This window comes from Gossypium raimondii, chromosome 3 (genome assembly GCF_025698545.1).
Source record: "Gossypium raimondii isolate GPD5lz chromosome 3, ASM2569854v1, whole genome shotgun sequence".
Taxonomy (NCBI): domain Eukaryota; kingdom Viridiplantae; phylum Streptophyta; class Magnoliopsida; order Malvales; family Malvaceae; genus Gossypium; species Gossypium raimondii.
The window spans coordinates 61,618,421-61,726,952 of record NC_068567.1 but is presented as its reverse complement, the minus strand read 5'-3'; the positions used below and the strand labels follow the sequence as shown (position 1 = coordinate 61,726,952).

General features: G+C 32.5%; 11 protein-coding genes and 2 non-coding genes across 17 annotated transcripts; 10 read left to right on the top strand and 3 right to left on the bottom strand.

The window, feature by feature from the left end:
- The first annotated feature begins 1,271 nt into the window (after positions 1–1,271).
- LOC105795354 (zinc finger protein GIS2) lies at positions 1,272–6,093 on the top strand. 4 transcript variants are annotated; one of them, XM_012624946.2, is made up of 5 exons: positions 1,274–1,440; positions 2,614–2,652; positions 3,709–3,915; positions 4,813–4,905; positions 5,310–6,093. In XM_012624946.2, the coding sequence occupies exons 3-5, from the start codon at positions 3,791–3,793 to the stop codon at positions 5,881–5,883; spliced, it is 792 nt and encodes a 263-aa protein (XP_012480400.1). In that variant the 5' UTR covers positions 1,274–1,440; positions 2,614–2,652; positions 3,709–3,790; the 3' UTR covers positions 5,884–6,093. The 4 variants fall into 4 exon arrangements, with proteins under 4 accessions (XP_012480398.1, XP_012480400.1, XP_012480401.1 ...); XM_012624949.2 differs by having other exon boundaries at positions 1,370–1,406; XM_012624944.2 differs by lacking the exon at positions 2,614–2,652 and having other exon boundaries at positions 1,272–1,440.
- A 1,069-nt stretch (positions 6,094–7,162) lies between these two features.
- On the top strand, positions 7,163–17,405 carry LOC105795351 (zinc finger CCCH domain-containing protein 19). The gene is made up of 10 exons (XM_012624940.2): positions 7,163–8,798; positions 8,881–8,960; positions 10,900–11,072; positions 12,158–13,070; positions 13,168–13,295; positions 13,635–13,694; positions 13,813–13,863; positions 14,174–14,244; positions 14,813–14,961; positions 15,051–17,405. The coding sequence occupies exons 1-10, from the start codon at positions 7,393–7,395 to the stop codon at positions 17,153–17,155; spliced, it is 5,136 nt and encodes a 1,711-aa protein (XP_012480394.1). The 5' UTR covers positions 7,163–7,392; the 3' UTR covers positions 17,156–17,405.
- Positions 17,406–18,669: 1,264 nt separating this feature from the next.
- On the top strand, positions 18,670–22,313 carry LOC105795353 (hypothetical protein). Its single transcript, XM_012624941.2, has 5 exons — positions 18,670–18,997; positions 19,070–19,242; positions 20,391–20,454; positions 21,851–21,920; positions 22,029–22,313. The coding sequence occupies exons 1-5, from the start codon at positions 18,808–18,810 to the stop codon at positions 22,138–22,140; spliced, it is 609 nt and encodes a 202-aa protein (XP_012480395.1). The 5' UTR covers positions 18,670–18,807; the 3' UTR covers positions 22,141–22,313.
- Positions 22,314–23,840: 1,527 nt separating this feature from the next.
- On the top strand, positions 23,841–26,634 carry LOC105795350 (protein FMP32, mitochondrial). The gene is made up of 7 exons (XM_012624937.2): positions 23,841–24,194; positions 24,463–24,594; positions 24,723–24,782; positions 25,648–25,724; positions 25,812–25,868; positions 25,968–26,034; positions 26,117–26,634. The coding sequence occupies exons 1-7, from the start codon at positions 24,054–24,056 to the stop codon at positions 26,234–26,236; spliced, it is 654 nt and encodes a 217-aa protein (XP_012480391.1). The 5' UTR covers positions 23,841–24,053; the 3' UTR covers positions 26,237–26,634.
- A 4,564-nt stretch (positions 26,635–31,198) lies between these two features.
- On the bottom strand, positions 31,199–33,139 carry LOC105795349 (GATA transcription factor 5). Its single transcript, XM_012624936.2, has 3 exons — positions 32,973–33,139; positions 32,530–32,842; positions 31,199–32,146 (listed from the first exon to the last, which is right to left on the bottom strand). The coding sequence occupies exons 2-3, from the start codon at positions 32,836–32,838 to the stop codon at positions 31,475–31,477; spliced, it is 981 nt and encodes a 326-aa protein (XP_012480390.1). The 5' UTR covers positions 32,839–32,842; positions 32,973–33,139; the 3' UTR covers positions 31,199–31,474.
- A 10,529-nt stretch (positions 33,140–43,668) lies between these two features.
- LOC105795348 (SH3 domain-containing protein 2) lies at positions 43,669–46,771 on the top strand. Its single transcript, XM_012624935.2, has 10 exons — positions 43,669–43,933; positions 44,499–44,621; positions 44,699–44,768; positions 44,850–45,001; positions 45,192–45,293; positions 45,599–45,799; positions 45,888–45,950; positions 46,045–46,194; positions 46,286–46,360; positions 46,451–46,771. Exons 1-10 carry the CDS (start codon positions 43,874–43,876, stop codon positions 46,565–46,567), a joined length of 1,113 nt encoding a protein of 370 aa, XP_012480389.1. The 5' UTR covers positions 43,669–43,873; the 3' UTR covers positions 46,568–46,771.
- A 667-nt stretch (positions 46,772–47,438) lies between these two features.
- LOC105795347 (squalene synthase 2) lies at positions 47,439–52,932 on the bottom strand. Its single transcript, XM_012624933.2, has 14 exons — positions 52,544–52,932; positions 52,348–52,390; positions 52,013–52,102; positions 51,796–51,871; positions 51,547–51,616; positions 50,551–50,694; positions 50,336–50,440; positions 50,102–50,248; positions 49,905–49,980; positions 49,698–49,786; positions 49,470–49,561; positions 49,316–49,361; positions 48,808–48,876; positions 47,439–47,696 (listed from the first exon to the last, which is right to left on the bottom strand). Exons 1-13 carry the CDS (start codon positions 52,736–52,738, stop codon positions 48,811–48,813), a joined length of 1,239 nt encoding a protein of 412 aa, XP_012480387.1. The 5' UTR covers positions 52,739–52,932; the 3' UTR covers positions 47,439–47,696; positions 48,808–48,810.
- A 5,975-nt stretch (positions 52,933–58,907) lies between these two features.
- On the top strand, positions 58,908–65,383 carry LOC105795344 (protein DETOXIFICATION 46, chloroplastic). The gene is made up of 14 exons (XM_012624929.2): positions 58,908–59,580; positions 59,694–59,788; positions 60,550–60,658; positions 60,808–60,863; positions 61,839–61,894; positions 62,719–62,857; positions 62,949–63,086; positions 63,555–63,623; positions 63,711–63,821; positions 63,939–64,067; positions 64,154–64,231; positions 64,345–64,416; positions 64,873–64,935; positions 65,022–65,383. Exons 1-14 carry the CDS (start codon positions 59,157–59,159, stop codon positions 65,121–65,123), a joined length of 1,641 nt encoding a protein of 546 aa, XP_012480383.1. The 5' UTR covers positions 58,908–59,156; the 3' UTR covers positions 65,124–65,383.
- A 525-nt stretch (positions 65,384–65,908) lies between these two features.
- Positions 65,909–69,866, top strand: LOC105795346 (protein DETOXIFICATION 46, chloroplastic). The gene is made up of 14 exons (XM_012624931.2): positions 65,909–66,444; positions 66,549–66,643; positions 67,238–67,346; positions 67,524–67,579; positions 67,745–67,800; positions 67,921–68,059; positions 68,204–68,341; positions 68,410–68,478; positions 68,573–68,683; positions 68,830–68,958; positions 69,126–69,203; positions 69,312–69,383; positions 69,447–69,509; positions 69,600–69,866. The coding sequence occupies exons 1-14, from the start codon at positions 66,036–66,038 to the stop codon at positions 69,699–69,701; spliced, it is 1,626 nt and encodes a 541-aa protein (XP_012480385.1). The 5' UTR covers positions 65,909–66,035; the 3' UTR covers positions 69,702–69,866.
- Positions 69,867–71,168: 1,302 nt separating this feature from the next.
- Positions 71,169–75,634, top strand: LOC105795345 (protein DETOXIFICATION 46, chloroplastic). Of its 2 annotated transcripts, XM_012624930.2 has the most exons (14): positions 71,176–71,710; positions 71,799–71,893; positions 72,465–72,573; positions 72,744–72,799; positions 72,941–72,996; positions 73,116–73,254; positions 73,853–73,990; positions 74,084–74,152; positions 74,230–74,340; positions 74,455–74,583; positions 74,769–74,846; positions 74,947–75,018; positions 75,087–75,149; positions 75,247–75,634. In XM_012624930.2, the coding sequence occupies exons 1-14, from the start codon at positions 71,302–71,304 to the stop codon at positions 75,346–75,348; spliced, it is 1,626 nt and encodes a 541-aa protein (XP_012480384.1). In that variant the 5' UTR covers positions 71,176–71,301; the 3' UTR covers positions 75,349–75,634. The 2 variants fall into 2 exon arrangements, with proteins under 2 accessions (XP_052484688.1, XP_012480384.1); XM_052628728.1 differs by lacking the exons at positions 74,947–75,018; positions 75,087–75,149; positions 75,247–75,634 and having other exon boundaries at positions 71,169–71,710; positions 74,690–74,839.
- A 781-nt stretch (positions 75,635–76,415) lies between these two features.
- Positions 76,416–82,078, bottom strand: LOC105795343 (coatomer subunit alpha-1). The gene is made up of 4 exons (XR_008194631.1): positions 81,929–82,078; positions 81,595–81,833; positions 80,011–80,505; positions 76,416–79,702 (listed from the first exon to the last, which is right to left on the bottom strand). It is a non-coding gene; the product is annotated as a coatomer subunit alpha-1 (transcript).
- Positions 82,079–84,591: 2,513 nt separating this feature from the next.
- Positions 84,592–90,342, top strand: LOC105795342 (coatomer subunit alpha-1). Its single transcript, XR_008194630.1, has 4 exons — positions 84,592–84,730; positions 84,833–85,070; positions 86,220–86,714; positions 87,024–90,342. It is a non-coding gene; the product is annotated as a coatomer subunit alpha-1 (transcript).
- A 12,363-nt stretch (positions 90,343–102,705) lies between these two features.
- LOC105795341 (protein SHI RELATED SEQUENCE 3) lies at positions 102,706–104,160 on the top strand. Its single transcript, XM_012624925.2, has 2 exons — positions 102,706–103,340; positions 103,476–104,160. Exons 1-2 carry the CDS (start codon positions 103,070–103,072, stop codon positions 103,844–103,846), a joined length of 642 nt encoding a protein of 213 aa, XP_012480379.1. The 5' UTR covers positions 102,706–103,069; the 3' UTR covers positions 103,847–104,160.
- Positions 104,161–108,532: the final 4,372 nt, after the last annotated feature.

Sequence of the window (108,532 nt, the reverse complement as noted above, 5' to 3'; positions counted from 1 at the left end):
AAACTAGTGGTTGAACCGACTAGACCACTGGTTACCGATTCAATTGGTTTCATCGTTCAGCTGCTAGACCAATAACAATTAAATAAATAATTAAAATTCATAAAAAAATAACCCGTTCAACTACTAGTTTTTGTCCCAAATTTCAAATTTTATTGGTTTTGAGCAATTTCCAATTAATTTGGTTTAACCGCTTTATTTGGACCAATATATCAATAGGTTTTTGGTCTAATCGATCTAACTGACCAATCTAGTCATGTTTCAAGAACACTGGTTACATCATAAAATATTGATAAAATTCAAGTTTTTAGATCGAAATGGATGTAGTTGCCAAGTTCATATATAGGTATAATGATAAATTTAATTTTAATGTTTACATATTTTATTAATTTGGTTGTTGTTATTATTTTTAGTTAAATTTGGCCATTAACATTTAAAACAAACTTAAATTATTTTTTAATGGAAATGTTTATTATAACATTAAATTTTTAATGATCTTGGCATGACAACTTATCTGACGATACGCGTATTTCATACTAACATGACACAATTTGTTTTATATACTACGTCAATAAATAAATTAAAAATAATGAAAATAGCATGAAGTACACGTGAATGCAACCAACCATGTTTAAATAAATAAATTTTGGTGTCAACATTCTTGTTAAAATAACAAAAAATTTGATTAAATTGGAAAAATTGATGGTAAATCATTTTGAAAGATCAAGGGTTAAAATTAGCTAAAAAAACAATAAGAGCAAAATTGACACAAAAAAAAAAAGTAAACATAAAGAGCTAAACTTATCATTATGCCTTAAATATACAAGATTTCACACAGGTTAAGGTATATTGTGATGGATGTTCTCTTCATCTCTTAACCACGTGGTTAGGAATTCAATCCTCTCTCATGGGAATGAAGCATATTTCATTACTAACTGTTTGCTTTTCGAAGAGTACTCGCAACGAGAAGATCAATTATCGCTATCGACAATGGATATCCTAATTACGATAAAGAAAAAGAGAAGTAAATGAGACACTTGCTCCTAAACTATTTGATTTCTATTCAAAAAAGTTTAAATTTAATTTAATAATTATCGAGTTGAGCTCGAGCAAGATTTAAGCACGGTAATTACTATTTAAACAATGAATCAAACATTCCATTTTAAACATATATTTGAAATAATTTATATTATTAAATTATATTTATTTTAAAATATTAAATTACATTACTACCCTTGTTATATTAACCAAATAGTAACATTTAACCCTTTATTTTTTTTAATCCCATTTCCTCCCAACCCTTTCTGCGCCGCACACCAACTCTCTTTTTCTCTTCAATAGATTCACAAAATTGGAAATTCCTGATAGCTTAATCCAAGATCGGGTCATCACGTAGGATCCAAGATCGGGTATTTCGGGTCATCACGTAGGATCCAAGATCGGGTGAGTTTTAATTCGGACCCAAATTTCAAATCCCCTAGATCTGTACAGTTCTTATAATGGGTTTTGGTTTATATATCTAATCTGCCAATTCTTAGTTTGTTCGACACTCTTTTATCAAATTGTAAGATTTTTGCATTAGTATGAATCTTTTACTTTTCAGTAGTTTCTGTTGAAATTGCTATTTTATTTTATTCATTGTTGCTTATTTATTTATTTATTTATTGTGTATATGGATGTACTGCTTTTAAAGTTGATTTCATTGGAATTATTGTATAATTGCGCTTGTGGGTTTTTATTATTTTAGTTAACGAAAGTTTTCTGGGTTTAATATCCCTTGCTTTCTGATGGTAATTATTTAAAAAATAAGGATTTCCACTATGACAATGGGGTTTTTGATGGTGATTTCATATAAAATTGGTGCGGTGTAATTTATAAATCCTGATTTTTCAAAGACCAACATCAAAAAGTTTAAAGCATATACTTCTTTTACTAAAAATCATATTTCCATTTTCGTGTGGCAAATTTACATTCATGAAGCTTCTTTCTCTTTTCTTTTGCAGCCAAAGATGGCACATTATTCCGTGCAATATATATTTTTAGTTAAAGTAACCAGTAATTCAGTAATTTCAGAGAGAGTAGATATCTTGTTTATATTTGTCAAATTCACAAACACTTTGCAAGCAGATATGTGAAAACTGGTGAAGTCCGTGAAAATCAAAGAGAAGCTTTTGTTGTACTTGTGAAAATTCTTTGTGGTTTTCTTTGTTGTTTATTTGTTTATGATGCTTTGGGTTTTTTTTTTTAATTTCTTGTATATCAGTTTAATATTATGGTTAAAAGTTTCTGGTTGTGGTAAGGTTGTAAAATATTAATTGGTTTCCATTAAGTGATTATACATTTTATAATCAGCCTTTGTTATTTACTTGGTTTTGAACTACTCTTTTGATTTTGTTCTTAAATTTTTGGAAGCTTACATTGTTCGATGCTAAGCTTTGTCTTAACTATGAACCTCTAGAATCTAGATAATTGCATGCTATTGCTCATGCTATGAACTAGAAATTCTTTGTCATGTTTGATGATTGCATATCTAAAGCAAATTCAGTTTCTCCTACATTCTTGAGCCAAATTATTGGCTAAATTAGCTTATCAATTGTTGTTGTCTCTGTTTTTTAGGTTTGATGGAGAAATTATGAGCATCACATCACTTTTGAAGTATATTTGAATCTTTTTGCTCGGTTGATGATACATATGCCTGCATTGTGTTGTTTGCTAATGGGGATGAATGTGGGGGAATTAGAGGCCAGTGGTTTGTTATGTATTAACTGAGTGCAACTGACTACATGTAGGATGTTAGGCACTGAATTTACTTAAAATGGTTGGTTTTATGGTTGTGCCATGACTGCTTCCAGCATTCTTGAAAAACAAAAGAAAAAGGGTTTAAGCTTCTCATATTGTAATGAAAAGAGGACACTTGCTGGTTGGGGGTCTTTTATTAGGAAGAAAAGGGAGGTGAGAACTAATTTCAGATAATGAGGGAAATGAGGAGGCAGTTCAGTGTAGGTTATTGAACTTGGAATTGGGTTTAATGGTTTGTCGCTTGGTATCATACAGGACAAAGAAAAGTCATGAATCCTTTGAAAGCTTGGCAATTGGATTTAATAGTTTAATAGTTCCCTCTTTTTACATTCTTAATTGCTGCATTGCTTTTAAATTATACTGCTACAATTAAATTTGAAAGTCAGAGTTATTAGAAGCATGGTTCTGATGCCCATTGTGACATCTTACATGTTTCTCTTCATTCTCCTTGTTTTCTCTTTTGAACCACAACAGTTTTCCTTATGGACGCAAAAGCTCCTATCCTAACAGCCATTCCCTTTTTTAATGTTTAACAATGTTGCTTCTTTCTCTTTTAATTATCTCTTGATTACTGGCCAAGGAACATTATCTGTCTAGAAAGGATGGATGGCTGTGAATGGAGTTTATGTGTCTGTTCATGAGTTTCCGGGCCTGATGTATGCTGGCATGATGACTATTTGCTAGAGATGGTTGGACTTTTAATGAGGAATTTGGTTGAAGTGTGGTTGGGGTCATCAAGTACTCTGTAGTTGGCGCTGAATTTTGTGGTTTGTAATTGATATAAGATGGATTGCTTGTTGACTGTTCTGTGTGTTTTACTCTTGGGATTTGGTGTTTATGTTTTGGAGGGAATAGTGAGAGGTTTGATATGGCTCACGGATGATGATTGGTGTATGGTTGTGCTGTGGACAGGGAGGAGCATTTATTGTGTGTTGGTTGAGGTGGTGTTTTATCTGATCGGAGGTGGTAGGTGTTGATAAACAAAAGTTTGAAAATGAGTTCAGACAGCGGGAGCCGAAGCAGGAGCAGGAGCCGCAGCCCCATGGGTCGTAAGATCCGATCTGACCGCTTTTCTTACCGTAATGCACCTTACAGAAGGGAGTCTCGTCGGGGTTTCAGGTTTTTTTAATTTTCAATCATTTTAGTTAATTTGCTTTCTTCTGTTAAGTAACCTGACGGAAAACTGTTTAAGCACATGGTTCTTAGAAAGTTCTCTCTTCTCCTTCAAATAATATTATGGTAACTCCTTAGAGAAAAGTATCTGCATGTCATTTTCCATCCAAGCTTTATGTCATGTTGGGTCTGGGTAAGCTGCCCTCATTTCACACTGAAAGGAACCTATAACATGATTATTGTTTTATGCTTCAGCAAAGTGATGATTGGGAAGATTTTTTGAACTCCTTGGCCCTATATTTCTTTGGCTGTAGTGTTTACTACAAAATTACTGCTCATGGGTGGGGTATTGTTTATTTCTACGTGGCTGTAATGCGCTGTAGTGAATCACTTCTGTTTTATTCCTTTTTGCTGGAATGTGGTCAAAAGTTCAGTAATATCTTGGCTTTTGGATGGATATATCCCATAAATTTCTCTTTTACTCTCCTTTTCTCTGTCTATATACATTTGTTCTTTCTGTCTAACAGGATTTTCTTGAGTACGTTTGGATGGGAATTTTGAAGAAATTTGAAATGAAAGCAATTTGAATCAATTCAAAATGGTAGCATTTGTAATCGTTTTGTTTAGATTAATATTCTTAGAAAGAAAATTAATCTATGGGAGTTTCATGAGATGATAAATAATTATAAAATATAATGTTTATTAGTAGATCATGTGGAATTTTTGATAAAAAAGAAAAAAAATGAAATTCAATTAGAAGTTCGAGGTTCTTGAACAGGCAAATTCTTTTTGGACTTCTGAAAACTTTTATTGAAATGAAATATATCCCATCCAAACACACTCTTAAAGAATAGCGATCAAAAAATCTTTTGAATATTAACGCCGCTTCACTTCCCTTTCCAGCCAAAGCAATCTCTGCAAGAACTGCAAACGACCTGGTCACTATGCTAGAGAGTGCCCTAATGTGGCTATTTGTCACAATTGTAATCTCCCCGGGTAAGGAACCAAATCTCTCCTTGTAGTTGAAGCCGAATCTTATATCTTTTGAGTTACAAGTACTTGAAGGAGATAAAGTAGTTTTAATTTGGAATATGTTTACATGCTATGTGTTAATTCTTTGTCATCTCTTGTTTTACGGGAAATTCTGCTTTACGCTTGAGAAAAAAAACTGCAATACCAAAATTTCTAATGCTATACCACTATAAAAGATCCTAACGTTTTAGTTGGAATTTTTGGTACACTTTTTTTGGCGAGCACATGGTAGAATTTTCACTTATTTTATGAGTAATAATCTTGTAGCGTCTTTGTGATGGAACTGGGTGACCAAATATGTTGCTTCTATTTTCAGAGTCTTGCACATTTTGGTGCCGCTCTAACCGTGTTGGAACTTCTTTGAGCAGGCATATTGCTTCTGAATGCACAACCAAGTCTCTATGCTGGAATTGCCGTGAACCCGGACACACGGCTAACAACTGTCCAAATGAGGGAATCTGCCACACCTGTGGGAAAGCTGGACACCGAGCAAGAGAGTGCACTGCACCCCCAATGCCACCCGGGGACGTTAGGTTATGCAATAATTGCTACAAGTCTGGACATATAGCAGCTGACTGCACAAATGACAAGGCATGCAACAACTGTAGGAGACCAGGTCACTTGGCACGGGAGTGTACAAATGATCCAATTTGCAACTTGTGCAACGTAGCCGGACATGTGGCTAGGCATTGCCCTAAAGGCAACATGATAGGTGAGCGAGGCAGTTTTGGTGGTGGTGGTGGTAGTGGTAGTCGTGGCGGTGGCTATCGAGATCATCATCATAGAGATGTAGTGTGCCGTAACTGCCATCAATTTGGTCATATAAGCCGGGATTGCATGGGACCGTTGATGATCTGTCACAACTGTGGTGGAAGAGGACACATGGCATATGAGTGTCCATCAGGAAGGTATTTGGACCGTTATCCTCCTCGGAGGTACTAGATGATGATGCCAGCCAGGTTATGGCAGTATCAAAAAATATTTTAATTAGTAACATGCTTTGTGATTGAAGATTTGGAACCCTATATGATAATATGATCTTTTGATTTGGACTTTAGTGTACTAATTGCCAAGACTATGTGAAGCATATATTATTATTTTCCATTAGGATCTCAGTATTGGGTATGGAATAAAAGGATTTTATACTACCTATACCTACTTTTTTACTCTGTAGAATTATGCTTCTTTTTTCTTTTTCTTTTTTTTAATTAAACTAAACACCAATTTCTATATTTGTTTAACAATTTTATAGGATTTGATCATATTAGGCTTTTTTTGATACAATATTTAGAATTATCTATAATTCATTTTTAACTCATAAATAGGAGGATAATGCGCTTCAGCATATTCGAACTCACGTCATTTTACATTGGCAAAAATATTCATGCCAAATGAGCTAAGACTTAATTGGCATAATTCACATACTGTTTATGTACAATGGGATAAAATTAATTCTTTGGAGATAATTGCTGATGAAAAGAAATTGGTAAAAAATCAAGTGTATATAAATTTGATTGATATAATAACAAGTTTAGCCATTGATGTTTACATGTTTTGTCAATTTGGTCTTAATTTTTAAAAAAATCAATAAAATTTACCTTAACATTTACACATTTACACAAATGTTGTGGGCTAAATTTGTTAATTCAAAATCAATTTAATAGAATTTGTAAATTTTGGAAGCCCTTGTAGTAGGAGTTGGATTGCAATTTACTTCCTATACTAAAAAAAAGGGCAAATTAGTCATTGTACATTAGATTAAAGAACAAACTAGTCCTGTTAGAAATTCTATCCATTTCTAATATTAAAAATTAGTTTTTGTATGTCACCACTCACCATGAGGTACATGTTACTGTCTGGTTATTGTAGCAGCCACTTCAATTTTTAACAATAGAAAATAGATGAAGTTTTCAACAGAAAGGTTAATCTGCTCTTTGATTTACTGTGCAAGAACTAATTAGCCTATTTTTTTAGTTAAGGGGCAAAATGCAAATTGACTCTTAATATAGTGGCTTCTATGATATTTTTTACCAAGAAAGAGATAAAGAGCCCACACCCCAACAATCACGGGCCAATTTAAGGCCCAAATTTCAGTGGATAACCTTATTGAGATGGTGGATTAAACTAAATTTACCAAGGCCCATGAGAATAGATTCGTCATTTCGTAATTGCACTTTAAGACAATAAAATAAGTCTCTCGCTCGTTCGCCCTTTACTAGTGTATGGTTTTTTTTTTCTTTTCTCTGCGAACGACAGCACCCATCTCTCTCTCCCGATTCTTTCATTTTCGCAAAATAAAAAAAAAATTGTTTTTAATTAAAAATTCAATAAAACGAGAGAAAAAACGACGCCCGAAATTTTTTACTTCAAAACCCTAGGGCTTTCAATCTCTAGGGTTTCACTCGATTTTTAGTTTTGTTAATTCCTGTTATTTTATAATTTATTTCTTCCATGGATACCGAGGAAGAAGAGCCTCACCATGTCCCTAATGTTGATTCTTCTGTTCAATTGGAAGATACACCGGTAAGTACAGCAACGGTTTCTGAGTTAGAGAATCGGAATAGTGAGTCTAATTTTGAGCTCGAGTCTGTTTCCGTGTTGGATGAGGCGGGAGTATCGACAGAGGTTTCTGCTGAAAAGGAGGAAAGTGAGGGAAAGGGAGTTGTTGGTGAGGCTGCGGCTGGTGAAAAGGGCGGCGAGGATTTGATCGGTGGAGAGGAGAAGTGCGAGATGTTGGGTGGTGGTGTTGAGGTAAATGCTTCGTCTTCGGGTGTTGGTAATAAGGAAGGTGATGGCGGGGAGGATGGATACATGGCGGGGGGGAAAGCTGACGTGGTGGAGGATGCGGCGGGGGTTGTTGTGATGTGCAAAATGGAGGATGCGTCTGAGATGGCGAATGAAATACTGTCAGCGGGAGGGATAGAGGTGTCTGTGGCGGAACACAGAGCTGTTGAGTTGGCTGATGAAGCGGGAAATTTGGTGGAGCAAAAGGTGGCTGATGATGTGCTTGAACGAGTAGATGTTCCTGAGGAGAAACAGGTGGCTGACGTGGCGGAGGAAAGAGGGATTGCTGATGCGGCGGAGGTGGATGGCGCCACAGAGAGTGTTTTGGCTAAGGAAGAAGAAACAATCGTGGCAGTAGAAGTGGGTGATTCAACAGAGCAAACTGTGGTTATGGAGGAAACTGGAATTATGAATAAAAGAGAGGGGGCTGACGTGTCCGTGAAAAGTGAAATGATGGTGGAGAAAGAGGGGGAGCAAAGTGGGGTTATGGAAGAAACAGGGGTGGATGACATGACTGAGAAAACTGAATTTGTGGAGGAACCGGTGGTTGAGGGAGAAATGGGAACTGACATGGTTGAGGAAAGCGGAGTTTTGGAAGAAAAATCAGTGCTTAATGTGACTGAGCAAACTGAAGATTTGGAGTATGTTCATGCAGCCAGGGAAATAGGTAACGAAATGGCTGAGCCAGCGGAGGACTCTGTGATGGAGGAGGAATCGGAGAAAGAAGAAGATACAGAGTTTGGAAATGATGTAGAGGGTGTCGAACAAGAAGAGGAGAGAGCAGCTGAAATGGGAGATACTGTAGAGGCAATGGAAGCAGCAGATGACACTGAGATGCCCGATACGACAGAAGAGTTGGAATTGGAGGCTGCAGAGGAGACAGAGGAGGCCGCAGAGGAGACGGAGGATACAGAGGAGATAGAGGAGGATAGTAAAGCCAGTGGTGGCAAGAGGAAGCGGGGAAAGAAGTTGAGTTCTAAGGTTCCGGCAAGAGCTCCACCTAGGAAGAAGGTGGAAGAGGATGTCTGTTTCATTTGCTTTGATGGCGGTAACCTTGTGCTTTGCGATCGCAGGTGAGTCTACCAAAGCCAGTTCTCATGCCACCTGTATCTGTGTATTAGCTCTCTTATGGTTTTTGTTGTTTTTCCTCCTTAGGGGTTGCCCAAAGGCTTACCACTCTGCTTGCGTTGGTCGAGACGAGGCTTTCTTTCAATCAAAGGGTAAATGGAATTGTGGTAAGTTGCTTTATTGCTCTCTGTGATATCTGAGTTTTATTTTAAGGTCTTGTGGAGTATGAAATAGATATGTTGCTTGTTATGGTATTGCTATCCTATTTTGTAATATGAGTGTACCATATGTTTATGATTACTTTTTGCAATATTTTAGGGGAAAAGTTTGCTGTTTGCTATAGTTGGCTGATACCGATTTAGGAACATGAGCACTGAAAATTTTGAACTGTGATATCCCTTTTTCTTTTCAGATTTAATTGCAACATTATTGAAGTTGTTACTTCTTTTCTTTGCGAAATGTTTGATTTACATGACAGTGGAGCTTGCTGGAGTGGGCTTTTCTGAAGGCACAGGAAGTTCAATATTTAGTTTTGCCCAGCACACCGTTAAAGTTCTGCATGCTCCTCAAATTGGTTTAATGGCTCTCGAAAGAACATTTGAAGTGTAGTACCTTTCTATAGTAATTAGGGTCGACCTATCATTCCAACTCAAGGCAATGGCTACTGGCAATGCTTGGATTTGTAGTCTGCACATTGTAATTATTATTCTGGAATGTGATCATCTCTTAAGTCTTTACATGTCCTGGGATCATGGAAAAATTCAATTAAGGTCTCAAAGGCTGAGCTTTCCAGTGACTTCAGCAACTATATTTGTAATACTACTCGTCAAGAGTTTGAGAGATTGGTTATCAGCCTTTTTGTTTAGACTTAAGTACAGAACTATGCAACTGCTGTACTTTGACTTATTAGCAGGCAGGAAATAATGACTTCAATTTTGGAACTTGCAAATGATTGAGTTTCATGTGTAAGTAGCGGATACCCACTTGCATGCTAAATGTGCATTTGGGGCCACCTAATATATATTTGGCATCTTCAAAATTATGATTTTCTTACTGCGAAGCACTGTTCGAATTTCATGTGGAGTGTAATGGATACTGAATTGCAGTTCTGGCCAATTGTTTCCTTATGTAAAGTTGATTGAGACTGACATGTAGCCTTTGCGAAAGGCAATATAGATCTGCCCTAAATGTCCTTTACTTGAGCCAACCAGAAATACTCTTTTGTTTGTCTAAACCATACGCAAAAAGGAATAAGAACTTACAATTTCAGTAACTTGTGTTAAATTATTATGGAACTAGAGGCTACTGTTTTGCAAACAGTGGGCAGAGCTTTTGGATTAAGGTCTTGCTTCTGTTAGAATTTTTTCCTTTTCTTTTGTAGCTCTAAGCAGTGCCCTTTTCCTTGAGAAAGCTTCTTTGAGATGCTCATTAGTATGAGAAGATGCACTGAGGACTGAGAACTAAAACATTCTTGCGTGAAGAATGACAAAAAAGACTAGAATAGGAAATACATCTTTCTGCTTGAATGAGCTATAACCTAGACCGTTGACGGAACTGGTTGTATAAATTTCAGGATGCATTGGGTGGATAAGCCATCTTTTGAGTCATAATCTACTGAGTGAAAACCGTTTAATATGCTTATGTTACACTTTGGGATCATCAAAGACTGATTAACATTTCTATATTGTGTGAAAAAAGGGTGTCGTGTTCAAGGTTATACCATTGTTGCAGCTTGTATTTGTCTGCCTTTTTTTCCAATGTCTGAAGAAAGACTGATTTATTAAGCTTTTAGAATTCTTGAAGCAAGTGTGCTTGTTCAATGCCCTAGGGGGCATATGCACATAGGGGATTTTGAATGTGTGCTCCGGAATTTATTCTTATTAGCCTATTTATGTCACTACTTTTTTGCTGTTGCTTTCTGTTATCCTGCCGCATGCAAAACATATGTTAGTTGACCCTGCGGTTTGATTTCTTTCTTGGAGATTCTTGCTTAATCTATATGTATGATTTTCATTTATCAACTTTTGTTTTTATGTTTATAGGAAATGTCTGTTACGTTATCTTTTATATCTCTATCTAATTTGAGTTATGTTTTCTGCAAATTAGGTTGGCATCTGTGTAGCAACTGCAAGAAGAACGCCCATTATATGTGTTTCACGTGTACCTTTTCCTTATGCAAGGGATGCATCAAAGAGGCTGTAATCCTGTGTATTAGGGGTAACAAAGGCTTCTGTGAGTCATGTATGAATCTTGTCATGTTGATTGAAAAGGATCAGCAGGTAAATCAAGAAATGGCATTATACTGTACTTTCATTGATTCATTTTTGTTTTATTCTTTGCATTTGCTATTTTCTGTTATTGATTTATTTATTGAACATTGCCAGCATGATTGTGTTGTTTTTACTCATAGATGCATTAGGAATGTGCAACTCCTACTTCTGTCTTTTTTATTTGCAGTATGTTTCCATGATTTTAATTGATAGTGGGAATCTGACATTTGTAACCATTTCTGCACTTTTCTCAATTTCTCTTGATATATTCTGTTTGAAGTTTTAATTTCTCTTGATAAATTTTTTGGGCTAATTGGGTTATTAATTTGTGGTAAGTCGTAAACATGTACCTGGGTAATTCATAGCATCAACTTCCTCTCTTCCTATAATGTCAATAATTTATATAATTCTTGAGCTATTTTATTCCTCTAGGTGGTTGTTTAGGAGGGTGGGGGAGGTGATGGTGTTGGTTATTTCGCTGCATATATCTTCAATAAATTCAGTCTTTTTGGACTGTTTTATTTTGTGTGATTTATTTTGGTTTTATTGTCTTAACTGCTAGTATGCTTCATTATAGATTGTTTCTAGTCTATGTTTCTTCATTGATGAACTCTGGGATGTAAATGTTTCATCATCTTTGAAAACAAATAATCGAGTCTATGTTTCTTCATTGATGAACTCTGGGGGTGTAAATGTTTCATCATCTTTGAAAACAAATTATCAGTGCATTTGAATTATATTCCATTTCAAAAAATTCTTTGCAAGCCTCTTGGTCTTCTTATTGGCATTGTTTTCAGTTGCAATCTTCAATGTTTTCTGCTTTTCTTTGGTTAGTTCCCTGTAAGAAATTGGAAAAGACTGGAGTGTGTTCGGATTGAGAGAGGCTGTTCTAAGCTAAAAACTAAGCCAAGATGCATGCATGGATATTTCTGTTTAATGCAATAAATCATTCAACAGTTATAACCTTGTATAATGTAGATGTGTTGTCATATGAATGTTGATTCGTTCCTTCTTTAGGGTTTTAGGGTTATATATTAGTGGCTTTATGCTCTCCATTTTGTGGTTATACAGTATATTTGTTGTTACTTTTGCAGGCACAAATTGATTTTGATGACCGAGGTAGCTGGGAATATCTATTCAAGGATTATTGGATTGATTTAAAGAGCAGACTATCAATAACTTCAGATGAACTTGCTCAGGCTAAAAATCCCTGGAAAGGTGCTGCCAAACAGGAATCACCTATTGAACTGCATGGTTTTAATGATGCTGGAGGGTCTGACTCAGATAGTTCTTCTGGGAATGTTGAAGTAACCGTTTCTAAACGAAGAAAGACTAGGAGCCAATCAAAGGCACGTGCAAGGGAGGGTGATTCTCCTAGCACTATGGCAACTAGTGCTGAAGGTGCATCTGCAGATGAAAGTGCTGAGTGGGCATCGAAAGAGCTCTTAGAAGTTGTTATGAACATGAGAAATGGTGACAAATCTGTTTTATCTCGAATGGAGCTAAGTCAACTTATATTGGATTACATTCAAAAGTACAAGCTTCGAGATCGTCGCAATAAGTCTTATGTCATTTGTGACATGAGGCTTAAGAATCTGTTTGGAAAACCAAGAGTGGGTCATATTGAAATGTTAAATCTTCTAGACCCTCACATTTTTTTCACAAAAGAGGACTCTCAGACAGATGACCTCCAAGGGAGTGTAGTTGATGCAGAAGCTAATCAGCTAGAGGCTGATTGGAACTCTGATGCTTTGACAAAGACCGGAAAAGATAAGAAACGTAAAACACGAAAGAAGGGTGATGCAAGGGGACTTCAATCAAATGTAGATGATTATGCTGCCATTGACATGCATAATATCAGTCTAATTTATTTGCGGCGAAATTTGGTGGAGGAATTGCTTGAAGATGCTGAAACATTCCATGACAAGGTTGTCGATTCTTTTGTGAGAATAAGAATATCTGGTGCTGGTCAAAAGCAAGATTTGTATAGGCTAGTGCAAGTTGTTGGTAAGTACCTGGAAACTGTCTGCCGTTGCACGTTTTTGCTTTCAACACAAGTACCAAAATCTCATAAGATTATTAAATGATATGATTTGCTGTACAGGTACAAGCAAAGTTGCTGAACCATATAGAGTTGGGAAAAGAACTACTGATTTTCTACTAGATATTTTAAATTTAAACAAGACGGAGGCCATATCGATTGATATTATATCAAATCAAGAGTTCACTGAGGTAGTTATTAGCTGCATGTGGAATTGGATTTTATTTTCCTTTATTGATCATCTGCATCTTTGATGGAGTTCTATATCATTTTCTAAACACCAAAGTACAATATGATCCTATTAAGAAAATCTTGGGTTAAAACATCAAGGCTACCCGTTTTAGAAACATATCAAATACATGTATTTAAACATCAAGGCCTGTTTAATTGTTTCATTTGCTTTTAAATATAAAAATCCTATTCTTGTTCGTAGTGAATAAAAAGTGTCAGTATCAGCTGTATTTTGTTTTGGTTATTATATTTAAGAACTGTTTCCTGTTAAGAATATGCTAAGCCAGTTGATCTATTAGGATGAATGCAAGCGGCTACGCCAGAGCATTAAGTGTGGACTTATCAACCGGCTGACTGTGGTAATTTCACTTCATGTTTATCACATTTTCATATATAATACCATAGTTATCTTTGTTGTTTTTTTTCCTTTTAAATCTTATTTGGAGTCTTTTTTACAAGATTTATTGATTGCTGCAGGGAGATATACAGGAAAAGGCCATGACAATCCAGGCAGTCAGAGTCAAAGATGTAAATATCTTTCTTTTCAACTAGGGCTATCCTATATACACACACACACACATACACGCGGACACTTTTTTTTTGGGTGAGAATGGCTGATTAGCATGTTCTATGATCTTGAAAAGCATGATTCACAACTTTATAAGAAAAGGAAAGTCGTCTGAAAAAAGAAAGCAAATTTCTATGGATATTTTGCAAAATGGATCACAATCTTCTTTAGTCCTGAATACGATCTGCTTGAATAGTATCATTGATAATATCATATCAGTGCGTGTTATTGAAAAAGAATAACCCAAATTTCTCTGTTATCAAAATGCAGTGGGTGGAATCGGAGATAACACGTCTCAGTCATCTTCGTGATCGAGCCAGTGATTTAGGACGAAGAAAAGAATATCCTCTGCTCATTATTTCAGTTTCTGCACTATTATTTTCTTCAATTGCAGTTGGATGCGTATCAATTAGTATTTGACGGTTTATAGCAAATTCTTTTTTAACATTGGATTTGCTAGAGGCTTGACTCTGACACGTAACCTCACTCTTGTTCAGTACATCTTTTAGGTTAGGAAGGTAGAGATAGCCCTCCTAAACCTCAGAGACCTTCAATATTTTCAACTGTCCAAATTTCAGGATTCAGTGGAGTAGGTTGCCTTGTTGAAATAGTTATAAAAATTGCTCATTTTTGCACTAAATCATCATCTTGGTGCTCAATCTAAGAAAAAAAAGATATTGTTTGTGTTGTTTTAAGAAAAAAATCGAAGAGGCTTCCTGAAGGTAGCTCTGTACAATACTTTTCCTGCGGCTGAGTGTTTAATTGAACTTGTAAAAAAATTAATTTCGATTCTAACTATGATTAGGATTTCATGTTTTTGCTGAATTCACCTACAGTTTCGATGTATTTCTTTCTTATGAAAATGACTGTCTCCAACAATTTTCATTGTAGTCCTTGACTATTGTTCACGCTTAGAGAATGTGTAGAGAAATTGCAAATTTTAAAGACACCTGAGGAGCTACAGCGTAGATTAGAGGAGATACCTGAGATACATGTAGACCCCAACATGGATCCTAGTTATGAATCGGAAGAAGAAGATGAAGATGATAAGAAACAAGGTCCTTTTTTTTCTTGTGATCCTTTTCCATGTCCTCTTTTTATATCTCTTAATTGACATTGAGTTTTTATAATCTTTTGGTTCGTACAGATAATTATATGAGGCCTAGAGGCAGTAGTTTTAACAGGCGAGGGAGAGAGCCAATTTCTCCAAGGAAGGGAGGTTACAGTTCAACTGATTCTTGGAGTGGGGGTAGAAATTATTCTAGCATGAATCGGGAATTAAGCAGGAACCTGTCTGGTAAAGGATTTACGAGCAAAGGGGACGATTCTATTGGAGCTAGTGAGACGGGGAATGAAAATTTATGGAATCTAGGACGGGAGAGAGAAGCACAACAACCAAACAGTTGGAGCAAGCCAAAAACGGCTCTAAGTTCGGAAATTGGGACAAGGAATACCCAGTCTGTTGTAATCCAGGAACCATCTTTGAAGGTTGCATCGGAAATTTCACCTGCACCTCCGTCCACAGGAGTAACTACCAGTGTCCAGGTTAATGAAACTGAGAAAATGTGGCATTACCAGGATCCATCTGGTAAGGTTCAAGGACCATTTTCGATAGTGCAGCTACGGAAATGGAGTAATACTGGATATTTCCCTGCTGATTTAAAAATATGGAAAACTAATGAGACTCAAGATGATTCTATACTTTTGACTAATGCCTTGGCTGGAAAGTTTCAGAAAGACCCTCCTGTAGTCGATAATAGCCTTCCAAAGGCTCAAATGGCCTTGTATGGGAATTCTCTTGGAGCATCCTTGAAACAAGGAATTGAAAGCCAAGTTGGAGAAAGATCAAGGCTCGATCAACATCGTGTAGCTTGGAGTCCTCAGCGTGTTCTGGCTTCACCAGGTCAAACAGATATCAGTTCTTCCACAGTCAGACCTGCTCCATCTTCACTTGAAATCCCAAAGCATTCTCGAGATACATGGGTCTCTAACACAAACCTACCTTCTCCTACTCCAAACCAAAATCCCATTGGTGGGAATAAGGGACAAGCATTTGAAAGCAAATGGTCACCTACCCCTGGCCAGTCATCAGGTTCTCTTCCGGTAGCTAATCCATTCCGAGGAGGTGCCGTAGGGCTGCAACCCCCTACTGTTGTTTCAGAGAGTGGGAGCCCAGCTGCTCCCGTAGTGCATTCACATACGATGGTGTCAAGTGAATCACACAGGAGACAGGTCAATGTTCAGGCCTCAGTTAATTTAGGTGCTGATTTGAAAAATGCAGGTGTATCTATCCAGAATTTGGTTCAATCTTTGAGTTCTAATAATCCTCCTGCTGAAACTCATGGACCGGGTTCTGTCTCAGTTTCAAGGCAAGAAGCAGTTGCTGTACCCTCTATGCCTGCCACTGGAACTCAAAGGTGGACAAACGCTTCGACTCAGAAGCTTGAGCCAAATCCCTCGCTTGCCATGCCTGCTCAACCTGCTGCTTATAGTCACTGGAATGACGCATCACAGGCCGGTCAATTCCCTGGGGTTTTCCAAACTCCTGGTCAACCAAATATGGTGCCATCAGAATCCTGGAGACCTGCTGTTCCAGTTCAGTCAAACGTTCAACTTCCTGCTCCACCAAATTTACCTTGGGGTATGACTGTCCCCGATAACCAAGGTGCCACCACCCTGAGACAGGCACCAGGGAATCAAAACCCTGGTTGGGGACCAATACCAGGGAATCAAAACATGGGATGGGGTGCACTGGTCCCTGCAAATACAAACATGAACTGGGGACCATCTAGTCAGGGATCAGCATCTGTTAATCCGAATCAAAATTGGGCTCCACCCGGCCAAAGACAAGTACCCGGGAATGTAAATCCAGGTTGGTCTGCTCCTGGGAATACAATCCAAGGATGGACACCACCTGGCCAAGGACCTACTGGATGGGTTGCACCAGGACAAGGTGCAGCACCAGGAAATGCAAACCCTGGTTATCCAACACCGTCTAGAAACTCAAGCATGTGGGGAGGAGCCGGAGCCGAGCCAAATCACAACGGAGACAAGTTTTCAGATCAAAGAGATAGGAGCTCCCAGGGTAACGAATCGGGTTTTGGTGGCGCCAAACCTTGGAACAGGCAATCATCATTTGGCAGTGGAGGTGGTGGTTCTTCTAGACCACCATTTAAAGGTCAAAGAGTATGCAAATTCCATGAAAATGGACACTGCAAGAAAGGGGCATCGTGTGATTATATGCACACTTAAAATTTTTGGTACATGTAGAGCAGCTTAGGGTAGGTATGTCTGTACGTTAAGAAGGAAATCCATTTGAAATGTGCTGCCATTATATTTTCTTTTGAATGATTTTATGCATTGTAAAACCTTGTTTCTTTTGTAGTTTTTCTTCTTTAACTCTTTTTTTCCTTCTTCACATGGCATGCTGTCTAACAGTGAATACTTTATAATAAGTTAATGTGAACTAGTGATGTGATTATATTAGAGTTCTACCCAAAAATATGGTTCAATTTGTCTTATGGTGTGATCGCTCAATCATGGCTTCGGTTTCCTGTAAAAGTAAATTTTAGAATTTAGATTAATTGGTAATAGTTTTAAATAGGCTTAATGATTGTAATTTTGAGTTTTTTGTCATCAATCTTTTCCTCAAAGTACTTTTTCTTGTAGATTTAATGAATAAATTTCAGGTTTCATTCTTTCTTTTCTTTTAAAAGGTTTTAATCTTTCATTTGTTTATTGAGAAGTTTTTCTACAGAATTAATTATTTAAGAGTTATTTTAATTTAATATATTATTTTTCACATGTAATTATCTTGTTGGGTTATCTAAGTAATAAATTACATCTCATTGAAAATATTTCACATATGAAATTTCATATCGTCCCGTACTTTCATTAAATTTATAAGAAAAAGCATATTGAAAAAAGAACAAAGATTGATGACTAAAAAAACTCAAATATAATTAGAGCTATTTTGAAAAAACATGCAAATGTTGGTGGCCAAACTTATCATTAAGTCTTTTTAAATGTGATTTAGTATATTTGAATATTTTGATTGATTTCAATTGTGAATAAAATTAAACTTCAAAATATACTTTGGATTTTAATTTAATGTAGTTTATATGTATAATTTTGATTTGAGATAACAGTAATATTTAGTTTTCAAACTTAGTAAATTTTTAATTTAATCCCTGAAATTTTCTCTTTTGGTCTACATTAGTTTTTGAAGTTAGTAATTTTCTTTAAAAATTAAAAATTTCAAGTGATGATATAGCATAATTTCAAAGTGTTACAACATCATACTTTAACGGAATCTATGTTTAGGGATCAAATTCAGAAAAATTGTCAAATTTTGAGATTAGTGTGAACCAAAAAAATTCAAAGATCAAAATGAAAAAGCTATCAAGTTTAGGGACTAAATATTGCTTTGTCCTTTTTATTTTAATTCAATTTTATAAGCACTAACATAGATAGACATGACGTTATTTTAAGTTTACTTATTATTTGTTTTCATAAATAGATATAATTAAATTAAAATCGAAATTTTATAGATGTAATTCAAACAATCGCTTGTCCTAATTAAAATTTTATGCACATTGAATTAAATTTTATTTATTAATAAATTAAAATATAAAAAGCTAATTGTGCAAAATTAAAATCGAATAAAACAAAATTTTGAGGATGAATTAGAAATGAATTCAAGTTTAAAGGACCGAAATTGAAAAATTACAGCTTTGTTTATACTCCCACAATTTCATTTCTTAATAATTGGAACAGAAAAAAGAAGGAAAAGGCAAACTGCCCAAATCAGGAAAAGAAAAATCTCCAACCTTTAAAACGCGCGCGTTGCGGTCGCCATTGCAGTAGCAGAGAGAGAATAATCCAATCTCTAAAGCTTAAGGAAGATGAACAAAGAAGAGTCGAAAATCGAAACCCAAAATCAAAACCCTAATTCCAACTCTAACCCTAACAATCAAAACCAAATCCGAGGATCCAAAGGGAAATCATGCAAGGGTTGCCTTTATTACTCTTCCGCTCTTAAATCTAAATCCCAAAACCCTACTTGCGTTGGCATCCCTAGAACTCTCCAACAAGGTCTCTTTCTCTCTCCTTTTCATTTTATATGCTTTTTTTTATGGGTATGAACTGAATTAAACTTATGATTAGTACCTAGGTACATAATTGGGGAATCTGAACTGGAAGCTTCAAAGGAAGGCCGTACACTCACTGATTTCAAGTATGCTTGTGTTGGTTACTCGGTTTACTTAGATAATAAAGATTCTTCAGCTGATAATCAATCTGATAAACCAGTTGAATTACCATTTTGTGTTGGTCTCGAGGTATTTCCTTTTGCACTTCCATTTTTCTATCTTCCTATTGCATTGTTTGGAGATTGTGGGTTTTGGCGAAAAGTTTGTATTTTGTGTTGTGTTTGAATTGTGTGGGGATTATTAAGGGTTAATTGCACTTGACATCATCAAGCTATGGCTTGGATGATTGAGTTCTAAATGCCAGCTCAAACCTGTAGAGAAACTGGTGCTCACAAGTTATTCGGGTTTGACTTGAAACAAACTTGAATTTTATTCGGTAATTATCCAGCCAAGCTTGAACTTGAGCTCGAGCTATTGATTGAGCTGAATTCGAGCACTGTAATGCTTTCATTTGAATATCTTTTTTATATTATAAAATTATAAGTTTACACTTAATGTATAGAAAGAGCTTAATTATGAACAAGCTCGAGCTCGAGTAATGAGCTTAGAAACTGATGTTCAAGTTGATCTCGAGCCAAGTATCAAGCTCTGAATTTCGAGTTAAGCTCCACTAGTCGTGGAGTATATTTTAAGCACATAGGTGAAATTGCAAACATGTGTGTACCTGTGAACTACTTAGATCTAACGTGTTAGATAACATTCTGGAAGTCTATTTTTTTAGTATGTTAGATTCGAACTGTTCATACAGTAGGTACACACTTATGTACAATTTGATCACATTTTTTATAAATGCTCCATGGCGAATCTAAATTGATTTTTAACACCTAAACTGGCGTTTAAGTTGATGGAAGGACTTGATTGATATAGTATTGATACTTTATGGATTCTAGGAAATAGTCTTGGAATGTTTGGTACAATTATCCCGTTTTTTAATTTTCTCCTGGAAATTTAATCTATTGTTTATTGGTTTCTATGATGCTCTACATGAATGCTTTGTGCTCAAAGGCTTTAAGTATTTGAATTGAAGGAAATTAATTCTTTATTTATGTCTTTGCAAATTTCTTATGTGGTTAGTTTGCCTTCATCTCTTGTGGTTTGGAGATTGGTGATAATATGTGGTGGGTAACTCGATCATCTGTTGGCCCACCCACAAAGATAATTTAGGTTTTAAAGGACTGGAATGAACCACGAGCATTGTCCAACAGTTCTAAAATATATTCCATCCCGTATATGTCTTCTGTTGAATACTAAACTACTCCATTTACCTGTTGCTTCAGGTATTGTTGGACAGAACAGCTGCTTCAAATGATCATGTTCCTGCCAATATCCATAAAAACAAAGGTATTTGAACTGAAGTCACTGCAGTTCAAATTCGTCTTTTCTTGTGCATGTGTGAGGAAACAGTCGTGAGTCTGAGAATGGTGTTACACCGATAATGTGAAGTCCTGAGCTCTTTGCACTAGTTCTTGATGGAACTCAAAGAATATTTCCGGGTGTCTATATCTTGTTGCATGCTATTCACAAATATGATATAGTCGCAGGCCGGAGTTAATCATCAGTTAGAATTCTGGATCATTACTTTGAGTTCAAAAGATTTGTGTTTAAGCATTGAGCAAACCATATGCATGAGAGCTATTTCATTAAAAAGTAGAAGCGAAGATGGAGTCAAAATCTGTAACCCCAAATACCCCTAGGAGCAATTTGTTGTTTGGATTTGGTGATTCCTTAGGGAAGGTCTTTCGAATAGAGGAGAACAAGGAAGAGAATAGAGATAATGCCGAAGAGTCAAAAAAAAAAAAAAAGGAGGGAGGGGGGATATATTGGAATTTTAATGGGGAAAAACAAATGTTGTTTAAACAGGACTGGCCAGTCGAACCGGTAAATGGTTGGTATACCAGTCCGGATAGAGGGCTTGGATCAGTTCTAGAGTGAATCACTCGGAACCGGGAAAAAGCCATTAGAACCGGTTTGTTTATGTTTTTAGCCCAAATTTCCTGGACCAAACCGGAAAAAAACCCATTCTAAACCCTAAACCAACTGGTCCAACTGAGCCCAAATCCTTAAAAATTAACTAATTAAATTTGGGTTTAAATTTGAATTTGGAATGTATAATTGAGTTTGTCATTATTGCTATTTATTTTGTGTTTTTTTCTTTTCTTTTTTCTAATTTTACTTATTTTTCTGAATTTTTCTTTTTTTAATTTCTGGACTGGTAAGACTGGTGATCAAACTGGGAATTGGTGGTCTAATTTAGGGGTGTTATCGAGCTGAGCCGAGCCCGAATACTGTCAAGCTCGAGCTTGAGCTCAACTCGAAATTCAAAACTCGATACTCGGCTTGAGCTCGATCGAACATCTATTTTTAAGCTCGAGCTTGACTCGAGATATAATTGAGTTATTCGAGCTTGATTAAGCTCATTTACCAATTTTTGTACCCAAGCATGAATTTGAGCTTGACTCAATAACTTAATTTAATATTAATAATATATATTAAGTGCAATAACGTAATTTAATAATATAAAAATGTGAAAAGCTCAGTAATGCTTGTGAGCCATTCGTGTCTAGTATTATTAAGCTTGAATTCAGCTCGATCTTGAGCTCGGCTCGGTAATTACTAAATCGAGTTTGTATCTTTTTCGAATCGAAGAATGCAGATGAATAGAGAGAAGAGACAGGGAAATCTCATTCATATGTTTTCTTTTCTATCAATAGTGTTTCTTATATTTCCTCACTTGCAGATAGTCATGTGCTTCCTCAACCTCGAACCCAAAGGTCGACACCATCGACAGGAGATGAGTTCTATAACAGGCAAGCATTACTCGAAATTTGGGATCTCTTAGATGCATTTCCTGTTTTTTCATAATATATATTTTCAAAAAAGGAAGAACCCTAAATCGCCGGTTATCGAAAATACAGATTCAAAAGGAACGCAGGCCTTGTAGCATCGGGTGTCGTCAAGAATATGAATAAAATCGGAAACCGCATCAAAGAAACTCTTGACGACATTCTGTATAGGCGACCAAAATAAGATTTCCTATTAGTAGTATTATGATTATATGTATACTGAGAAGAAATTCTATTGTTTTAGTTCTTTTTGGTCTTTGCTATGGATTAAATTATTGAACCCTTTTGTTCAAGGCTAGAAGATGATGATGCCATTGACTGCTGTAATGATAAATGAATACATTTTTGTTTTGAGTACATGAAGTAGCTGCCTGCCATTGATGGAAGCTTGTTTATTTAGAAAAGCTCATCCTTTGATTATTATAGTTGCTAAATTGCTATGAATTTTGATGCTTTACTATTGATGGATAGAATATATATTCATTGCTATTTTAGCCTTTAGATTTTAGCCCATCTATTATAAGGATTGGATCAATTTAATCATCGTACTATTAAAAATAATTGATTAAGGTTAAATTTTAACGGAGTTAATATTTATTGTTAAAAAACGTCATTTTCAGATTATTTGTAAGATGAATGTTTTAACATGTTTCTAGGAATCAGATCGAATTAATTTTTCATATTAAATGTATCAATTTAATCCTTGAATGGATTAAAAAATTGAATAATGTCAAGTTTCAATAGAGTTAATACTTACCGTTTGAATAATATCATTTACTGTTAAATATTTTAAAAGTTTTTATAATTTTAGAAATGAACTCTTTTATTTAGAGTAAAATTGTAAATAAAAAAATATGCAATTTTTAAATGTAAATGCTAATTTTGTTACATTTTACTTTTTTTTAATTTTTAATATAATAAGGATTAAATTAATCTGTCCAATAGTCACTGGACTAATTTGATACAATCTTTATATCGTTCTAGTAAATACTACTTTGCTTAGTGAGAAAAGAAGTTCTTGAAAAGAAATCCGACAATTTCTTTTTTATTTTTATTTGAAGAAAATGGATTCTAGTTTCTTTTAAAAATGTAGAAATTCCAAAAAGAAAATGGGATTTTTGTTTCTAGTACTCAAGTCTTGACAATATTGTTGAATTTTATTTTCTGTTTCATAATTAGATAATTTTACATTAAAATAAATATTTTATGTCCATATAGTGAATTCGAGGAACCATTGTCGGATATAAAATATCCAAATCCATTTTATAAAATTACTTTCAACACAATTATGCTATAGACGTATCAATTGGTCACAAGTGGTTGAATTCGGGTGATATAAAATCGAGTTATTCGGATTTTTAAATTTTCTCGTCATTTTCAGTTTGTATTAAATTTTAAGTTTGAATACTCGAGACATGAGTATGAATTCGAATCATTTTGAGTTTTTAATTAATTTTAAATTTATATTGAAATTTATTTTTTATCAATTAAGATTTAAGTTGGTCGAGTTTGATTGTTGGTTTTTTTAATGATCAAATTAGATTAAGTTTAATTTATATTTTTGTTGAAGGAGGAGTAATTTCTTTGGAGGAAGTTTTCGAAAGGTTGTCCATCAAAAGTTGACGCATCCTCAATAAGTTGGTATTGGCTTCGGGACAATTTTAATCGATTGAATCTAATTTTCAAATTTGTGTTGGAATCTCAACACACTAATACTTTTAGAATCGAATCGATGGTCAAATTGATCAGACCACTAATTTACCAAACTGAACAATTTAATAAAAGTAAAAATATTAAAAAGTATAACTCTAACCAATTTTTGATTAAACCGGTTCAACTCAGTACAATCCGGTTCAAACATTCTTACCACAAACAATTTGTTATGGCGCCTTCAACTCTGGCGACTCTATAAAATTCTCCCTCGTTTTCCTCGCGGGTCTTTTTCTTTCTCTTTAATTTTATATTCTTTCCTTCGTTGGCTCTCTTTTCCGACACAAATTGATCGAGTTTTTTCATCGTTTTCCTTTGCAATCAATCTGAAATTTTTAAAATTTTCACTCTTTTGGTCCATCAATTTCAGATTCGAAAAAAAAAATTATGAGCGCGTATAAACGCGTGGTTCAATTAGGGTTTGATGCGTATTCAAGTTCCCTCGTTAACAAATTTGGATCCCGGCAGATTTCTCAACTTGTTAATTCCAACGGAAAGCGTGCATTTCTCGTCGATACATTGGCTCTGGTAATCCTTTTTATTTTTCTTAAGAGTTTCCTGTTTGGTTGCCGGGATAAAAACTGTGAGAAATCTGGTTTGAATATTTTCTTGTAATTAGGAGGATAATTGGAGTTTGTATAGTGATTACTGCTTTTAAGTATTACACTTGAATGAAACCTGGTTTTCTTACTGTCCGACATGGAATTTAGTTTTTGAAAATAAAATAGAAATGGAATTTACTTAATTTGTTTCGTCTCTTTTGTTCAAGTTTATGAGTTATTTGAACATTTGATAGGTTCGAAGTTTGGAAGCGCAAGGCGTGCCATCAAAACAAGCAGAGGCAATAACAGCAGCAATCACCGAAGTGTTAAACGACAGCTTGGAGAATGTTTCTCATTCTTTTGTTTCTAAAGCAGAAATGCAGAAGGTAAGAGGATATATTTATGATTTTCCTTTTGGTTTTTTGTTTTCGGTACTCAGTACTGTTTAATGTTTTCTCTATTAAGTATGATCTTCATCAGCTAGTTGATATTTTCTTCTTGTTTTACTTTGTAGACTGAGATGCTCCAAGAAGCCAATTTGTCAAAGTTTAAATCTGAAGTAAAAAGTTCTCAGGTACTCCTATCTGAATCGGCAAAGCTGGACTTGTTATTATGTTTGCATTATTTAGATAACTACCATTTGGTTCAAAGCAAACACTTCCGATCAATCGTTTACTGAGTCTAGTATTTGGGATTCAATTCTATTTGAATCAATGATATCATGGCACTGAAGCATTTTTTCCTTGCGTGTCAACTTTAGTGTCGCTTGTTGGATTCAATTTTATTCTGAGTTTTTTTCATATTTAATGTCTGAATGTGTGTTGGACAGAAGCACTTAAACAAAACTGAATAATTGAACATAGAATATTGCTATTTCTAATGTTGAGTCACTTTAGGGTAAGTGTGGTTCTATACTTCAATTTGGAATTTTTTTAAGTGCTTTTTTGCTCTAGTACTTTCTCCTTTTGCCCTTCTATTGATGATAGCTCGGGTTTAGAGAAGGAAGGAGGTTAAGGAGAAAGTTGAGATGAATAATCTCGTATCAAAGGAGAGTGTAGGTTAGAGAACACATGGGGTAGAAATTGGATGAATACTTTAAAGTTGAGGTGAAGATGCTTCAATGGTGGTTGACAACATATCAAGTACAGGGTTTAAGATGGACTACAGAGTTTTTTGGCAGTTTTATCAGATCCTGTTGAAATTGAAAGAGAATTCTTCTCATTGAGCTTGTTTGGATCAACTTTTAAAATTTGGCCCTTGGTAGGAAGTTTTTTCTCATGATTAGATGTTATAGTGATTCTCATATTAAGTTATTCTAAATGTTCTTTTTAGTTCTAATGCATCCATTGTAAATTATCATTGAGAGTGGACCAACAGATGGTTATGCAAATACTTATAGTCTTTGTGTGGTTTCTTACAAGTGTTTCATTTTAATGCAGGATTATCATTTTTCTATGTTGCAACGTGAAACTGAAAAACTTCGAGGTGACATAGAAAAAATGCGAAGTGAACTAAGGCATGTTTTGTGGAGCATAAGGCAATGTATTTTTAACTTCTTTAAAAATTTACTGGCTTGATTTTATACAACTGGTCTCTCGAACAGGTATGAAATTGACAAGGTCACCGCTGGGCAGCGCCTGGATTTAAATCTTGAAAGAGGGTAGGTCAATTTAAATTTCTTCTCTTCATTACAGTACTTGCTTTCTTCTGTTACTTCAGCGCTCATGCATTTATTTTCCTAACTCTGAACTGATTTTAGGCGCATACGTGATGAACTAGCCAATCAAAATGCAGAAACTACGAACCTGACAAACAAGCTAGATAGAGTGAGCTTGCTTGTTTATTTTCATTTGAAAACCCCTATTTAGCTGACATACAGATATTAACCCAATATTGAATTGTCTACAGGAAATTCATGCCTTGAGAGCACAATTGGAAGCAGCAAAATATGATGTGATTAAGTACTGCATAGGTACCCTTGTCTCCATATCTGCTGTCAGCCTAGCCGTACTCCGCATCTTGATGTAGCATTACATCTGTTTCGGGTAATGCCAACTTTCCCTTCATAAACCTCAAATTTCATTCTTCTTTTCGGGCAACTTTAATACTCGGGGAAAAATGGGTGAGAATTACATTTTTCATAGCACGGTTGTCTAAGTTGGCCAGGGAAGACAATTCCCAGTTGTCCGGAACAATTATCAGTGCTTCTTTTAGGATTAAGCACTGTTTATTACTGTACAACCTTGTTTACTTGGTATGTTCTAAATTTTAATGCTATCCTAGGAAAGGCTAGGGAGATAGTTGTAACTTGACCTAGTTCTTATTAGAATTTGGCTTTTCTTGAATATAGGGCTCGTAATTGCCTTTCTGGCTAGTTGATATACATTGACAAAGGGGAAAAAATAAAGTTTGAAATGTTTTCATTTTTCGATTTGTGATCTTTATACGTGGTTTGCTTGAGTTTTATGATGATGATCTTGATGACTGCAAATGCTTGATTTAACAGTTCATATAAGGTTTCTTTGATTGTTTGATAGCAATTAAGTCTATAAACGGTAGGCTTCTTCAACTTCTTCATTCATTCCTTAAATACCATATAGGGAAAAAAAACATTTATTTTGAATTTTGTTAGAAAATATATTTTCATTTAAATTATTTTTAACTCTTAGGCATATAGGATAATTTCAAACTAAAATATATCATTAACTATTAATCATCTTGTGACTTTCTAATTTCTGAACACTGAAGATTTAGTTTATCTTAAACTTATCTTTAATTATTATCAAATTAAATTCTAATTAAGTAGATGATAAATATTTTAAACATGATCTTTTTAATTATGTATTAGCCTTGAGATAAATTTACTTATTAAATTATCCTCATCTAAATTACTTAGAAAATAATGATTTAAAATTTAAAATTTGTATATATAATTATCACTGATAAGATTTTATTAAACAAAAACTTATCTCTATTTATTTGAAAGACACATCTTATGATTAGTATATGATAACTTCAAGAAATTTGCTACTACCTTTAGACATAAAATGAATTTGCACAATTAATATTTAAATTTTATAGCTTAATTGTATTTGGAAAGTGGTCATTAAATTTTCTATAAACAAATTGTCTACTGTTTAATTAATAATTATATTTCCCATACCATTTTTTTAACCTACATTTGTCCCCTTTTTTGTCCGACTCAAATAGTCTTGCCAAACTTCCCTAGATATTGTATGAATAGTAGGGTTAATATTAAAAACATATAACTAAGGTTAAAATGGATCAAGCAATTGGTCCTCTTTCTTTGAACTAGTTGATTTGATATTGCTTTAGGGGTTAGAAATGAATTATAAAATTGGGGGCAAAGTGCAATATTACCATTATATAAAATTTGAAGAGACTGCTAACTGAGTTTTAGCTCAGTTGGCATCAGCATTGTTGCCAGAGGGTGTAGGTTCGAGTGTATTTATCCGCCTAAGGGTTAGGAAGGAATTATGAGTAGTTCTAGATATTGTATCAAAAAAAAATGAAGGGACTAAATGATAATTTTATCATTTTAGGGGGTCAAGGTCCCTATATGCCCTGTTTAAATGCCAAACAATTATGCCATGCCTCTTTCTAAGTAAAATAATATTAATAATTCATTTGATTGTCAACAAAGCTGGGCATTAGACGGTGCGAACTGTGGAAAAATAGTTCCATTTTTGGATGTGAGTTGACTTTTCTGTCTTCAATCATTGATGTAAAATTATATTTGTTGATGGTCTAATTGTGAAGTTCATCCCTCAATTTTAACAAAATTGAGAAGTTACTCTCTCTGATTTGCTAGAATTGGAACCTTGTGCTTTACAGAAATTGATAAGTTAGTCCATTTAACGATGAATTGCTAATTTTTGCTAATTTATTGCGTATAAATTGTAGAATTGCTAACTTTTACTAATTTCGTGTACATAAATTGTTGAACTACTAATTTTCAGATTAACAATTTAATAGTAAAATTTAACTTTGTTAATTAAACAAACTTCCTGGTTTTCGTAAAGTTGGTGGATGAAATTCATAATTAAACTTTTATTAATTCATTGCAAAGGCTTCTAATATTTCATATATGGATGATATCAGCTGCCAGGGAAGCTGCCTATTTTGCAATTTCATTTTACAAGCTTGCATCACAAACCCTTTGCGTTGCATTGAATTCTGAGTTTGATCGACTTATTCATATAATTAGGTTTGGTCAAATTTGATTTTAGTCCCTCTATTATGCTTTGATTTGATATTTAGTCTTAGACATTAATTTGGTCCTCCACTTTTTTAGTATCATTAATTTTTAATTATTCTAGTTGAAGACCAACCTGAATTATTTTCTTAAAAGCACTTTTTTTATCAACCAATCATGATTTACTAGATATTTTTGTGTGAGAAGTTTGTTTTTGGTACAAGAGGAAAAAGATTGTGACTAGCCTTGTCGAGGCAAAGTCACTTTAGATCACTCATCATGTAGCCTTTGAAGGATTTCAGCGAGAGGTTGCAGATAAATACACCTGCCCCGATGCCTTGAAAATGTCATTGCTGTCATACCATCAGCAACTCGATTACCCTCAGGAGCGTTGAATGAGATCTTTAATTGCTCATAACACAACTGAGTGGTGGACCTCCATTGTCTCCGCTTGAATCAAATGGATAGCTGCCATACTATCCATCTCTAGCACAACTTGTTGAAGGCCTAGACTCCAAGCTAATTGGAGACCCTCCTACATTCCCCAAAGCTCAGCATTCAGAGCAGAGCAACAACTAATATATTTAGAGAAACCAGAAGTCCACTTACCATGCTTGTCCCGGATTACTCCCCCGGCTGAAGCATTCCCAGACACTGTGCACACAGCATCATCAGTCTTCACCTTATGCTATTCATCCTCCGGTGGATTCCACCTAATTAATTTACAAGCTTTGGTTTGTCTTTGCCCGATCGAGCTTGCCAAATCCTTATTGAGATGAATATACTCATCCCTCGTTCTGTAACTTTTCTCCAAGATACTAATCCCCTCAATGAAATCTGCATTAAACACCGAATTGTTCCTTCTAATCCATAAGTGTCGACAAATAGCACCAAACAGAGTCGGCCAATCATTAGGATTACAAACAAGATACTTTGGATTCGATAGATTAATCCCAAACCACTCCTCCAAACTGATGTTAAAAAATTCTTCTTGTTTATTCGGTTTGATCACTACCAACTATGTCACCACAGCTGAGAAGCAGAGTCTCAGTACATGATTAATGGTTTCTGTCGAATGCCCACACACCTTACCGCTTGCATCCGAAGTAAGATGATATCATAAAAATAGAGCAATCAAATTAAAGTATAAAAAGTAAGTCTTTAACTATAAATAAACATAACAAGAGAAAAAAAAAGTGAAAGTATCTATCAAGATTTTTTTAGTTTTTCCTATTATTAAATGAATTAATTAAATTCTTGTAACATTAAAATGAATTAAATAAAGTCAAATTGTAACAAGTTAACATTTATTGTCTAAAAAATAACATTGAATTTTCAATTTTTTTGTTTGTAGTTTAAAAGATTTATTAATTCTATTAAATTGTAATTGTTGAATAGAAATTCAAGGGTTTTAGATTCGGATTGGTGGTCCATAGTCAGGGTTAGGCTATCAGTTGGTCGGTCCAATTGATCTGTTTAGTTCAATTAAATAAATCATTAAAAAGTTTATAAAAAATAAAAATGTATTTATTAAAAATTCTGTTTAATTTTTTGCTCTTTTCAACGTGTCTATGCTAGTTCAAAGCTTTTTTTGGATCGATTGAGTTCAAATAATTTTGACTTTGTTAAAATTTAACTTTTATTTTATTTTTAGTAGAACTGTGATTTGAATTTAAGCTATTCCTAAAGAAACTGAACACCCAATTAATAGATCACAACATGAAATTCTTAACCATAAATTCTTTTTATAGTATAAAAATTAAAGATAAACTAATTTAAACCCATCCTTATAACATTAATTAAGCATTACAATCTAAACAAATGGCAAAACAAAAAAAATTTAAAATTTTCAATCACTATCAAAGGGCGGCTATACCAATATCGCCCTACCATTACCAATACCAAGTGTATCATTTTTTTTTAATGAAAATACTGTGGTCCACTAAAATGGAATTGAGAGGGCTCATTTGAGTCATTGACCTATTTTTCTCCTCTTCTTTTTTTTTTTTTTTTTGTCAATTTTCATGGGGGACATTGGGGTCTCTAGGCATTTACACCACTGACTCAGCACCCATTAATACATTTTTAACCATTTTGATCCAGATATTTCAACAACTTGTTCTTTATTTCCTGGTCTCTAAAAATAAAAATCTATGCTACTTTTCAATTTTGACATTTATTCAAGTATAAGAATATAATTTATCAACTGAATTACATCTATGAAGTGGTAAAAAAGATTTTGTCTAATCAATGTTTTTAGAATTGTACATGTGATCTAATCGATTTCATCGGTCCGGTCATTTTGATAAATAAAATTATTTAAAATTCAGAAAAATAAAAAAATTTATTAAAAAATCTCGCTCCAACTAAGTCGGTTCGGTCGGTCCGGTTGAAACATTATTGCCTTCAGTTGGTGTTAATTTTGGATTAACCCTTCAACAATTCCTAGGTGAAATTATGATTTTAGTTTTATATTGTGATCAAATTTTGGTTTTAATCTCTATTTTTAGATTTGACGTTTTCTGATTTTTTAATTCAATAAAAAATCCAATCTATTGAAGTATTTTAGGATGAACTCGTATGGGTGTGAACTAACTGAGAACATTATAGAAATAAAGATTAACTTCTATCAAATCAAAATGTAAAGACAAAATTTTAAATTTAAGTAAAGTAAAAGGACCAAGGTTGTAATTTGAACGTTAAATATATCAGTCCAAACCGTTATGGCCGGCTGAACTATTTTGAACGTGTCAAAAACAACATGAAAGTAACCATTTCAAAGTTTGAATTTTTAAAAATTAATAATAAATTAATAATAAAAGTAGAAATTATAAAATTCAACCTGTAAATTTCGCCCTCCTCGTTAAAAGTCTGCTGCTAATAAAATGACCAAAAAAAGTCTAAAAGGAAATATAAAAAAAAAAAACTAGAAATGAAAGCCTACCTAATTTCCATAATTAGAACCTTAAATTCTAGAAACTAAACACTATAAACCCTAATAAAAAGCTAACCCTAATAAGAGTTAAAACTAAACCGGGTTCTTGTTAAACTCAAAAGCTTGGAACAACCGGGGTCAACTCATCCGGTTCTTTCCCTGCTAACTCTTTCTTTTTCCTCATTTCCAAAACTTTCCTATGACTATTGGAGTGCATGTCACCGGAAAAAGTGGGGCTACAAGCAGGTCTGTACTCGGGATAGAGCCGACCGGACTTGTAACGAACCCCGCAAGCATTACATAAGGTTTTGGCACCGAGTGGACCGGTTCTCCATTGCGGAGTCTTTTGAACTTGGCAATGACTACATCTTCGTTGGAAAGCGTTCCCGTTGGATTGAACGACCGATTTTCTCCGCTGTTTCTTTGTCGGCGGTTCAATGATGTCACCCAAATTGGGTTTTTGAGTTGGTGTCGAAGAAATTGAAAATCCCGAAGAAGTGCTTGATGACGAAGCCGTTGTTGTCGAAGAAGTTGACGACTCAAAACGAGAGAATGACCCGAACGGCCATGTTTTGCCGGTTGGTTTAGCCCTTTTGCTTCTCGATTTTGATGGAATTGGTGATGAAAAACATGGAGTTTTCACAAAAACTGGTGCTGATTCTGGTTCAAACCGAGCTTCTGGTTGGTTCTCGGCTTGTTGCTTGAAAACCGGACATGAAAATGGTAGCACGGGAAAAGAATCGTCCACAAATTGTGATACCCATTCAAGCCCTGCAATTTCATCATCCTAAACACCAAAAAAAGAATCAACAAATTAAAAAAAAAACATAAAAAAAAAACCAAGAAAAACACGAAATTTCAAAAAAAATCTAAAAAATGAATGGAAACAGTCGAAAATAAAATAAAAGAATTGCATGGAAAATATTTAAAAATGAAAATCACCAGTAAAAGAATGCAGGAAAATTTCAAAAAGTTCAAAAAATGCATGCAAAAGATCAAAAGATGAAAAAAAATTAAAATGAAAATCGCCGGCAAAAGAATGCATTGAAAATTCAAAAAAATGCATGAAAAAACAAGAAAAAAAAAAGCCTGCAAATGATTAAAAAAACCGGTAAAAGAATGCATGAAAAAATTCAAAAAATTCAAAAAAAATCCAGAAATGAAAATTACCGGTACGGATAGTTCATTAGTAAGACCGGAATCAAAAGAAAAACTGCTTGAATTCGAGTTACTATCATCATCTGTTACTCTTTCTTCTTGCGAGAAAATAAGCGCAGAATTTTTCTCTTCATTTTCTTCTTCAAATTCTCCATTAGTAAAATCAAAAAAACAATCAACTGAAAATTCTTCACTGGAAACGCCACCGTTTGAGCTAAAAAAATCATCAAAAGCAACATGCTGGTTCTGGTTATGGCTGTTCTTCGTGAATTCTCCTCTTACACTTGATTTCAACGCTTTGGCTTCCATGCAAAGCTCCATTTTTCTATTATTATAATTAAATTCCCAAAATCATATATAGGATTAAACCCATAAATTTTAAAACAACAAGAAAAAAAAAAGATAAATAATTAAATTTTACATATACATATAATATAACTTTATGAAATAATTACCTGATAAAGATGAAGAATATGAAGAAGAAGAAGAAGAATGAAAGTAGGAAACTGATCGGAAAAAGGTAAAGAATTGGTTAAGGCTTTGTTGAAGGGCGAAACTAATGCTAAAATTGATTTTAATGGCTTATCCCTTTTTTTATTATTACAATTTTTCAAATTATTTATACCCAAAAATATAAAAGAGTCTTTTTTGAAGAGCTTGACTATTCTGTGGTGGCCTTGTTTGGACCAAATCCATTATTTTTTCCACAAAGATTTCTTTTTCTTTTTTCTTTTTTTATTTTTCGATTGTTTCATGTTCATTGCATTTGCTTTTGACATATGTCTCTTTTCTACTTTTTTCTTTATTATTTTTATTTTCTTAATTATTTATTTAAAAAATATGCATACAAATATAATTCACCCTACTAATTTTATTTGCATTATCTAACGCAAGTTTTCGTTTGTTTAATTTTTATAATAAGTAAAGATATAATATTTGTTTTAATATTAACATAAGATAAATTTAATGTGTGTTGAGCTTATATTATAAAATTATTTGAAATTTTGCAAGTTTTGATTAGTTCTAGATAAAAGTTAAAATATAAGTATTTTATTATTTTATTTTTAATAAAATTATAGATAATCTATTTTAAATATAAGAACATCAATTACTTATTTATCTATTTACCTTATTAACATTTTGTTTTTAAAATTTTGTATTGAGAAAAATTAATATGTTATCAACACCTTTTTTTAATATATATATAATTAATCAAGTGTTGAAAATTTTCTTTTCCTATGTAATTTTTTATGGTTAATTGCCCCATATGTCCTCAAGCATGACCCGAATTCTAAATTAGCCTTTAAACTTCAAAATGTTCTAATTAAGTCCTTAAGTATCGATATCATATTAATCAAGTCCTTTTATTAGTTTCGCTAGTATTGATCACAACTCTAGTATTTATTATCGAATTTCGAAACAAATGTGCACCTGTTAAAGAATAGCTATCATAAAATTTAATGACGTTTTTTTAAACACGTCAGTATACACGTATTTACAATTTAATCTATATATTTTTAAAATGTTTAATGTTATATCAGAACTAACGCATAAATTAATAAAATGACATAATTGATATAATATTGATATTTCGGAGCCTCAATTAGATATTTTAACCAATTTAGAATTATAACGATTGGTCCCTTCATATAATTGGTACCTTCCTATAATGCAAACTCCAAGAAAGTCATTTCCCGTTAATGTTGTTGTTAATAAAGGGAAATAGTGATTGGTGATTGGTCTGTGAGCGGAGATAGCTGACAGGCGGCTTTTGGCGCTAAGATAAGTTCGAAAAACTATAACAAACGTACTAGTGGACCATCCCTTGAAACTGCAATCATTATTCAATTTTCATCTTTTGTAGAATTATTTTTAATTTATTTATTATTCTCCCAAAATTGCCACTAATTTTGAGATTATTTACGAAATTAGATTGCTTTGTAGCGTTAATCTCGGCCTCTTTTCGGTGGATTTTTGCATAACAATTCCCGCCCCTTTCTTTTATTAGGAGGGTTTTATCAACAAGCGACAGAAGTTGAGCGTGCTTAATCCAACGGATGTTAGGGCTTCGGATTCTACATCGGACGGTTCAAGACGCGAGTGGAAGTCACGTGGTTGAAAGGTTGTTGGTTCTTTGATTTAGTGGCGAAATTACGTGTAAAATGTTTCACGCATGTAATGTGAGTTGCACCGTGGACTAAAACACTAATTGGAAAATCAAATTAAATAGTTTACTTAAATTTTTAATTAATTCTAACAAATATTATTTATTATAAAAATCCTAAATTTTAAAATATTTAAATACTTGGGTTTGTAAATACCTTTTCAGAATACCTGATTTTAATTTTATTATTAATAAGAAAAATATATAAATTTATCGATTATTTAAACACATATTTTTACCATTTCACCTATAATTCATTCATTATTGTGATTATCAGTATGGAGTCAAAAAAATTTGGAGGGACAGAAATTAAATTATATATTTTTACGATAGTAAAAATGTAATTTCCTCATTTTAATAATATATATCTTTATCATTTTTAAAGGGTTAAATCAATTTTTATCATTTTTAGGCTAAAATTTAATTTTACTATTACTATTTAAATTTTTATAAATTATATAGAGTCTAAATTAAAATTTTACCATTTTAAAAAGCCATAACGCCTGGGTCCCTTATTGACTCTGCCACCGGTGATTATTGAGATATTATTTTTATTTACTATTAAAAACTAAAATGTAATTAAAAAATAGTAAATATACCTTCCAAATATTTTAAATGGGTAATATAACATTAAATTAATTTATATAACAATTTCAATTTCAAATCTCAAATTGTATGATCATCATGATTTTATTTAATATATTTTGATTTATTTAAATATATATTATAATTTTTTAAACAATCACTTTTATCAGTTAAAAAATTCCAAAATAAAGATAAAATAAGAATATTAATATTTAAATTTTTAAAAATATAATATTTTATCTTCTTTTTTTTTTACAAAATAACTAGAATTACTCATAGTTTCCCTAACTCATAAATATGAGGATAATACGTTTTAGTGCTTTCAAATTCAAATCTTCCTGCATGACAACAATACTCATGCCATTCGAGCTAAACTTAAATCCACTGTCATTAATTATTAAAATAAGAGTCCGGCTTTTTGCTAAAAATGCATTGGACCGTTTGGTCACCTTGTTTGGTATTTTCCTTTATAACATTTGAAATAACGATAAAAAAAAAACATAGAAAAAATCATCACAGTGAAGTATGATCCAAATAGTGGGATTAGCCGTACATGATGATAAGAACAACAAAAATGAAAAATGAAAATTTAAATTTAAATTAAAAAAAAGTGATAGACTAACTATTATTATTTAATTGGATTAAGTATATTTTTATAAATACAAATAATTATAATAAATCTACATTTTGAGATTTGAGCTAAAATGATTTACCGAAAATCCACACATGATTTTTGCATAATTGGATTCGAATACGAGCAATCAAAATTTTTAATTAAATCATTCAATTTTTTAAAAGTTTTAGTTAAACTCTTTAAATTTTTTTTGTAAATTATCATTAATCATTTCAAGATTCTTAAAAGTATTTATTCAAAATTCTCAATTTTTTAAAAATTATTATTAAACCTTAAATTTGTAAAAATTTTAATTAAATCTTTTAAAATTTTAAAATTTAAAAAAAAAATTAGACTCAAAACTCTAACCCCGTGACAATAAGAAAAATCTATCAGAACAACTACGTAACCTTCCCAGTCATACAAAACAAGCTGAGAACGGTCAAGGTGAGCCAGCAAGAACATCACCAGACCAATAGTCATGCTCAGATCATTAAACTTAAAAGGGCACAGAGGTAATCCAGCATTCCACTATTGATACTAATGTTTCATTGAAGAAAAAAAAAGTTAGATATTATATTATATATGAGAATTATATTAAATTATGCTAGAAATTTTAATATAAATAGTATGATTAATTTTGGAAGGTTCTAGAACAATAACATTTAATATAATTACTTATTTAAAATTTTATTTCCCAAAAAACATAATAACTTATTTAAAATATAAATTAAAATTGAGTATTTAAATATAATAAACCAATAACCACTTAGATAAGCATCATAGATGCTAATTTATGTCTGCCGCTTACATACAAATTTTAAGTACCGTTAAAGTTGACTAATTTCATAGTAAAATAATAATATTTTTTATTACAATCAATTATTCGTCCAAGCCTTAAGATCTACTCGAAAAATAAGAGAATTTGGATGAAATAAAATGAACAAAAATAAGCTTGATAAAATTTAAGGTTTATTTTTATATGGATCGGGCTTTGGCCAATAATTTTTACCTATATTATGTTATAAAAATATTATATATGTTAAATAATTTTATATATATTTGTATTTATATAAACCATTAACCCAATAACAATTAAACCCTTGCCTAAAACCTAAAAACAAACTTATTCAACTAAATAATCCAACCTAAAATTTAAAAATTTAAAACTATTTTCAATAAAATAAAATATTTATTATATTTATCCGTGTCTTTTAGTATAAATACTTTTTAATGTGTTAGAAAATTTTTATTTTAGCTTTTTTTAGTGTATTATATTTTTAAAAAAATATTTTTAAATAAATACTAATCTTAAAAAAGTCAAATATGGGTGGGCCGACTCAGGCCCGAGTTCACTTTTCTTAAATTGGGCTGGGCTTAGGGAAAAAGTAAGCTCATTTTTCGGGTTGAGTCTAGCCCGGGCTTAGAAATTTTGTTTAGATACCTTGTATGGGTCCGACTCGGTCCATGAACACCTCTATTTGTTGTTACGTAAATTTTACTTGCAAACCTATGCAAAGGTCGGAGTTTTTTTTTTTTAATTTAAAGTTTTGAACTAAAAAAGGTTTGAACTAAAAAGATTAAATTTATTTAAAATATGAGTTAAAATCGAGTTTAAATATTCAAAACGATTCATTTTAAACAAATAAATGAAAAATATATCATAAAAATCAATATATATATATATATATATATATAATAGCTGTTTGTTTACCTAAAATTGATATAGTTATTTTACAAATTTTATTATTACGTGATTACATGACTCACACAAGACCAGTTCAGCAAAATGACTATTGACTCACTACATTCTTTTTAAATATCTTATACCCTATTTTTATATAATCAATAAATCTAATTTTCAATTCCATCCTTTTGTTTTACGAAAATCGAAAATTTAATCTTTTTATTTTAATTTATCAAAATTGATTATTATATTTTATTAAACTCGAAAAATTAGTTAATTTATTAATAAACACATGAAGTCAATTTTAAGTTAAATTTTTTAGATAACAAAGTTTAATGGTATTACTCAATTGGATTAATTTTTTGATTTTCATAAAATTGAAAATCAAATTCAATAAAAATAAATAGCAAAACTAATATTTCCCTACAAGGATCAAATTCATAATTAACAAAAAGAATAAGAAAAAAAACTTTTGTGAAAATAGAAAGTTAAAATTTTAATTTTAAACAAATTATGTATGCCTTTCAAATTCTTCTTTATTAAAAGGTGGAGTTTTATTTTATTTTCTGAAAATGGATTGCTTAGATAGGTACTTTATCATCCGTCACTACCCCTCCACTTACCTAGTTTTTAATGCATCATATTACAAAATTGAGCTGGTCGATCGAGTATTAGTTTGATTGGTATGGGTATTATCATCAATGCAAAAGGACGTGGGTTCGAGTGCGTTAAAGTGTATTATCTTCTTATTTATAGGTTGGGGAGGGATTATAAGTAGTTCTAGATAATATGTAAAAAAAACATATAATATATATATATATATATATATATATATTTAAATACAAGCTGAGCTGATACTACAAGCAACACGCACGAAATTGCTCAATGAGCACACACCACCATCCACGTACATTTTCAAAATGGACCCCAAAATTTACAATTTTTCTTTTTTCTTTGCTTTTTTCTCAAAAGAAAATATAAAAGGGCCATTTGCTTGCTTCTATAATTGTGTTTGTGCGTGCTGAATCTTATCATCAATAAGGGGTTTTTTTTTAAAGCGATCCAACAACTAGACAAATGAATTATTATTTACGATAATGATAAATTTAATTTTTAATGCTTTATTTTTCGTTATTTTGGTAATAATTCATTATATCGGATGATTTTAGTTTTTAAATTTTAATAGATTTGTTCAAGAGTTAAATTTATCTATCCAAATTTAAAGGTTCGTTCGAAATTTAAGAGGATTTGGACGAAAAAATTAGGCTTATTTAAAATATAGGGTGGGCTAGGACTCAAACATTCAACTCCCATACCCGACTTAACATATGAACACTTCTAACCCTAAAGCTTCAAAATTAGTCAAATTATTTTTTGTTGGACGAAAAATGGGATAAATATCAAAACTATACACAAACTTTGATTTAATGTGCAATATCATACATAAACTTCGATTTTAATGATTTTAAATGTAAAATACTAGTTTTTACCATTTGATACAATCCAAACATATCACGTGGTGAAAACAACCAGAAAAAATATTATTGTTAATCTGTAATGGTTGACTATTAATTTTAACAGTTAAAAATTTAATTTATTATAATTTTAACAACGTTGAATGACTTAATTGAACGAAATATATATAATTAATTTTTTGAAAAAATTCAGTAACTAAAATAAGTAAAAAAAATTATTATTTTGATGCTAAAGTCTTATCTATTATTATTTGAAATGAGTATGTTGGTTTAACTTTGAGGGCCCAAACATTGGCTGACTTTAAGACATTGGGTTTGCAAAACCTTAGTCATTAAGCTGGTAGCAGTGCTGTTTAGCCCGCTGTAGAAGGGAAGCAGACACTCTCAGTGATTTCCGGGATATAAACTCGGTAGACCCGAACTTGAAATTTGGACCCGATGGATCAGAATCCAGTTTTGAAACGATTCGATTTAACTGTAAGAACTCGTTGCTCGATAACTTAAATTCTTTTAGGGTGGGTTTGGATGGGCGATTAGGTGCGGTGCGGTGCGTTTAGCTTACTTTTTGTCTCACGCTACAGTATCGCTACAGTATTTAATCTCACCGCCACCGCTGTTTTTACACTAACCACAGGTAAACGCACCGCCTATCCAAACTCACTCTTAGGATGATTCTAAACTGAATTGACCTCAACCTGAAATAAAACTGAACTTAAATAATTCGAACTTGAATTTAACTAAATCCGACACGATTCAAATTTATAATGATTTGATCTAAAAAATCAAGCTTCAAACTCGAATAGCCTGAAATAGTCCATAAGCAAATGGGCCATTTGAATCCTTTAAACCTTCCCGAGCCCAAGAAAAAGATAAAAATGTTACGTTAATAAGTTGTAAATGAAACGTAATTGTTTCACAAAAAAAAAAACCCTAATTGAATCGAACCGGATTTCACCGATTTGAATCGGTTCGATTTATTAGTTTTTAATGTTTCTTAAAAAAAGTTACGTTAACAAGTTCTAAAAGTTGTCATGTATACCATTAATTTATTTTCATAAATATCAATTAAGAACATATGATAATATTTTAACTCTATTTGTGAAGTAAAAAACTTTATCCTTAGTGCATCAAATAATTATCTATATTGTTAATTAAGTTCATGGTGAGTTAGTGTCACGAGTCAACTAACACCAACTCGGTTAGAAAAATTATAAAATATCCTCCGTAATTAAAATAAGTTTATATCATTTGAGGGTAATTAGTCTTTTCATAAGAATATAAATATTATGAGATTTGAACCCACATCAATTGAATTAATAAAAGCTTGTATTTACAACTTAACCAAAGCTTCATTTTATTATTATTTTATATGTTTTATTTTAATATACACAATTTATTACCTTAATCAATCGTATAGCTATACTTACTCTTAATTAAGCTATCGACTCGAGTGTTACAAGTCAACCGACATCATCCCGATTAGAAAAATTATTAAAATATTATCCCTCAATTTAAATAAATTATATTATTTTGAGGGTATTTTAGTTTTTCTTAAATCAAAACCTACAAAATATAGGTATAGTGGGAGTTGAACCCACACCAATTGGATTAGTAAAACTTAAATTTACTAATCACCCAAAGCTTCATTTTGTTGTTTCTATAAGTTTTATTTTATTATGCACAATTTATTATATTCATTAATTATATATATTAATAATGTTGTTGATTGTGTTGGTGTCACAAGTTAATTCGACAACAACTCAAAATTGATGACAACACCTGATAAACAATTGTTCTTAAATGTGCTTAAATTTCGTTTTATTAACAAATTAATCGAATCAAACGCATGAATTAAACTAAACTTAAATCATACTTAATAAAGTCAAAACTAAACATTGTGATTTGAGTCGATTTTCAATTTTTTTTTCTTCAACTTTTGGATTCACCCATATACCTAAATGATGGAGTTTTTTTGTTGGGTTGATTTTACTAGACATTTTCAAATTACAACTCAAATTTTAAATTAGTCCTTAAATTTTAAACTTTCCGAGTTTTTAAAGTATCAACATGATATCAATTAAGTTATTTCGTCAGCCTAATCATTAATTTGTACATTGAATGTCAACTTAAATCGAACACATACCATATTAATATATATATATATATATATATCAAATTGTGAACACGTGTGTTCCTATTTTACAAACAACTTCAATATGATATATTAAAAAATAGAAATAATATTCAATTTGTATTGACAATGTTTGTTCTTTTAACACGTTAAACTTAAATTATTCATGTGATAGGTGGATATCGTTTATAATTTGATTCATGTATTTTAAATATATACTTCACGTTATATTTAAACCGACAAGTAAACTAATAAAAATAATCTAATTAATATTATACTAATATTTTGATAATTCAATTAAAACTTTTGAAATTTATAAATCGATCAAACCATAGTTTTGTCCTTGAGGCATTTAGTGCGATTAAACCCTTTTTATTTTTTTTTATTTTTATTTCTAACTCTTGACCTTTACGTAAATACAAGATTCAAAATTTAATATTGTTAACATTCTATTCAAATTTCAAATTTGAAAAACATAAAATGTATCGACCGAAATCCAAATCATTCGGGTAATTTAAAATTCGACCGAAAAAATCTATTTATATATACTTTTAAGAACTCTCAAGACTCCACTTTTTTTTTCTTCTTCACGATAAAATCCTTTTTCTGTATACTCTGATCATCTATATCAGGAATAAGATGAATTGATGAACTCAACCATGAACTAAATCTTGTATCAACGAAATGAAAAAAGGATGAAGAACATGTTTTCTTAACGATATTCAGAAGAAATTCATGGGGACAGCAATAATAACAATAATAATAATAGCATAGAATCTGGTCAATTACTAATAAAGCATGCTTATATTTTAGGGTCAATAATTATATTTGCTTTCTCATACAATTTTAAGACCATATACAACATTAATGAAAATTTTAAGATAAATAATTACTTAATTATTGCACTAATAATTTGATTTACTATGAACACATTTATAAATAGACTAATTTATGTTTTTTATGCTATGGCAGATGATGTATCATAAAAAGTTTTTTTAATAAATTTAAATCCATTATTACATTCATCAATAATATATAATTTTAATCAAATATTAATTATTAATAGAATTCGCGTTAAAATTATATAAAAAATTGGTGGATTAATTATAATAAAAGAGAATAGTGAATTTGATGCATTTATTTGAACAAACTAATTCCATCACTTCAATTTTCATGGAAGAGTTTAAATTTATAAAGAAAGAAGAAGACTTAATGTGGAAGCCAATTTACTCAATTGAATTTGTCTGCCTTTTTAGTTATAGGTCCCTTACTGCTGGTCTCATATTTGCTTTAGACATAAGCCATCATTGACCAAAAATGGAAAAAGATGTTGGTCCTTTAAGCTTATTCAAGGTTGTTTCACTCATTATTACTAACTCTATTATTATTCTCAACAAATAAAATCTGGGATAAACAAACTTTTAGTCTTTAAATTTAGTATTTTTTTCATTTTAGTCCCTAAACTCTTTTGTTTACATTAGCCCTGAAATTTGACAACTTTTTTGAACTTAGATTTCGTTTAGATATGATGACGTGACATTTTGAGATTGTGTCACATCATTATTTGATTTGAATTTTTTAGATTATATATTTTAAAATATTTAGATAATGGTACGTTATAATATCGAGTGTCATATAGTCATGCATTAACATAATTTTAAATTCAGAGACCAAATTAGAAAATTTTGCTAAGTTACGAGACTACTATAGATGATAAAATAATTCAATGATCAAATTATCAAACTTAAAGATTAAATGTTGTTTTATCCTATCAATTTGTAGAGATCATCAACAATAATTATCTCTAATAAATTAGGTTGGACTCAAGTGATAGTTTACAATTTGTGTTGACCAAGTAAATTTAATTATAAAATTAAGGTTTTTTACTATTTAAAATATTTTATGTGAAAAAATATTTTTTAAAAAGAGGGTAATAATCTCATGGCAATTAATAATTTAGGGCAACTATTTGTACATTCAAACTAGCTTTTGAGTAATAAAATACTTTCACATTGTCTCAACTTGTGTGTTTGTCTTCTCCGGTTGTCTAGGCTAAGTGTGTTGAAGCCTCTCTTAAGTATCGTTGGAATCAAAATTGAGGCCATATGGGATCGAAGGTTGACTTAGGCTCATTGTCGTTGAAATTAAGCTTAAGGCCACACGTGACTAGAGTTAAAGTATTGGCCTGTGATATAGGCGGTGCGAATAGAAAAGATCATACAAGAATGATTTTAATAACTCAGTAACTTAAATAAAAAAATTTTACTAGTTCAATGATAATTTTGTAACTTTTTAAATTTAAGTGGCTAAAACGTAAATTTACTAATAGTGTAGGAACCTTAAGTGTAGTTTACCCGATATTTTATTATAAGAAACAGGTCTAGATCGGTAGTCTAATATTTGAAAACTCAAAAAGCAAGGAGACGAGCTCAGGAGGAGTAAAATAGTAACGTCTGCACCATAACAACCTACTTTCTTACCTTAAATTTTTTCAAAATCAAACGCATGCAAATTTTGCCAACCGTGATATACCGAAAAAAGCTCTTTCATTGAACCCTTACCCTCTCTCAAAAGCAGAAAAAACCATAAATAAATAAAAATCCAAAAAACCGATTAGGTTCGACGATTTGAATAGCTCCGTCTATTTCCCCGTTTCTAGCTCTACGAATCAATCGGAAAAAACCTCCGATTTGGCCGGTGAATGGAAGCAATCAGAAAACAAGCCACTCGGCTTCGAGAACAAGTCGCTCGCCAACAACAGGTCTCTATCTCTATCCCCTAATTTGGACTCTTTCCTTCTTTTTGCTCAAATTTGATTTAGATCCAAGTCAACGCTGATTTCTTAGTTTCATCCATGATGTTTCTCTGCACTTTTAGTGATTTTCTATTTCATTTTTGTCTTCGATCTGATTTTTTTTTTATTGTTAGTCTTCTTTATTTCGATTATGCGTTCGTTCCATTTTGAACTAAGTGTCGGATCTATTTATAGCGGGTTTTTTATTTGTGAATCGATTTGAAATATTGTGGAAATAATTGGACTGCTTGTGTGAGTATTAAACTGAAAGTGATGAGCTATTTGGATGTTATTTTTATTAGACAAATTGAAATTTTGAATTTGGAGGATGTAATTTGGATCAGCATTCTTTTTTTCAATATTAAGTTTCTATTGAATGATAAAAAAAACCGAAAAATGAATTTGAAATATTGGAAAACTTTTTGCTTGTTAAAATCCATTAGAAACTTGTTTTATTTGTTTTAGATTGCTATCTGCAGGGAGCTTAGTTTGTTTTAACTCAAACTTTTATTTTCTTTGAATGTTACTTCAGGCTGTCTTTAAACAGTTCGGTGCTGGGGGATATGGAGGTTCAGATAACGTAATTACTGATGAGGTAGAACTCCAGCAACATCAGAAACTCGAGAAGCTTTATGTCTCAACCCGTGCTGGCAAGGTTGCTAAGTTGTTCTTTTGCATCAACTTTTGTTTTGTGTGTTCTCTTCGTTTAACTTGGTCAATTTTGTGTTTCAGCATTTTCAAAGGGATATTGTTCGTGGCGTTGAAGGATATATCGTCACTGGGTCCAAACAAGTTGAAATAGGTGAGTTGAATGATATATTGTCAGCATTTACTACTTGATTTTTAGAATTCCATTTTGTATATAATCGGTCTTTTTCGACAGGAACGAAGTTGTCTGAGGATAGCAGGAAATATGGTGCTGAAAATACTTGTACCAGTGGCAATACATTATCGAAAGCTGCTCTAGGGTATGGACGTGCTCGTGCTCAAATGGAGAAGGAACGCGGGAATCTGTTGAAGGCTCTTGGCACACAGGTTTGTTTAATGTTTTCATTACTAGAACATAAAATACTAGAATGTTAAGTTGGTAAGTTCATGAATCCATGGAAGAAGACTTCTATGTAAGTTAATATAAGCTGTTTGGTGGCGTATGTTTGGATAGCTCATTTTTTTCTTTTCTTGTGTATATGCTTTTGGTTAATATTTTGATTAATTTGATTGTTAGGTTGCCGAGCCACTAAGAGCAATGGTAATGGGAGCTCCTTTGGAGGATGCACGGCATCTTGCTCAACGTTATGACAGAATGCGACAAGAAGCTGAAGCACAGGTTTTTATATGCTACAATATCTTACTGATCAATTGGATATCTTTGTTTGTTTTAATTTTAGAAGAATATATTATGCGTATATAGTTTCAAATAATTAGGTCCATAATGAGAAATGCTTGAAGCCAAAAATCGGTTGAGAAGATGGGTTTCTGCCAATCTATACATGTTTGCATTTTCTAGAGATTTGTCAAGAGTGATATACATTATGTGTTATTTATCAGTACGGAGTTATACTTGCCCCTTGTGTTATTATTATGAAAATTGTATATAAGTATATATTTACGCCTTCTGTTGGACCTAAACAGGCAATAGAAGTTTCGAAACGCCAAGCTAGAGTAAGGGAAACATTGGGAAATCCTGAGATCGTCATGAAATTGGAATCTGCAGAGACAAAACTGCAAGATCTAAAGTCAAACATGGCAATATTGGGAAAAGAAGCTGTTGCAGCAATGACCGCAGTTGAAGCTCAACAACAGAGGTTGACACTTCAGAGACTTATTAGTATGGTAATACAAATTTCCTTCCATATAAAATACTTTAGTTTATTTGGGATGTCTGTAAACTTAATTTTGATATTTTATCTCGGGTCAAAAGGTTGAAGCTGAACGTACATATCATCAACGAGTCCTTCAGATACTTGATCAGCTTGATGCCGAGGTATGAATTTTGCTACTGAATCCTTTCTCAATATTCTCTTTCTAGAACTAACCAGCAATATTCAAACAATATAATTTCCCCGTCTTCTTAATAGATGAGATCCGAACGACAACGAATTGAAGCACCTCCTCCCCCAAGTATGGAAACCATGCCTCCACCTCCAACATACGAGGAAGTTAACGGAGTTTATGCTTCCCAAACAAATAACGGTTCAACAGATAGCATGGGCTACTTTTTAGGCGAGGTTTGTAACTCAGTTCCTTGCACCATCATTTTTGAACCAAGAAGTTACTCTAATCTGTTCAATGGCTGACTAATTGATGTATTTACTCCAGGTAATGCATACGTATAATGGCGAATCCGACGAGGAGCTTTCTTTGTCAGTTGGTGACTTCGTAGTTGTTCGAAAGGTTTAACTGCTTTACTTTCCTATACAATTTATGAGGACATAGTATAATCCAATAAGGATTTGATTTCTATAAACTCATGGATTTTGGCAGGTGACGAACAACGGGTGGGCCGAGGGAGAATGCAAGGGGAAAGCAGGTTGGTTCCCTTTTGGATACATCGAAAGAAGGGAACGTGTTCTTGCAAGCAAAGTGGCAGAAGTTTTCTAAGACATTTCTGCATATCGGTGTCGGAGAAGACGATTTTGTACGTGCATCTTTCTCTTCCATATTTGTTTGTTTTGTGCTTATGTGTATTTCAAATTGAAGAGTTTTCACAAATAGAATTTTATCCTTCACTATGTGAATACATTTTATATTTTTATTTATCTTTCTTTTTAAAAAAATTGGCATGTGTCTGTCCTTTTTTGCTTTTTTGCTTATTGATGAGTGAAAACTCTTTTCACTTTATATTATCCTCTCTTTTTATTATCTTTTGTTTATTTTTTAAAAATAGACATGTATATATAAGTAAAATCATAATAACTTATGCTAGAGGTTACAATTTGGATCGCATTTAGAAAGAAAAAAATGATTACCCTAAGATATTATGAATTTTCAGAAATCCAACTAAATATTTAAGGTAATCAAATCAAAATTTGTCGGTTTAAATTGATTTTTGCTTCATTGGTTTTTATTTTTTAAATATTTGTAAATCATTTAAATATATTTGCTAAAAGATAAAATTAATTTCAATTTAGATAATTACAGTCGAGAAAGGATTTAGTTACACCGTTATAAAATTTATACCTTTTTGCATAGTTTTGTATGATTAATATTTTATGAATTTATTGATATAATTATACATGTAACTTTTGAACCGACTTAATATCTCTATTATATTAATTTAAAATATTATATATTAACACTTATTGAACAGTTCGGTAATAATTAATTTTTTAATTTATATCAAATTTAACATACATAAAACATAACTGTGATGGTTTATGCTAACTGTTAAAAGATATACAAAATGGTGTAAACCAATTTTAATTTTATGTCAGTGTAAATAAAATCAAATTAAATAAAAGCAAACCAAATATTAGGGTTGAAGCTAATGTTGTTTTCAATTTTCTTGCTCAACCATATTACATGCACAATCAAAACGGTAGCGTTATACCATTTTATTAGTAAACTTCACTCAACAAGACTTCATTTTCTAATACACCGATAATGATGTTTTATATTATTTAATTTTTAGAAAAAAAGAAAAAACTTTTACAAGCTAGATTAGAATGCTACCACATATCCCATATCGTAGAAATTTATTATTTTATTTATTATTAATTAAAGCATGGTCCTGCACAAATGAAAACAAAGAGAACAAGAAGGATTCATCAATATGCCACAAGTCTCTATTTTGAAAGTTACTCTTTCTATTTTTATTTTTAAAAGTTCAATGTAAACCTATATTTAACAAATAATAATAATAATAATTTTAACGGTGCTAACTAGAGTTGTCCTAAGTCAAGGAATAAAACTTTAGGCTCGATTATTAAGCCTGAGCCCAACCTGACACGAAAAATAGGCTTAAATTTTTGCTCAAGCCTGACTCAAATACCAATGCTGAAGTCTAAGTGTAGCCCACCTATATTAATATTTTTTTTATTTTTTATACAAATTTTTTTATAAATATAATACATCAAATATACTAAAAATATTAAATAAATATTTTTTAACAAATTAAAAATAAATTTTAAAAAATATTTATACTTAGATACCACTAAACAACAACAAAATATGAAAAAACAATAATATTTTTTTTATTGTGAATTCGGGTCGGGTTATACCCAAATAAAAAAATCTTACTCAAAGACCGACCTATTTTTCTATACAAGCCTTATTTTTTTTTTATCCAAACTCATTTTTCGGACGTATATTTTTACCCAATTCCTTCCTTTTTCAAACAGGCTTTCGAGCTGGATAACTCAAACCATGAACAACTCTAGTGCTAATTAGGCTTGAGTTTTAAAATCTAAAAAAATTAAATTTTGAAAATAAATATATATGCACTAAATTTCAAATTTGTTAAAAGCATAGAAACTCATTGCATATTAACCTTTTGGTAATTACTAGACAATTAAAATATAATTTCAAAATTTTAGGCCTGTTGTTGTTTAACTTAAAATTCTTTTATCAATTTCATTGATGTGATATTTTAAAATTAAAAAAATAATCACTTAGTAGTGATGTAAAACAAAAAATGTCGTAATGAAACTGAATTTAATAAAAATTTTAACTTTATTAACAATTGAATTTTCATTTTTAAATTTGAAAAATAAAAAGATTAAATGACTTGAAATAAAAGTAAAAGAACTAAATTCGAAATATACAAAAAGTACAAAGACTTAAAACACATTTTATCCTTTTACTAAACAAATGAATTTCATTGTTTAAGTAATAGAACTTACTAGTTAATTTGGCCCATTGGGGCCTCGATTAGCCAAAGTAATGGCCAGTAAAATGAAAAGCAAGACAGCCTGCATTGGGTAAAATGAGAATAATCAGTAAATATCCATTGAAAAATAGCCACAAGGATGCCAAAATGTTAGATAAAAGCACTATCAAAGGCTATTTTAGCATTTTATACTCTGTGCTTTAAGAAATTGACAAATTAATCGTGTTAGATTAAAAAGTAAATTGATTTTTCTATTAAAAATTTCATCTATTCCTACTATTAAAATTTGATCATTGTACATTAGAATGAGGTATACGTGGCGTGTCTACTTATTCCGTCAACCACACAAGTTTTTAACCGTAGAAATAAATAAAATTTTCAACAAAAAAAATTCATTTGCTCTCGATCTAATGTATAGAAGCTAATTTGCCCATTTTTAAGTAAAAGAGATAAAATTCAATCTGACTCCTAGTATAGGAACCTATATGGTACTTTTACCCCAAAATGTTATGGAAACTCACCAGAAGTGGAGTGTAATTGGTCTGATTTGGAATTATGTAAGATTTCCTGACCAAAACCCATTTAAAAAAATTTAAGTATGAAGATATGATTTTTTTCTTTTAAACGAAAATAACAGCATCAACCATAAATATCAATAATGAAACTTTGATAAACCTTTCATTCAGGACCCCTGAGTCCCTGCAAGTCTTGAGGATCGAATCAAGTCTGCTCGATGTTTTTTGTGCACAAGGATCGTTTTTGTCGACCTACAATAACCGCAGAAGCACTTTCGTTGTCATGAAACCCCATGAAAAACGAGATACAAGTACGATGCATTCGATGAAATTCTCGAAGTTGGTATATAAATATTGCTTATCTAACTGTTAAGAATGAATCACGTACCTTAGCTTTCAACATACAAGAAAAATCATAGAAAGCACCATAGACATCAGCCATCGTGTTGGTTCGGTCAATGACTTTCGCAGTGAGACCTGGAAACACAACCCGAAGATAAACTTGACATCAACCCAACAAATGAAGCCTCATTTTCAACAAAGTGTCTGTGCCTATAAGCTTCAAAGAAAACAATTCTGGAGACTAATAACTTACCACGCCTCATTTTCACTACGCCTCTGAAGACTTCGATGTTGTTGTAGCATAAGGCTAGTGTTCCGATAGCCATGACCTAGTAATAGCACAATACAAGTCAATTCGATAACAGTACATGATTTAATGAAGATAACATGCCACTTGAACAATATACGAGAGCGAATATAAGATAACAGAAGAAATACTCTCTCTCGAACCTGAGGGATAGCACAAAATCGAAAGATTGCAGGATCACGTAAAGCAGACATGTATTTTAGGCAATCATCCACATGTATTAAAGCATTAGTGACCATGTCATTCAAGCACTGCACTGCCTTGACTGAGTTTTCCTCGTATTTCAAGTCCTACGGGGGAAAATTAATATAAGGGAACACCCATTTAAAAGCGGTTCTGTGTAAAGTTACTCAAACTTCAATTAAATTTGGGCATACCTCAAGTTTGTTGACATATTTACCCCAAATTTGACGAGGCCAAAACATACGTGACTTTGGTATCTCATTGATATCCTCGAGATAATCTCGGATTATATTTGTTTTCTGCAATTTTGTTAGATCCAAAACACATGGTTAAAGAATCGTATCTTCAAACAACTGTCGAAACCCATGCACAAGAAAAAAGTTACTTCATTCACGTATTAGAGCAATACCTGAAGAAATAAACCCATTGAATTGGAGAGAGTATCAGGAGCCAAATCTTCTGTACCGCATGTATGGAAAAGTTTGGAAAGACCTAACCCCACGAGTCCTGCTACATAGTGACAATATTCATCATAATCACCGACTGTTTCAACCTGCAATAAAACACAAGTTTCCGGGATCATATATATGTTAATATGAACACATTTAAAATTTGTATTTGTGCATACATATGATTTAGTGCTAAGATTGAGAGATTAAGTTCTTATATACGGTAAGAGACGATATAGAGGAGATCAACCAGTGTTCAATACTTTGTAAATGAACCTTTTTCTCATTCATGCATCCAGGTATAGCTCAGTGCCCACTGTGCAGTAACTCATATCAGATATAGCAAATTAATGTATATATTTGTTCGAGGGAAAAAGCCGAATATTGTTGACCGAAATAGAATACTGTCTTTTCAGCAATGCAGATTAGCATACACAAACACACATGCATTTGTTCGAGGGAAAACCCTGAATTTTGTTGGCAGAAATAGAGTACCGTGTTCATCAACAAAAAGCAGGTTAAAATAACGATGCATGCGTTGTTAAAATAAACAATGCAGATTAACACACATGCAAACACAAACATATTTGTTCAAGGGAAAACCCCAAATTTTGTTGGCTGAAACAGAGTACCGTGTTCATCAATAAAAAGCAAGTTAAAATAACAATGCAGATTAACACATACACACACACATATTTGTTCGAGGGAAAACTCGAATTTTGTTGGCTGAAATAGAATACTGTCTTTACCTTCCCAACCTCAACAAGAAAATCAGTGTTCATCAAGAAAAAGCAGGTTAAAATAACAATAAAGATTAGCATATGCACGCGCAAGCGCACACACATATTTGTTTGAGGGAAAACCCAGAATTTTGTTAACCGAAATAAAACTCCGTCTTTTCCATCCCACACCTCAACAAAAAACAGGTTAAAATAAACAATGCATGCATGACAAACCTCTTTGCAAATAAATTTTGCCATTCCTGCACCCATTCTTTTCGTAATATCCTCAATTGCCTCCTGATAACTGCAAAATCAATCAATAAACATTGATTCTTTTTTGGTCGAAATCACAAGCAAAAACAACTTGAACATCATTTAAGATAGCCGAGTTGCCAGATAAAGACATAAACACATATAGTTAACATCACATTGAAATCTTGGCATAAACAAAGAAAATCAAGAAAAAGTAAGTTAATAACCAACCCTTTTTCGAGTTCCAAAAAAGCAGTAGATACATGATGAAACTCATCCATAAGAACTTTGTAGTTCTTCGTACCACCTGAAAAAGAAAGAGAGCTATATAAGCAAATGAACCGGGATTCTTTGACCCGTAAGTTTTCAGCAACAAAATGAGCTGAAATTCCAGAGAAAATCAACAGAAATCCCCCATTGAAGGAGGAAAATTATTCAAAATGCTCACAAGAAAAGTGCCAATCACGATCATATATATGGCGATAAAATTCTTTAAGGATAGGAACTTTGATATCTGTTGCAACACTAGTGTCATCCTCTGCAAGTAAAAAAATGAACACATCAGTACATATCAACACTTGATTGTAATGATCTAAAGAAATAAGCCAATATGCAAAATATTACACTAATCATTTATAGATTATATAATTTAAACCCTAAATCTAGCATGCAATGAAGCCAATATGCACAAATTATTCCTAGTAATTTAGAATCAATGGAAACTAATACAAAATGGGAAAATCACATCAAATAAAAATAGAAGGTTGAAGATTAAGAACAAACCAACAGTATCAAGAGCTCGAAGAACCAAATAAAATATGCAGACCTGCAAAACCACAATAATTTAATACTTGAGATCAGAAAATCAACACATACATGCAAAATCAAAGCGCCATCAATAAATAACATCGAATTTGATAAGAAATTTATGAAATCAAACGACACCAATATAAAATTCAAATAAATAACCATTGCTTACGGCGTTTTTAAGCTCGGTGTCGAGCTGTTGAATAACGAGAGCGAAACTACGAGATACTTTGTGAAGCATAGAGAAACAAAAAGCCCAGTGAGGCTCTGATGGGATCTGTCTCTCGGCATGCCTTGAAGCCATTTTCAGCTTCAACAATGGATAAAAATCATCTGGGTGTTTCACAAGAGCTCCTAAACTCCCCATTGAAAAGATTTCTTTTCTCTCTTCAAGTTAAACCCAAATCAACAAAATTAAAATCTGGGTATACGTTTAAACCATACACTTTCAAAGAGAGGAATTGAGGTTCTTGGATTTTATACTGGAAGATACTGATTGGGGCTTTTTTTATATAGTTTTAATTGAAATGATGCTTGGTCTTGGCTTGTTCACTGTTTTCTTTTTTAACCCTCCATTAAAAAAAATTTAATAGTTGATTTTGAGTCAAAATTTAATTGATTTTCGACCTGTTTTTGAATATTCGATTGATTGAACAAGTGGAAAGCGAACAGAAGCATTAAATCTCGTGGTTAGGAAAGTGTTGAAATTTGGAATATTTTAATCCAATAATTTGGACTTTTTAGACTTGCCAGCTTGTAGGAAAAAAAGGGTAAATCCCACCAAATGCCATTAAACTATTAGTAAATTTATGTTTTGGTCACTTAACTGCAAAAAGTTATAAAAATAGTCAATTAAACTATTCGAAAAGTTTCATTTAAGTTACTGAATTATTTGAAAATTTTTATTTAAGTCACTAGGCTGTTAATTTTTTTTAAAATTTTGGCTTGCAAGCTTCAAGCGACGATTCAACGACCAGTACGATAGATTGATACACATCGATGAGTAGAATGACATACCTTAAATCTAAGTCAATTTGACAGTCGATGTTGAAGATGACTTGGATCCAAATTATGCCCTTCTACTTGTTGATGGATATTGATCCGTCGTGTCGATCATCGATTCGTTACTTGGAGCTCGCTAATGAAACAAAAAAAAAAAACCTTAACAATCTAGTAATAAATACAAACTTTTAAGTAGTTCAGTGACTTAAATGAAATTTTCACATAATTCAATGACCATTTTGTAACTTTTTGAAGTCCAGTGGCCAAAATGTAAACTTATTAATAACTTAATGACATTAGGTGTAGTTTACCTTAAAAGAATACAAGTTTAATTGTTAAATTGTTAACATTTTTGTGTTAAATTTATAATTATTACAAATTTTTCTTTTTATTATTGCATAGTTCCTAAGTGAGATTTAAAAAAAATCAAAATGTTCCACCAACAAATTTAATAAAAAAATTAACTATGTAAATAATTGTTTCTAAATTTTTTATATCCAAAAAAATATTCTATTATTAGTTTATGTGCTTTACAAAAGCGATTAATTTAAATATTATACTTTAATTTGATCAATTTTGGTCCTTATACTTTTGAATCGATCAATTTTAGTCTTTGTACTTTTCAAATTTTGAAAATTTAGTCTTGACCCAATTAGTAGCAATTAAATTCGTTTGGTTAAATTCAATTACTTGTCTCAGATTATACGTATAATTGTAGAATTAATTCAAATTCTCCAATTGGATCACCTAAATTCTGTACTTTTCAAATTTTGAAATTTTAGTCTTAACGAAAATATCGACATTAATCTATTAATTGGATTTTAATGAATAATATATCGAATATAAGTTGACATGACATTACATATATGATAATGCGTTTCTTGCATCGATTTTAGAAAAATGATAGAACTTAATAAATGTAATAGTTACCATTTGGAGAGAACTAAAATTTCATGATTTGAAAAGTACAAGGATTAAAATGATCAAACTAAAATATAATGACTAAATATACAAATTTTGTAAAATGCATGGACTAATAGTAATATCTAACCTCATCTTTCATTAATTTCCATTAACTATTGTTTATATTAAATTAGTTTGGTAAGAGTTGCCAAAATATGGACCATTTCAAACATTTTTATATTCTAAAAATATTTAATATTATTTTAATAGATTATGTAGGTGGACTTTATTAATTTAAAACGTTGAATTTAATAATATGATCGAATGAGTCTTATCTCGATTGGTATGGGTATTTTTATTAATATAGGAGGACGTGGGTTCGAGTGCGTTGAAACGCATTATCCTCCTATTTATGAGTTAGAGAATGGCTATAGGTGGTTTTGAGTATTGTGTCAAAAAAATCAGATATGATCCATACCTTTAATGAGATTATTAATAGAGGATTTTAAATTTAAAATTGTACACAAATTAACAACTCTATCTTGAAGAAAAAAAAATTTGGGAGTGGGATTTGAATTACAAATTATAAATAAATAAAATATAATTTTAGTATTGTATAATTTAAATTTTATAATTTTATAAGAGAGTTAAATTATAAATTTCTATTTTTTAAGTGATTGAAATTAAAATTGAAATTGTAAGAGGGTCAAAATGCAATATATCATTAGATTAATTATATAATTGGGTTATGTATATGTATATGTATGTATACTTGAACACTTATTTAGCTAAAAAGAAGTTATATGTTTTAATTTATATATTTTTCTGTATATTTGGAATTAATTTTTTAAATAGTTTTATAAAAGAGGTAATTTAAAAAAAATATGTAGATTTTAGATTTTATGTAAAAAATTTAAAATTTTATGTAATGATATGATACTCTAAACATCACATTATTGTATTTAGGTGTGTAAATGAAACACTAGTACTCGCAAGCTACTTGAGTTCAACTCGAAAAAAATTTAAACTTAATTCAATAATTATTGAGCCAAGCTTAAGCTAATAATCGAGTCGAATTCGAGTCTAGTAATAATTGATTTAAATGGTTCATAAGCCTTATTGAGTTTTCTCATATTTTTATGTTATTGAATCGCGTTATTATCCTTAATATGTTTTATTAATCCTAAGCTTAATTATAGAGCCGAGTGTGAACTCAAGTACAAAAATTGGTAAACGAGCTTAATCGAGATCGAATAACTCAATTATATCTCGAGCCGAGCTAAAATAAAACTTAAAAATATATGTTTGATTAAGCTCGAGTCAAGTGTCAAGCTCAAACTTAATAATCTTCTGACTCAACTCAACTACCTCAAATCATATCTAAACTTATTAAAATGATAAAAAAAAAATCTGAAACTAAAGTGGAGTGAAAGAATTTAAAATTTTAAAAATCATGAGGGACTAAATCTTGATTTATCCAAAAACGAATAACAAATTTTAATGGTCATAAGAGTGAATCAGCGTAGTAACGAAAGCAAAACTGGTGAGAGACTAAAGTACGGAGAAGCAGAAACGTCATTGCTGTGGAGATAACGGGATTTCCTTCATCGCCGTTAATTTGAGCTTCAACAATAGATAAAACTCGTTTGGATGCTCCACAATTTCCCAAGCTAGGGTACCTAATCGTCTCCATTTGTTAATCACGGCGAAGATCACCGTTGACGACGATGATGATGTAAGCTTCTGATCTGCAATTTCAATTGCAGCCATGTTTTTTGAGCTTTTTCTGCAACGGAGAAAAAAAAACATTGAGGTCAGTGATCCGTTTGATTCCATTTTTGTTGTTTTTTTTTTCTTGTGCAGTTGAATCGTTGATGAATCTTATTTTTAATTAAATAAATTGGTATTAGATTTACTCCGGAAGGATCTCGTAGGCCTGATTGTTCGGTGGAGTGTTTTTTCCCTTTAATCTGTTGTATGGATATGAATCATATGATAATTTTCTTGAGAATTGTCGAACAATCTGATATAAAATCAGTCATGTCGACTGTTTGATTGAAGGTTTTTTTTTTAAATACAATAGAGGAATTAAATTGTATTTTAATTTATTAAAATAAATAAATTAATTTTAAGTTAGATAAAGGGTATTATTTGTTTTTATCGTAAAAAGCGGCGTAATTGATAAAATAATTAGACAATTACATGTTGCGTATCATAAATATATATATATATATATATATATATATATATGAACTAGTTTTAACATTATAAATAGATAAAATGTTAACATAATGTCTATTTTTAATAGAATGACAAAATATAACTTGACTCTTAATATAATAACTTCTATTGTACTTTTATCTATTAGATCTCTATTAAATTTGAAATTGAGTCACATAGATCGCTAAATGAATAACAGAGTTCTTTTTTCTCCATTTACAAAATTTGAATTCAAAATTTTACTCAAAAATATTGAATTCCGTATAACTCGATCAATGACATGTTTGATAATTATACATAACTTCAAAATAAAATAAATTGAGCCTTTTAGTTAACGAAGATTGTGTAGATTTAATCGTTAATGAATGTTGTTGCAATTGACATAAATATTAAGAAATCAATATGCAAGTTGTGAGATGTCACATCGATAAATATATTGACATGATATGTCATGTCAATAAATACAAACTATATGATCATTATCGTATAAATACGGGTTATATTATATTATACATTAATTAAATTTAAAGTCAAAACTTAATAAATGTTCAAATGAAGAACAAAGCTCTTTAGTTGATATTTTTTCATTTATGAGATTTGAACTTAAAATTTAATTTAAAGAATATTTAATTTTTATTGCTCGATTTATAACATTTGTTGATAATTATTTACGAGTAAAATGTTCAAAAAAGAGAGCACTCTTTAGAAGAACAAACTGAAAATTTATGCTGTTTGGAAAAAGTTGCATCAAAATAATATAAATTGAATTTTTATTAATGAAAATTCTTCGTTGGTTGGTTTGATAAACAATAATTGTTGACATATTTAATGGAATTATTAAAAGCGAAAAATCACATGTGAATAAACATATGAATTTCACACTAATTAAATTTTTAGAAAATAATATTATAATAAAATTTGAAAATTATAAAACAATATAACTAATATTTAAATATTTAATATTGTTAACTATTTTAATCAAAATATTGACGTCAACTTTTTAAGAATGACACGTTCGAATGAACGTTTTAAGAAAAAAATTATATAAAAATTTTCAATGTTATTTTTATCGTTACATAACTAACATTTTTAAAATTTTCAAAATGTCACGCTAATGAATTTAATAAAAGAATTTTAATAACGATAACTATTGGACCTAAGTTTTAAATAAAAAATAGAAGGTCTAAATTTCTGAAAATAAGAATAAGCTTAAAATATATTTTGACTTTTAAATTTATATTTTAAAATTGACACAAACAAATAGTTGATCCAACACGAAGCATGAAATTTATAATATTTATATTATAATAGAGAGGAATTTGAGTAAATAATTCCTTTTAACTCGATGTGATTCGAGTTTCGATTTTCAAGATCTGAATCCGACCCGAAAGCAAAAAAAGAAGAGGAAGAAGAGTTTGAAATAGAAATATCCAAATACCAAAGTCCCAATTCTTTGCTGGCTAGCATCAATTATTACACATATTGGCCGTTGGCGTGTTTTAGCTGCCAAGAAATATCAACTTGTGGTTACTTTTTAGGTTTAAACAATATTTAGTATTTGAATTTGTCATTTTTTCAATATAGTCTCTAGACATCTTGTGGTTTACATTAGTCTCGAATTTAGTAACTTTTTTTTTTTCCAATTTAGTTCCTAAATTTAGATTTCATTCAGAAATGATGACGTGACGTTTTATTATTCACCATGTCATCACTTGAAAATTGTAAATATTTTATAAGATTATATCGTATCAGTGACTGAAATAAAAACTTTCAAATAGTTCAATAACCATTTTATAACTTTTTGAAGTTGAATGACAATGTAAACTTGCTAAGAGTTTAATAACCTTAATTGTAATTTACCCTTTTTTATATGATTTTTAAACTATACATAATTATCATTTTTTTTAGGTACAACTATCGCACCATTAACAAGAGTAAATCAGTGTCACACACACCACCTGCGATTTCTCCTTAACACAATATGTAAGTATCGTGTGCTTAATTTATTATTATATCAATTTAAATTATGTACAATTGACAAAAAGTGTTAATGAACGTGATTAATTTTGTTTAGCTGCTCTGTTTAAAATTATCAGGGATTAAATTATTTTGATTTTTTAAAGAGTGACCAATTTGTTAAATGTCAAATATCTAATCAATGTTATTTGAATCGAACCAATCGATTGAACCAATTGAACTGAGGATTGATTGAGATGTTGGTACGGAGAAGAACATTAAACCTGCTGATACATATCAACAGAATCGAAAAAATTATTAAATTTAACGATTGAACTAAAATTTTAATATTTTTAAATTTCATTTAAACCAATTACATCAACAAATTAGTCACATGATGGATTTAATGCCAATCCGGTTACCTTGCATCCTTGAGATGATGAGGAGTGCAAGTAGAGATAACAGCCGATATAGACTTTAAATTTTAGTGACAGAATTTGTGTATCCGTCCCTAAAAAGAATCTAAATACATGCGAATTTTCAGAGCAAATTTCAGTGGTTCACTTCAAAGCATTCCAATAAAATTTTCTTTTTATTTATTATCTTTGGTCATTTGCCTCCATCTTTCCTTTGAAATCTTTCAGATTTTTTTTTTTAAAAATCAGGGTTTCTCCGCTTAAATTAAGCCCACAAAAGGGGGAATAATGTTAACCAGTAAGACATTAATTCAACCTCCTTCCATTCATCTCCAAAACCCTAATCTTAAACCCTCTCCTTCAATCCCTAAAAGACCCACCTTCTCATCCCTTCCTTTTCACCGATCATTTTTACTGTCTTTTTCACATAATTTGACGCCCCGAAATCTTAGCCGTCACTGCATTAGCCCTGGCCAGGAACTGAGTTATGAAAATGAAGATTTAGTCGAAGAACAAAATGAAGAAGAAGAAGTGGAAATCAGCCGGGAAATCAAGGGAGAGGGATTAGCAAATCAGAGCATATGGAATCAAATGAAAGAGATTGTGATGTTTACTGGACCGGCTACTGGGCTTTGGCTTTGCGGGCCCTTGATGAGTCTTATTGATACTGCTGTCATTGGTCAAGGAAGCTCAATCGAGCTTGCAGCTTTAGGTGATTAAATAAATAAATTCCCTGATTTTTTTTTTTAAATTTTGGGTTATTTCTTTGTTTAATGAAGGAATTTTTTTTGAGCGAATGATTGAATTTGGATGGATTGTTGGCAGGTCCTGCAACGGTTGTTTGTGATTATACAGGTTATATGTTTATGTTCCTTTCAATTGCCACTTCCAATATGGTGGCCACTTCTCTTGCTAGACGGGTTAGTTTCTTCAACATTATTGCGGGTGTTATTGCTTTTATCTGTAATACCAGTAATGCAATCTCAAAGCCGAGTTAGTATAAAGGATTATATTTATGACTTAACATGATTGTTGATTGATTTAACCAAAGAATGGGGTTGGAACTTGGGAGTTTATCATAATTTATATAGCACCGTGATTTTCTGCATATTGTTCATATAAATGCTGCAACTTGATATAATATTATTGCATGGCTATGTCGGTGAAAGTACCATGGATGGCCCTATACTAGGAGTTGGATTGCCTTTTGTCTTCGACTACTAAAAATATGGTTTTCTTTTTTCTTTTTGTTAAAAATTGCATCCATTTCAACTGTTAAAAACCGGTCCCTGTATGTTAGCATGATATACACGTGACACACCATGTATCTCTATCTAGCTATACGGTTAGCCACCTCAATTTTTAACCGTAAAAAATGGATTAAGTTTTTAACAGAAAGGACCAATTTGCTCTTTGAACTAATGTACAGGGACTAATTTGCCCATTTTTTGAGTGGAGGGGGAAAATGCATTCCGGCTCCTAGTATAGGGGCCTCCATGGTACTTTTACCTGATTATTTCATTGTATTTAATTACTCTGCAAGCTGTGATATACGTTGGGTCTTCCTTTTCAAGGACACTCTGGCATTTGGATACTTTGAATAATCTGTTTCTATCTGCTTCACCGTGTTTAAGGCTGTGTTTTAGGCTTTAACTCTTTTAACAATGCTTTGTTGCTGCAGGATAAAAATGAAGTTCAGCATCAGATATCTATCCTGCTTTTTATTGGGTTGTTTTGTGGCTTTTTGATGCTTATCTTAACTAGATTCTTTGGTTCATGCGCATTAACAGGTAAAGCTTTTTTATTTGGTTCCAGATTATGAAAATGTAGGATGCTTACTGATTTTGTTGAGTGGCTAAATCTATGGTTTCCACTTGTGAATAGATAGAAAGAATCCCAATAAAAAATGAACCCCTTCTGCCATTTTTGACCCTTTCAGCTTTTTCTGGACCCAAGAATGCACATCTTGTACCTGCTGGAAACACATATGTTCAGGTTTATTTTCTTCTATGTTTCTTTCCTATTTACACTTTCAGATGTTCTTAGTAGGCTTCCTTTTTATACACATAAACCTTCTTTAAATCAGTTCTATTTCCTTTCCTTTCCTCATGACTGCTCATGGTTCAGAGATATTTGAGAGAATGCTCTTTGGAAAAACGAAGCACAATTCTTTTGAAGATTTGTTACTTTTCTTTGTTATAGGTTATATCTATCTAATGGGATGTAAAATTATGTGTACCTGGTTAAAGAGTCTCCTGAAATGTTCTCCATCTTTAATAGGTCTTGGAATTTGAAGTGTTATACCTGATTTTATCTATTCATGTGTTTATCTATCATGTGATGGAGAAGAGGAGGTATAGGGTAAAAGTACCATGGAGGCTCCTTGTACTAGGAGTTAGGTTGCATTTTACTGTTTCTACTAAAAAAATAGGCAAATTAGTTCCTGTACTTTAGTTCAAAGAGCAAATTGGTCCTTTCTATTAAAAATTTCATCCATTTGTACTGTTCAAAACTGGCATGGTTGACGGAATAACTGGACATTGATACATGACATGCCACGTGTACATCATATTGACGTACAGGGACCAGTTTTAACAGTAGAAGTGGATGTAATTTTTAATAGAAGGATCAATTTGCTCTTTGATCTAACATATAGGGACTAATTTGCCCATTTTTTAGTATAGGGGACAAAATGCTATCCAACTCCTAGTACAGGGGCCTCCATGGTATTTTTACTGGAGGTATAATTGCCTTCTTGAAGCCATTAGTATTTGCATCTGGTTGGGTGACATCTGTTACTGGAATCCTATTACCGCCAATGTTTTTAAGTCATTCCTATGGCTAGATATTCTTCCGCAGCAACTAGTGGAATTGAACTTTGTCTAATTCTTATTCTTACAGCTTCTCTTGTTGTCATTCTCAATTATTCCTATTGTGTTCTAATTGAAACAAAGTCTTTTCTGTATGTAGATTAGAAGTTTCGCATGGCCAGCAGTTCTAGTTGGATGGGTGGCGCAAAGTGCCAGGTGTGATATATTTTATTTTCTCCTCCTTTCTAATTTTGTGTTTGAATGAATTTGCTGTGCATTGTTCTTGTTGTCTTGTGTGTTTTGGCACACTGTAGTATGTGATGCATATACACTATTTTATTTTTTATCTATCAGAAATGAAGCCTTAGCTAAACTCCTAGGCTATACTGTCCAGCTCTAACCAAGGATATTAATTAAGAAGCTATTGAGTTACTTATGATCTTAGTATTAATTATTTTTTGGCATAGTGCCAAATTTAGCCCTCAACATTTTGTTAGTTTGGCCCTTATTCTTTTTTCAGCTATAATTGACTATTAACTTTTGAAAAAGTCAAATCACATTTTTTAATGGAAATGCTGACTAAAAAAATTAATTTTTTAATGATGTTGCTGTGGCAATCCGTGTGACAATTTACGTATACTTCATGCTGACATGACACTATTTGTCTTGCATGCCACGTCAATAAATAATTTAATTTTTTAGTTAGTATTTCTATTAAAAACACAATTTTACTGTTTTTGTTTGAAAAGTTGATGATTAAATTCAACTTTTTAAAAAGGTTTAGGTTAAATTTTAGCTCAAAAAAAGAAAAGGGCTAAATTGATAAAAGATGTAAATGTTGAGGGCTAAATTTGACATTCTGCCTTATTTTTTAAAAGAGATATTTTAGTTCATTTGCAAATATATCAGCATACCCGTTTAGTAGGATTTATTCTAGTTTGATTGCTGATGGAATTTCTGTTGTTGAATTGCCAAGATTGTGAATATTTGTTTCTTCATTTCATTTTTGTTAGTCTAAACACTCTCTCTTTATCTCCCAGCCTTGGCATGAAAGATTCCTGGGGACCATTGAAAGCATTGGCTGTTTCCAGTGCCATAAATGGTATTGGTGATGTTGCCTTATGCATATTTTTAGGTTATGGCATCGCTGGAGCTGCATGGGCAACAATGGTTTCACAGGTGCCGAACGAACCCAAAATTCCCATATATACAGGTGTTCATTGACCGGAAGATACTCTTTGGCACAGCCACTTACCGACATATGTTTTAGGTTGTTGCAGCTTATATGATGATTGAAGCTTTAAACAAGAAAGGGTACAATGCATTTGCCATCTCCATTCCAACATTTGACGAGCTGCTGAGCATGCTAGCAATTGCTGGTCCAGTATTTGTAACTTTGACGGCAAAGGTTTACATTCAACTTCATTTAATAGCAATATCTTGGGTAAAAGTACCATGGAGGTTCTTGTATTAGGAGTCAAATTGCATTTTGCCCTCTTTACTGAAAAAGGCAATTAGTTCTTGTACATTAAATTAAAAAGTAAACCGCTCCTTTTATATTTAAAATTTCATCATTTTCTATCATTAAAAACTGGTGTGGCTAATTGAATAACCTGATAGTTCCATGTGGCATGCTATGTGTACCTAATGCTAATGTACAAGGACCAGTTTTCAACTGTAGAAATGGATGAAATTTTTAATAGAAGGTCCAGTTTGCTCTTTAATCTAACATATAGGGGCTAATTGTCTATTTTTTGAGTAGAAGGAGCAAAATGCAATTTGACTCCTTGAATAACGGCCTTAATGGTACTTTTACCCAATATCCTGTATTCTGTAACCATATGCTTTCACCTGAGATTCGCTGATGTTCTTTTAGGTAATTTTCTACTCTATCCTCGTATATTTTGCTACATCCATGGGAACACACACTGTTGCTGCTCATCAGGTTAGATTTACTACAGTCGTGATTTTTGGTCACTTGTCTGCTTTTATCTTGCATTGTTGAAAATCAATAACACCATTTTCACACCAGGTCCTCCTTCAAACATATGCGATGTGCACTGTTTGGGGTGAGCCTCTCTCTCAAACCGCACAGTCATTTATGCCTGAGTTGATATATGGAGTCAATCGAAGTTTGCCAAAGGTCTGTTACCTCAACTTTAATTTCCCTGCCTCAACGGTAGTAATACATCGCATTCCGAATTTAGTACACCATCATTTTGGATGCCCCTAACATGTTTTGAATTGTCATATCAAACAGGCTAGAATGCTGCTAAAATCACTTGTCACTATCGGCGCTACACTTGGACTAGTATTAGGGATTATTGGAACGGCAGTTCCTCGGTTTTTTCCCAATATCTTTACACCCGATGTAAAGGTCATCCAAGAGGTTAGTTCATGTTTTCTCGAACATGGAATCCAAGAGGTTTATACATCAATGGCATGTGGATCTTTTTAATTTTTGTGTCCTTGTAGATGCACAAGGTGCTATTACCATACTTTCTTGCATTAGCTATAACCCCAAGCACTCACAGCCTTGAAGGCACTTTGCTGGTATGTTTCTTTAAATTTAAATTCGAATATCTCTTATCACATCAACTCGGTTTGCCAGTCGTCTATACACGAGCAATGACAACTCGTGCTACAAATCCATTTTGCTTTTGTAGGCCGGACGAGATCTTCGATTTATTAGCTTGTCAATGACAGGATGCCTTGCCTTTGGTGCGCTTATACCACCGGTAGAGATCCGTTTTCTTGTTCCTTATCGACCACTCTTTATCTCATAAGCTGATCAGTAAAAGTACTATGGAGGCCCCTGTATTAAAAGTTAGATTGCATTTTGTGCCTCTACTAAAAAAAAAGGGTAAATTAGTCCCTATATGTTGGATCAAAAAGCAAATTGGTCATTTCTGTTAAATTTTCATTTATTTGTACTGTTAAAACCTAGCATGGCTGACGGAATAATCGGATCTTATGCTGACGTACAGGGACCAGTTTTTAATAGTAGAAATGGATGAAACTTTTAATAGAATCACCAATTTGATCTTTGATCTAACATATAAGGATTAATTTGCCCTTTTCTGAGAAGGGATAAAATATGATCTAACTCATAGTACACGGGCTTTCACGATACTTTTACCTAAGCCTGATCAGATTTTGCAGTAAAAATTATCCTAACTTGATTTTGTTACCAGCTTTTGACTTCTAGTGGATGTGGCTTGGCGAGCTGCTGGTTTGCACTTATGGGGTTCCAATGGGTAAAAAGACTAAACCTCTCTTAGATTTTGAAATAAGGCCAGTTGTTTCAGATGATTCAAATGTTGAAGATTCCAACTTTTTTCAGGCTCGGTTTTTCCTTTCCCTTCAACGTCTTCTTTCTCCGAACGGCATACTGTATTCCGAAGACTTAACACAATTCGAATTGAAGGATATGAAAGCATCTTAGTTTCGGAATCCGCCATGCCATTGATGTATTTTGACATTCTTCCACAGCAAATCATAGTTGGAAGATTAAGGACTGCACCTATATTTATATATGTAACTTATTTTTTTATTCAATTCTTACTGCTATTTATAATCTTATAAATCCTTAAATTAAAGGAAAATACATGTTCTCAAATTCAACTACTCCTAATAGTTGCACTTGCAACAGTGTCAACTAAATTCAGGTTCAATCGATTATATGTATGCAAATTTTAATACTAATTTTAGTGTGTACTCTTTAAAATTAATACTAATTTTAGCGTGCTCCACTACACTTAATATTTTTTGGTAAATAAGTTTTAATTTAACATCCAAATACATTTATGCCCACTTTTTAATGCACATCCAATATTTCATAAGTAATTTTCATATTTAATATTTAGTAATTTTATTTATAAGAATTTAATTGTTTATTTTAAAATTTTAAAATTAAATTCAATTGATAAATTCATTGGTATAACTTAAAAAAAAAAAACCTCATTTTCACTTTGGTTAACATGAAAAATTTTATTAACATTAATAATAATTAACTTACATTTTTAAATCTAATTTTAAAATAAAAATAAATAAACTAATCTAATACAACAATACTTACCAAAACAAGGAGAGGTCTGTTTATAGGTAAAACTGCAATTTCCAGATATGGAAAGAGAGACCATGATCTTAACAGTCTCTACATCAAAGTCATGAAAAGAGGTACCATTGGTAGATTCCAAGATTGTTCCAAAAACTGGGGAATCTCTGTTGGGCCAAATTGCAATAAAAAGAAAATAAAAGGAGTCACCCCAACAACCACAACACAAAGTTTTTTCAACCGTTCTTTCTTTGTCCCAACGCCGAAACTCTCTGCTACTCCATTTTAGCTGAGAAAAATATGCAAGCTACACCTCTCTTTTATCCTCCATTGAAAAACCCAAACCTTAAACCATTGTATTTTCGTTACTCTTCAACTTTTTCCACCAAACCGCCATTGCCATATCTCGGTTTCCCTCGTTTCCCTTCTAAAGTCCATCGTTTCATCAAGAACTGCATTGTTTCTAGCCATGAACTATCCCATCTCGACACTGAAATCACAGCACAAAATGGTGGGTTTCCGTTGTGCGACCGAGTAAATGAAGGAGAAGATGATAAAATGTTGGGAACCCAAAGTTTATGGAGTCAAATTAAGGAGATAGTGATGTTTACGGGACCTGCAACTGGTCTTTGGATTTGTGGGCCATTGATGAGCTTAATTGATACTGCGGTTATTGGTCAAGGAAGCTCCATTGAGCTTGCTGCTTTAGGTAAAAAGCCCTTCTTTTTTCCTTTCATTTGGGTATTCATTTCTCACTTGACTGTTAGCTGATGAATTGGGTTTTTTTATTGTTGTTGTTTGGGAGTTTTACAGGGCCTGGAACAGTTCTATGTGATTATATGAGTTATGTATTTATGTTCCTTTCTGTCGCTACTTCCAATATGGTTGCCACTTCCCTTGCTAGAGAGGTGAGTGTTTTCACCTGATAATTAGTTGCATTTACATATATATATATATATTTATATATACGTGCGCGTGTTCTTGTATGACCAAGCTATTTGCAGCTCTGTCATGTATTTTGGAGTGTTTGTTTTATCTTCTGTAGTTCTTCTGTTGATTTTTCCATTTATGCAACTGATATAGCTTATGATCTTCCTATGTTCTATAGCTAAACTACCATGTAACACTTAGATTGCATTTTGATCATTTTACTCAAAAAAATGGGTAAATTATGAAAGAGTAAATTAGTAATTTAAGTTAAAAATTTTATCTATTTGTATTGTTAAAAACTGAGTTAGTTGGCTGAATAATCAGAAAGTGAAATGTGGCATGCCACGTGTATCTCATGTTGACGTATAAATATCAGTTTTTAACAGCAAAAAGCGATGAAATTTTTAACATAATGACCAGTTTGCTCTTTAATTTAATATACATGGACTAATTTGTCCTTTTTTAGTAAAGAAGGCAAAATACAATTTGATTCCTAGTTCAGTACCCTTCATGATACTTTTATCCTAAATAAATACATATATATTGGTATTGAACTAGACTCCATGGTGCAGGATAAAAATGAAGTACAGCACCAGATTTCTGTCTTACTTTTTGTTGGTTTGACTGGTGGCTTATTCATGCTTTTCTTTACTAAATTTTTTGGTTCATGGGCACTAACAGGTAATCAACATAGCCTCATGCCTTATGCTTGTTTTCTCCTACGTGTTTCGATGTTCCGGTTTAGCCATTTTTTGATATTCAGCTTGCTTTGTTTCGTTCTTGCTACCATCTTATAGCTAACAATGATCTTCAATGAGTTCCAATTGGCTGTTTAATTTCTCATGCTTTTATTTCCAGCTTTTACGGGGCCGAATAATGCTCATATTGTACCAGCCGCAAACACGTATGTTCAGGTTCGTTTTCATAAGTTCTTGTTCTATAAAAAATTGCCAAGCATTCAGCTATATGTTTCTTGTTGTTAATCATTTGTTGCAGTTTATGGAATCGTCCGCTCTGTTGCTTAATTCTTCTCGTATTTCCTTCAGTCTTAACCGCATTTAAATCTTTTCCGGTGATAGATTCGTGGTTTGGCATGGCCTGCAGTTCTTGTTGGATGGGTTGCTCAAAGTGCAAGGTAGGCTAATTTGCAATAGTATTATGCCGTTACTAAGTTTCTACAATGGCATCTTTTGCTCGTGTTCAGATTTTTTATACGTGTATTTTATACTCCGATTTCTCATTTTTTGTCACACAGTCTCGGCATGAAAGATTCTTGGGGACCTTTAAAGGCCTTGGCTGTTGCTAGTGCTGTAAACGGAATTGGGGATATAGTACTCTGCAGCTTCTTAGGCTATGGCATAGCTGGTGCTGCTTGGGCAACAATGGTGTCACAAGTATATTCATTGAACATTTCGACATTTACATTTCATAATTTAATCATCATTATCATACCCTTTACATGCTTGTAGATTCTTTCTCGATCTTCTAGTTTCGAATTTCTTGAAACTCGTTGCTTGCTAACCAAGTCAACTTCCCAGGTTGTTGCTGGTTACATGATGATCACTTCTTTAAACAAGAAAGGATATAATGCATATACCATCTCCATTCCGTCCCTCGATGACCTTCAAACAATTTCCGGACTTGCTGCCCCGGTGTTCATAATGATGATGGCAAAGGTTTGGATGCATTTTATTTTAAAGCTTTATATACTCAAATTTTATTTTTTATTTATTTATTTTTTTAGGTAGCTTTCTACGCACTCATTATCTATTTCGCGACAAATATGGGCACACACACGGCGGCCGCTCATCAGGTTACTGAACACTCTCTATTAGTTTTGATTTCTTTTTGCTCTCCGATGCTAAAACATATCGGTCTTAATATTACGAGTCTGTGCTTCACTCTAGGTCATGATCCAAACCTATTGTATGTGCACCGTATGGGGTGAGCCGTTATCCCAAACCGCACAGTCATTTATGCCGGAATTGCTTTACGGTATCAACAAAAATTTACCGAAGGTATGGGATTCCAGTTTTCATTTAGTGAATTATCCATATCTTTATACGGTGGTTATAGATTTTCATTCAATCACGAATGTGTGGAATGCAGCTTCCGTTGTGAGTTTTGTTTGCTCGATAATAACCAACTTTATAATGTTCACTAGGCTCGAACGCTGCTAAAATCACTTGTCATCATCGGAGCTAGCCTTGGACTGATATTGGGTATAGTTGGAACATCAGTTCCTTGGTTGTTTCCCAATATCTTCACATCCGATCGGAAGGTCATACACGAGGTTAGTCCTTGCATTTTTCGAGTTTACAACATTCTTTATATTCTTTTCATTTTTCCTATGTATCCCAAGAAAGGACTGATCCCGAGAGGTATTACTCTGTCTCTACTCTTTGTTACTTCGAATACAAGGAACGTTTAATTCAAAAGAAGAAATGCTTTTAATTGCAGATGCACAGAGTGTTGGCACCGTATTTTGTCGCGCTAGCCGTGACACCGGCTACTCATAGCCTCGAAGGAACATTGTTGGTATGTTTGGAAAATTAGTCTTTGGCTAGAAGTTCGCCGTTTATATAATGTTAATGCCGACTATATTCTAGACCATATTACGATATCACAATATCTGTTCATTTGCAGGCAGGACGAGACCTTAAATTTGTAAGCTTATCAATGAGCGGATGCTTCTCGTTGGGTGCCGTTGTACTACTGGTAATATCTCCGTACCCTCCGTTCTGCATATTTGGAAATTTCTAATGTTTCTCTTGGTATCAGCTGGTAAGCAGCGGAGGATACGGTTTGTCGGGTTGCTGGTATGCACTCCTAGGATTTCAATGGGTAAAAATCAATATCCTCAGTTCTCAATGATGCATACGATACGGTACTCGGACTGACTTGAACCCTGACTTCCTTTTATCCGTTTTCTAGGCTCGGTTTTTCCTCTCTCTGCAACGCCTTCTTTCTCCTACCGGCATACTTCACTATGAAGAATCGAACGATTGTAAACCGGAGAAGCTAAAAGCTGCTTAGTGTATCAATTTTTGAGATCAATCAGAGTATAGTTAACTTATACTCCCTCTGTCTCGGTAAAACTGTCACAGTTGGGTCAAAATTTTTAAACTTTGACCTCAATTATTTTAAATATTTTAACCAATTAAATTTTATAAAAATATATTCGAAAACTATTTTATTTTTATAATATTTTCTCAAATTTTATTTATAATAAATTCTATAAAAATAATAGGTCAAAGTTAAAAGCTTTTGACCAAAATCAAAATGTGACGACATCGAATTTTATTTTATTAAATTCATAAATATTTTAATTTTTACAATATAAAATAAATATTTTATATTTAAAATAGTGAAAATAGCTTGAATTTTTATATTGTAGTTTCTGTACTTAGAAAAGTTTTTGTTTAGAAATATTTATGATTTCTTTAAAATTTACTAAATAATAAAAAAATAAAAAAATCCAAAATAATATGAAAAAATGAGAATAGAATTTAATCGAATTTAAAATCATGAATTATCTGGAAAATTGAAAAAATTCCACCGAATAGAATAAAAATACAGCTTGTTATGAATTTAATGCAACTTGTTGTCAATGTGCTAACCACATTATTGCATTTGCACTACTAGTAAACGTCTAATTTTTCTCAGGTCCCTATACTTTTCAAAATTTTAAATTTTAATCTTTCATCTTTTAATTTCAAAATTTTAATATTAATTTAAAAACTTAATAAATATTTAAATCTAAAAGGATTCCAATAATAAATATATAAAATACTTAAATTGAAAATTAATATCTTAAATTAAATTTTCATCAAGAGAGAATAAAAAACTCTGTCTACTCTTTTAATAGTTTAGCCTTTACATAATAAAGGGATTGATTTGGCTCAACAAAAATGTAAAGGGACTTATTTAGCAAAAGTAAACTAGTTCAAGACTCTTTCAATAATTTAGCCTTTATACTTTATCCGCTCTTTGTGGATACGAATCAATCTAATTTAGCTTTAAAAAATCAATATGCAAGTTACAAAAACGTGGAGAGAGAGGTTCAATTAAAAGGATTAAATACAAAAAGGGTCCTCCATCTATAGTATTTTTCTCAATTAGGTACTTATATATTATTTTTGGTCAGAAATGGTGTCAAAACCATCAATTTCATCTCATTTTACTCTCAAAACACGATACCAATCAACAGTAACATGACAAGTGACATGTTCTTATTGGCCTCCATACACTTTTTGGATAAAATACGACAAAGTTGATACTTTAGGTACCACGTTTTACCAAAAAAAATTATAGGCACCTAAGTGAAAAAGGTATAATGTAGGGGCCAGTTTTGCAATTAAACCTTATCTAAAAGTAAAACTGCAATTTGCAGACATGGATGGGGGGTCAAAACAAGATCTACGATACCATTGGTTGAAAACAAGATTTTTTTCCAAAAATTGGAGGGATCTTCGTTGGGGCACACTGCAATAAAAAAGGAAATTAAAGGCAGCCAACAACAACCAGACCAGAACACAATACAAACACAAAAAAACCTTTCGTCTTTTCGTTCTTTGTCCCAAACACCGGCAAGTTCATAACTGTAAAAAAAAAAATCCATTTTAGCTGAGAAAATATGCAAGCTACACCTCTCTTTTATCCTCCATTGAGAAACCCAAACCTTAAATCATTATCTTTTTACCACTCTTCCACGTTTTCCACTAGGCCGCCATTGCCACACCTCGGTTTCTCTCGGTTACTTTCTAAAGACCATCGTTTTATCAAGAACTGCATTGTTTCTAGCCAAGAACTATCCCATTTCGACACTGAAATCACAGCACAAAATGGTGGGTTTTCGTTGTGCGACCGAGTAAATGAAGGGGAAGATGATAAAAAGTTGGGAACCCAGAATTTATGGAGTCAAATTAAGGAGATAATGAAGTTTACAGGACCTGCAACTGGCCTTTGGATTTGTGGACCATTGATGAGTTTAATTGATACTGCAGTTATTGGTCAAGGAAGCTCCATTGAGCTTGCTGCTTTAGGTAGAAAACAAAAAGACTCTTCATTTTGGGTATTCGTTGACTCTTTTCTATTAAATTAGCTGAGTCTGAACTGGTTTTTTTTTTACAGGGCCTGGAACAGTTCTTTGTGATTATATGAGCTATGTTTTTATGTTCCTTTCTGTTGCTACTTCCAATATGGTTGCCACTTCCCTTGCTAGAGAGGTCAGTGTTTTCAACTGATAATATGTATGTTTGTATGAGCTATGTTTTTATGTTCCTTTCTGTTCCTACTTCCAATATGGTTGCCACTTCCGTTGCTAGAGAGGTCAGTGTTTTCAACTGATAATATGTATGTACATATTACTAAACTATTTTGATAATAAGCAAATTGATCTCTCTAAAAATCGATTTCAAAATGAAGCAACTAAACAATTAATCAATGGTTTTCTTTTCAATATACACATTTTTATTAGTATAATAATAAATTTAGCTCTCAAAATTTTACCTATTCTATCAATTTGTTCATGGTTTAACAAAATTAGCTCTAACATTTATACATTATGTCAAATTAATCCTACTTTAACAAATTTGAGAGGAATCAGTTTACTCAATATCGGAATTAAGAGAGACTAAAGAGGTCTTTTTACCATATTTCAGAGATTTGAATTCATTAAATGGAGTGTTTGTTTTATCTACTATAGTTCTTATGCTGATTTTGTAATTTATGTAATTGATTTAACTTAGAGATATATATACATATATATATTGCACTGAACTAGACACCATATTGCAGGATAAAAAAGAAGTGCAGCACCAAATATCTGTCTTACTTTTTGTTGGTTTGGCTGGTGGCTTATTCATGCTTTTCTTCACAAAATTTTTTGGTTCATGGGCACTAACAGGTAATCAACATAACCTCATGCCTTATGCTTGTTTCTCCTACGTGTTTCGATGTTCCAGTTTAGCCATTTTTCGGTATTCAGTCTCAGCCTGCCTCGTTTCGTATTTGCTAACAATGATCTTCAATGAATTCCAAATAGGCTGTTTAATTTCTCATGCTTTTGTTTTCCAGCATTTACGGGGCCGAATAATGTACATATCGTACCGGCAGCAAACACATACGTTCAGGTTCGGTTCTATAAGTTTGTGTTCTGTTTCGTTTCTTCTTGTTAATCGTTTGAAACAGTTTATGGTATCATCCGCTCCGTTGCTTAAGGCTTATCGTATTTCCTTTATCCTTAACGGCATTTAAACGTTTTCCTGTTATAGATTCGTGGCTTGGCATGGCCGGCGGTTATTGTCGGATGGGTTGCTCAAAGTGCAAGGTAGGTTAATTTGCAATCGTGTTATGCCGTTTGGCCTCGAATTAAGTTTCTACAACGGCATCTTTACTTGTTTTCGGATTTTTATATGTATGTTTTATGCTCGGATTTTCGTCACACAGTCTCGGCATGAAAGATTCTTGGGGACCTTTGAAGGCCTTAGCTATTGCTAGTGCTATAAATGGTGTTGGAGATATAGTACTTTGCAGCTTCTTAGGCTATGGCATAGCTGGTGCTGCTTGGGCAACAATGGTGTCACAAGTATAGTCATCCAACATTTCCGCATTTATCTTGGTAAAAAGATCTCTCCAGTTCCTTTCTATTTTAAAATCGAGCAAATTAGTCTCTCTCAAAACAATCGGAGCAATTTAATCCTTACCAATTCCGAAAGTAAGCAACTAAAGACAATTAATCACGGCTTTAATGTGGTCCATCAATTGTATATGATTTTGATTGGTATAATAACAAATGTATCCTTCAATGTGTTTATATGTTGTCATTTTGGCCTTATTTTAAAAAATTCAACAAATGTAGCCTCAACATTTACATAAATGTTGCAGGATGAATTTGTTAAATTAGGACCAAATTTGTTATTATATTAATCGAAATCATGTACAATTGACGGAAAACATTAACGTGATAATTAATTGTCCTTAGTTGCTCACTTTTAAAATTAACAATGATTTCTCTGATTTTTTTAGAGGGACTAATTTGCTCCATTTCGAAATTGAAAGGGACTGAAGAGGTCTTTTTACTTTTATCTTTCGTAATTTAATCGTCTCCATCGTATCTCGATATTGCCGTTTCGAATTTCTGGTTACTCGAATCTTGTTGCTTGCTAACCAAGTCAACTTCCCAGGTTGTTGCTGGTTACATGATGATTGATTCTTTAAACAAGAAAGGATTTAATGCATTTGCAATCTCGGTTCCGTCCCTCGATGACCTTAGAACAATTTTCACAATCTCTGCCCCGGTTTTCATAACGATGATGGCAAAGGTGAGATGCATTTTACATTATTTCGTTTCGACAACTTGATGATTTCGGACTTGTCGCCCTGGTGTTCATCTGAAGACCTTTCCATTGTTTTAGGTTGCTTTCTATGCACTCATCATCTATTTTGCGACAAATATGGGCACGTACACCGTGGCTGCTCATCAGGTTATCGAACTCTCTTTCTTGCTCTCCAATGCTAAAACTTATCAGTCTTAACGTTATGAGTCCGTGCTTCACTCTAGGTCATGATCCAAACCTATTGGATGTGGACCGTATGGGGCGAGCCTCTATCCCAAACTGCACAGTCTTTTATGCCGGAATTGCTATATGGAATCAACAGAAATTTGTCAAAGGTATCAATTCCGGTTTCTTTTTATCGGAAGTATTCATATCTGTTGTTGGTGATTATCGAAGAATTGCATAAACTCTTTTCACTCGATATTAATTGAGTTCGTATTGTTCATCAGGCTCGAATGCTGCTAAAGTCACTTATCATCATCGGAGCTATCCTTGGACTGATATTGGGTATAGTCGGAACAGCAGTTCCTTGGTTATTTCCCAATATCTTCACAGCCGACCAGAAGGTCATAGACGAGGTTAGTCTTTGCAGTTTTTGAGTTTATATTCCTTGTTATACAAGTCATCACCGTGTATAAGTTGTCCTATGGATCCCGAGAGGAATTACTCCATCTCTACTCTCAGTTACCCGGACATGAGGAGGAGATTACGTCCCCTGCAATTCCGACTTTTCGTTAAAGACAATGAATGCTTTTAATTGCAGATGCACAAAGTGTTGGCACCTTACTTTATCTCACTAGCCGTGACACCGGCTGCTCTCAGCCTTGAAGGAACATTGTTGGTATGTATCTTAAACCTGGTTTTATTCAACAAAATGACTTGGCTCAAACTTCACGATATAATTTTAATGCCGACTATGTTCTGTCTCGCGTCCATTGCAGGCAGGGCATGATCTTAAATTCGTTAGCTTAATGATGAGTGGATGCTTCACGTTGGGTGCTATTGTACTACTGGTAAGGATCTATCTCCGTACACTCAGTTCCACATACTCGGAAATTTCTAATGTTTCTCTCGGTGTCAGCTGGTGAGCAGTGGTGGATTCGGTTTGCCGGGCTGCTGGTATGCCCTCATAGGATTTCAATGGGTAAAAACCAATATACTCGGTTCTCGATGATGGATACGGTACAGTACTCAAACCGACTCGAACACTGACTTCCTTTTTCTTTTTTTTGGGTTTCCAGGCTCGGTTTTTTCTTTGTCTACAACGCCTCCTTTCACCTACTGGCATGCTTTATTCCGAAGAATCGAACGATTATAAACCCGAGATGCTAAAAGTTGCTTAGTGTACCATTTGCAAAGACATTGAATCACTGCAATCTCAGCCTGTGCTTTAATATTGGCTGCTTATATGATTCTTTTCATTAATGCCTCTAAGAGGCTGCTGTTACAGATTTTATATTTTTAAATTTTCAACAGCAAATTGTAACTGTAAAATCTTAATCTAATTTAATTTATGTAATCATTTGTTGAAGAAGTTAGAAACTGAGCTGGATACGGCTTGTTTTATCATTACGATTATAAATGAACCGAATTTGAAAGAATAAATTTATGTTCATGTTTGTTTATTTATTTTAAATTTTGTTTGTATTTTATTCCAATTCATTAAAATTTTTAATTTTTTGCTTGTTTGTTTAATATTTATTTATTTATTTATTTAAGATGGCTTAAATATGATAGGGACCCTACTTCTCAAAATTAAAATATAAAGATTAAATTTTTATATTTTATAAAAGTACAAGAAACTTTGGTATATTTAAACCATTTAAAATGAACTTTGAGCGTTAATCAACTTAACTCAAATTTTTATCCAAACTTAATTTTAAAAATATTTTAAATAGTAATACTACAAAGGAATAAATTTAAGCTTTGAACAAGATTGCAAACATAAAATTCCATTGGCCTTAGTCAAATCACAATGGTTAAAATGTGTCATTCATCCTTTTACTCTTTACAAATTAAACAGAAACTCATTAATAATCCTATCATTACAATATATATTTTTTAACTTTTCATTTTAAATGATGTTCCATAAGATCTGATATAAAATTAATGCTTTAAGAATATAATTAGAGTGTTCTAAAGTATGAGGACCAATTTAAAATAATGGTCATATTTGAATAAATGAACTAAGTTAATTTCTCCGTTTTATTTCCAAAATTCGGTCTCTCTACTTGTTTGAATTCAAAATTAAAACCCAATTGATAATATTATTAATGAACTTCCGTTTAATTTGAATATGGGCATGGTTTAAAAATTAAAGTCCAAATGATACTGCAAAGGGAAAAACAAGAATATTACCAATTGGATTTTAATTTTTAAATCAAACTAACAAATAAATAGACTAAATTCCTGAAATTAAAAATAGAGAGACTGAATTTCAAAAGTCCAAAAAGTACAGGCACTAAGGACATAATTAGTCCTAAATGTTGTGGGTAGAGTGCAATGCAACACAACAAAAGGTTCGGGTACTTGAATAGGAAAAAATACCAAGCAATGGGAACTTGAAAAAAAAAAAAAAAGGTATCAAAGAGAAGTGAGCAAATTTGACACACATTAACATGTAATTGTCCTATATATGAGATATGACCATTATCTATTTTAAACAAGGGCCCTCTGACTATTTTCAGACGTGACTGGTACGGCATTTGCTCAAGGTTGAGCAAGATTAAAGAAACAAGCCTCGACTATGTAGTTCAAAATTATCGAATTTGAGAAGGAGAACAAAGCAAACCTGATGCGTCTGCTCCGATGACTGCGAGCTCACAGATTGTACACAATTGACCCTCCTGGGTAGGCACGTAGCGAGTAGTACAGTAAGGACAAGATACATCTTTCTGTCCTCGGTAAATCGGGACGTAAGTTGCCCCACATGTCACAAAAGGGTTCCTGAAATCGTAGTTTAACTGAGATGCATCTGTCATATTCCTCTCTGAAGCCTGGAGTACTTGCCTCGCTGCCTTTGAATGGTTCTCGTTAGGGTTTGTTTCTAGAAGACGCCTGGCGAAGTTAGCGGCTGTAGCCAGGTTTTTCGCCTTGAAACAGATGGTCATTGCGTTTCGCAGAGCAAGTCTGAGATGAGGCATTTGAAGGTTGCAATGGGTGAAGTAGGCAGCGAGCTCCTGCTGGCGTACCGGATTGTCTTTCAATTCTCTACGCTTAAGCTCCATCTGCAGACCAAGAACATACTCCTTAGCGATGATAATTAACTCTTTGACTTCATCAACTTCCCTCCTCGACTCAACAACAATCAATGGAATTGTATGAAGAATGCTGAGGAAAAGCCGAAGAGCCTCGGTAAATTTTCCATCTGTTGTGGCCTTGTACCCAGCCTTCAGCTTCTCGTCTAGCTGAGAAAAGTTGAATACGAGAGCGGGTGGACCCCTCACATTAGGACTAGCAGACTCACTCCATCCCCTCTCAACTGCCAAGGACACCACTGGCGCAGATGAAAATGCACGAAGATAGCTATGGCTGCCAGTGTGAAGATCGAGAAACATGGATTTTAAAGGAGCAAAGTTTCTTATTCCAAGTTGCCTGCTTAGCAAACGCATGGCTGTATCAAAATTGCCAGCAGCCGCATGATCAGCAGCAAGTGACGACCTCTGAGTCCAAATTTGATTCACAGGCATACCAGGAGTTGGTGCCACGAAAACAGAAGAACGAGCATTAACCCTTGGTGTCTCTACCTCAGGAGGGAGTTCTAAGTCTTCAAGGTCCCATCCACCCTCTTCATTGTCTTCAGCCACTTCCCCATCCTCCAAAATTGCAGTAACATCTCCGTTCTGCAAGTCATCAGCATCGACCATATCAAGATCTTCACCCCAATCACCATCTGCACCCTCCTCCTCTTCCTCCACCGCACCCCTGCCAGTACTATCGAATCCACCTTCAAATATACCTTTCATTACTCTCAACAGAGGCCAATCACCACAACAAATAACGGGTGCCGGAGGCATCAATAAGGAAGGTTTTTTCCCTTCTGGCAAAGAAGGGACATCATCTCCCAACTCAGCAGCTAACCTTTCAGCAACATCATGTAGCCCATGGACTGATGCTGTAACATAAGCAAGAGGCAAATGACCAGCATTCTCCAAGATCTTTACACGTTCTTGGATATCACCAAGATACAAAGCATTGTGAAACTGGCCCATAATGTCGTTCTTGACTTCTGCAATCTTCAGCATCTTGGACAGCTTTTCCAGGTTACCATTTATGCGATAAAGAAATGACAACCTCTCAAAGTTCTTTGTCCTCTGGTAGGCATATTCAACTATACCTGCATTGCCTTGGCGAAGGGCTTCCACACCCAACCTATACCAATGATCCTTGTCATCAATCTCCTTAGCTGATGCAACAGCAATTTGAATGTTCCCACTCTCTATAGCCAAGTTAAACCGAGTTTTCTCATCTTTGACAAAATGGAGAGCCACTTCAGGGAACCCCTTCTGTTGTAGATAAGCAATCACGGCCTCACCACAAAGCTGGGAGTTTCTTATCATGCTCATAACATGATCATACCTCTTCCGAAGCAGAGACAGCTTAAAAATGTATTCTGTAGCATCAATGACCAGCGTCTTGTTCTTCCCATCACGGTCCAGGCAAAATATTTTGTTTCCAGAAACCTTAGTTAGGTATATTGGAACATCAAGAGTTCGAATTATTCCACTATCTCCATTGGGTAGGCAGTATTTTATATGGTTTAGAGTGGTGTAAATAAAAACACCATTTTCATCCCAGGCTCCACTCTTAACTCGTATTGTCTCATGAAAAGTGCACTGGTGCACAAGTTTCTTGCTAGTAATGATAATGGAATGCTTGCTGAGCAAAGCAACACTCTCCATGTCACTAGACCAAACAACATACTTCACAAAAGGCGTTTGTAGATCACCAAGAACAAGTCTCTGCTGGAGATCAAATACAACCACTCTATCGTCTGATCTACACAATAAATTACCTGTTCCAGCATAGAAAATTGCATCCGTAGGCACTGGAAGACCACTTTTTTTAACAACCTCATTTTTAAGATTCTTGATTAAGACTTGGTTGTTGCTTTTGTCGAGTACAGCAAAACGGTTCCGAGCCACAAATATAGCAGAACTACCAGGACCTCTCTTTGCCTCCTGCAAGTCATTCCTACCAATGCTGTCTTTTGGTATCTGATACAACTCATAAGTTCCTCCATCAACATCTGAGCAGATAAGAACGGCATTTTCTGTGGGACTATAAGAAAGAGTCCTTGGACATTGATTCAGGGTTGTGGAACCGGGCCGCCGGATAGGAACTATTTGTGTCTCTTTTTGTGTTGAAAAGTCATAATACCTTAAGAATCGATCCTTGGCATAAAACAGAGAATCCCCACTAACTGCAAAAGCAGGCCGTTCTCTCTCTAGCTTAAATACAATCATACCACTGTCATGTCCAGCTGCCAAAAGATTAATCTCAGGATGGGCTGCAAGAATCCAGAACCTGTCATGTTCTCGACGGAAAGTTTGAAGTCCAGTTCGCTTTGTTGCATCCCACACTCGAATACTTTTATCCTCGAATTGGATACAATGATGTCTTGTTTGGCATGGAACATGACACATGACACATTATTCATGTGTCCTCTCAAGGTATCCACTTCCCAAGCCTTGGTATCTGAAAAAAACCAAACAATTTACTCAATCCCACAACAATTCAAGAGTCTAAATTCCCTGCTGCAAAAAAAATTATCCACCTACTTTTAGCAGTTTGTATATACACAGCCAAGATCATAAAATAAAATGAAGAAGTTGCGGTGGCAGGCTAAACTACCAAGGGCCACCATATCCAACTTACAGGAGGGGAAAGAAAGAGGTAAGTCCCTATAAAATTTATAGTTAGAAAAAGAATTACTTACAAAAACTTTAATCAGTATATCTACCAAATGCAACATATAACGGAAGTGATATAGTTCCTGTATTTACCATTCATACGCCACAATTTCACTTGGCGGTCATCGGCACCAGAGACTATCAAAGGTAAAGTTGGATGAAATGCAGCCCAATTTACTCCTCGGTCATGTCCTTCCAACACATACTTGACAACTGCATCAACACCACCAAAAAGATCTGTGTTCATCTGACTCAACCGTAAAATGTCATCTGCTGGGGAGGCACCCTTCTTTTTCAAGGAACTAACATCCCAAACTCGAACAGTCTGGTCAAGGGAGGCCGACACAACCAGGTCATCTTTAGGATGGAATGAGGCGCACATAACATAGTGATTATGACCAGTCAACACAGAGATGCAAGTTCGAGACTGCCAGTTCCATATGCGAATGGTTTGATCATCACTGGCACTCACAATCCATGGATGTTCATGATGAAATTGCACAGTACGAATATAATCAAGATGTCCAAGAAGGGTAAAAAGACATCTATGCAACTTGTAGTTCCAGACCTTTATCTTGTAATCATCCCCTGAAAAAATAAAAAATTTAATGTCATTTGGATTCCACAAGTACCTTATGCTCTGTAACAGAAAATCATAGCACAAATGGAGATTTTTGAGCTAATCTCAAATTCAGACTTCTATTGCCTATGTTGAACAAGTCAAGGAAATTTCAAATCATAAACCTTATTAAATCAATTTGTTATTCCTTAATTCTAATGATATAATCACTAATAGGAGTGAAATGCAAATCCCAATAAAATGGTAAATAAACTGTTAAAAAAATTTATACATTCCAGTCTATTACAAATTCTAAATATGCTCAAATATTTAACTCCATTTTCCACTCACTTGTATTAAAGCTTTATATTTAGGAATCTTCATCGACAACAATTTACCCTAAAAAAAGCATTAAACTAAACAAATTCAAAATTATTCATTCAACTGGTTTTATTACAAAGATTGTGACCCTCTTATTCGGTATATGAAAGGTTGTAACCGTTGGGCAGTTCAAGACTTCGGTCTTCCAGCTAGAATGGAAATGCAAATAAAATAGCACCAAGGAAGGCAGGGTGGGATGGGACATAGTTACTATCTTAAAGGGAAGGTAGTTTTGGGCAGAAAATTTTGAGGACTTGACTAGCTGCTTCTATCTTAAGGCACATCTGGTCTTATCTTTTGCAGGCCAGCAGCTCAGGCTCTCTCCGAGTGACATGGTTGTAAGATTACAACCTTAGAAACAATTGTTTTAGGCAGATCTCGATCCCAAATTCTTACATTCAGCATTGGACAATGCTCTTGCATTGAAGGTATAGTGCCAGGCCTTGAATTTCTACTGGCCTTGAGTCAGGTATCCATATCAAGAAGGTGAAGATCTAAACGAAAGTCCAAATACATGAAATCTCTATAATAAATATAGATCCAGCAACATCATATGCATCGGATTTCTCAAATGCCATACAGTTACATGAATAAAATATAGCTCCAGAAACTAAACTAATTCAAACTAATTCATAAGCAAATTCCACAATTTCACATTCAAATCCATAGATCACTAAAATAATTAACGAGATTCATTAAGAAATAAAACTGAGGCGAAAAGGAAAAGAAATCCGAACCTCCAGAGACAAACAAAGGTTGAGACATGTGAAAATGGACACCACGAACAGGGCCATCGTGTTCGTCAAATCGATCAATCAAAGTCCCCATCCGATAGTCCCATAACTGAATAACGCCACTGTGAAGACTAGCTAAGATCCACGGCCTCTTGGTGTGGAAACTTAGTCCCTTCACTCTATTACTCTTCGTCTCAAACTTCGTCAACATTTTTGTTCCTTTATCTCCAACTACTAATTCTCTGCAATATCAAATCAAATTCAACGTAAGTATATGCGTAACCAAACGGGCAGAATCCGATTTGAAAATTGAACGATGAAAATGAGAATAATTTACCTCAGATCTGATACAGCATCTAAAATTAAGAACAAGAAATGAGAAGAAATTGAATTTGGGTTTAAATGAACAGAAACAGAGAGTTTTGGATCCTCTCTTCATGAAATTTTTATTTAAGATCTGAGCCTAGAAATCTAGGAATTTTATTATTGTTTCTTCAACCTATCTTACGGTGCCGTTTTTGTGCGGTAAAAGGGAACTTTTGTAGTGTAAGTATTAAATTGAATTTATAAAATTTGTTTGATAATTATAAAAAATATAATTAGATTTTTTGATAAATATATATTTAAATAAAAATATTTTTGATTCTTAGATATTTCAAAATTAAATTTTAAATCTAAAATTTTATAGGATAATATAATATTAAAATAAATAAAATTGAAGTAATTGAAAATATTTTTATTAAGTGATAATAACTTTTATCTATCTATCATTTTCAACACAAAAATTTCTATTGAATTGTTTTTATTTTAGATTATAAAACATGTGTAAAAATTAAATCGTTGAAAATATTATTTTTAATAGATTTAAAGTTTTTAATAATCTATCAATTTTGATAGTGAATTATTAAAGACAATTAATCACATACAATCAATGTTTTTCATCCATGAAACATAATTTTGATTGATATAATAATAAATTATGATATTATTTTTTCTATTTTCTTTATACATTTTTATTTTGAAAAGTATTATTATTTGGTATATTAATGGTGGAAATTATTAATTTCATAAAGAGGATTGAGAATTTACCGCATATATTATTTATTTATTTTTAATTTTTTAAATAATGTAAATGTCTGTGGCTTATGAACTTGAAAATTCCCACTATTATAACATTTAAAATTTAATGTATTTGTTGTTGTTCAAATAATGTAATCATTTTACTTTTTATTTAAGAAATAAAGGAAATTTCCATTAAATTTAAACATTTATATTTTTATATTAAAAGATTTTATTTAAAATTAAAGTCTAATTATTAAAATGTTCAAATTTAATGAAATTCAATTAATTGTATTATTGTCTACTGAATCATTAGTGTAATGGTAAAAAAATTGAGATGATTTTAGACCCTCGTTGACACTAGATTCAAGATTCAAGTTGTTGACAACCCATTCCCCATCCCACTAAAAGAAAAATAATAATGTTATTATTTGAACTTTAATTTTAAATTTCGGCAAGTAATGAAATTAAATTTTAAAATTTATAAGAAAAACACAATAAATTTAAGAAATCAAAAATATAGGGAGTGAGGGTAGAATTAAGCGTTTCCTAGCTGTCCAAAATGCAAATGCAATAATGTTTTATGTGAATATATTATTTTATATCTGAGTTTGAATTTAATGTTAAGTTAAGGAATTAAAGTTTTTTTCAAGTTTTAAATTCGATAAATAAGTTTTTCTTTTACAATTAAGTATTTAATTCTAATTTTAATGTTTAATTTGATACCGAATTACTACGCACCATTGTTGAAAGTAATTATATGACCACCTAATCAAAAATCAAACCATCGGATAAAAAACTTTTCGAATCAAATGTAAATAAAATAAAAAACTAATGACTTGAGAATGTAATTCTTCACTAACTTGAAAAAATAAACCATCAAATACACCACATACAAGTGATTGGAGGCTCAACATAATCCCCACCATGAGATTTTATTTTAGATACAATTTATTTGTCATACATTACTCTACTACTATTCGAGCACATAATTTCGTGTATTTAATTAAAGTTAACCCTTAATTTTTTCAGAAAGGGTCAAATCACTTTTTAATGAAATTTTTTATAAAATTTCGAAAAAATTAATAAATATTTAAAATTTTGAAAATTATTTTGAAATTTTGTGTTAAAGAGACCTATTTGCTCGTTTTTTAAATTGACAATGATCTAAAGGGTATTTATATCAATTTGTTTATTTGAGTTGTAAAATTCAACTCAAAAATTTAAATTACTTGTTTTAGTTGATTCAAAATTGAATAACTAAATCCGATTAACGCGAAATTTAAAAAAATGATTTTTATTGTTGATGGGTTAATTGAACAATATGAAGATAACTGTGGGGAAGCACGGTTCACCTTATTTATTATAAGACAGTGAGTCACCGTTTAAGGTGGTTGAGGAGAGGAGAGAGTGAGAGATTGCATCGACTCTATTCTTTGGCCTTATATACCTATAATCCTAGTTTCGAGATGTCATGTATTGAGTTCTCATACGAGGGATAATGGCAAGTGGCCAAATAGTTTATCATTATATGCTCAAGTAGAGTGGTAATAAGATGTGCTTTTGGTCATCGCAAATGGAATATGATGGTTGGAGTCTGGTACATCGATTAATAAAATAGATCCCTCTTTAGTATTAAGTTGAAGGGTATCTTCAAAAAGTTCATTTAAATTGCTCGACGATTCATTATTTGATCTCAACAACAAAGGCATAACATTTTTCGCGACAAATAGAATTTTACTCGCCCTTAATAATTATCTAAACAGGTATAAAATATTAAAATTCATTCTAATTAATTACTAACATAATAATTACAATTTTATTCATTAATATGTGATGTGCTATCAATCGCCATCCTTAACTAAAACAATTCTTATTTACCGTAACAGAAACGTCGTCGTAAGGGGCTTTGAGATAGGCTGTACAAAAATAATAAAATTCCTAGATTTCCAGGCTCAGATCTTAAAATCAAAATTTCTTAAAGAGAGGATCAAAAACTCTCTGTTTCCCTTTCATTTAAACCCAAATTCAATTTCTTCTCATTTTTGTTCTTAATTTTAAATGCTGGATCAGATCTGAGGTAAATTCTTCTATTTTTTTTTGTTTAATTTTAAAATCGAATCCTCCCCGTCTGGTTGCGCATTTACTTAACGTAGACATTGAATTTGATTTGATTTTGCAGAGTATTGAACGTTGGAGATAAAGATAAAAAATGTTGACAAAGTTCGAGACGAAGAGCAATAGAGTGAAGGGACTAAGTTTCCACACTAAGAGGCCATGGATCTTAGCTAGTCTCCACAGCGGCGTTATCCAGTTATGGGACTATCGAATGGGGACTTTGATTGATCGATTTGACGAACACGATGGCCCTGTTCGTGGCGTTCATTTTCACATGTCTCAGCCTTTGTTTGTCTCTGGAGGTTTGGATTTCTTTTCCTTACGGCCTCAAATTTATCTCTACTTAATAAATCTCGTTGATTATTTTAATGATCTATGGATTTGAATGTGAAATTGTGGATTTTTCTTATTAATTAGCTTGAATTAGTTTAGTTTCTGGAGCTATTTTTTATCCATGTCACTGTATGGCGTTTGAGAAATCCGATGCGTATGATGTTGCTGGATCTTGATTTACTATAGAGATTTCATGTATTTGGACTTCCGTTTAGACATTCACCTTCTTGTATGGATACCTGAGTCAAGGCCTGTAGAAATTGAAGGCCTGGCACTATACCTTCAATGAAAGAGCATTGTCCAATGCTGAATGTAAGAATTTGGTATCGAGATCTGCCAAAAACTATTGTTTTTATGGTTGTAGTCTTACAACCATGTCACTTGAAGAGAGCCTGACCTCCAAAAGATAAGACCAGATGTGCCTTAAGACAGAAGCAGCTAGTCAAGTCCTCAAAATTCTCAGCCCATAACTACCTTCCCTTTAGGATAGCAACTATGTCCCATCCCACCTTCCTTGGCACTCCATTCCTTGCCTTTCGACACGAATGCAGTGCACAGCTGGTTGAACTTATTGGTCATTCTAGCTGGAAGACTGAAGTCTCTAACTGCCCAACTGTTAATACAACCTTGGATATACTGTATATGGGGGTCACAATCTTTGTAATAAAACCAATGGTTTGTTGAATGGATAATTTTGAATTTGTGTTGTTTGATGCCTTTTTTTCAGGTAAATTACTATAAAATAAAGGTTCAAGATGAAAATTCCTAAATATAATGCTTGAATACAGATAAGTGGAAAATGGTGTTAAATAATTGAGCATATTTAGAATTTGTATGTCAAATAGATTGGAATGTTTAAAATTTCATAACAGTTTTATTTACAATTTTATTGAGATTTGCATCTCACTCCTATTAGTGATTATATCATTTGAATTAAGGAATCACAAATTGATTTAATAAGGTTTTATGATTTGAAATTTCCTAGAATTGTTCAACATGGTCAACCGAAGTCTGAATTTGATATTAGCTCAAAAATTTCCATTTGTGCTATGATTTTCTGTTACAGTGCATGTGGTACTTATGCAATTTAAATGATATTAATATTTTTATTTTTTCAGGGGATGACTACAAGATAAAGGTCTGGAACTACAAGTTGCATAGATGTCTTTTTACCCTTCTTGGACATCTTGATTATATTCGTACTGTGCAATTTCATCATGAACATCCATGGATTGTGAGTGCCAGTGATGATCAAACCATTCGCATATGGAACTGGCAGTCTCGAACTTGCATCTCTGTGTTGACTGGTCATAATCATTATGTTATGTGCGCCTCATTCCATCCTAAAGAAGACCTGGTTGTGTCAGCCTCCCTTGATCAGACTGTTCGAGTTTGGGATATTGGTTCCTTGAAAAAAAAGGGTGCCTCCCCAGCAGATGACATTTTACGGTTGAGTCAGATGAACACAGATCTTTTTGGTGGTGTTGATGCAGTTGTCAAGTATGTGTTGGAAGGACATGACCGAGGAGTAAATTGGGCTGCATTTCATCCAACCTTGCCTTTGATAGTCTCTGGTGCCGATGACCGCCAAGTGAAATTGTGGCGTATGAATGGTAAATACAGGAACTGTATCACTTCCATTATATGTTGCATTTGGTAGATATACTGATTAAAGATTTTGTAAGCAATTTTTATTCATAACTAAAGGTTTAATAGGAACTTACCTCTTTCTTTCCCCTCCTGTAAGTTGGATATGGTGGCTTTTGGTAGTTTAGCCTGCCACTGCACCTACTTCATTTTATTTTATGATCTTGGCTGTGTATATACAAACTGCTAAAAGTAGGTGGATAATTTTTTTTGCAGCAGGGAATTTAGACTCTTGAATTGTTGTGGGATTGAGTAAATTGTTTGGTTTTTTTCAGATACCAAGGCTTGGGAAGTGGATACCTTGAGAGGACACATGAATAATGTGTCATGTGTCATGTTCCATGCCAAACAAGACATCATTGTATCCAATTCCGAGGATAAAAGTATTCGAGTGTGGGATGCAACAAAGCGAACTGGACTTCAAACTTTCCGTCGAGAACATGACAGGTTCTGGATTCTTGCAGCCCATCCTGAGATTAATCTTTTGGCAGCTGGACATGACAGTGGCATGATTGTATTTAAGCTAGAGAGAGAACGGCCTGCTTTTGCAGTTAGTGGGGATTCTCTGTTTTATGCCAAGGATCGATTCTTAAGGTATTATGACTTTTCAACACAAAAAGAGACACAAATAGTTCCTATCCGGCGGCCCGGTTCCACAACCTTGAATCAATGTCCAAGGACTCTTTCTTATAGTCCCACAGAAAATGCCGTCCTTATCTGCTCAGATGTTGATGGAGGAACTTATGAGTTGTATCAGATACCAAAAGACAGCATTGGTAGGAGTGACTTGCAGGAGGCAAAGAGAGGTCCTGGTAGTTCTGCCATATTTGTGGCTCGGAACCGTTTTGCTGTACTCGACAAAAGCAACAACCAAGTCTTAATCAAGAATCTTAAAAATGAGGTTGTTAAAAAAAGCGGTCTTCCAGTGCCTACAGATGCAATTTTCTATGCTGGAACAGGTAATTTATTGTGTAGATCAGACGATAGAGTGGTTGTATTTGATCTCCAGCAGAGACTTGTTCTTGGTGATCTACAAACGCCTTTTGTGAAGTATGTTGTTTGGTCTAGTGACATGGAGAGTGTTGCTTTGCTCAGCAAGCATTCCATTATCATTACTAGCAAGAAACTTGTGCACCAGTGCACTTTTCATGAGACAATACGAGTTAAGAGTGGAGCCTGGGATGAAAATGGTGTTTTTATTTACACCACTCTAAACCATATAAAATACTGCCTACCCAATGGAGATAGTGGAATAATTGAACTCTTGATGTTCCAATATACCTAACTAAGGTTTCTGGAAACAAAATATTTTGCCTGGACCGTGATGGGAAGAACAAGACGCTGGTCATTGATGCTACAGAATACATTTTTAAGCTGTCTCTGCTTCGGAAGAGGTATGATCATGTTATGAGCATGATAAGAAACTCCCAGCTTTGTGGTGAGGCCGTGATTGCTTATCTACAACAGAAGGGGTTCCCTGAAGTGGCTCTCCATTTTGTCAAAGATGAGAAAACTCGGTTTAACTTGGCTATAGAGAGTGGGAACATTCAAATTGCTGTTGCATCAGCTAAGGAGATTGATGACAAGGATCATTGGTATAGGTTGGGTGTGGAAGCCCTTCGCCAAGGCAATGCAGGTATAGTTGAATATGCCTACCAGAGGACAAAGAACTTTGAGAGGTTGTCGTTTCTTTATCTCATAAATGGTAACCTGGAAAAGCTGTCCAAGATGCTGAAGATTGCAGAAGTCAAGAACGACGTTATGGGCCAGTTTCACAATGCTTTGTATCTTGGCGATATCCAAGAACGTGTAAAGATCTTGGAGAATGCTGGTCATTTGCCTCTTGCTTATGTTACAGCATCAGTCCATGGTCTACATGATGTTGCGGAAAGGTTAGCTGCTGAGTTGGGAGATGATGTCCCTTCTTTGCCGGAAGGGAAAAAACCTTCCTTATTGATGCCTCCGGCACCCGTTATTTGTGGTGGTGATTGGCCCCTGTTGAGAGTAATGAAAGGTATATTTGAAGGTGGATTCGATAGTACTGGCAGGGGTGTGGTGGATGAAGAGGAGGAGGGTGCAGATGGTGATTGGGGTGAAGATCTTGATATGGTTGATGCTGATGGCTTGCAGAACGGAGATGTTACTGCAATTTTGGAGGATGGGGAAGTGGCTGAAGACAATGAAGAGGGTGGATGGGACCTTGAAGACTTGGAACTCCCTCCTGAGGTAGAGACACCAAGGGTTAATGCTCGTTCTTCTGTTTTCGTGGCACCAACTCCTGGCATGCCTGTGAGTCAAATTTGGACTCAGAGATCGTCACTTGCTGCTGATCATGCGGCCGCTGGCAATTTTGATACAGCCATGCGTTTGCTAAGCAGGCAACTTGGAATAAGAAACTTTACTCCTTTAAAATCCATGTTTCTTGATCTTCACACTGGCAGCCATAGCTATCTTCGTGCATTTTCATCTGCGCCAGTGGTGTCCTTGGCAGTTGAGAGGGGATGGAGTGAGTCTTCTAGTCCTAATGTGAGGGGTCCACCTGCTCTCATATTCAACTTTTCTCAGCTGGACGAAAAGCTGAAGGCTGGGTACAAGGCCACAACAGATGGAAAATTTACCGAGGCTCTTCGGCTTTTTCTCAACATTCTTCATACAATTCCATTGATTGTTGTGGAGTCAAGGAGGGAAGTTGATGAAGTCAAAGAGTTAATTATCATCGCCAAGGAGTATGTTCTTGGTCTGCAGATGGAGCTTAAGCGTAGAGAATTGAAAGACAATCCGGTACGCCAGCAGGAGCTTGCTGCCTACTTCACCCATTGCAACCTTCAAATACCTCATCTCAGACTTGCTCTGCGAAATGCAATGACCATCTGTTTCAAGGCGAAAAACCTGGCTACAGCCGCTGACTTTGCCAGGCGTCTTCTAGAAACAAACCCTAACGAGAACCATTCAAAGGCAGCGAGGCAAGTACTCCAGGCTTCAGAGAGGAATATGACAGATGCATCTCAGTTAAACTACGATTTCAGGAACCCTTTTGTGACATGCGGGGCAACTTACGTCCCAATTTACCGAGGACAGAAAGATGTATCTTGCCCTTACTGTACTACTCGCTTTGTGCCTACCCAGGAAGGTCAATTGTGTACAATCTGTGATCTCGCTGTCATTGGAGCAGACGCATCAGGTTTGCTCTGTTCTCCTTCTCAAATTCGATGATTAAGCTCTGCATACTCGAGGCATGTTTCCTTCAATCTTGCTCAACCTTTGAGCAGCCAGCCGAACCAATCACATCGATCGAATTCTTATCCACAGGTAAAAAGGTATGTGCTTGATGAAATCTCTGATCTCAAGTTCATTACTTTTCACCATTTACTTTTATTTGCCTTTTGTTTTCATTATAATATTCACATGTATTTTAAACAAGTTGGGAATTTTGGATTTTTGGCTATTCTTTTTTCTTTCATGGGCTGAAAATAGTCATAGGGCCCTGTTTAAAATAGATAATAATGGTCATATCTCATATGTAGGACAATTACATGACATTGTGTGTCAAATTTGCTTACTTCCCTTTGGTACCTCTTTTTTTTCTAGTTTCCATTGCTTGGTGTTTTTTCCTATTAAGTACTTGAACCTTTTTTTGTGTTGCATTACACTCTAGCCACAGCATTTAGGACTAATTTTATCCTTAAGTTCCTATATTCGGGCTTTTGAAATTCAGTCCCTCTTTCTTTTAATTTCAGGAATTTAGTCTCTAATTGTCTGATTAAAAAGTTAAAAGTCCAATTGGCAATATTGTTAATTGACTTTTGTTAAATTTAAATATGCTTTATCAATTGGACTTTAATTTTTAAATAATATCTGTATTCAAATATAATAGTGGCTTAACTATAAAATTGGCACTAGAATTATATTGTTTTTCTCACTTAAGTACTAAAGGCTTTTTTGGTTAAAAGTAGTATTTGAATTATTAATTTTGTTTCATTTTATCTCAAAAGTGCACGCGTTATGTTTTTATCACTTGGTATAGTATCTTGATATAAAATTAGGTAAAACTGATAGTTTAGGTATATTTTTTAACAAAAAGAAAGTGTAGGTATCTAAGTGAGCAAGTCGGTATTATTTGAGGGCAAATTTTCATTTAAGCCTTAATAATATTATCAATTGGATTTTATTTTGAAATTAGACTAGACTACATGTAAATAAAAGCGGAAAATATTATTTTCAAATGAATAGGATCGGTGCCATAGCTCTTTAATTTTCTCGAAAGGGTGCCATAAATTCTTTTTTTTTTTTTGAATGTTCGCAAGTATTGTATAATCAAAATACAAATATATAATCACACTTATAGAATTAAACTATTACTATATAATAAATTAAAAATAAAAACAAAACATTAAACTATTATTTTACCCATATGTGATGGAATTCATAGATCCTTTTAATTATGCATGATGTGTTTTGAATTTCTGTACCAAAGATAAAAAATTCTCGCAAACGCCTTGTTGGTAGATTGGTTCCATAATTAAACCCAGCATTTATGGGTCTGAATTATGAATCAGCAAAGCATTCACCAATGGTGGAAATCTCAACAATCTTCAAAAATTGTTTTGTTTTTTTCCTCAATTTCAATTATTAAGTGTGATTTGACTAAGGCCAATCGAAATTGAAGTTGGGGGTGGGGGGACTAAAGGGGAAATTTTAGAAGGCATTTTTTCCCCTTTCATTTCCATCACACTGATAAATATTCTCAATATCTTTGTTCACTTGCCTTTTGGCACCCACCATTGCTTTGCTTGATACTGACACAGATTATTGGTTAAAATATGGTAGTTTTTATACTCTTCATAAATTTGACATTTAATTTTTATATTTTTACTTTAAGAATTTAATTTTTTTTACTTTTCAAATTTTAAAATTCAAGTTCGATTGTTAATACCAATAAATTTATTAGTGTGGCATTTTTGAAATAAAAGAAAATTCACTTGGTAATAATTTAACTAAAAAAATACATAGTAATAAACCCGAATTTAAGAAAATAATTTTAACAGTGTTAGCAAATGGATTCAATTTTGAAATGTAGAAAATAAAGAGACTAAATTCTTAGAAATACAAGTATAATGATTAAATTTCAATTTACAAAGAGTATAAAGATTTATGATATGTTTTAACTTAAATTTATTCCATTCTAGGATTACTACTATAATACTATTTAACTATTTAAAATATTTTTAAAAATTAAATCTAAATAAAAGAATTTTGACTTAAAGTTTGAACACTCAAATACGATATTATTTGAAGATTTTCTTGGTTAATATAATATACCATATTTGCTACAAAATAAGTGAATTCATCATACTGACAATATCTCCTATAGTAATATATATTTTGAGTTAACTACAACAAACTTTTCAACATTATTGTTTGAATTTTAAATTGAATTTTTATGGTATTTATTTATATCAATAAAGTTTTTTCAGTATGCGATTTAAATATGACATGAAATATAACTAGAACATGCAAATTAATTTATAAAACACGTGTATCTTGCATGAACAACTTAAATTTGATGTGTTAAAGATATAGAAGATTTCAATAAAAATTTGAAATACTATTTTTTTTACATGTTATTTTTTAGTTATCTATATAGTAGACACATGTTTTAGAATATACTTTACATTAGATCTAAAATAACATCTTGCTATACCCTTAAATGGCGATGACACATGACACCATGAGAAGGCACATAAGAAACATTCATGGGTGGCCCTATGCTCACTTTTCACTTGATATCACATTTTGTTCCTCGTCTAGAGGTTATTTAGACGGATCCCCACTTTGCAGCTGTAACAGCCCGATTTTTAGTGGTGTCAGAAATAGTAGTTCGATGCCACAAAATCTGGCAAGTAAGTTCGTAAATACTATTGTTTAATATATACGAGTCAAATATGGTTTTAAAAAAGTTTTTGAATTAGTAATTTGTGTTTTATAATGATTTATTAGGTCAAGTGGTTTTAGAAAGTGAGGTATCGGGACCTTGTTTCTATAAATCCAGCCGTAAATATTTTTATAAATATTTACGGAGTGTCACTAAGGTATTATTAAAGTTTCGTTAAAAAATTTTAACGTTTCGATAGTTAATTAATTAAAAGGACTAAATTAAAAAAAGGTGCAAAACTTACTAATTATAATATTTAAGAGATTAAATGGCTTGATTAATAAAAGAGGAAGAACTTAAGAATCAAATATACCAAAATTAAAAGGGTGAGGCGGCATAAGGAAGGAAAATAATAAAATGAATCCATTCAATGGCAAAATTGTAATTTAATTGAAATTAAAATGAAACAAATTGAAAATTTTCTAGATATTTCTTCTTGTTCCGGTCTAAACTGCCATAGTAGAGAAAGTTTTAAGTTGGTTCTTCATATTTTGATTCATGTGGGTTAAAATTTTATCCGATTCTTGTAATTTTTATATTTTTAGATTGTTATAATTAGGTCCAACTAAACCTTACTTTAGTTTTTGATTTTATTAAAAATTTGGAAGGTGCCATTGATGAATCTATGTGATTTTAGTTATTAAATTATGGATTTGAGATATTAATTGTTATTTAAAATTATTTTATTAAGTGATTTTGATGAATTTCCCAATTAGGGACTAAATTGTTGAAATGGTAAAATGCAAGGTTTGTTGTGAAATTATTGAAAAAATGGGCTGTATTGAATGCCATGAATATTCTTATAGCATGGGTTTGCATTAAAAATAGTTCATTTGCATGATTTTGGCTTAGGGACTAAATTGAATAAAAGTAAAACTTTAGGGGCAATTTTGTAAAAATCTCAAAAATAACCAAATTACATTAAATGAATTGTTTTATTGTCTAAATTAACAAATTGAATGAAATTTGAATTTAGATCAAGATTGGATGGAAAATCAAGAAAAATTACCAAAATACCCCTGAATCTTGGTATTTCTGCAATTTAGCCAGGTAAGTTCGTACGGTTAAAATTTAATATTTTGTATAAATTGATTAATGGTATTATTTTTTATTCTATTGTTGGAAATGAATTACTGTTGGAATTATAATATTGAATTGGATTTCGGTTTGAATGGAACGTGGGATTTAAGTACATTCGCAAATTGGTGTATGATGATATTGGAGGGAGATATCGACATATTACCAAGTAAATCGGGGTTCATTATTTGTTGCGAACTCTCGTGTTTTACTTTCTATTTGGAGTGATTGGGTGGATCAACTTTTACAAGCTTCTGTTCAGCTCTTATGAGCTTCTGTTGATGTGTTCTGGTGGACCAGCTCTATGAGCTTCTGTTAATGATGTACTCTTATCCGTAAGTTGTTCTTCGTATGGAAAATCTCGATAAGGTAAATTATTTAATAAATTTGAAAGATTTGTTAATTATTGAATGGCTAATGCCAATGTATAAATAATTGTGGTTTGATATGTGAATTGCTATTTATATAGCAATTGTCTGAATTGGGATATCGTTAATCAAATAAAAGATGTTAGCATGTGCAATTTGAGTATAGTACGAAACAATGTTGAAATGATGTGCTAATATGTATGAATTAAAAAGGTTGACATTTGATAGTTAATTGAAATGGATTGAATTGGTATATAAATTATGAATGTGTTGATTATTTGAATTGAAAGGAATATATATATGTGCAAATATGATAATTGGATATTGGTTGTATTTGAAAGTGAAATTAAACCCTATTAACTGTATTGGGCTGAGTCGGATATAGATGGCATGCCATAGGATAGGAAGAGTTCAGGGATTTCTTCGACTTCGAGTCGATGAGGCACTGGGTGCCAATTTGCTTCGGTTTAACCGATGAGACACTGAGTGTCAACTGTATATAGCGCTAAACGCATATTACTTCAGATTTATCCGATGAGGCACTGGGTGCCAAACTGGTGGTTGGTTGAATCCGTGTATCCGTCCGAGTTCGAGTCATGTTAATAGGGATAATTAAATAAAACAGTGCTATGATTGATATTGGATGATATTGTATGAGAATTAAAAATGTGATAATGATTTGAAACATGAAAATGAGTTATATACATAAATGCATTAACTTGTGTATTGATGATGGTGATTAGGCTTATGTCAAGCTTGAGATTATGATTGATGTATATGCTTATGTCTGGCATTATACAAATGAAACAGTAAGTTCATAATTGAAATGTGATATCATGAAAAGAGATTGATGAGTTGAATAATGTACTTATATATGAGAAATTACGTATGCTATGGTTGAACTTGCCTATGTTATGAATAAATATATTAATTAGTTAATTGATGTTGTTATTTAAGTTTATGTTTAGTAAATAGAATGGAAAATAAGTAAAGGAAGTTATTCGTAGTTCTATGAAAAGGTTAATGATGGTGTTTAATGTTTATAAAATCTTATTAAGTTAGAAATGAATATATATATGATATTGATAGACTTACTCATTTATGAGTTGGTGGTTATGTAGTTGATAAATCTTGAGGCATTGGTATAGCTTTATATTTAATATATAAAGTTTATTATTGAATTGAAATATTATGTTTAAAGTTTGTATGAGCTTACTAAGCATTCATTGCTTACGTAGTTGTTTATCCTTTATTTCACAGATTATTGGAAGCTCGATTGGGTTGAAAGCTTGTCGGAGTTATATCACACTATTCATTAGTTCTATCGGTACTTTTGGATGTTTTGATTTTGGTTATAATGGCATGTATAGGTTATTTTGGATAAATGTTGGCCTATATGTGTTTTGTTGAGATAAGCCACTTATTTGACTTGTGTTTTGATATTTTGGTATGTGCATAAATTGCCTTATAAAGTTGATGCGTGGAATGATTTGTGGTTAAATGATGGAAGGTAAAATAGCAGTTAAATATGCATATGAGGTATGTTTTATAACTTGGTGTGATTTGATACTATGTTATTGTAAGTGTATATGTATTTGATGCTATTGAATAAGTGATACAATTGGTACCAAATGTTAAGTTTTGGTAAATGATTTACATGTCGTGTGTTAATGCAATTATACATAAAAGTTGGTTGATTTCTTGGTTACATGGATTACATGATTAAACATGTTTATAATTGTCATTTGAGGTGCCTAAAGACATTGGTTGTATGTGAATATACTACATGTTTAAGACTTGATTTTGCTTGTTTTGGATGTCATAATATGGCTTGTTTATATGCATAATGTTGATTGCAGGTTGACACCAAATTGGTTGAGAAATATGACTTATAAAATGACCTATTTTCATCCACATGGGCGTGTGTCTCAACCGTGTATGACACACAGCCAGGTGACATGGCTGTGTGTCCCCTGTATCTTTTAAGAATGCAAGTCAATATGCTCACACGGCCTAGTACACGGGCGTGTGACTTGGCCGTGTGACCAAGTCAGAGAGTTACATGGGTACGGACACAGGCTGGGACACGACCATGTGTCCCTAATTCGAATATCCACACGGCCTGAGACACGGGCATGTCTATTGACCGTGTGAGTCACACAGCCTGGCCACACGGTCGTGTGACCCCTGTAACTTTGAAAATATTTAATGTATTTCAAAAAATTTCTTGAGTTTCCGAATTAGTCCCGACTTGTTTCTAACGCATATTTTGGGCCTCGATGGCTCAAATAAGGGACAATATGTATGAGTTTGATTGGTTTCTGACATGAATTTTATGTCATATGAAATGTTGAAATTTCCGTCTGTTTGATCTGTAAACTCTAGTAATGCTCCGTAACCCAGTACCGGCGAGGGATACGGTTTAGGGGTGTTACAACAGCATTCGTCAGTCACTGGATGGCCAACCACTTGGCCTCCTCATCCTCCAAGCCACCCACTTTTTAGTGTGGACACTCTTCCAAGTGTGAACATTTTCTTAGGGACCATTGGGACCCATCTAGACATTACAATCTTGCAGTATCTCAAAGAAATAATAAAATAGGTCCCACCACATACGTCCCCCACTCACTCCATGATGATAATCCATTAGTAACAACTTGCCACATCACCATTACTAGACAATAAGGTCTCCTCTATAAATACCTTCCATAACGACGAGAAAGAGATATTCTTCTTATTAGTAACCCTAAATATTTACTCTTTGCACTCAGTCTCCTTTACCTTCGTAACAATTATCCTCTTCCTCTTGTCCTTCTCCGGCTCTTCGTTTGTTTAGGTGAACTGACCTCTTTTGCACCACCACCTTCTTATCTCCTCTATTGTTGATACCCCTAATCAACACATTTAATGCCAAATGTAATCATTAGGTTAACAAAATAACTTGATTATTACAATATTGATATTTTAAGGATTCAATCGAAACGTTATGAATTTTAAATAGCAATTTTAAATCTAAGTCATGGTTTGAATACACGTGAACAATTAGCTTTATATATTAGTACTTAATTGTGTTAAGCTTCCAATGGCTCATGCCTTAAGCCTTAGACAATTTGTTTTTCTCGTGAAAGTGAAGGCTTACTTTCTCAAGTCGTTGACTTTTTGTTTTATATGGTGCCTTAAGCCTCCAACAGCGACAATTTGATTAATCTAAAATGTGTGATGAAAGTCAAATTGAATAAAAAAATCACAGGGACCAATTTAAACATAAACTAAAATTAGGTACTAAAAAGTATATTTAACCTTTTATGTTTTTGGGGGATAAAAGATGTGAGCTAGCTATGAATGCTGATGTTCTGTACAGTGCCACAGTACTGACTGTATGTTATCTTCAGACATTTCACGTGGAGTTGGATTTTTTTTTGTTTTTTTGTTTTTACTTTTTCATAATTTTATTATATATTTATTCTAAAAAATTATTATTATAACAAAAATAAAACTACAATTAATAAGGTACTATATTCCAAACGGAATGTGATGCTCTTGTGTCAATGGTTTTTCTTTTTCATATAAATTAAAAATATATTTTTTCGGTTTAATTCTGAATTTATCTCTCAATTTTATAAAAATTAAGATGTTAGCCCTTCTATTATAGTTTATTAGAATTTGATCATTTTACTTTACAAAAACCAAAAAATTGGTCCAATTAAGTTACACCGTTAAACCTTCGTGTTAAATTGCTCAACCGTTTATATAAACTAATTAGAAAAAAATAGCAGTTTAATTTCACATGTTTATCAATAACTGAACTAAATTCTTAATTTTCATAAAGCATGAGGATCAAATTTTGACAATTAAAGTCAGGGGCGTAGCCAGGGGACCCCTCTAAAATAGAAAATTTTCTATTTAGGTTCTTTAAAATTTTTAAAATTATTAATTAGTAAAAGGTAAAATTGTACTTTGGCCCGCTAAAAATGATAAAATTTTGATTTAATCATTTAAAAGTTATAAAGATACAGGCTATTCAAATGGTGAAATTGCATTTTACTATCATAAAGATTAAAATTTAATTTCAACCCCTAAAAGATTTTCTACCTTCACCCTTGATTAAAGTAGAGGGGTTTTATAAAATAGTTTACTATTCTCAATTAAAATAGAAGGATTAACTTCTCGAGAGCAGTAAACTAGTTTTGGACCCATGCAAATCAATCAATAGGGGCTTATTTAAGTACAATAAAAGTATATGGGGTTGTTTAATAAAAGTAAATTAGTTCAAGAATTTTTTAGTAATTTAACCAAATGATTATGATTCTATTTATTAATATAAATACATGAAATTTGATCATATAAAAATATTTTGAATTTTGCTTTATATACTTTTAAAATTTTACACATTTTATTTTCAAACACTGTGATTTAATATTTTCATCATATTATATTTATTATATATATTAGCAACAATAATGCTAATATAATAATAAAACAACAATAAGAAGAAGAAAAGAAAATTACTTCAAGCAATAAGAAATAAATAAAATATAAATTAAAAAAAATTGAGTCTTGTCTAAATTATTTATAAAATATAATAAGTTTTATCTCAAATTAATTTGTCTTTTCAAATTTCAACATAACTATTCTGAAATATATAAAATAATAATAATAACAATTATAGTGTCTATTTTTTTTCTTCTCAAGGTATCTTATGAAGTGAGTCTCGTAATTAATCTTTCGCATTTTGTAGGCCCATTAAGAGGTAAATACTGGCCACGAGTTTATTTATTTACTCATGTTGAATTTTTTTGAAGTATATGAGCTTCTTGATTAAGGGTGGGTTTGTATTGTTTGATGGGACTTTTGTATTTAACTTTGCTTTTGTTGAGGGGAAGCTGACTTCTTGTTGTTTGTCTAGACTTGATGGATCTCTCAATGAATCAATATAGTACTTATAGGCAACCAGAATACCATTTCGACTAAACAAGTGCTCTACATATTGTAGACATGGGCTCAAACTGTGCCAAGTGCAAATGCTTACGTTTCCTTAAAGGGCGTAGACAAGAAAGGCGGGTGGTGGTCTTGCCTCCTCCCCAAAAATGGTAAAATTCTCTTGTAGCCTCTTTAAATTAAATTATAAGTTTGCGTAATGGTAAATTTGCACTTTAACTCCCAAAAAATTATGATTCATCTATGCCATCTAAAGCAACATTCTAACATCGCTCCCGATTTCCTTGGTATCTAATCATACACCACGCAGGGTCCATTCTGACAAAATGCTCCTACTTTGTTGAACTTGCTACCACTTCAAGTACTCGAATTCTTCACAAAATTGGGAGACAAAATTCTGACTCAAAATAACATTAACTAGTTAACAGGTCTAATCGAAAATTTCTTGATATCTTCCTAGTAACTTATTTTTAATGAAATGAACAAAATCTTGTTAGTTTTTTTTTTTTTTAAATGTGAGGGAGCAATTAAATCAAAGCATAAAATTTGAAAAGAAAGAGTAGCAGATTTATTCCCCCCAAAACTAAGGGTGTAGTGTCTCGATAAAAGTCCAAAACAGTAAAAACCTTGAATTCAAAGACATTGGTAAGATTTGGACCAGTTGCCATGTCATGGTCCGACTGTTTTTTGGGTAATTTTCTTTCATTTTCATGCAACAATTTATATTCTTTACAAAGAAAGCCAAACACCTGGAATATACTCGGTTGGATCGAGAGTCAATTGGAATTTCGATTTAAAGAGAGGTATTAGATTAATTAGTTCGGGAATCAATACGAACCAATTTTATCAAATTAAAAATTAGTTGAATTGGAATTTTTTTTTATTTTTATGAATTTTTGGTTAAAATGAGCTGTTAGTCCATGTACTTTAAAAGTTAAAAATTTAATCCTAGTACATTCTCAATTTAAAAATTTTAGCCCAATTATTATCGCCATCGGTAGCTTTTGCCAAAATTTGTCTATTTAGCATGTTTATTTTTCTATCAATCATATGTTACATTATATGAGGACATCCTAATCAAAATTCTAAGTTGACAAATTTTGACTAAAACTACTTACGATTTTAATTGTTGAACTAAGATTTTTTAAATAAAAAAAAGTAAAAAGACTTAAAATTTAACTTTTTAAGCACATAGACTAAATCTCAAATTTTGTCAAAGTACCAGGACTAACAACACATTTTAATCTGAATTTTTCTGATTTATTTAATCGAACCAAGCAGGCTAGTTGAATTGATTCGACGATTGATTCGGTTCTGAAAACCATGCGTGGAGCATACTTAAATTCCTGCTTAAATCTAATGTGTTAAAATACGTATGCAATTTGAATTTGACTTGTCAAAAAGAAAAGAAAGAACCCTCTTGATGTTGTTTATATTTTTAATACGTTAAATCCAAGTTGTCAATGCGATAAATACACGTATTTACAATTTGATTTTAAGATTGATAATAAAATGTGACAATTTTTAGTTTACCCAATATTAACTCGAAATTTATTTCCATTAACCCGATTTTATTTAAAATTCTAATACCCATACTCAACCTCTCCTAAAAAAAAAAACAAACTCTTCGAATCCTACCCAACTCGCCCCAAAATATTAAATGATATTTTATATTACATAAAATTTTACAAAATTAAATAACATGCATATTATAAAATCTTATGAATATCTAGATAAAATATATAAGATAATGAAAATTTTTAAAAAATGAAAATTTCAAATTAAAATATACAAAATTAGTTATGAAATAAAAATGGAGTATTTTGGTAAAATTTTTAGGATGGTGTAGGTTTCATCAAAACCCAACCTTAACCTCGAAAATTTTAAATGCCACACCCTACGTTACTCCCAAATTAGATTTTCAAAAACATAAAATGCAATCGGATCGGATTGGATCAGAATCATTGGTGTTCGAGTTATTTTGTTATCTCTATTGAATTAATTTTCTTTAAAATTACGTTAAATTTGGTACTCGAGTTTTTTTTCCAGTTAAGTACCTAAGTTTGTCTTCAATGTTCAATTTGACACTGAGTTATTTTTTGTCTTAATTTTGTGCTTGAGTTTAGCTTCAATACTCACTTTGGTATGTGAACTTTTTCAATTCAATACTTGAATTTATTTTTGTCTCAGTTAAGTACTCGAGTTTGTCTTCAATATTCTAATTTAGTATCTGAGTTCTTTTTTGTCCCAATGAAATACTTACATATTTTTTTATTAAAACACACATTAAATATTCATTAATTCACATGATGTCATAATTAAATAGCAAATTAAATATAAATATCAAATGATATATTAACTCGAAATTCATAGTAAAACTAAGGTTGGGTTTGGATGGGCGATTGGGTGCGGTGCGTTTAGCTTAGTTTTTGTCTCACGCTACAGTATCGCTACAGTATCTAATCTCACCGCCACTACTATTTTTACACTAACCACATGTAAACCGCCCATCCAAATAAGTTATCTTCAGTTCCACTAAAAAGGAAAACAAAAAGCACCCATTAATAGATCCTATATTACCCCCCCTGCAGAGACTATTAAGGATCTAGCCCTAGTAACAAAAGCAATTATTTTTATATATATATTATAAAAAGCTTGAGCTGAAGCCATGGATAAGAGGCGGGTTTTATGGGTGCAAAGGACAAATAGAAAGTGAAAGATGTCAGCTATCAGTTTCTTTCAGAAAAACTTACCCACACAGTTCCTTTATATTTATAATGTGATATATATATATATAGACCATATATTTGATGTTGTTTGAATATCAAACTGTTTAAATGATTACATATTTGATTATTTAAAAAAGAAATAGTATTATTGGAATGTGATCGAATATGTTAAATTATTAATTTTTAGTTTAATTAATTTAAATTAAATAAATTATTATAAAATTATAAAATTCTATTCAATCAGTCTATTCCGATTAAGAGGTTAATTAGTTTTTTTTTCTTCCAAATTGGTGTACAAATCGGTTTTGAAAATATTGAAAACGTGAATGTAGATTTTTTTTGAACAATTTTATAGGTTCTGATCATATCTGTTCTTTTTAAGAATATTTTAGAACTATCTATAACCCCTCCCCAACTCATTAATAGTAAGATAATGCGCTTCAGTGCATTCGAACCAAAGTTCTCCTATATTGGCAACAACACACATACCAATCGAGCTAAGACTCAGACTCAGTATGCCTTTTGATAGGTGATTGGTATGGTGCGATGAAATCTTTTATCTTACAACTACAGTAATTAATCTCACCACCACTGTTATTTTTAATCTTTTTAAAAATAAACACGCCGCCTATTTAAAAACATCCATTTGCTCTTCCTTAATTCAATATTTATAAATTTTTTTTCCACAAATAAAAAAACAAAAAGAAAAGCCAAATTGTACTAGAACTACCATTATTAATGTAATCAAAGAGATAAAAGAATAGAAAAAAGATTTTTAAAAGAAAACCAATTTATTCATATAATATTACAGATATCTTCATTATGCTTTTTTTTAATATCTATATATACTGGTTTTATTATAAGTGTAGGTGATGATCCTATGGCGGCGTTATAACACAGACACTCCCCTGGGATTCCATTTCATCTTAACTCTTCAGTTCTCTTTAATTTTTTAAAATTTTTTCACAGCTTAAAGAAAGCCCAGAATTATTAAACTGAAAAAAAAGATCCCCATAAAAATTATGAACCATGAACTCAAAAATAAATATCATTAATCTCTAAAAAAAACAAAAAACCTCATCAAACATAAACCCACAACCTATCATTTCTACCACCTCAACCACCTACCTACTTAAACCCCTTTCTTCTTTGTCTCTCAGTGTACCATTCATACACAAATATACATATAGATATATATATATATATAGACATATGTATATGTAAAAGAACACAAGAGATTTGTATGAAAATGGGGGTTTTTTTTTGTTTGTTGACTGATGAATGAAGGAGTGATGATGATGTCTAGTAGGGGGTATGGTGGTGGAACAGGCGGCGGTACAAGGTGTCAAGATTGTGGTAACCAAGCTAAAAAAGACTGTAATTATATGAGGTGTAGGACTTGTTGTAGAAGCAAAGGATTTGAATGCCAAACTCATATTAAAAGTACTTGGGTTCCTGCTTATAGAAGGCGTCACCGTCACCATCATCAGCACCAACAGCAGCCTCTGCAACATAACCCTAAAAGGCTTAGGGAAAATCCTTCTTCAGGTATATATATATATTCATTGCAACCCTAGCAGATTTTTCTTTTCTATTTTGAGAATGGGATTCTGACAAGGAACAGCTTTGTGAAGTTTGATTTTGCTTGGTTTTTTTAAGTGGTTCTATTTTTCATTTTTCTAGGGTTAGAAGGAGGGGATTTTCCGGCTGAAGTTACATCACCGGCGACATTCCGGTGTGTTCGAGTGAGTTCAATGGAAGATACCACTGCAGGGGGTGATCAGTATGCTTATCGGACGGCTGTGATGATAGGAGGCCATGTTTTTAAAGGTATACTATATGATCAAGGACCAGATCACGGACATTACTCACTTGGAGAATGTTCATCTAGAGAGACTCCATTACAACAGCCAAATCAAGCTTTAACAATGGCGACTGCTAATACTGCTACAGCTTCAGCTACTGAAACTCTACTTCCTTTTGCATATCCATCTCCTCTCAATGCTGCTTTCATGTCTGCAGGTACGCAATTTTTCCTTCACCCAAAATCTTAATAAAAAGAAAAAGAAAAATCCCAACATTTTGTATATGGGGAAAGTGAAATTTTGAAGAAAAAAAAAACCCTTATTTTGTAATCATCATTTGGAATCTGAAAATCCCCCATTTTTATCATAGAGCAAGCTTTTCATTCGCAGTACTTACCCTGTGCATGTATCTGATATATTCAACAAAAAGAAAAAAAAAACTTAAAAAAAAAAGAAATAAGCAAACAAGAGGGGGGTGGGGGAGTAAATTAAGAAGATGATGAAGTTTATTTAAATTTTTGTAAATCTCTTTGTTTACAAACTTCAAGACCTGCAATTATATGATCTTGTCTCTCTTGTAATATTAAAAATGGGGGTTTAGCTGTTTTGTCTTCTTCCTTGTTCGTATTCATCTCTTTCATTTGTTTATCAACTTCAAAGCCACTTTTTCTTACAAAACTAAAGCACTACTTAACATATGTTCTATGATGATTAACTCTTATATATATATATATATATATATACACACATGTATGTATGTATGTATATGTATGAATTTGTTTGAATTTCCCAATGCACGAAAAATTTGCAGATAAAAGGGAGAAGGTTCATTTCATGTGCATAGAAAGACTTAAACTCATTGAATTTTGTATGCTATATAATTTTTTGAATAATCTCGTTATAGATTCTAATCATATATATATATTTTTAATATAATACCTAAGAACTATTCATAATCTCTCCTCAACTCATGTTGACAACAATGTCCATATCAATTGAATTAAGACTCAATCAGCATGTGTGGTATTTGTTATATAATTTGGTTAAGTTCTTAATGTAAGATATATATATATATATATATATATATCATAATTTCATATTCATGCATTGCACATACTTTATGAAATCTTTATAATTAATATATAGTATAAAACATTGGTTAGGTGCGGCACACATTTTAAATTAAATTAATCAAAAATAAATATGGGAATCGTTTCCCTAGCTATATAGCTATAAAGCATGAGCTAAGCTCTTTGAGAAGGTAAAATAGAAAAGACTAATGTGGGGAGCATCTTATATAGATTTTTAAATCTTATAATGGCTTTAATTAGAAAGCAATATATTATAAGCTTTGATTTTTATGGTAAAGACACAATTACACTAACTCTACGATTTGAAAAGATAGATACCCTTCAATGAAAAACATTTATAGAAAATAAAGAAAAATTGGAATATATCCTTTGTACTTGAAAATTTGTAAAAAAAGTCAATACATTAATAGTGTTTATATATATTATTAACCATGAAATCATCTGAATTTTTAGAAATTATTTTGTATATGATTCATTTATAATAGGGTAAAATATAAAAATAATCGCTTTTGTTTGCCTCAGATTACAGTTTAGTCACTTACGTTATCGTTTTGTTATGAAGTGGTCACTTTACCGTTACCTCCCTAACGGCAGTCCTACGTGGTAGTCCAAATGGGTTTTAAATGCCAACTTGGATGTCCAGTTGTTGGGATGAAATTAATAGAGTTTTAATTAAATAAATTTAATTTGAACTGCCGCGCGTAGGACATCCAGTTGTTAGGGAGGTAACGGAGCTTAACGATAGAGTGACCACTTCGTAACAAAACAATAACGTAAATGACTAAAACGTAACATTTTAAACACAAATGATTAACATAATCTGAAGCAAATAAAAGTAATTATTTTTATAGTTTACCATTTATAATATACACAGTAAGTGCATCAAATATATTCTATAAAGTTATGTATGGAGTGGATTCTTCTTTTATGTTGTAATTCTAGGATAGGTTTCCTATTATAGTTAGAAAGGAAATGGTATAATTAAAACCACTTATGAACCAACCAAATAATTTGGTGCACATACATTACAAAAAGGCATGATCATAATTAATTAAGAAACCTTTAAGTGGTTTTGATTAATTTTATATATATAGTAGATTAAATAGTTAGATTTCTTTTTGCATAAAGGAATTTTGCAACTTGGTCCATTTAATAAATCTAAGTTCAATTTTAGTTTATTTTATTTCATTTTGAAATTTTTTGTGTCATTTAAAATGTCTCCAAATTTAGGACAAATTTGCCAAAATTGTATAAAAGAAAGATTGTTTTTTCATGTACATTATCTATGTATTTAGTTTCAAGTCTAAATCATGAGAGTGGCAATAGATGACAAACTATGTATAATTATGGTGTGAATGTTATGTTATATATACCTTTCATTTTAACATTGGTTGCTCATTGATTACAAGTTTGGTATGAACCCATTGTAAAGCTTTCGAAAAGAAAAATAATGGGTCAAGTTGGATTGGATCAGATCAAATTCGGAATATTAATTTAAATTTGGGTTACAACTTCAAATGCCATACATTTTGAAAAAAAAAATATTATCATCTAAATGAAGAAGAAGCACATGGTTTTTAATAAAGCAATTAATGAGAAATTGTTTGGATTCTTCATTTTTCTTTAAATTATTTGTGTTTGATATACAGATTTAGAAATACGATCTTAAAGGATCTTTCAAGTAACATAAACTTTAACACCCTTAAATCTTACTAGTACCACCTACAAAGCTTCTACTTAGCCATCATTCTCAATATGTTCTCAACATGAGACCAGCTAGGTCATGAACTGTAATATGGATTAAATAAAATTGGTGTTATATATATATATATATACATTTATATTAAGGGGAGGTTGATTCAGTTAATCAAGTGGTAGCATATTTGTCCATTGCATTAATAGAATTAACTACAAGCTTTTACATAGCCATTGTTCTCAATAATATATATGTGTGTAAGTATGTATATCTAGTGAGGGAAGGTTGATTCAATTGATCAAATGTGGTAGTATACATTTGACTCAAACCCTATTAAATACATATGCTCATGTCTTATTGATAACTGATTGTGAGTCACGCATGGTATTTATTGAATTTGTTATCTCTTCAAGTAATTTTAAATTTTCGAGTTCTCCATAAAATCAAGAGAAAAATCTGAGTGGAAATAATATTCAATCTGTCGAAGGGTTTATCGATCCTTAATTGATAACACTTCAAAATTTTTTTAGAAGTATAGAGAAGTAACTTACAAAAGCACTTAAAAGCAATATAATAAAGAAGTGAACCAAGGGTGCATCACCATAAATTCTTAAAGAATGAACCAATGGCATATTCATCACCAAAACTTGATCTTTATGTATATGGCAAATAATGATAAATTTTACCCTAAATTAACCATGCAATGGATCCACCTTGTTGATCATCAATCTTCATTGCAGTAACATCCTTTATATGCCATTCAAATAGATGTTGAAATAAACCTAAAATATCAATAATTCCATGAACATTTTGTGTAAAATTTCCATGAAAAAAGATATAGTTACGTATCATGAAAAGAAAGCTACAAGCGGCTACCGAGTCTAAACACAGTTCCCATATACAAGTAAAATTTCCACACAGTGACACCTCTCAAATGTGATGTGATTTAAGACATTAAGCCAAAAGCTGAAGAACTGCTATATATATAAATATATAATGGGAAAAAAAAAATGTGGTGGTTAAAAACCCTAGCATTTCCTAATTTTAACCTAACCTAGAAAAACCTATATTTCTTACTCCATTGATTTGCCCTTTTTTTGATATAGGAAATCTGGGTACGTACCGTTTTTAACTATATGTGTTTACATATATATAGTGGTAGTACAAATAGTTGGCTTTGTTTTGCCTTGATTCAGTTCGGCTGACTGCTGGTTTGTGCTATAACTCACTGGTTATGTCTTATTATTTCTTTTGAATATAAGGGACAGTTAGGAAATTGTTTTAGGGCTAAAAAATGAATAAAATTTTTTGAAAGACCTAAAATATTTTTTTTTCATTATATTAATTTGTGATTTCTGAAAACTTAAAGGGGTTATATAAGTAATTTTTTTATTTTCGGAGTCAAGTTATAAAGATTAATTTTTTTTTGTTCATGATTGCTTCTACTAACGATATTATCTCCATTATCTCTAGGGTTCGAACATAAATTATCTCCTTAAAAATACAATGTGCCTTAGCTCAGCATCTAGCATCTGGCTTCCGACACTTGAACATTGATTTTGTCTTATTTATATCCCTCGTTTGGTAAAGAGGAGGTAGGTTTGAGACTCATTGTGCATAATTATCATGTGTAGGATTGATTTTAGGTTGGATTATTCCGGTTCTTGGTTCATTTGTATCGGTATTATTTTGATTATACTTTATAGTTGTTTTTACATGTATTTTATAATTATACTTTGATTGTATTGTAATTGTAAACTCCAATTTTTTTTTTTATAAATACAACTAGAAGTATAATCACAAATAATAACTGTAATTAAAAATGTACAAAGAGACTGGAACCGAAACATATCCAAACCTAGACTAGAATAAATTTGAACAAGACCCATATATGATTTACACGGTCAAAATCAAATTTGGGATCTCAAATTGATAAAGATTAAACATTGGTCAATTTTGCTATTAGCCCTTGGACCTTGTATTACGCGTATGCATAAATTATGGATTTAGTTCATATACTTTAATCTGGTCAAATTTAGTGCCTGTATTTTTTGAGTTGAGAAATTTTAGTCATGACCCAAACTAACTTCAGATTTAGTTCATGTTTTCTAATTTTATCATTCTTAGTCCCTATACTTTTTAAATTTT

Excerpts from the sequence above, each read along its gene's own strand:
- LOC105795354 (XM_012624944.2), top strand. The coding sequence starts at position 3,791 with ATGAGTTCAGACAGCGGGAGCCGAAGCAGGAGCAGGAGCCGCAGCCCC. Across the intron at positions 3,916-4,812 it reads GAGTCTCGTCGGGGTTTCAG|CCAAAGCAATCTCTGCAAGA; the intron begins GTTTTTTTAATT and ends TTCCCTTTCCAG. Across the intron at positions 4,906-5,309 it reads CACAATTGTAATCTCCCCGG|GCATATTGCTTCTGAATGCA; the intron begins GTAAGGAACCAA and ends TTCTTTGAGCAG.
- LOC105795344 (XM_012624929.2), top strand. The coding sequence starts at position 59,157 with ATGTTAACCAGTAAGACATTAATTCAACCTCCTTCCATTCATCTCCAA. Across the intron at positions 63,087-63,554 it reads TTGTAACTTTGACGGCAAAG|GTAATTTTCTACTCTATCCT; the intron begins GTTTACATTCAA and ends ATGTTCTTTTAG. Across the intron at positions 64,417-64,872 it reads TTGGTGCGCTTATACCACCG|CTTTTGACTTCTAGTGGATG; the intron begins GTAGAGATCCGT and ends TTTTGTTACCAG.
- LOC105795341 (XM_012624925.2), top strand. The coding sequence starts at position 103,070 with ATGAATGAAGGAGTGATGATGATGTCTAGTAGGGGGTATGGTGGTGGA. Across the intron at positions 103,341-103,475 it reads TAGGGAAAATCCTTCTTCAG|GGTTAGAAGGAGGGGATTTT; the intron begins GTATATATATAT and ends TCATTTTTCTAG.
- LOC105795346 (XM_012624931.2), top strand. The coding sequence starts at position 66,036 with ATGCAAGCTACACCTCTCTTTTATCCTCCATTGAAAAACCCAAACCTT. Across the intron at positions 68,060-68,203 it reads GGGCAACAATGGTGTCACAA|GTTGTTGCTGGTTACATGAT; the intron begins GTATATTCATTG and ends TCAACTTCCCAG. Across the intron at positions 68,479-68,572 it reads ACACGGCGGCCGCTCATCAG|GTCATGATCCAAACCTATTG; the intron begins GTTACTGAACAC and ends GCTTCACTCTAG.
- LOC105795350 (XM_012624937.2), top strand. The coding sequence starts at position 24,054 with ATGAGCGCGTATAAACGCGTGGTTCAATTAGGGTTTGATGCGTATTCA. Across the intron at positions 25,869-25,967 it reads GATTTAAATCTTGAAAGAGG|GCGCATACGTGATGAACTAG; the intron begins GTAGGTCAATTT and ends AACTGATTTTAG. Across the intron at positions 26,035-26,116 it reads TGACAAACAAGCTAGATAGA|GAAATTCATGCCTTGAGAGC; the intron begins GTGAGCTTGCTT and ends AATTGTCTACAG.
- LOC105795348 (XM_012624935.2), top strand. The coding sequence starts at position 43,874 with ATGGAAGCAATCAGAAAACAAGCCACTCGGCTTCGAGAACAAGTCGCT. Across the intron at positions 44,769-44,849 it reads GTCCAAACAAGTTGAAATAG|GAACGAAGTTGTCTGAGGAT; the intron begins GTGAGTTGAATG and ends CTTTTTCGACAG. Across the intron at positions 46,361-46,450 it reads ACTTCGTAGTTGTTCGAAAG|GTGACGAACAACGGGTGGGC; the intron begins GTTTAACTGCTT and ends GGATTTTGGCAG.
- LOC105795347 (XM_012624933.2), bottom strand. The coding sequence starts at position 52,738 with ATGGGGAGTTTAGGAGCTCTTGTGAAACACCCAGATGATTTTTATCCA. Across the intron at positions 52,103-52,347 it reads TCGAGCTCTTGATACTGTTG|AGGATGACACTAGTGTTGCA; the intron begins GTTTGTTCTTAA and ends TTTTACTTGCAG. Across the intron at positions 49,981-50,101 it reads GATTTTGTGCTATCCCTCAG|GTCATGGCTATCGGAACACT; the intron begins GTTCGAGAGAGA and ends TGCTATTACTAG.
- LOC105795349 (XM_012624936.2), bottom strand. The coding sequence starts at position 32,838 with ATGGAGCTTTGCATGGAAGCCAAAGCGTTGAAATCAAGTGTAAGAGGA. Across the intron at positions 32,147-32,529 it reads CTAATGAACTATCCGTACCG|GATGATGAAATTGCAGGGCT; the intron begins GTAATTTTCATT and ends TTTGGTGTTTAG.
- LOC105795351 (XM_012624940.2), top strand. The coding sequence starts at position 7,393 with ATGGATACCGAGGAAGAAGAGCCTCACCATGTCCCTAATGTTGATTCT. Across the intron at positions 8,799-8,880 it reads CTTGTGCTTTGCGATCGCAG|GGGTTGCCCAAAGGCTTACC; the intron begins GTGAGTCTACCA and ends TTTCCTCCTTAG. Across the intron at positions 14,245-14,812 it reads GATTTAGGACGAAGAAAAGA|GCTTAGAGAATGTGTAGAGA; the intron begins ATATCCTCTGCT and ends ACTATTGTTCAC.
- LOC105795353 (XM_012624941.2), top strand. The coding sequence starts at position 18,808 with ATGAACAAAGAAGAGTCGAAAATCGAAACCCAAAATCAAAACCCTAAT. Across the intron at positions 20,455-21,850 it reads CAATATCCATAAAAACAAAG|ATAGTCATGTGCTTCCTCAA; the intron begins GTATTTGAACTG and ends CCTCACTTGCAG. Across the intron at positions 21,921-22,028 it reads GGAGATGAGTTCTATAACAG|ATTCAAAAGGAACGCAGGCC; the intron begins GCAAGCATTACT and ends TCGAAAATACAG.
- LOC105795345 (XM_012624930.2), top strand. The coding sequence starts at position 71,302 with ATGCAAGCTACACCTCTCTTTTATCCTCCATTGAGAAACCCAAACCTT. Across the intron at positions 71,711-71,798 it reads CATTGAGCTTGCTGCTTTAG|GGCCTGGAACAGTTCTTTGT; the intron begins GTAGAAAACAAA and ends TTTTTTTTACAG. Across the intron at positions 74,341-74,454 it reads TCAACAGAAATTTGTCAAAG|GCTCGAATGCTGCTAAAGTC; the intron begins GTATCAATTCCG and ends ATTGTTCATCAG.